The sequence below is a fragment of the Chlorocebus sabaeus genome, chromosome 24, assembly GCF_047675955.1.
Source record: "Chlorocebus sabaeus isolate Y175 chromosome 24, mChlSab1.0.hap1, whole genome shotgun sequence".
Lineage (NCBI taxonomy): Eukaryota > Metazoa > Chordata > Mammalia > Primates > Cercopithecidae > Chlorocebus > Chlorocebus sabaeus.
In genome coordinates this window covers 46,013,992-46,158,170 of record NC_132927.1, presented here as the reverse complement: position 1 = coordinate 46,158,170, position 144,179 = coordinate 46,013,992, and the positions used below count along the sequence as shown (strand labels likewise).

Here is a 144,179-nt window from a genome sequence, read left to right as displayed (position 1 = left end):
AATTTGATTTGATGCTGAACTCTCCCGTGGTCCAGGTGTCTCTTTTTTTTTGAGACAGAGTCTCACTCTGTCACCCAGGCTGAAGTGCAGTGGTGCAATCTCCGCCTCCCAGGTTCAAGTGATTCTCTTGCCTCAGCTTCCTGAGTAGCTGGGATTACAGGCGCACACTACCATGCCCAGCTAACTTTTGTATTTTTAGTAGAGATGGGGTTTCATCATATTCAAGGCCAGGGTGATCTCGAACTCCCAGTCCCAGGTGATCTGCCTGTCTTGGCCTCCCAAAGTGCTGGGATTACAGGCGTGAGCCACTGCGCCTGACCCAGGTATCTCCTTTTTAACAGCCCTTTCCCCTCTAGACAAAGATTCAAGATGACCGAGAGGTTACCTTTCTTTTTGTCAGGTGAGAAAGAAGCATCTCGGAGGCCCCAAACAAAGGGACACATTGGATGGCATTGAGAAAGCCAATGAGTCTCATGATGAGATAACAAATCCTTTCAGAAATCAAATGGTTTTCAATCTTTTTCCTTTTTTTTGGAGACAAGGTCTTGCTCTGTCAGCCAGGCTGGAGTACAATGGCACAATCATGGCTCACTGCAGCCTCAACCTCCAGGGCTCAAGTGATCCTCCCCCTTCAGCCGCCTGAGTAGCTGGGACTACAGGTGCATGCCACCATGTCCAGATCAAAAAAAAAAAAAGACAAACATACATAACCAAGTTGCTGGCTAATGTATCAAGTATAATTTTTTATCGTTCAAGGAATTTTAAAAATTGAGTGACTTTGCTTTAACAAAACTCCATCCACCCCCACATCCTTGTTTATATTAATATAAATGTTCCTTAGCACTTACATGTATAAATATCTTTCTCCCGATGAATATTATTTATCCACAGTTATATTTTAAAAGCTCTATCTACCTCATTAAGACATATATTTCTAGTAAAATTACTTTGGAAATGAAATAATTCTCAAAATTTTTATTATTTTTATGTTGTTTTGCTCATAGGCAATTAAAATTCACTATATACATTTACATATATAATTTTAATGCATAGAATATGAAAGGGTGTTTTAAAACACTTTCAGAGATAAAAACATTATATTGTGATAAAAGTCTGCGAGTGAAGTAGAATGACAGTGAGTTCAAATGGAAAAGGAATGATATAATTTCTGTCATATTAGAGAGGCTGGTTTCTATGTATTAAAATTAATCTGCCAGGCGCAGTGGCTACACCTGTAATCCCAGCACTTTGGGAGGCTGAGGTGGACAGATCACGAGGTCAGGAGTTTGAGACCAGCCTGGCCAACATAGTGAAAACCGGTCTCTACTGAAAATACAAAAAATTAGCCGGGCATGGTAGCAGGCACCTGTAATCCCAGCTACTCAGGAGGCTGAAGCAGGAGGATTACCTGAATCTGGGAGGCAGAGGTTACAGTGAGCCAAGATCACACCATTGCACTCTAGCCAAGGTGATAGTACGAGACTCGTCTCTGAAAAAATAATAAAATGGATCATCATCAGTATCAAATTGTGATAGAGGCCAGGCATGGTGGCTTATGCCTATAATCCCAGCATTTGGGGAGGCTAAGGCAGGAGGATCATTTGAGGCCGGGAGTTGGAGCCTAGTCTGGGCAACATAGCAAGACCATCTTAAGAAAAAGGAAAAAATGGTGATGGTATGCAGGTTTCAAGGGATTTATCTAAAAGAGTGATATAATGGCTTTATTCTGAAATGTCAATACTGTTTTGTTTTGTTTTAGCCTTTTAGTAGGCTGAAGCCCGGGTTTTTAGTTTCTGTCTCTAGTGATAAGCAGAAAAGAGGGATGAGGAAGGGGCTTTACTGGCCCAACCAGAAACAGAAACTAAGAACCCGTGACTATATTATCTCTCGGACACTTAAAAGGTAGGTGAACAGTAAGATTGGAAGAGCACAGGCCTGAGCTGAGGAGCTCAACACATTAACACAGGGAAGTGGGCTTAAAAGGGTGAGTGTTATGGGAGTTACCCTGGCCCAGGGAGAGTGTAGACACTTGGCCTCACATTAAATCCTGTCCCTGACTTCCCTCATCAGATGACATTCTGTGAAGCATATGGCTTTTCTTAAAGGGCCATTTCATGCCCTCTCTTGGGCACCTCTCTCCTTCTTTGCAGTGGGTCACTAAGCCTATAGAAGCACTTTCAAAGTCACTGATTCTCAAACTCAGAGAACCACCAGAGTTGGACCTGTCAGGCCTCTGAGCCCAAGCCAAGCCATCGCATCCCCTGTGACTTGCACGTATACGCCCAGGTGGCCCGAAGTAACTGAAGAATCACAAAAGAAGTGCAAATGCCCTGCCCCGCCTTAACTGATGACATTCCACCACAAAAGAAGTGAAAATGGCCGGTCCTTGCCTTAAGCGATGATATTACCTTGTGAAATTCCTTTTCCTGGCTCATCCTGGCTCAAAAAGCTCCCCTACTGAGCACCTTGTGACCCCCACTCCTGCCTGCCAGAGAACAACCCCCCTTTGACTGTAATTTTCCTTTACCTACCCAAATCCTATAAAACGGCCCCATCCTTATCTCCCTTCGCTGACTCTCTTTTCAGACTCAGCCCACCTGCCCCCAGGTGATTAAAAAGCTTTATTGCTCACGCAAAGCCTATTTGGTGGTCTCTTCGCACGGACACACATGACAGGACCCATTGAAAGGTCTGCTTAACAATGCGATTTCCAGGTCTTCCTTAAACCCATGGAATCAGATTCTCTGAAGTCTCTGAAAGAAACTGTCCCAAACAGAAGCTGGAGTAGAGCGCTGTGGTTGGTGTAAATAGCTGTTGCTTCCTGGAAGAACTTTGCATTCCCAACAAAACTGAGCAAATTTCTAACAGACTTTAATGGGTTTAAGATCCCTTTCTAGGAGCCTCACCCAGCTCCTTGTGGCCTTGGGAGGGGCCTAAGGACCTTTCACCAATTCTAGAAGGCCTCTGATAATCTTTAACCAGACACTCTTTTTTTTTCCTCCCTGGTCTCTAGTCTAGCAATGATTATCTAAACTAGAACTGTCCAATGGCAACATAATGCAAACCACAGAGGCAAGCCACATATATAATTTTAAATTTTGTAATGGCCGTATCTTTTTTTTTTTTTTTGAGACAAGGTCTCACTCTATTACCCAGGCTGGAGTGCAGTGGCACAATCTGGACTCACTGCAGCCTCTGCCTCCCAGGCTCAAGAGATCCTCCCCCCTCAGCCTCCCAAGTAGCTGGGACTACAGGCATCTGCCACCATGCCCGGCTAATTTTTGTATTTTTTGTAGAGATGAGGTTTTGCTACATTGCCAAGGCTGATCTCAAACTCCTAGGCTCGAGCAATCTGCCTGCCTTGGCCTCCCATAGTGCTGGGATTACAGGCGTGAACCACTGCGCCCAGCCAGCCATATCTTTTAAAAGGTAAAATGAAACTAGTGAAATTAATTTTGAATAATATATTTTACTGAATTTGATATATCTAAAATATTATTATTTCAGCATACAATAAATATCAAAGTAACGAATGTGATACTTTACATTTTTACCAATTAAGTATTTGAAATCTGGCGTGTATTTTACACTTCTAGCACATCTCAATTCAGACTAGCCACACTTCAAGTGCTCAAGAGCCACATCTGGCTTGTAGTTCCATATTGGCCAGCAAATATTTAAACATTCTTATTTTTTCCTTTTAAAATGTCTCTGCCCACACCAGGCAAGGTGGCTCATACCTGTAATCCCAGCAGTTTGAGAGGTCAAGTGGGGAGAATTACTTGAACCCACGAGTTTGAGACCAGCCTGGGCAACATAGCGAGACCTCATCTCCTCAATAAATAAAAAATTAGCTGGGCATGGTGGTACAGGCCTATAGTCCCAGCGACTTGGGAGGCTGAGGTGGGAGGACCACTTGAACCCAGGAGGTCGAGGCTGCAGTGAGCCTTGATTGTACCCTTGTACTCCAGCCTGGGTGACAGAAATAGACTCTCTCTCTCAAAAAAAAAAGTCTCTGCCAAGAGAGAAATCTTTGAGTTCGTTTCTTCTCCTTTTAGAAAGCCTCCTGCCTTGCAGCAAGTTTGAAACAAAGCTTTGACATGTATTTGTAAGCAGTGTGTCTGAAAAGTTGCTTTAACTGCGGGGTTGGCTGGGAGAGGGGTGGGTTCCTAGAAACCTGACTTTTAACAGCTGCCCCAGGTGATTCTTGTGCACACTTCAATTTTTGGATCACTCTTCTAACTAGTCCATGTCACATTTACATCCAAGTTGGTAGCCAGCTGTGCATGGTAGCTCACACCTGTAATCCCAGTACTTTGGGAGGCCAAGGTCGGTGGATCATTTGAGCCTAGGAGTTCAAGACCAGCTGGGAAACATGGGGAGACCCCATTTCTACAAAAAAAAAAAAAAAAATTAATTAGGCAAGTGGAGTGGCGCATGCCTGTAGTCCCAGCTTCTTGGGAGGCTGTGATAATTGGATTGCCTGAGCCTGGGAGAGAGAGGTTGCACTGAGCCATGATAGTGCCACTGCACTCCACCCTGGGCGACAAAGCAAGATTCTGTTTCAAAAAATAAAATAAAATAAAAAGCTGGTGGCCAATTCTTCCCCAGATGTCTCTATAGAAACCTGTTTGGGCCGGGCACGGTGGCTCATACCTGTAATCCCAGCACTTCGGGAGGCCGAGGCGGGTGGATCACCTGAGGTCAGGAGTTCAAGACCAGCCAGGCCAATGTGGTGAAACACTATCTGTACAAAAAAATACAAAAATTAGCCAGGCATGAAAGGCTGGGCGTGGTGGCTCACGCCTGTAATCCCAGCACTTTGGGAGGCTAAGGCGAGTGGATCACAAGGTCAGGAGTTCGAGACCAACCTGGCCAACATAGTGAAACTCCGTCTCTACTAAAAATACAAAAATTAGCCAGACGTGGTGGCACATGCTTGTAGTCCCAGCTACTCGGGAGGCTGAGGCAGGAGAATTGCTTGAACCTGGGAGGCGGAGGTTGTAGTGAGCCAAGATCACGCACTCTAGCCTGGGCAACAGATTGAGACTCTGTCTCAAAAAAAAAAAAAAAAAAAAAAAAAAATTAGCCAGGCATGATGGTGGTGCCTGTAATCCCAGCTACTCGGGAGGCTGAGGCAGGAGAATCACTTGAACCCAGGAGGCCGAGGTTGTAGTGAGCCGAGATGGCGCCACTGCACTCTAGGCTGGGCAACAGAGCAAGACTCCATCTCAAAAAAAAGAAAAGAAAAGAAACCTGTTGGTCAAATTCTTTCATACTTGGGAAGCAGTGACAGATGCAGGAGCTCAATGTACTGCTTCTCTGGGAGTACTGGCCTCAACAAAGGAGTATCAGGGTCCTGACTCTGGCCCTGCTACATGTCTCAAACATAAAACCTTTAAACATGTGCCTTGTACATAGAAAAGACTCAGTAAATGGCATCTGGTTGTTTTGGGTTTTTTTTGTTTGTTTGTTTGTTTAAGACAAGTCTTACTCTGTTGCCCAGGCTGGAGTGCAGTAGCGCAATCTCGGCTCACTGCAAACTCCGCCTTCCAGGTTCAAGCAATTCTCATGCGTCAGCCTCCTGAGTAGTGGGATTACAGATGTGGACCACCATGCCCGGCTAATTTTTGTATTTTTTGTAGAGATGGGGTTTCACCATGTTGGCCAGGCTGGTCTCAAACTCCTGACTTCAAGTGATCTGTTCACCTCAGCCTCCCAAAGTGCTGGGATTATAGGGGTGAGCCACCACACTGGGCCATGGCTGCTATTTTTAGGTAGTCTGGCTTCAGAACCAGGTTCTACCATGTATAGTTGTGATCTGAGCACATTACTTGACTCAGAGTCTTCATCTTTACTATGGGGATAACATCATTCTATTTCACAGTGTTGTGATAAGACCCATTAAACCCCACTGGTGCATACCCATAGTTTATTTATTTATTTATTTTTATTTTTTTGAGATGGAGTCTCATTCTGTCACCCAGGCTGAAGTACAGTGGTGTGATCTCGGCTCACTGCAGCCTCCGCTTCCTGAGTTCAAGCAAGCCTCCTGAGTAGCTGGGACTACAGGCATGCACCACCACGCTTGGCTAATTTTTGTATTTTTAGTAGAGACATGGCTTCGCCACGTTGGCCAGGCTGGTCTTGAACTCCTGACCCCTGGTGATCTACCCTCCTCGGCCTCCCAAAGTGCTGGGATTATAGGCATGAGCCACTGCACCTGGCCAACATACCCATAGTTTAAAAAGGTAGGGTGATAAGGAAAGACACATACTATGACCATCCCTGGGCATCTCCTCATAAGGGAGTGGGGAAAGATTTTTATAGGGTTTGGAGGTTATGCTGAATGATTTGGGGATGGAACAAGGAGAAGCAGGAGCAGCTCTGGATTGAGTGTCATAGTGAAGCAAGGACAGTTTGGCAGTTGGGTTTCTCAGGAATATTTGTTCAGGAGGCAGGAGGAACCAGGGTATCACTGGTATAAAAAAATGTAATAATGGGAAAAGAGAGAGGTTGTGTGGCCTTGGCCACAGCCCCTTAGAAACACTGGTTGAGGTTCTGTTAGAAACTTTGACTGCCAGCAGAGCTAGGAAGTGAATTCAGGACCATCTTTCCTGGACAATTACAGAATTAAGCTACATGTGGAATGCTGCATTCAAAAACCCCTTATCTGAAGCTCTGCACCTAGGCTGAAAATTGAAGTTGCTACGTGTGACAGTGACCTGCACAGCTCAGAACTTTCAGGCAAGAATGGGATGTTCCATGTTCATTGAAAACATGTCTAGTAGCACCACTTCTCATTGTCCATGATTTTAGAGAGCAAGGTTTCTCAGCCCTAGGTCATTGATGTTAAATAACAAAAACAGCCAGGCACAGTGGCTCACACCTGTAATCCCAGTGCTTTGGGAGGGTGAGGTGGGTAGATTGCTTGAGCCCAGGAGACTGAAACCAGCCTGGGCAATATGACGTAACCCCATCCCTACAAAATATACAAAAATTAGCCAGGCGTGGTGGCATGCACCTGTAGTCCCAGCTACTCGGGAAGCTGAGGTGGGAGGCTCACCTGAGCCTGGGAGATTGAGGCAGCAGTGAGCCACAATTGTGCCACTGCACTCCAGCCTCACAACAGGGTGAGACCGTGTCTCAAAACAAACAAATAAAAAAAGCATCCTAGAGGATCCTGTCCTAAGACTCCCAGCAAATTTCCCAGAGCTAAAGATTCTCTTTTTGGCCAGGCACGGTGGCTCATGCCTGTAATCCCAGCACTTTGGGAGGCTAAGGCAGGCGGATCACAAGGTCAGGAGACCGAGACCATCCTGGTTAACATGGTGAAACCCCGTCTCTACTAAAAATACAAAAAAATTAGCCGGGCGTGGTGGCGGATGCCTGTAGTCCCAGCTACTTGGGAGGTTGAGGCAGGAGAATGGCGTGAACCCGAGAGGAGGAGCTTGCAGTGAGCCGAGATCATGCCATTGCACTCCAGCCTAGGCGACAGACCAAGACTCTGTCTGAAAAAAAAAAAAAAAGATTATCTTTTTGCCATAATCATTGCTTTCATTATCTAAGAATTCTTTTTTGACTCAGTCAGGGCTTTGATCCTGGACTTTTTTTGTTTTGTTTCCTATTGTGAAAGGAAAATATCTTGAGCCCCTGAGACCTGTCTCAGATTTTCTAGGTTCACATTTTGGTAGCCATGAAGAGATTCAGAATGGAGATGTCCCTGACCTTTGACAAGTCTCCTATCGGTGCCTGGTACCAGCATGAGCTAACTTTATGGTTCACATCAATAGGACAATTTGCTGAGGTCTGAGAGCAGCCCCTCCAGAGAATCTCTGATGTCCCAAAATGTGGTCGAGATCATACGTTTATTTTGCTGTACAACTCCTCTCTTTTTCTTTGGAGTTTTATTTGCTTCCAACACAAGGAAAGCAAGTTTTTCTGGCTTCCTTGATGATGAAGGCAGGTAACTCCATGGAGTTTGAGCTCTCTTCTAACAGGGAAGATGAGTTGTATTTTTTCTCTGCTTCTAGGATGTTAGAGAGCAGTCTTCAGCCTGAGCCCCATTCCTAGGTAAGTAACCGAATTGGGGTTTGTCTTGGCTAAAGTTAAGATTAACAACCAGCTGGTCTTAATTTCTTCTCACCAGCACTCAGTGATCATATTGTTGAGGTTTTTTATTGTTGTTGTTTGTTCCTGTCTGGTTTTTGTCATAATTCTAGTTTAGAGATGCATTCTAAAGGGTCTTCTTTATTGCGTTTTCTCCCAAATTTAATCTTAATTCGGTTTGTCTGTGTGTATTTGCATGAGGAACTGAACTGTTGTTTTCATATGTTAATGAGAGACTGAGTTTTCTCAGTTCCGAAAGAGAAAGGGCATTTTGCTCCTCCCCACTGAAAGGCACTCCTGGGTGACTGGGGGCCTTGTGGGAGTGTCTAGGGGGTTGACTCCCTGCTATGTGCAGTAGCCCTGCAGGGAAATTCCCAACAAAGATTAATTTTTTTTTTTTTTTTTTTTTTTTGAGACGGAGTCTCGCTCTGTCGCCCAGGCTGGAGTGCAGTGGCGGGATCTCAGCTCACTGCAAGCTCCGCCTCCCGGGTTCACGCCATTCTCCTGCCTCAGCCTCCCAAGTCGCTGGGACTACAGGCGCCCACCACCTCGCCCAGCTAGTTTTTTTGTATTTTTTAGTAGAGACGGGGTTTCACCGTGTTAGCCAGGACGGTCTCGATCTCCTGACCTCGTGATCCGCCCGTCTCGGCCTCCCAAAGTACTGGGATTACAGGCTTGAGCCACCGCGCCCGGCCCAAAAATTAATTTTTAAAACGGCTTGTTAGCCGGGCACAGTGCCTCACGCCTGTAATCCCAGCACTTTGGGAGGCCGAGGCGAGTGGATCATGAGGTCAGGAGATTGAGACCATCCTGGCTAATACGGTGAAACCCCGTCTCTACTAAACATACAAAAAATTAGCCAAGCATGGTGGCACGCACCTGTAGTCCCAGATACTCGGGAGGCTGAGGCAGGAGAATCACTTGAACCCGGGAGGTGGAGGTTGCAGTGAGCCTAGATCGTGCCACTGTACTCCAGCCTGGGCGACAGAGTGAGACTCCGTCTCAAAAAAAAAAAAAAAAAAAAAAAGACTTGTCCAGGAAATGCGTATCAGGGCTGATTAGACAGCATTTTGAGCCCTCTCCGAGGTCATAGACCTCTCAAGAGAGAAACTGAGACACGTAAAAGGGTGGAAACGACTCAGTGGTGACAGACTCTGGAGTCCTGCCCACAAGCAGCACATGTCAATCTACCACACAAAAACCCCAGACCACAGCTCAGGTGCTCCTTTTAAGAAATAAAAAGAAGCGTGAAACAAACAATCTAAGAATGAGGAGAAAACAAGGAGAATGACCCCCTTTTCAGCACTCCCTCGGTTTTATGGCACCTCTACTTGTCAAAGTTTATGTAAAATGAAAATAATAAGATCTTTGTGAACATTTACATTAAGGAAAAAGAGCCCTAAGATTGACCTGCAAATTATAGAGTTCCTAAATCCTCTTTTTCTCTGTGCTTTTCTGCCTGCTCTAAATCTGCTGTTACTTTTCTATTAAGACAAAACCACTGTTTAGATCCAACAAGTTCTTTCTGCAAGCCAGTAAATTCGTATTTATCTCATGGCTAAAAGCTCTGAAATAAAAACTGCAGGATCTCTGTGTGTGTGTTTGTGTGTGTGTGTGTGTGTGTACTTAAAAGGCCTTTATAATTTCTATAATCCAAACTTTTTCTGTCTGCGCTTTCTAATGTCAATTTTGCTATTTGACTTCCCTTAATATGTAAATTTAAGGCTATTTAGCTGACAACTGCCCAGGATTGTAAAACAGGTTATCAAGCATCCGAAAGTCTAAGATAGGAAAAAAAAAAGGGTTGTTTTTTTTTTACCCGCCTCCACCCACCCACCCCGCTCTGTCCCCCAAGCTGGAGTGCAATGGCGCAATCTCGGCTCACTGCAACCTCTGCCTCCTGGGTTTAAGAAATTCTCTGCCTCAGCCTCCTGAATAGCTGGGATTACAGGGAAGTGTCACCATGCCCAGCTAAATTTTTTTTGTATTTTTAGTAGAGATGAGGGTTTGCCATCTTGGCCAGTCTGGTCTTGAACTCCTGACCTTGTGATCCACCCGCCTTGGCCTCCCAAAGTGCTGAGATTGTAGGCATGAACCACCACGCCTGGCCAAAGGCGTTTTTATGACTCTATAAAATGTGCTTCCATTGACATACCAAATATGTCTGTGTATTTATGTATTATGTACACAATGTTTTACTTCTAAAATAATACATAAAAGAGCACTAATTAATTGGTTTAAAAAATAAAAGTGCCACTAAAAAAGAAAAGACTAGTCAAATGCTTTTTTAAGTTTATGTAACTTAAGTAAAATCTTTAATAAATAAGCTAGCTTTAAAATTATTGGTAAAGTAACATTAGAAATGTCTTAAGAATTGCCAGCATGCAGCCCGGGTATGGCGGCTCATGCCTGTAATCTCAGCACTTTGGGAGGCCGAGGCGTGCGGATTACCTGAAGTCAGGAGTTCGAGACCAACCTGGCCAACATGGTGAAATTCTATCTCTACTAAAAATACAAAAATTAGCTGGGCATGGTGGCAGGTGCCTGTAATTCCAGCTACTCAGGAGGCTGAGACAGGAGAATCACTTGAACCCAGGAGGCAGAGGTTGCAGTAAGCTGAGATTGTGCCATTGCACTCCAGCCTGGGCAACAAGAGTGAAACTTCACCTCAAAAAAAAGAATCGCCAGCATACATCTTTGTTTGCATTTATTAATCAAGCAATTTCATACTTATCCCTGCCAAATAATATAAAGTGTCAAAAACTTGACACAGGGGTTATAGCAAAATTTTAAACCCAGTCCAAAACAGAACGATCTTTGCTTGTGTAATTTTTAATAAGACATTTATATTGCTTTAATGAAAATATCTGCACCTTAAATTTAGTAAGATTACCATAACTTCTAATCTTGTAGCTCTAGCCAATCTAGTCCACAGGCAATAAGGAGGTTTATTTTGGGAAAGGACTGTTACCATCTTTGTTTCAAAGCTAAATTATAAACTAAGTTCCTCTTAAAGTTAGTTCAGCCTATACCCAGGAACGAACAAGGACAGCTTGGAGGTTAAGAGCAAGATGGAGTCAGTTAGGTCAAATCTTTTTTCACTGTCTCAGTTATAACTTTGCAATAGTGGTTTCATAACTTTAAATCATATCACAGTTTTCATAAATAATCTAGGTAAACAATTAAAATAATTATGTAAATATAATGGGATAAATACTTGTAGACAAACTGGTCATACTTTAGAATACAAAGTTAAATTAAATAACAGAGATTTCATTATTTGTGTATTTTCCAATAAGTGTATATTGTAGGAAAACATTCTTGCTAAAAAAAAAAAAAAAGTGTACCCTTTTTTTAAAAAGGTGAACAAATTTTGTCTAATTCAAAGCTAAGTTAAAGATTATGTATGAAACAAGGTAAAAGGAACCAGAAAATAAAGAGATGTAAAGAAAGTTATAAAAATAAAGAGGTAGGCCGAGTGTGGTGGCTCACTCCTGTAATCCCAACACTTTGGGAGGCTGAGGCAGGTGGATCACAAGGTCAGGAGATCGAGCCCATCCTGGCTAACACGGTGAAACCCCGTCTCTACTAAAAATACAAAAAAATAGCCGGCCTGGTAGCGGGTGCCTGTAGTCCCAGCTACTCGGGAGGCTGAGGCAGGATAATGGCATGAACCCAGGAAGTGGAGGTTGCAGAGAGCCGAGATCACGCCACTGCACTCCAGCCTGGGTGACAGAGCGAGACTCTGTCTCAAAAAATAAATTAATTTAAAAAAATAATAAAGAGGTCTTTTTTGTGGTAAGAAAGCGTAAAGAAATAATTTCATAATAAAGAGGTATTTTTGTGGCAAGAAAGCTTAAAGAGAAATAATTTTACATGAGAAAGAATCTTGTGGCCGGGCGCGGTGGCTCACGCCTGTAATCCCAGCACTTTGGGAGGCCGAGGCGGGCGGATCACAAGGTCAGGAGATCGAGACCATGGTGAAACCCCGTCTCTACTAAAAATAGAAAAAATTAGCCGGGCGCAGTGGCGGGCGCCTGTAGTCCCAGCTACTCGGGAGGCTGAGGCAGGAGAATGGCGTGAACCCGGGAGGCAGAGCTTGCAGTGAGCCGAGATTGCGCCACCGCACTCCAGCCTGGGCGACAGAGCGAGACTCCGTCTCAAAAAAAAAAAAAAAAAAAAAAAAGAATCTTGTATGATAAATTTAATCCTAAAATAAATGGTTACTTAAGAAGGAGGGATGTTCAGGACAAACCAGAAAGTCCAAGCATGTCACAAATGGTCAGTATAAGTCATGATAAGAAGATTTATATTAAAAAACAAAAACAAAAACTTTAATATGATCAAGTTGTCATATTATTATTAAGTTTTGGTTCACTTAGGAAAAAAACTGAGATAAAATTTTTCTTGCCCAGGTGCAGTGGCTAACACCTGTAATCCCAGCACAGCACTTTGGGAAGCCAAGGCGGATGGATCACTTGAGGTCAGGAGTTTGTGACCAGCCTGGCCAACATGACAAAACCCCATCTCTACTAAAAATACAAAAATTGGCCAGGCATGGTGGTGTGCACCTGTAATTGCAGCTATTTGGGAGGCTGAGGCAGGAGAATCGCTTGAACCTGGGAGGTGGAGTTTGCAGTGAGCCAAGATCATACCACCGTACTCCAGTCTGGGCAATAGAGTGAGACTCCATCTCAAAAACAAACAAACAAACAAACAAACAAATTTTCTCGATTAAGGTTTTTACATCTATGTATCTTCCTGCATGTCCTTTTAAAGTTCTTGCGACATTGGGTTACAGGGCTTTGATTCCTAGGTCTGAAAAGGACACCAAGCCCTGCTAAATCTTAAACACTGAGAGCAATTAAAGCCTCATCTTCAGGCCCCATAGAAGTTGCCAATCAAAGTAAACTGCATTCCTGAGACACAGGGCAAGAAATTAGTTATTCAACTCCTCAAGGGACTATTGTGGAAGAGGTAGGCACCTAAGATTGTAAGCGCCAATTTTGAATGATAAAATAAGTCCAGTTTCTCTATAAATTAATCATTAATGTCAAAGGCATACTGATGCAAGACCAGCATATGGACCATGTCAGATTAACAAGATTTTCTTGGAGCATTAACCAACTCCTTAATAAAGGTTATAAAGGGTATCAAAGGTCTATGTAAGTTATCTTATGGTCAAGATTAAAATTTTACAGATTGTTTATAAAATTTTGGCTTCATGCTGGTTTTTTGTTTTGTTTTGTTTTGTTTTTAGACAGTCTCTCTCTGTCACCAGGCTGGAGTGCAATGGCATGATCTCAGCTCACTACAACCTCCGCTTCCTGGGTTCAAGCAATTCTCCTGCCTCAGCCTCACGGGTAGCTGGGACTACAGACATGCGCCACCACACCCAGCTAATTTTTGTATTTTTTTTAGTAGAGACAGGGTTTCACCATATTGGCCAGGATGGTCTTGATCTCTTGACCTTGTGATCCTCCCACCTCAGCCTCCCAAAGTGCTGGGATTACAGATGTGAGCCACCATGCCCAGCCCATGCTGTTTTTATTAGGGCTTATTGTTTGGAAAATTTAGTTGTGTGTCTCAGAGAATAAAGGTTTTCTCCTTTTTTTTTTTTTTTTTTTAAATCCTTGAGTTATCACTTTGGTTAAATGAATGACTTATTTTACAATGACCTATGATCCTATTTTGTGATATCAAGTGTTTAAAACCTTTGATATTTGACAAACTTTCCAAAATTGGCTTATAAATTATGTCTTTTTTCGGACCTAATTAATCCTTTAAGATATTTAGCTTCCCTGAAGTCCAAAAAAACCCATAATTTGGCTTATTTGGTATAAAAATTATACAGGAAGCATTGCCAAATATGAAATGGTGTTGGGTTTTCTTTGAGCTGTATTTGCATAAATATATTATTGGTATGTGTTCCAAAATTAGGGAAAACTCCTATAATTCTGATATAATTTAGTGTACATTATCAGTAATAATCATAATTATTATGTTAAAATTATTGTGTGCCACAGAAGTAACAAATTTCTTCATCATTTGTGTCTTTGATTCTGACTGCCCTAAGACTTTGTTCACCCATGGACAATTGTTGTCTTGTTTTGGTTCTCTTTAGAAGGTGGTCTTTTTTTTTTTTTTTTTTTTTTTTTTTTGAGACGGAGTCTCGCTCTGTCACCCAGGCTGGAGTGCAGTGGCCCGCTCTCTGCTCACTGCAAGCTCCGCCTCCCGGGTTCGCGCAATTCTCCTGCCTCAGCCTCCCGAGCAGCTGGGACTACAGGCGCCCGCCACCTCGCCCGGCTTATTTTTTTGTATTTTTAGTAGAGACGGGGTTTCACCATGTTAGCCAGGATGGTCTCGATCTCCTGACCTCGTGATCCGCCCGTCTCGGCCTCCCAAAGTGCTGGGATTACAGGCTTGAGCCACCGTGCCCGGCCCTAGAAGGTGGTCTTATAATCAGCTATAAAACTATAATAGGTGCTCTTGAATGGAGATTTCTGATAACTTTGTAGATTGTGACATTAGTATACAGGAAAAACTTTCAGGACTAATGGAGACCTAAAACGTTCATGAGTATCAAGCAGAACAGGAATTAACTGCCTGGACTGAACTAATCTTATTGACTTTTTCTTAAAATGTTTGCTGATCCTTTGTTTTGTTTTTCAGAGCCTTAAAACTTTTCTTTTGAGGTACTGACAGCTTTTAACAGTTCAGTATAATTCTATGAACAAAATTTGGAGCATATTTGATTCTCTGTATATAATTTCTCGCCCAGGCTGGAGTGCAGTGGCCGGATCTCAGCTCACTGCAAGCTCCGCCTCCCGGGTTCACGCCATTCTCCTGCCTCAGCCTCCCAAGTAGCTGGGACTACAGGCGCCCGCCACCACGCCCGGCTAGTTTTTTGTATTTTTTTAGTAGAGACGAGGTTTCACCGTGTTAGCCAGGATGGTCTCGATCTCCTGACCTCGTGATCCGCCCGTCTCGGCCTCCCAAAGTGCTGGGATTACAGGCTTGAGCCACCGTCTCCAAAAAAAAAAAAAAAAATTAATTTCTCCAGAATTTGGAAACTATTTGTAAGTATTTTTAATTTATGGTAATACATTATTTGCATAAGTATAATAAGAATCTGTTTTCATTTGTAACAGGACACAATTAGAGAAACTAGTTACTATACCAAGGCTTTGACTGGAATGTTATGCTTTCCTTTAAGGAATCAAACTTGACTTACACAGTCAATAAAGCCCTTGGGAAACTGGCCTCATATTTTGTGTACACAGTTCAGGTACAGGGTTTCTGCCCTGTGGTAAATAAAGTATGTCACTTTCTGACAGGTGCAGAAGCCCCAGGTTTGTCTGGGAATGTCACGAGGAGAGAAAATTCACTCAACTCATAGATATTTGATGACACAAATTCATGGCTGGGCTTGGCTGTAGAAAGTCTCACCTGAGATTCCTCTTATGGAGCAAGTTCCATCAAAGCCAATTTAAAAGCCTATGTAAAAAACAATTATTCTCACTGCACTGTATGCAAATAATTAGGCCGAGTGTAATAAACCAAACCAGTTCTACCATGATTTATCTTTAGTAAAAATGGGAAACTGGAAAGAGAAAAATTGTGTTTCAAAACTATAGTACACTTATTGTTAGATTCTAGTCTTGCCTAATGTTTTTTCAATTTTTGTTATTTTCTACAGTTTGAAACAAATTCTAATTTTTCTTGGCTACAAGTCTTCAAAATAATATTCTCAGATTTTTTTTCCTTCTTTTTTTTTCCATTTTGCCTAACTTGGCGTTACTGAAAACTTAGCTGTGCTTTCATAAAGCCCTGTGAACTGAAGCTAGACAACTTAAACTTCAGAAGAAAATAACAGCAACCTATTTTTATACATAATCCACTTTCATACCTGCGTACTAATATATGAACTTCAGTGTAATGTGGCCTATCTCAACTTTTCCAGGATTGTTCTTTTGTTTGTTGTTGTTTTTCTCCCTTCCTCCCTGCATTTTCTCTTCACAGCACATGAGACTTCACAACCTGCTAAAAATGAGCTTTTCAGACCTATCCATCTAGGAATAAACTGTCCTCGCCATGAGAGATCGGATGAAACCTGAGACCAGAGACTCATTTTCTTCTAAAATACTTTCTCCAAAAGATTTTGAAAAAGAAAAGGGGTGAAATGTGAAAGGAAAATATCTTGGCCCCCTCAAACTGGGAACCACTCAGGGCAAACCTGTCCTCCATTCTATTCAAAGTCATCCCTCTGCTCACAGAGATGGGCGCGTATTCTGATTGCCTCCTTTGGAAAGACTAATCAGAAACTCCAAAGAATCTCCCATAGACCTGTGACCTGGAAACCTGGGGGAGCGGTTGGAGTGGGTACTAATGTACTACTTATATATATTGATTGATGTCTCATGTCTCCCTAAAATGTACAAACCAAGCCTGTGCCCCGACCACCTTGGACACATGTCATCAGGACTTCCTGAGGCTGTGTCATGGGCACGTCCTCACCCTTGGAACTAAATTTTCTAAATTAACTGAGACCTGTGCAGATTTTCTGTGTTCACTCCATGCACAAGCTGCTTAAAGTCTCCTTGGGGAATGGAACCTTGTTTTATGTGGAGCCAAGGACTCATTTCAACCCTGCTGCACTAGATTAGGGCCATTTGCCCAAAGTGCCACTCTCTTGTGTGTGCGCATGCACAAAGGACTCCTTAGGTTCTATTGGGTGTTTTGTTTTACCTGTGCAATGCCCACACCTGTAACCCCATCTCCACCCTCTTTGACATGTGAGGAAACAAAGCCATTTCCAGTGTCCTCCCTCAAACCTGTCTGACAAAGATAGGTTTTTCATCAGACAGGTTCTTCCTCAGACAGGTTCTTCCAGCTCAGGACCTTAAGTAGAGCACCCAGTTGCACTTCTTGCTTTCAGATACAATGACACTGAGATTCATAAAATTAACCTTTATTTATTTTAGGTATTTCCTTAAGTTGCTTTTATTTTTCTATATGCACCGCATAGGGGAGAAAAGTAGACTATACAGATAAGCAAGAAGAATCCAAGCTATTACAGAAGCCCAGTCCACATAACAGCACTGCTAAACTTTTGGCATCCATCCAAGCCTCCTTCCTATGCTAATATTTTATCAAAATCAAAATTAGGATCATCCAGTTGATGGCATTATAACTTTTTTTTTTTAATTTAGCAAGAATATCCTGCAGACATTGTAGTCAGTCAAATATATTTTGACACCATGACTTTCATGGGCACCTAGCATTTATGAGTTCAGTCGGCGGTATTACTGAAGCTCCAGTCGCTTTCTGTCACAGTGCTGTTTTCTTCACACCAGAAACATAATGCTGAGTGGGTGAATGGTGGGTGGCAGAGTGTTTTGAAGCAGGCGACAGACAGCTGTGCATCTCTCTGCCAGGACAAGAGACTGCCTCACCCTGTCCCTCTAAACAGGACACATTCTTTTAAAAAAAATAAGCTGCCAGAGGCTCACACCTGTAGTCCCAGCACTTTGGGAGGCCAAGGCGGGCAGATCACAAGGTCAGGAGATTGAGACCATCCTGGTTAACATGGTGAAACCCTGTCTCTACTAAAAATAAAAAAACTTCGCCGGGAGTTGTGGCAGGCTCCTGTAATCCCAGCTACTTGGGAGGCTGAGGCAGGAGAATGGCATGAACCCAGGAGGCAGAGCTTGCAGTGAGCCAAGATCATGCCACTGCACGCCAGCCTGGGCGACAGAGCGAGACTCCGCCTCTAAATAAATAAATAAATAAATAAATAAATAAAATTAAGAAAAATTTAAAAAATAAGCCACCACAACAAGTCACAGATACTAAGTACTCAGCAGTAGGTAAATTACACATTTATCCTATGGTAATCTGCTATTCCAAATGTCTAAAAGTGCATTTTAACATGACTGAAATCACACTACAATAACTATTAATATTTTATAAACTGTCTCTTTCCATAAACCAAGAAGATCTTTCCCTGGCAGTAAACATAACTTCAAAGGCTCATTTTTTAAAAATGGCACAAAATTGGCTGGGCACAGTGGCTCAAGCGTGTAACCCCAGCACTTTGGGAGGCAGGAGAATGGCGTAAACCTGGGAGGCAGAGCTTGCAGTAAGCTGAGATCCGGCCACTGCACTCCAGCCTGGGCGACAGAGTGAGACCCCGCCTCAAAAAAAAAAAAAAGCCACAAAATTAATAGAATATTGATAACCATTGAAGCAGAGCAATGGGTACATGAAGGTTCATTGAACTATTTTCTGTTGTGCCTGTTTGAAATTTTCCATAATAATTTTTTTTTCTTTTTTTCTTTTTTTGAGACGGAGTCTCGTGTCACTCTGTCACCCAGGCTGGAGTGCAGTGACGCAATCTCAGCTCATTGCAAGCTCTGCCTCACAGGTTCACACCATTCTCCTGCCTCAGCCTCCTGAGTAGCTGGAACTACAAGTGCCCGCCACCACACCCGGCTAATTTTTTGTATTTTTTAGTAGACACGGGGTTTCACCATGTTAGCCAGGATGGTCTCGATCTCCTGACCTTGTGATCCGCCCGACTTGGCCTCCCAAAGTGCTAGGATTACAGGTGTGAGCCACTGTGTCCAGCCATAATTTTTTAATAGGATATAGTTTGCTTTTACATTGCATCTTTTGTTTTCTGAGACCACACCCCAGGGTCAGGGAGATTAAAGAATCCTCAAATTCAGTAGTTGAGTGGCAGTATTCTTCCCCAAGCTGTCACTTGGAGGAGAAAACCAATCACGAGGTATGGGAGCTGGCGTTTCTCACTCTAGAAAAACTATTGTACGATCAGCAGGGCATGAAGAAGAGGAGGACGCAGGGGTGGAGCTGGTTATACTGCGTAACTGCCCAGGTCTCTTCCTGGGAGGAGCCACAGTTGCTTACTTTCTTCTGCCTCCTGAGTCAGCCCAGGCTTCAGATGCCATGATCTGTCATTAGCAGCTGGGCCCTCTGGGAGGAGCTTCCCTGTGCACCCACTGGAGGCAGGCCATGGGTGACCCAATGATGCTTGGGGATGGGGATGAGGTGGAAAGGATGTTCCCAGGGAACACTTTTCACCTTCTGCTACTTAAGGCACCCTTTGCCTCCAGTGACTCCGTGGTTACAAAGCTGACCCAGATATGCTGAGTGAGGGAAGGGTGCTTGCAAACAAGACTGGGCTGAGGAGTGGATCTGGAGGTGAATTAAGCAAACACGCACCCTCTTCTAGGCACAGGGGTCTTTCTGGCTGTGATTCTGCTAAACTGATTTGGTATAGGACAGGCCGGCAAAGGTGAAGAAAAAGAGGATTGATAATTTACACAGATAACTAAACCTCTGGCTATATAGGTTTCTCTCTCTCCCTCTCTCCCTCCTGCTATCGCTTGCTTGCACAGTATTCAAAAATCAAAATGACAAACTTTTTATATTGGATTTAAAACCAGAGTTAATACCTGCTAACTATTAAAAATGGGGAGTTATTTCACCTAAGACACTGTAATTTGGGCTTGTTTAAAAGCATCTGGAGATCTGCCTTCTAACCTGCTGGCTGTAGAGGCCGCCCAGGACATCACCCCTGCTTCCGCCCTGCCCACCCCTTCATCTGTCAAGTCTGGCCCTGGGGATCAGAGCTCAGGGCCATTGGTTACAGACCCACAGAATGTCAGTGGATCATTTAGCCCAAAGATTTCCAAACTGGGGGTCTCAACCCATTGGTGGCTCTTGAAATCACTTTAGTGGGTTTCAACCCATACTTTATTTTTAATGAAATAAAATAGAAAGAGGAAAAGGGAAGAGTGGGATGGAGCAGAGAGAAGAGAAAAAGAAGGGAAGGGGGGATGGGAATGGCGGGGGAGGAGGGGAAGAGAAAATAATCTAGGCTATTAGAACACATTCTTTAAAACTGTGTAAAATATGTCTTACAGTGAATTACAGTTAAAAATAAAAAGGAAGGTTTGAGAATTGCTGAATGAGCCTAATTCTCTTGCTTCACAAATAAAGAAATTAAGGACCAGAGGTGAGTAACTGACCGAAGTCACACAGCTACCTAGTAAGAGAGTGAGGAGGAGAACCTGGGGGTCCCTGACCCCAGCCCACTCATCTTGCCTAAGGAACAAGACTACTTAAACCAACTCTAAAGTCAGTGAGGCTCGAGGTAACACCCTTGATGTCTTAAGCAAAATCAAAGCTCCCAGTGTATTGTAACACAGTATTAGGGTTAAAATACAATGTATTTTAACAACATATTTCTCCACAGAAGAGACCACCTGTACCTGAATCACTTAGGATGCTGTGAAAATGCAGATTGCAGTCTCAGCCACTTTTTAACCATAGCCAAGTTCCCCAACCTCTCTAAACGCATTTCCCATCAGTAAAATGGGGATAATGAGAACACCAGCTTCCCAGGAATGCATGGAAGGTGCTCCCGTGCAATTTCTGACATAATGGTGGTTACTATTACCTCTTCCCAACTACAAGCCAATCACTGTGCTGGACCCCGGAGAAGAGGTGTACCAGGCAGTCTGCCTTCTTAGGGAGCTCACCATCTAACCACTTACACACTGAGTCCTCTTTCTTCAATCTAAAACTCCAGCTCCTAATTATCCAGAGGACTGTGCTGCTTATAGTTTCCCCAGAACAAAAAAGTATGTGCATCAAAGAAATGAGCCTCTGCTAGGAGGGGATTCTGTGTCCTAAAGATAACAAAGTCCTCCTCAGAAATGGGCTTTCTCAGTCCCCAGGTGGGGAGGACAGGCATGACCGAGCTATGCAGAAACCTGCAGTGCTCTCCAGGAAGGTGGCACTGGCAGGAACGAGAAGTCACAGAACCACACTCTGGTTCCCCCAGGAAAAGCCCAGAGAACCCAGGACCTGGTCTTGGCCAACAAAGCCAACTAGGTGGGAAACTCAGGGGCACTGGAGAAGAGTCCCAGCCCCGAGGCTCCGCCTAGCCCACCTGGCCAGTCAGGGCAGGAGACACCTGGCCATCCCCAGGAGTTGCTTCCCCCTGCCCAGGAGTTGCCTCCCCCAGACATGCCCCTGCACCAGCAACAAAGTCATTCCTGTTCCCCACAGTCCTACACATGGCTTCAACTATGGGTGCTGTTCAGAGAAAAGCCTGGTTCATGCTTCCAAATGGAAGATGTGTGTTTCTCCTATGGCAAGCTTTCTTAATTTAAGGCATTTAACTTTGAATGAATGTCAAGTGATCATTTTAACTAATATATGGCAAATCATTCAACTTAACCCTCACATAGTCCTGTTCTTATGTTCAGCTGACAGCAGAGATCCCCAGGCTGCCAACAAGAACGCATCCAGTACATGTGACCTCCAGAGAGATCATTTTTCAACGCTATCCTCCTCCATACAACAAAATTATTTGCAGCAATAATCATGGAATGTGAAATAATTTGGCTCTGTGACCCCACCCAAATCTTATCTTGAATTCTACTCCCATAATTCCCCATGTTGTGGGGGGGACCCAGTGGGAGATAATTGAATCATGGGGGGCAGTTTCCTCTATATTTTTCTTGTGGTAGTGAATAAGTCTCATGAGATCTGATGGTTTTATTAGAGGTTTTGCTTTTTTTTTTTTTTTTTTTTTTGAGACAGAATCTCACTCTGTCACCAGCCTGGAGTGCAGTGGCTCCATCTCAACTCACTGCAACCTCTGCCTCCTGGGTTCAAGTGATTCTCCCGCCTCAGCCTCCCAAGTAACTGGGACTATAGTTGTGTGCCACTATACTTAGCTAATTTTTTGGTTTCACCGTGTTGGTCAGGATGCTCTCAATCTCCTGACCTCGTGATCCCCCCGCCTCAGCCTTTCAAAGTGCTAGGATTACAGCTGTGATCCACCACGCCCAGCTGGTTTCTGCTTTTGTCTTCTTCATTCTCTCTTTGCCTGCTGCCACCGATGTAAGATGTAACTTGCTCCTCCTTGCCTTCTGCTGTGATTGTGAGTCTTCCCCAGCCAAGTGGAACTGTAAGTCCAGTTAAATCTCTTCCTTTTGTAAATTGCCCAGTCTCAGATATGTCTTTATCAGCAGCATGAAAATGTACTAATATAGTAAATTGGTACCAGTAGAGTGGTGTGTTGCTGAAAAGATACCCAAAAATGTAGAAGCGACTTTGGAACTGGGTAATGGGAAGAAGTTGGAACAGTTTGGAGGACTCAGAAGAAAACAGGAAAATGTGGGAAAGTTTGGAACTTCCTAGAGACTTGTTGAATGGCTTTAACAAAAATGCTGATAGTGATATGAACAAAAAGGTCCAGGCTGAGGTGGTCTCAGATGGAGATGAGAAACTTGTTGGGAACTGGAGCAAAGGTGACTCTTGTTATGTTCTAGCAAAGAGGTGGCAGCATTTTGTCCCTGCCCTAGAGATTTGTGGAACTTTGAACTTGAGAGAGATGACTTAGGATATCTGGTGGAAGAAATTTCTAAGCAGCAAAGCATTCAAGAGGTGATTTGAGTGCTATTAAAAGCATTCAGTTTTAAAAGGAAAACAGAGCATAAAAGTTTGAAAAATTTGAAGCCTAACAATGTGATAGAAAAGAAAATCCCATTTTCTGAGGAGAAATCCAAGCCAAGTGCAGAAATTTGCATAGGTAACCAGGAGCCAAATGTTAATCCCTAAGACAATGAGGAAAATGTCTCCAGGGCATGTCAGAGATCTTCACGGCAGCCCCTCCTATCACAGGCCCAGATGCCTAGGCAAAAAACTGGTTTCCTGGGCTGGGACCAGGGTCCCTAAGCTGTATGCAGCCTAGAGACTTGGTGTCCTGTGTTTCAGCTGATTCAGCCATGGCTGAAAGGAGCCAATGTAGAGTTTGGATTGTGGCTTCAGAGGGTGAAGCTCCAAGCCTTGGAAGCTTCCACATGGTGTCAAGCCTACAGGTGCACAGAAGTAAAGAATTGAGGTTTGGGAACCTCTGCCTAGATTTCAGAGGATGTATGGAAATGCCTGGATACCCAGGCAGAAGTTTGCTGCAGGGGCGGGGCCCTCATGGAGAACCTCTGCTAGGGCAGTGTGGAAGGGAAACATGGGGTCAGAGCCCCACACAGAGTCCCTACTGGGGCACCACCTAGTAGAGCTGTAAGAAGAGGGCCACCACCCTTCAGGCCCCAGAATGGTAGATTCACTGACAGCTTGCACCATGTGCCTGGAAAAGCCACAGACACTCAACACCAACCCATAAAAGCAGCCAAGAAGGAGGCTATACCCTGCAAAGCCACAGGGGTGGAGCCTCCCAAGACCATGGGTACCCACATCTTGCATCAGCATGACCCAGGTGTGAGACATGGAGTCAAAGGAGATCATTTTGGAGCTTTAGAATTTGACTGCCTCACTGGATTTTGAACTTGTGTGGGCCCTTTATCCCCTTTGTTTTGACCAATTTCTCCAATTTGGAATGATTGTATTTACCCAATATCTGTACCCCCATTGTATCTAGGAAATAACTAGCTTGCTTGTGATTTTACAGGTTCGTAGGCAGAAGGGACTTGCCTTGTCTCAGATAAGACTTTGGACTGTGGACTTTTGAGTTAATGCTGAAATGAATTATGACTTTGGGGGACTATTGGGAAGGCATGATTGGTTTTGAAATGTGAGGATATGAGATTTGGCAGTGGCTGGGGCGGAATGATATGGTTTGGCTCTGTGTCCCCGCCCAAATCTCATGTTGAATTGTACTCCAATGATTCTCAAGTGTTACGGGAGGAACGCGGTGGGAGATAATTGAATCATGGGGGAAGTTCCCCCATACTGTTCTCATGGTAATGAATAAGTCTCATGAGATCTGATGGTTGCACCAGGGGTTTCTGCTTTTACGCCTTCCTCATTCTCTCTTTGCCTGCTGCCATCCATGTAAGATGAGACTTGCTCCTCCTTGCCTTCCATGATTGTGAGGCTTCCCTAGCCACGTGGAACTGTAAGTCCAATTAAACCTCTTTATTTTGTAAATTGCCTAGTCTCAGGTATGTCTTTATCAGCAGTGTGGAAACAGACTAATACAGAATAAAACAAATAATAAAATGGCCAGAAAAGGCTGGGCACAATGACTCATGCCCATAATCCCAGCACTTTGGGAGGCCAAGGTGGGGGGATCACTTGAGGCCAGTAGTTTGAGACCAGTCTGGGCAACATAATGAGATCCTTTGTCTCTATAAAAAATAGAAAAAAATTAGCCAGGTGTCGTGATGGCACCTGTAGTCCCACCTACTCAGGAGGCTGAGGTGGAAGGATCACTTGAGGCCAGGAGGTCAAAACTGAAGTGAGGTATAATTGTGCCTCTGCATCCTAGACGGGGCAAAAGAGCAAGACTCTGTCTCAAAAGAAAAAAAAAAGGCCAGAAAATAGACAGACAGTGAAGTTTTTCTTGTATTAAACTTTGTATAAACAATCATCCAAGGCTGGATTACTAAACGGCAATGTGACCTTGGCAAGTCCTTGGTGACACTCAGTAAATACCGGATGGATGGATGGATGGATGGATGGATGGATGGATGGATGGATGCATGGATGCATGAACCAAAGCATTTGTCTGTTTCATCACTCTGGATTGATTATCTCTGTAAAAACAAGCAAGTCAGTCCAGGCACAGTGGCTCATGCCTGTAATCCCAGCACTTTACCTATCCAAGGCTAGGTAAAATAAGGCTGAGACCTACAGGGCTGCATCCCCAGACAGTTACGCACTCTAAGTCACAGGATGAGATAGAGGTTACAAGATACAGGTCACAAAGACCACACTGATAAAACAGGATGCAGTAAAGAAGCTGGCTAAATCAGCTACTCAGAAGACTGAGGCAGGAGAATCGCTTGAATCGGGAGGCGGAGGTTGCAGTGAGCTGAGATCGCGCCATTGCACTCCTACCTGGGCACAAGAGCGAAACTCCATCTCAAAAAAAAAAAAAAAAAGAGGCCAGCTAAAACCCACCAAAACCAAGATGATGATGAGAGTGACCTCTGGTCATCCTCATTGCTCATTATACATTAATTATAATGCATTACCATATTAAAAGACACTCCCACCAATGCCATGACCATTTACAAATGCCATGGCAATGTCCAGAAGTTACCCTATATGGTCTAAAAGGAAGAGGAACCCTCAGTTCCAGGAATTCCCAACCCTTTCCTGGAAATCTCATGAATAATCCATGCCTTGTTTAGCATATAAAAAGAAATAACTATAAATATACTCAGTTGAGCAGCCCATGCCACTGCTCTGTTTATACAGTGGTCATTCTTTCATTCCTTTATGTTCTTCATAAACTTGCTTTCACTTTACTCTGTGGACTGGCCCTGAATTCTTTCTTGCGGAAGATCCAAGAATCCTCTCCTGGGGTCTGGATTGGGAGCTAATAACATATTTAACTCAGGTATTAATGGATAGAATGTATCAGATCAGATCACAGTCCTACACTGTCTCAAAAAATAATAATAGTTTTTATTTATAAGATAGGATATTCTATGGACCTCTGTTTCATGGGTCTCTCCCTGTTGTGCCGTCTCCACCCCTGGTAATTATGACACCTAGCACATGCTTTAAAACCTTCTAGGGCGCCCACCTACAAGATACTTCAAGCCAAGAGAATGGCTCTAAAAGCCTTTCACCACAGAGCCACAGTCTCCAGGTCTGAGCCATTTGATAGCACCTTGCCCCCACACCCTCCCTTCCAACCACACCCGGCTCCCAAACGCCCCAACCTCACCACCCCACTCACAACTGGGCATTGCCCACCTGTTAGCTCTGCCTAGAATGCCTCTCCCCCGGCCCATCTCTTCTGCCTGGCAGCTAAACTGCTGTTTGTTCAAGACCCAGCTCCAAAAGCACGTGCTCTGTAAAGCCCTAGCCAACTGCTCTGCACCCACTTCCCCGCTGCGTGATCTCCCTGCGTCATTCCTGCAGCCCTTCTTTCCTCTCTCCTGCCCTCCTCCATCCTTCCTTCCTAATTCAATGAAATACAGGGCCTCTGGGCCGGCCCTGCTAGGCACTAAGGAGTCAAGGTTGAAGAGGGACATAGATCAGTGATAACACTATTAGTGTCAGTCGTGAGAACCTCAAGGACAGAGCAGCTCCGTGTGCCCAACCCTCAGCACCAGCCTGGCACCTTGCAGGTGCTCTGGGCACATCTGTCGAGCGAAAAGATTCTATGGAGGGTGTCCTAACCTCTGGTTCCTCTGAATGTGATCTTATGTGAAAATAGGCTGTGATCAGGTTAAGATGAGTCCTACTGGATTGAGTGGGCTCTAATCCTATAACTCATGCTCTTATAGGAGGAGGGAGATCGGGGCCTGGACATACAGGAAGACAGAAACTGGAATGAGGAGGCATCTGTAAGCAAACCCACAACAAGAACTGCGGGCAGCCGCCAAAAGCTAGAAAGAGGCCAGGACAGACTCTCCCTAGAGCCTGAGGAGGGGACACGGCCCTGCCCAAGCCTTGATTTCAGACTTCTGGCCTCCAGAACTGTGACAGAAGCCACCTCTGCTGCCTCAAGCCACCCAGTTAGTGGTAATTTGTTACCGCAGCTCTAGCAAACAGAATACAGAGTCCAAGCAGGACTGGCTGTCACACCCCCGACTCCCCGCTGACCCCCTTTTTGATAACCTGGAAGCTAACTCGTTCACCCCAAGCCCAAGCGTCGCCTCCAGCCGCAGAAGGCCGCCTCCTCACTCGACACTAGATGGCGCCAGTGGGCTGAGCCGGCCCGGCTTCGTGGGCTCCTGGTGGGTGGGGTGAGACGCCCGCAGGCCGAGACCCCAAATCCAAGGTGAAGATCAGACATCCAACTTCTTTGAGTTCTTCCCAGGGAGAGCGACCTTTTTTCCAGTCAGAGGGAGGAAATCGGACCCTCTGCCCTGGCCCTGCCTGCCCGGCGCGCCCTTGCGCCCTCGGGTCTGAGCTGCCGGTGGTGCTTCCTCCGGCCTCTGCTGCAGGCCCGGGCGCTGCTGAGCCTGCGTGAGGACGCGCACGCGGACCGCGAGGGTGGCTAGCACCCCGGCCTGCGCAGGCAGAAGAATTTGCCCTCGTACTCCGAAGCTGGGGCTTTCTGGGCGTGAGGACCGCTGCCTGCCAAAGGGCATGGCAGCGGGGAAGGAAGACGGGGTGGATCCACTCCTCTTCGTGGACCCTGTATTTTCTTCTTTTTTTTAATTTTAAAATTTTGCATCATTAATTTTGTTTTGGTTTGTCTTTTGTTTGCTCGTTTTGAGACAGGGTGTCATTCTGGCGCCTAGGCTGGAGTGCATTGGCGCGAACACAGCTCCCTGCAGCCTCGATCTCCTGGGCTCAGGTGATCCTCCCACCGCAGCCTCCATACTCTATCCCAGGAATGAAAAACTAGGCCTGCAACAGACCCGGCAGAGCCGTGGGCATGGTGCCCCCAAGATCTGGCCATGGAGAAAAATGGGAGGGGCTAAATTACTGCCTCTCACAGGTGGGCTGTACTCTGGTCCTTCAAGTTCCCTTACATCTTCCTGTGGGAGACACACCACTTCTATTTCACCCCAGAAGCAATTTCCTGAAACAGGCTTTGGTCCTCCCCTCTGAACAAGTGTGTGATGGACCCTGCTCCACATCCTGGTCACAGTCCACAGACCCGTGCGCTCCAGCCCTCTGCACAGGTTCCCTGCACACGCTCTTCCAAATCAAAGCAATTTGTTCATTTCTCTGTCTTTCCCGCCTTTCTTCTCCTTGCTATGCATAGAGATAAGCAGCCTTTTTGATCCCTTTGTTTCTCATTCCTTTCCATACAGTCAGCCACAAAGTTCAAGACGCTTCACCTGAATGATTTTCCCAAATACATGAGCAATTCTGTGAATTCTTCCTAGCTAAGTCAAGCCCACCTTCTGCTCTCATCACCTGAGGGCTAATGAACATCTTTTACCAGATGCCTGCAGTGGTCTTTCCAGTTGGTGTCCACTCCAATCCACTGTCCATCAAGCTCTTTCCTGATACCTTACACTGCGAGCACACCATTCTTCTCTTCAGTATCCTTCAATGACTCCCATTTGCCTGCAGAATCACATCCATATCCTTAGTGTGGCATTCAAAGTCCTGCCCCACTGGGTGCCTTCTTCCCCTTCTCACTAGTTCCCTCACCAGCCCCCTCCATGCTGGCTGCCTGCCCATTCTCTGAATGTGTTCCTTTTTTTTTTTCTTTGACAGAGTCTCACTCTGTCACCCAGGCTTGAGTGCAGTGGCACCATCTCAGCTCACTGTAACCTCCACCTCCTGGATTCAAGTGATTCTTCTGCCTCAGCCTCCTGAGGAGCTGGGACTACAGGCAAGAGTCACCATGCTGGGCTAATTTTTGTATTTTTAGTAGAGACGGGGTTTCATCATGTTGGCTAGGCTGGTCTCAAACTTCTGACCTCAAATGATCCACCCACCTCAGTTCTCCCAAAGTGCTGGGATTACAGGCATGAGCCACCGCACTTGGCCTGGATGTGTTCTTGTCGTGGGAAGAAGCCCTGGTCCAACCCCCACTTCTGAGACTGAATGTATGAGTTTGCTAGGGCTGCCATTACAATCTTTCATAGACTGGGCAGCCTGAACAGTCCATAGACTGTTGTTTAAACAACAGAAATTTATGTTCTTACATTCTGGAGGTTGGAAGTCCAATATCAGGATGTCAGCAAGTTTGGTTCATCCCCAGGCCTGTGAGGGCAAAATCTGTTCCAGATCTCTCCTTGGCTCATACAAGGCTGTCTTCTCCCTGTGTCTTCACATCATCTTCCATTTCCTCTTCTTGTAGGGACACCAGTTATATTGCATTAGGGCCATCGGGTGACCTTATTTTGACTTAATTACCTCTTTGAAGACCCTATCTCCAAATACGATCACATTCTGAGGGACTGAGAGTTAGGACTTCAACACTCCAACATATGAATGGGAGGAAGGGGGAACAATTCCATCCATAATACTGAAAGTCCCAACAAATAATTTTATTTTTACGGATAAAGTAGATGAAAATAGCAGGCAATGAGAATTGTTTATTGTTCTTAAGCAAGGCCCTGCAGGTAGCTGTGTGACCTGTCCCAGAAGGCAGATTACTAATTTGTAACAAGAGATCAGATAAATATTTAAAATTTCTTGTTAACTTATTCCTTCTATTCCTTCTGTGTCTAGGTAGCATGCCCTTTTGTTTGTTTGTTTGTTTGTTTGTTTTTTGAGAAGGCTTCTCGCTCTGTCACCCAGGCTGGAGTGCAGTGGCGCGATCTTGGCTCACCACAACCTCCGCCTCCCGGGTTCAAGCAATTCTCCTGCCTCAGTCTCCCAAGTAGCTGGGATTACAGGCGCCTGCCACCACATCCAGCTAATTTTTCTGTTTTTAGTAGAGACAGGGTTTCACTATGTTGGTTAGACTGGTCTCGAACTCCTGACCTTGTGATCCGCCCACCTCGGCCTCCCAAAGTGCTGGAATTACAGGAGTGAGCCACCATGCCCAGCACTTTTGTTTTGTTTTGTTTTGAAACAGGATCTCTCTCACCCAGACTGAAATGCAGTGGTGTGAACCCACATCACTGCAGCCTCAACCTCCTGGGTTCAAGCAATTCTTCCACCTCAGCCTCCCAAGTAGCTGGGACCACAGGTGTGCACCACAATGCCCAGCTATTTTTTCTAATTTTTGGTAGAGATTGAGGGTCTCACCATGTTGCCCAGGCTGCTCTTGAATTCCTGGGTTCAAGAGATCCTCCTGCCTCAGCCTCCCATGGTGTTGGGATTACAGGCATGAGCCACTGTGCCCAGAGCGTTTCACTTTTTAATATATAATTTTAGTTCAATTAATTTATTAAACAGGTAATACATTCACTTGCTTCAAAATTCTGAAGTACAAAAGGGTGTAGAAGATTCTTCCTCCCATGTGACTCTCCCAAGCACCAGAATCTCTCTCTCTCCAGAGTCACCCAGCGCTCTCAATGTCTGCGGTGTATTTACAGACATCCTCTGTGCATACCGAAGCAAGCACATTGACACTGTTTCTCTCTTTTTGTACACGAATGATTGCATTTGTATACTTGGCCTATTCTATACCTGGCCTATTTCTTCTATTCCTCCATACTTGGCCTTTTTCATACAATGTATTCTGCGATTGGTGCCAGGCTGTATTGTTCTTTTTTTTTTTTTCTGTATGCATTTTATGTTTGGATATATCCTATGTATTTAACCAGCCCATGTTGGTGATTATTTAGGTTATTTTCAAATCTTTGCTTTATTAAACCATCGCACTGAGTAACTTATATGTAACACATATGAACAAGATATCTCTAGGAAAAATTCCTGCAAGTAGAATGCTATGGTTTGAATGTATGCGTCCCTCCAAAATTTATATGTTGGAACTTAAACCCCAAGGTGATGGTATGAAAGGTGAGGCCTTTGGAAGGTGATTAGGTCATGAGGGTTCCACCTGGGAGAATGGGATTCATGCCCTTATGAAAGTGCTGGAGGGCACTAGCCAGGCCTCTTTGGGTCCTTCCATCTCTTCTCCTATGTGAGGATGTAGGAATCAACCCTTTTGCCCTTCCACACGAGAGGATGCAGCCAGAAAGTGCCATCTTGGAAGCAGAGAGCAGCCCTCACCAGACACCAAATTTGCAGGTGCCCCGCCCTTTGACTTCCCAGCCTCCAGCACAGTGAGAACTTTCTATTGTTTATAAATTACTTACTCTAAGGTATTGGGTTATAGCAACAGGAACAAACTAAGTCATACAATTTCCAGGGTGAAAGAATTTCATATCATTTCAAAGAGTGCATTATCTACATAATGTTGTTTAGAAATAATCACAAATTTACAGAACATTTCCTGAAGCATTTGAGAGTGCTTTTCCCAATCCCCTCCCAATACTTTAATGTGTGTTTCCCACCGGCAAGGATATTCTCCTACATAACCACAACTGTCAAATCAAGAAGTCAACACTGAGACATTACTACCATTGACTCCTCAGACCCTATTTGAGTTTTGCCCCAGTAACATCTTTATGGCAAAAGGACCCAGTTCAGAATCATATGTTAATTTCTTTTTATTCATGTCTCTTAGTCTCCTTCAGTCTGGGACAGTTTCTCAGATTTTCCCTTGATTTTCATGACCTTGACATTTTCAAGATTACAGGCCAGTTATTTTGTGAACTATCACTCACTTTGGGTCTGTCTCATTTTCTTTTCCATTATTAGTGTAGGTTGCATTCTGTAGGACTATCATGGGAGTGACGCTGTGTTCACTTGGTGCCTCCTGTCAGGTGGTACACGAATTTGATTTGTTTCACAGATGAAAGTAATGTCTGCTGGGTGTCTCCACTGTAAAATTTATCTCTCTGGATTCATGGTCTTCTGTTTTATTCAATGGACTATAATCCATGATAATCATTATTTATTTTGACGCTCAAAATGTCCCTGATGTGGCCAGAAGAAGCCCCTTCAATGGGAGTCTTTTGGGCATGTCCCTATCGTTCTTTGACCACTTTCTTGCTTTCTGATACCATATGTTCCAGGCTCATCTCGCAGTCTTCCTGCCTCAGCTCTGGAATCAGCCATTTCTCCAAGGATCCCTGGGTCCTTTTCAAGGACAATATTAATTAATTAATTAATTAACTTATTTTTTGAGATGGAGCCTCTGTCGCCCAGGTTGGAGTGCAGTGGCACCATCTTGGCTCACTGCAACCTCCACCTCCCAGGTTCAAGTGATTCTCTTGCCTCAGCCTCCCAGGTAGCTGGGATTACAGGCATGTGCCACCACTCCCAACTTTTTTTTTTTTTTTTTTTTTTTTTTTGTATTTTTAGTAGAGATGAGGTTTCACCATGTTGGCCAGGCTGGTCTCAAACTCCTGACCTCAAGTGATCCACCCGCCTCGGCCTCCCAAAGTGTTGGGATTACAGATGTGAGCCACCACACCTGGCTGAAAATACTATTTTAAAGCAAAGATCTGAATGCCAGGTGTACTCACTGCTATTGGAGTGTCACTGCTAGCAAGTCCTCTGGGAAGAGCTGGGGAATCTGTGTGTGTGTGTGCATGAGTGTGACTGTGTGTATACCAGCAAACCCACAGTACTTCTATATTTATTTCTGTATCAATTATGTATATTGAAAACCGTAAGTTCACATCAATATCTCCAATTCCAATCTGGTATTGTAGGGTTCATTCTGATTGTTTTGGTTGGGGTCGTTTCCTCTTTCTGAATATGTAACTCTCTGCTCTGCCCTCACTTATTGTCTTTAGGACTAAATGAGTCCAGTAAGGGAAGAAGATAAGGAACTACATTGTAATTTTTTTTTTTTTTTTTTTGAGACTGAGTCTGTCTCTGTCGTCCAGGCTGCAGTGCAGTAGCGCAATCTCGACTCACTGCAACCTCCGCCTCCCAAGTTCAAGCGATTCTCCTGCCTCAGCCTCCCCAGGAGCTGGGATTACAGGCAGGCGCCCCCACACCTGGCTAGTTTTTTGTATTTTTAGTAGAGACGGGGTTTCACCATGTTGGCCAGGCTAGTCTCAAACTCCTGACCTCAGGTGATCTGTCCGCCTTGGCCTCCCAAAGTGCTGGAATTACAGGCGTGAGCCACTGTGCCTGGCCCCACATTGTAATTTTGATGGTTGTTGCCAAACTGCCCTCCATAGACAACGTACCAATTTACACTCCTACTGGATACTTTTAAGCCTTTTCTTTTCCCAACCTGAGGTGAAAAAATATTATTTCTGATGTTTTAATATGTATTACTCTTATTATAAGATAACTTGATTTTTTTGAATGTTTATAATAAAAAATAGAAAAAAGTTAACAAGGAGAGAATGCTGTAAATGGGTGTAACTTCTGTCTCTCATTTTCCGCCCTATGGAAAACATTAAAAAGGGTCAAAACATTTCTGCATTAGAATAGCTGCCTGCCTGTTGCTGGCAGGAACTTAGTTATGAGTTGTGGGCGTCCTTCTGTTGTCCGCCTGGAAGAACAAGTGCATTGGTGCCGTCCTGGAGACTTGAACAGCTCACGCGATTTCTCAGAACGCCTCCCGCAGTCAGCCGGCAGGAGCTGGCTCATGGTAACCAAAGAGTCAGCTACGCTCAGTGCTCTGTTACGGTGGGGCATAGGCTCCAGGACAAGAAGACTTTGGACACTTTGGGTGTCCTGGAATTTCCTTCTTGTGATTAAAATAATTAAAATGTAGTCTAACGCAGAGAAGAAAGGCATCCCTAATTTGAGCAGATCTTAAGACAATTATATGTTAGGTTAAAATTGCCCATATCTGAACTTTTTTTTTTTTAAAAACCTGCAAAAATGGCAGTTTCATGTGGTTCATATTTTAGATGTTAGTACATCTGGCCGGGCGCAGTGGCTCATGCCTGTAATCCCAGCACTCTGGGAGGCCGAGATGGGCAGATTGCTTAGGCTCAGGAGTTCAAGACCAGCCTGGGCAATATGGTGAAATCCCGTCTCTACCAAAAAACAAAAACAAAAAATTAGCCGGGCATTGTGGTGGGTGACTGTGGTCCCAGCTACTCGGGAGACTGAAGCATGAGAATTCCTTGAACCTGGGAGGCAGAGGTTGCAGTGAGCTGAGATCGTGCCACTGCACTCCAGCCTGGCAACACAGCAAGACTTTGTCTTAAAAAAAAAAAAAAGAAAAAAGAAAAAAAAGATGTTTGTACATTTGCTTCTATGGGTCTCTACAGCCTGAAAAGTCCTCTTCTTCCCATCCCACAGCCCCTCATTTACTTACTTATCTATCAATAATATCAAAATACAACAATTTAGACCCAGTGCAAGTGGCACCTTTCTGGGGAATCTTTGCTCATACCCTAAAGAAATTAGCTCCTTTCTCATCACTCCCAAGCACTTTTCTGGTGTATCATTATAGGTTTGCTTTTTGTTTGTTTGTTTGTTTCAATTTTAAGTTCTGCCTTAACTTTTAGAAAGCTGTCTAATCTCTTTCTCCCTTATTGGACTGCAAACTCTTTGAGGGCAAAGACTGAGTCTTATTCATCACTATGTTCCTAGAACCTAACAGCAGGCTTTGTGTAAAGTCCTCAAAATGAATATGAATAAATAAAAGTTTTGTTGAATGAATTAGCAAATGAGTCAATGAATGAGGACTGCAGCAGGAATGGGGAATGGGCTTCCCAGAGAGAGGCTACAGCGCCAAAAGTCCCTAAAAGTCTCTGGAGCTCAGCTGCTCAAGGCCCTCAAGAGGCCAACCCCAGAAGCCAGGGCAGCCCCCAAGCTGGGTGCATTTGTGTTGAGCCATAGTCTTGTCGCATACCCCAGTCCCTTCAGATGCTGAGCCCTGCTGGCACGCTTCATCTGCAATAGGCTGCCTTTGCTGCAGGCAGGGCTGCTTACTCCCCCAGGAAACCTCTGCTATGGGGAAGTCCACACTTGCCAAAACCTCTGCAGGAAGAACCATAGAATCATCTACTCCCCCAGGTTCAGAACAGTGTATGCTGTCCCAGACAGCCTGCTCGGGACATTCCTAGCTTGTGAAATTTCCTTTTCTAGGGGCACTGGAGCGTCACAGGAAATGCCAAGCAGCTGTTCACCTCTTGGGTGTGGGATTGGACAGTCCCCAAGCCCGGTAATGCTCCTTCATCACCAGGCAGCTTGAAGGACGAACCTAGGCTCAACTTGGGAATGTGTCATGTCTCACCCCAGGTTCACAGCAGATGAAATTCCCTTTTCAGTAACAAAGAGAAAAGCCTGGCAAGTGCCCCCAGCTCTAGTGCCAAGGAGAAGCGGGAAGACCTGAGAATACAGAGCGTTCTCCTCACCTTTCAGAAGCAAGGCCCAGGGAGGAGACATGGGCTGCCTGGGTCTCCTGGCTTTGCCTGATCTTTCCAGGGACCGAGAACCCATCCTGACTGCTGAGACTGTTGAGCACCTGGGACTGCATTTTTCTAAATGGCTTGGTGTCCTGGCTTTGGGCATTGCTGACAGGGATTCTTGGGTAGGATAGTAGGTGTGAAGGGGTCAGGTGAACCCAGGGAGAAAAGCTGGGGAGTAGAAGAGGAGAGCGAGTCAGCAGTGTAAGGTGAAGAGGTCTGGAGTGGCACACCTGAATTCAAACCCCAGCTCAGCTGAGGATTCATGGCCTATGTGGTCTTGGACTGTACTTGAATCTCTCTCTCTAAGCCTTACTGTCCTCACCTATAAAAAGGGCAATGACACCTGCGTTGCAAGACTGGCTGAGTTGATTGATTAAAAGAACACCTCTCTCTCTTTTTTTTTTTTTTTGGTTTTGGAGACAGGGTCTTGCTCTGTTGCCCAGGCTGGAGTGCAGTGAAGCAATCATAGCTCACTGCAGCCTCAACCTCCTGGGCTCAAGCAATCCTCCTACCTCAACCTCCCGAGCACCTGGGACTACAGGTGCAAACCACCTCACCCGGCTAATTTTTAAAAATTTTTGTAGAGATAGGATCTTGCTCTGTTGCCCCGGCTGGTCTCAAACTCCTGGCCTCAAGTGATCGCTCCCATCTCGACCTCCCAAAGTGCTGGGATTGCAGGCATGAGCCATTTCTCCTGGCCTAAAATAGTATCTTTAAAGCACCTTACCCAGTCCTGGGAACCTATTAGGTGCTCAGCAAACATCAAGGAAGGCTGGGGAAAGGGAAGATGTGTGGTAGATGTCCTGTGGAGCCGACACTCCCCCACATGCTCCCCACCAGACCAAAGTCCCTATTGGGGCACAACTGCATTTGCTGCTGTCACCTCTCATCTTGAAGATAGACCGTGAGACTCGCTCCATATGCAGCTTGGCTTCTGGGATCACTTGAGTGGGGAAGGTTGGGACAGTGCCATTTCCCCCACCCTGGGCGGCTACCATGGACTGGGCCACTCAGAATCTCCCTGTGATCCCTTCTTCCCATTCCAAGGTCTGTGGAGAAAAGGAGTCTCCTTTCAGCTGGGCCTTGCCACTATCAGAGTGGGGGATTCAGCAGCTGTGCCTCTGGCCAGCCAGAGTCTCACTACCCGTGCCTCTGAGCTCCCTCCTCTCCTGCCACTTCCAATGCACGGGAAAGAGGCCGCCTGTCACCCAGTGAGGAGGAAGCAGGTGATAAAGGAGGCAGCTCTCTTCCTTCCCCAGTCTCCTCTCCATAGTCTAGGCTGCAGATGGGCCACAGCCTCAGGTTGAGATCAAGACAGGAAGGAAAATAAAGTGCTGCCCCAGGTCTTGAACTCTGGGAAGTATTCCCTATTCTTACTGGGGCTTTTTTCCTTGCCTCCTACCCAGACCCTGATCTGAAGGAACTAGGAAAGGAGTGAAGAGCTTCTCAGAACTTCCCCTAGATACCTAGGCTGCCTCAGGAGGTGATATGGTTTGGCTCTGTGTCCCCATCCAAATCTCACCTTGAATTGTAATGATCCCCACGTGTCAAGAGCGGTACCAGGTGGAGGTAATTGAATCATGGGGACAATTTCCCCCATGCTGTTCTCATGATAGTGAGTTCTCACAAGATGTGCTGGTTTTTGTTTTTGGTTGTTTTGTTTTGAGACTGAATCTCGCTCTATTGCCCAGGCTGGAGTGCAAGGGCACGATCTCAGCTCACTGCAACCTCTGCCTCCCAGGTTCAAGCAGTCCTCATGCCTCAGTCTCCCAAGTAGCTGGGATTACAGGCATGAGCCACCACGCCTGGCTAACTTTTGTATTTTTAGTAGAGACGGGGTTTCGCCATGTTGGCCAGGCTTGTCTCGAACTTCTGACCTCAGGTAATCCACCCGCCTCGGCCTCCCAAAGTGCTGGGATTACAGGCATGAGCCACTGCGCCTGGCCGATGTGATGGTTTTATAAGGGTCTTCCCCCTTCACTTGGCACTCATTGTCTCTCCTACCACCTCGTGAAGAGGTACCTTCCCCCATGATTGTAAGTTTCCTGAGGCTTCCCCAGCCACGCAGAACTGTGAGTTAACTAAACCTCTTTTCTTCATGAATTACCCAGTCTCATGTTATTTCTTCATAGCAGCATGAGAATGGACTAATACAGGAGTTTGTCCTCAGGTGTTGCTCCTCCTTCCAACCTCCCCAGGAGCAGCATTCAGGGCCAAGAGAGCCACAGTGACTCTGGCATACTCTGACACAATGAGTCATAGGTGTTCAGGAGGCAGAGGGAAGCTGTGTTGGAGAACAGGATGGGGCCGGGCTCCAAAGCCAAGCAGAAGAGAGTGGACTTGTTGAAGATGGTGGGACAGGGACACACACTGGACCCGGACTAGGGGCTTGGAATTTCAGCCCAGCTCTGCCACCAACTAGCCGTGTGGTCTTGATCAAATCAGAGTACAGCCATGCACATCAGTGCCCTCATCTGTAAAACTGGGCATTTGAAACAAATGACTACTGAGGGTTTGTGATTTCTTTCCTACTCTGAACAATAAAGCAAGACTCATGAAGAGTTTCTGAGAAAGAAGATGATGTCATTCAAGCCAAGTCTTGGTAGAATTAGCCTGGAAGTGGGGTGCTGGGTGTTGAATCAGCTGCGCATTGTGGTTTAAGACAGTGGGGTTTTCTGTTCTTGCAACATAAAGAAGCCTGCATGCTGGGCGCAGTGTTCTTTAAGGCAGATATTAAGACACTGGGCAGTGAGACAATCATGTTTGAGTCCCAATTTCCATATTTCAGAACTGTGTGACTTTATAATAAAGCTTCACTACACTATTTTGAGCCTGCTTCTTCACCTGCAAAGTCAGAGTTAATCAGAATGCCCATCCCCTAGTGCAGCTGCCAGATCTGGAGTTACTGCAGGCCAAGAGCCTAGAAGGGCGCCTGGTACATACGGAAGCACTCAGTAGACACTGGCTCGCATCAACATGAATCCTGGCATGTTGCCAGCTATCTTTTGCTTTTGGCTTCCCCGAATGCATTCCCACCACTTCTCCCTGTGTTCCTGCCCTCCTCACTGCTCCTGCCCACTGAATTGCCAGCAATGCCTATTGTTGCCATAGTTTCCCCAGATAAATAGAATGCTTCCCTTATTTTAACTTTTTAAGCCTCACTGCCTTCTTCCTGAAACCCTTGGTGTTTTGGGAGCCATCACCACAGTTCCTTCTCTCTTCCCGTCTGCTCCAAGACATCTGCTCTTTCCAGGAATATAATCCAAAGCCTTGATTCTGTGAGCTCATTTCAAATGCCCTCCTTGCCACACTGAAGCCGTGCTGGCTTTCTGCCTGGTTTGAACCTCCCTTTGCTGTCATCCCTCCCTTGCCCAAGCACCTGCACCCCACCATACTGAAGATTTGGTCGCCAAGACTTTTTTTTTTTTTTTTTTGAGACAAGAGTCTTGCTCTGTTGCCCAGGCTAGAGTGCAGTGGTGTGATCTCGACTCACTGCAAGCTCCGCCCCGCCAGGTTCACACCATTCTCCTGCCTCGGCCTCCTGAGTAGCTGGGACTATGGGTGCCCGCCACCACACCCGAATAATTTCTTTTTTGTTTTGTATTTTTAGTAGAGACAGGGTTTCACTGTGTTAGCCAGCATGGTCTCAATCTCTTGATCTCATGATCTGCCTGAATCGGCCTCCCAGAGTGCTGGGATTACAGGCATGAGCTACCGTGCCCGGCCAAGACTTCTGTTTTACATTTATTTATTTTTTGAGACAGTCTCGCTCCGTCACCCAAGCTGGCGTGTAATGGTGCAATCTCAGCTGGCTGCAACCTCCGTCTTCCGGTTCAAGTGATTCTCCGGCCTCAGCCTCCCAAGTAGATGTAGATGGGATTACAAGCATGCACCACTGCACCCAGCTAATTTTTGTATTTTTAGTAGAGATGGACTTTTGCTATGTTGGCCAGGCTGGTCTCAAACTCCTAGCCTCAAGTGATCCAACCACCTTGGCCTCACAAAGTGCTCTCCATCCCGGCTCCTCCACCTCTTGCCAGGCACCCTCCCTACAGAGCTAGTGCCTCATCCTTCCATGACCTCCGGCCCACATATCCTCTTTCAATCTAAGGTTTCTGCAAAAGCTTTCAGGAAGGATTACATTTCCCATAATTGCCTTCATAAGAACTTTTTTTTAATTATTTAGAAATGCAGTTATATACATAGAACAATTAAAATTAAATTAAACTTTGTACAAATATTAAAATACTATCTTCACACCCACTGCAATGTACAGGATACCAAAAAATATATATATATATAAAATAAAATAAAGCAAACCCAAAATGATTGAGTGACATCCTGCACAGAGCCGATTATGAATGTGTTGTTTTAAACCATTATATGAGTACCATTCTGCAAAGGATTCCATAGTGGTGCGATAACCTGAAGAAGCCAGGGCAGGGTGTGGGGACTGCCACACAGCCCACGTACATCTCTCCTCCTTGCTTGGCAATTGAGTGCTTTGCCCCTGCATCCCCTTCTGCTAGCTCTGCTGCTTGGCAGAGGGGCTCAACTTTGGGGTTTTCATTCACAATTCTACTAGGGTTTCAACGGGAAATGAAGAGCCATTTCCCAGCAAAGCTGGGCCTGCCACCTTTTCCTCTCTAGGGAACCAGCAACTATATCATTCAGACCAAACATATGCCAAGCAAAATATTCTCCAAGTCCCACCTTGGGGCACCAATAATGACTGTCCCTATTCCAAGAGCCTAGAGACCCAGCAGGCCTAAAAGAAGCTCCTAGCTTCACTCGCTGTCCTTGGCATTAAGCTGTGAAGCCTGCATGCTGCTTCCCTGCTAGGCCATTTTTTTTTTCTTTGAGGGTGAGGAGTAAGGATGCAGAAATGTTTGCAGCATATTTCATTCTCTATGCAAGGATGTTCCTCAGAAATGGAGGCGACAATGTTATGTGGGAACCAAGTGGTTTGAGTGCTCAGCTGGGACTGGGAGGGAAAGGGCTAAGAGCTATCTATTCCCGTGCCACCACCCACGAAGCAGGAAGAGTATACCTTTGTCTGAATTGCCATCTGGCTTCTCCACTGAACTTTAAAGCTGGCAGGAGGAGGAAGAGGGCAAGATGAATGGGAAAGAAAATATTAGCTTAAGATCTGTTTGCAAATGGAGTGCTTGTATTTATAGAATGTACATTGAAATGCCTTATAAAACCAAACTCATAAAGTGGCCAGGATTCCGTCCATTTCACAGTTCATACCCAGTGAAACGGGAACACAGCACATAAAATACAGAAATGGCAAAAGATAGAGCCCACCTGCTAAACGAAGGCATGGAAGGGACGGATATTTTAAGTGATTTTCACCATATTCTGGCCCTTGAAAGTCATTAGAATGTGACTGCAAGTCACCAGGATATTAAACCGTCAGCTCAAGTGTGCAAAACAAAACAAAACAAACAAAAACAAACCCAAAAACTCTTTTAAATGTCCTTTGGTGCTGGCCATTCTCCTGCATCAGCCTTCTGCTGGAATGCCCTAGAGGTGAGCCCGGGAAAGCAGGGCTGTGGCCGGTTTCTACCACCTGTTTCCACCTGCTCCGGGCTCCTTAGGCAGCCTCTCTTCTAACAGCCTGCCACCTGCTGCTGCCCTTGTCTCTCAGCCAGGCCCCACCTCAAGGCAGCTGTGGAGACCCTAATCCCTCAGTAAGGGACAAAGCCCAGAAGCCCTAGAAATAGCAGCACATGGCTGATGGTTAAGAAGAAACTGCTTTGGAAGAAAGAGAAATAACTGGGGGAAGAAGCTGTCACAGACTTCAGTAGCGAGGGGAGAATGAGCTCCTGTACTCACAGGCCCAGGAGCCTCTGGGAAGTGGGCCTCATCAAAGCCAGTGACAAGAAGGAGGGGAGGAGCCAAGGCTCCCATTGTTCTGATTTCCTTTCCTACCAGGTGGGCAAGCCTGGGCTTGCGCTCCTCAGTGTTGTTAAGTGGAGGGCAGGGCGGAAAGTGGTTTCAGGAGAAGGAAGGCTTTTCATTTTACCAGGGATCAAGCTGGTCATCTATGCAGCTGAATAAACCCCAAACAAAAAGTGCAATCTCTTAGTGGGGAAAAACCCCAGAGTAACAAGATAGAAAAAGGCAAGATCTTCCATTTTAAAACCATTCTAGAATAGAATTCAGGTTTTGAAACAGTGAAAAACAAAAGCTGAAGGCTCAGTAGTGAGTCTTCGGACTACCACCCCTCCCCCATTTGTCCCTGCTTTCTTTTTTGGAGGAAGACAAGGGCACTGCTGTGGGTGTGGTAAGGCGACTGGGGCCATTAGGGACACCTCTCCAGGTGGGCCAATGCTAGTCTCATCTGCCTTCTGGTTCTAGCACCTTCTCTGACCAGCTCCCTACCTAACTATGCTTTCCTGGACTCAGCACAGCAGATGAGGGCTCCTGGGGGAGGGGAAGTGTGGGAGTGGCCAACAGGCACAGCAGGCACTGCCCTTACCCTGAGAGGAAGGAAGGAAGACTACAAGTGGCAGCAAGAGGCCAGGGAATGACTGGGTGGTAAAGTGCGTGTGTAAGCGCGGAGGCAAGAGGTAAGAGGGTAACAGGCTGGGAGAAGACCACTCCCCTCATCTTCTAGGCCACCCACGCCTGGAGCCAACCCTGTTAGGTAAGGTACTGAAAAATATACTGGGATTTTTATTATTTTTACCACCCCAAAGCAGAGAGGCTCAGGGGAGGAGCAGACATGCAGCACAGGGTCCGCTTCGAAGTTTCCCAGCCACAGTGCTTCAGAAAATTTCAGAAAAAAGCGAAACAAACATTCCTTACTGCTGCGTCTATCTTCTGAAGATGATAGCAGCTGGCAGAGTTCGTCCACCCCAGCCTAGTTAGCATTCAACACATGGCTATGGGAGAGTGCCCCTCATCAGCGGGCTCCTCCCCCAGGGCCCTGTACTCCAGGCTACTCCACACCCCTCTGCCCACCTCAGGCCATAAGGTCAGGGTGCACATGGACTGTTTCTCAGCCCTTCCCCCAGGGGGCCAGGGAAGACAAGGAATCGTTTGTCAGCCGTGACATGCGAGTGGTGGCAGGGAAGGGCAGAACTAGGAAAAGCAGCAGCACAGCAAGCAGCAGGCCACTTCCTGGGCACAGTTACTAAGGCACGTGACCATGGTGAGGAGGATCCTCAGGACTGGGCTAGAGCTGCCTGCAGCCACCCGGGGACTCAGTCTGCGCCCCTCGGCCTCCCCTCCGTCACCACAAACCCAGAAAGGGGCAACCTGCCTAGACTGCCAGTGACCAGATGGGCACTCCATGGCATCTCAGCAACTCTCCTTCCTGCCCCAGGCCCCTGTGGGTAGCAAGAAAGCCAGAGCTATCTGGGATAAAACCCAGGAGGCAGCATGCAACTTCCCCTTATACTCCAGGGAAACAGAAAAAAGACAAGGCCAGGAAGGCCGACGCTGTAAGTAGGAAGTGAGAACTTGCATATTAGGAAGACAATCATTATCAGCCATTTTCCTTCTCTCCCTTGGGATCTTCTGGATGCTTCTTGGAAACACTCAACTCAACAAGGCCAGGAGCTTGCGCCTTTGGGCCAGATGGCTGCGTCCTGGGCCAGCTTGGGCATCATTTTCCGAATCTTCCATCCTCGGCCAAGGAAATGTGCCACCAGGGTCAACCCAGGGCAAGCCCAGGGACTACACTCTCACCCCAGTTAGAGCCACTTCTGCCACTCCTGACTCAAGAGCTCTCACACCTGGATCTGCTCCTGCAAAGGGCAGCAGGGGCAGCCTTCAAAGGAAACAGGATAGACCCAGGCCTGGCCCCCTGTGTGGCAGGGGGCAGCAGTGCAGCCACTAAGGCTTGTGGACAGCAACAAGCCTGCATGACAGGGAAACTGGACAGGGTGGGGGAAAGGCACAAGTAAACACAGCAGCACTCAGGCCCACAGGAGCTGGTGGGGGCTGCTGCCAAAGAGCTGGCTGGAGGGGACCCAGAGGCTTAGGAAAAGGGAAGGTTCGATCCAGCACATTCAAATATGTCTCCAACAGACGGGAAGGCTGGGCCAGGCAAAGAGCCAATTCCTCTAACTGTCCAACAGGCAGATGGTGAGAATCTTCCTTGAGTTTCCAGCAAGGTGGGCCTACAGGGCCCTCAGAGATACACAGATACACAGGTGGCAGCTCAGGTATCCAGGTAAGGTGGCTGGAGAGTACAGGGTGCTCAATCCCACAGGGAGAGGGAGGAAGGGCTGAGAGAACCTCGCAGAGAGGAAAGGCTAGCCGCTGCCCTCATGCTTCTTTCAACAGTGGAATATCTGCAGGAAGACCAGAAGAAAAGCACAGTGGTTACCTCGTGTGGGTCTCCAGAGCACTCTCGACCCCACTGCAAATTAGGGGCTATCCCACATAGCCCGTAATTTAAAGAAAGTAAATGTCCCACTCATACACGTCTAGGAAGGCAAAAACTCCCTACTTCCTTTTTATGACTTTCTAGCTTATCTTTCTCACTGTCTATGTGAAACAAAACTGAATGTTCAGCCTGGTATTCAAACCACCCTCCTCTCTGCTCTCTGCCTTAGCTCTGCTGGTCTAGTCCCTTCCCTTTCTCTCCTAATTCTACCCTATGAGGCTACAAAGCCCTGTGAAGTCCCACTGCCTCCTAAAGCGATCTGCCAGTCATGTGACTTTGGATAAATCATTTCCCCTCTTTTGGTTTCAGCTTCTTCATATGCTGTGGGCCTCAAGCTCCCAACTTCCTAGGATATTATCAGTCCCAAACAGCTCAGGCATGGCCTGCAAGGAACTCACTGACTTCTGGGTCTTGTTTTCTGAACCCCTCATTTTGACATAGATGCTACAATTCCTGGTTCTATTATTTCTTGAGTATAGGCCCCACCATCTTCCCAAATGGCTGATACTCCATGCAGGAAGATAGCACATTTCATATTTTCTCTGTATCACCCCTGAAACCTAATCCAGCGTTAGGCACAAGATGGCCTCTCAAAATGCTTGTTAAATACAAAAAACAAAGCTAGGTAGCATGGAAGAGGAGGAAGAGGAGGGCCCCACCTTGGCTCCTTGGGAGGATAAGGGCTATGATATACACTTAGACACATCTCACAATATATGTGGCTGACTGTGGGGTTACTGGCTTCCAGATTCAAACCTGGGTCAACTATTTTAATGGCCAACCAAGAAAAAGGAAGGCAAGCTGTTGATAACCAGGAAGCTCCATAAACATGATCTGCCTTCAATAATTTCCAACTTCTTTGCTTTCAGATATTCTAAACCTTAGACATTTACTATGCCCAGGATACCCAGGAAGCATAAAGTTTCCTCTAAGGCTCTTTTAGGGAAGCTTTCTGAGTGTACAAGTCTTCACTATAGAAAGGGGCATCTAGGGTTAGTCTCATCCTGAACCACACTGGGATTTACCTTAAAGATAGCTTTCAAAGTGACAGACTCAGGCCAAGGTAAACTGGGCTCTGGCAAAGGCAGAAACATCAGGAGGCAATAATTTCTATGATTGTTTGCCACAAGGGTGCTAGAGCCAGCTGGAAGGCAGCATCTGACTTCAAATCCCAGCTCAGCCATTTACCAGTGGGCCAAGTGACTTACCTTCTTTGAGCCACAGTTTCCTCAGCTGTAAAATGGGGATGTCAATAAACACCTATGTCTTAGGATCATTGTGATGTTTAACGAGATAGTGCAAGCAAACGAACTAGCAGAGTACCCGGAACACTCCTGTTTAGAAAGCAGCAGCTGTCTGCTTTGGATAGGCTCTCATTTTTCCGTAAAATAACCTATGCCTCTTTGTCATTCCCGACCTTTCAGGAACATAACATTTATAACAAGAGGACAGACTCCATCCGCAACTCCAACAAGCTGTCTATCTTTTGATTTAGCAAGGCTCTGTGACCATGAATGGCCTTAGAGACTCCAAATGATCAAAATTCATGGGCAACAGTGAAAAGTCTCACTATAGAGAGCCCAAAGCCCCACTCAGTACTCTGAGGGTGAAATTCTATTTTGTAGGCAAATATCCCAGGTACTATCTTTTTTTGCTAAAAATATACCAATTATTAGAGAGGCTCACAGTACTTCCTCACTCCCAGCAAGGACCCTGAGCAGCTAATAATTCATGTTCAGCTCAGACCACTCACCATCTGTGTACTCCTCTGACGTGAGGGATAAAAGGCTTTGTATGTCACTGTTCTCTGAATCTGCAGCTTCTTTGTGTGCCAGTTGGCGGTTCCCTGAGCCGGCCACCCAGGAAGAGGTGGTTGCCTGATGCACCATCACAGTCTCTGAGCCCCAGACTTCACATAGTCCAGACTGGCCTGGGGCCTCATCCTCTCCACCTGCAGAGGAGCAGGCCCCCTGGTCCGGCGGCTGTTGCTCCCTTGACACACTCCTCCCACTGGGCCCAGACCCTTCTGACAGCACAATCTGTACTCTGGGGTCAGCGGGTGGCACACAGTGACCAGAACTGCCATATACAGCCTCCTCATATGATGGTAGTGCAACCTGGACTCCATCCACCATGATGGAGACCTGGTCCCCAGATACTCCCTGGTCACGCCTGGAGTGGAGGAGGAAAAGACAAAGGATGAATTAGAATAAACACACAGATAAACAAGTACAATAAGAATAACAATAGCAGCAGCCACCAGTTTCGAGCACTTACTATGTAACAGGCAAAGCACTAAGAATTTTAAACATCTTATCATGCTGGATTCTCACCTCAGCCCTTTCAGGTAGGGATTCGCCAATAATGCAAATGAGGCTCAGAGAAGTTAATTAACTTGCCCACGATCACACAGCTGGTAAAGGATGGAGCCAGGATCTGAATCCAGTTCCATCAGCCTCCAAAAACTGTGTTCTTAACCTCTGGGTACACAGGCACCTGGCCCTTTTGCCCTGTGGAAAAACTAGGAGCCTAGAGACCCAGAAATAAAAGCATTCATTGAGCATGGCTAAGATAAGAAAGTGAGAGAATGACGGTGGCATATATCTGTGAATATACTAAAAACCACTTCACTGTACACATTAAATAGGTATATTGTATGGCATGTGGAATATATCTCAATAAAGCCGTTAAAAAAATAGGGAAGCACTATGGCCTTAAAGTGGGATACTGGACTAGAAATCACAATAATTTTGTTCTGACTCAGCCATACTGCTTCATTTTTTTTTTAACTTTGTAAACTCTTTAAAAAATTAGAACACAAATACAGAAAAGAGAACACGAGAAAAATCTATGTACAGCTAGCTGATTTACTCCAAAAGTAACACTGGTATAAAACTCCTACATAGGTCAAGAAAAAGAACACTGCCCAGACCCTAGACCCTTTGCACCTGTCCCAAAATCACTCCCATTGCCTCACCACAAAAAGTAATCACTATCCAGACTTTCATGAAAATCATTTCTTTGCTTTTTATTTTAACAGTTCTACTACCTAAACATGAATCCTTCAACACTATGGTTTAGTTTTTCATATTTTTTTAAATAAAAAAAATTGTTTTTCTTTTGAGAAAGGGTCTTACTATTGCCCAGGCTGGAGTGCAGTGGCGTGATCACAACCCACTGCAGTCTTAATGTCCTGGGCTTAGGTGATCCTCCCACCTCAGCCTCCCAAGTAGCTGGGACTAAGGCATACACCACCACGCTTGGCCAATTTTTTGTAGAGACGGAGTTTCTCCATGTTGCCCAGGCTGGTCTTGAACTCCTGGGCTCAGGCAATCCTCCCACCTCCTCCTCCCAAAGGATTACAGGCATGAGCCATGGCACCCAGACAGTTTTGCATATTTTTAATCTTTACTTTAATGGGATAACAAAGTAAATTTGTGAGAGTATATATCTGTTTCTGGCTTCTTTTATTCAACATCATACGTGTCATGCAGATACCTTTTTTGGGGATCACTTTTGTTATACACATAAATATGCCTTTTTCTCCCTGAACCATCTAAAAGTAAGGTGAAGACGTTACTTAACATACACTTCCTAAAAGTATCCTTTCTAACTACATTATCAGATCCCAGAAATTCAACCTTGGGTAATACAATAACACACATTTTCCTAACTATCCAAAAATATTTCTACTTCGGCCGCAGTCGTCTTTGTTTTCATCCAGGACCCAATTAAGTATCATGTATTGCATTTAATTGTCCTGTCTCTTTCATCTCATTTAATCTGTTAAACAGTCCACCAGTTTTTCTTTCATTACATTGACTTTTTTTTTTTTAAGAGTCCAGGCCAGCAGTCTCAAAGAATGTCCCACAATCTGGACTTGTCTAATAGTTTTCTCAGGACTGGATTCAGGCCAATCCTAGGTGATGCTGTGTCCTTTCAGCTCATCACTTCAAGAAATACAGATGCTCTGCTGCTGGACCATATTATTGTTGCTAGATTGCTGTGAGTAGTTCTCAATTTCCTCACCTGCTCTTGGAAGTAAAATCTGTGCTACCTACACTCTGAGAGGAGAGAAGTGGCAGAGAGTTTGGGAAGGCAGGGAAAATTTGATGGGAGCACTTTAGGAAGCTGAGGTGGGCAGACTGCTTGAGACCAGGACTCAAGACCAGCTTGGCAACATGGTGAAACCCGTATCTACAAAAAATACAAAAAAATTAGCTGGGTATGGTGGCACATGCCTGTGGTCGCAGCTACTAGGGAGGCTGAGGTGGGAGGGTCACCTGAGCCCAGGGAAGTTGAGGCTGCAGTAGGCCGTGATCACGCCACTGCACTCTAGCCTGGGCAACACGAGTGAGACCCTGTCTCAGAAAAAGACAAAAAAGAAAGCAGTGTGTACATGGGTATGCGCTTGATTTTTGTTACTCAAAATAGTGTTTGGCTTAAAAAGTAATATATGTACATAGCACAAAATTTAAATGGGGTCTACAATGAAAACCAAATCTTCCCTCAAATCAAGCAAAACTAGCCAGTTACTTTTAACAAACTTACAAGTTAACTATAGTGGGGGGAAAAACTCCCTAAATGTAGATGAGATGCAGAACTGATCAGTTTGACTTTAGGTGGAAATAGCTGATTATTTCAAGTAAACAATCCCCTTCAAATTCTCTTCATCCTATTAATTAATAGCCTTTAAAAATAACTGCTAGCCTCTTCCCAAAAACAAAGCAAAAGAAAGAAAATCACACATAGTACACAGAGATTAAATCCAGCCTGGTCCTTGTCTGTAAATCCAAACTTGGAACATTTTACTGACTGCAGTTTAGTTTGGCCTTTTATGTTTGTGAGTTATAACAGTGACTGATGAAGGACTGTGAAGATATATTAAAAATGTTACTCCTCAAGAGGGAATGAGGAACTGCCAGGAAGGGCCAAGCAACTGCAGAAGCCACAATGGCCTGGAAGAAAAGTCCATCATTGGGAATCCACGCAGGGCCAGCACCATCAGCTCCACCCTTCATGCTCCCGCCCCTAGACAACTTGTGGCTAAAGCACTAGACTGGAAAAGGAAACTGATAAAGGCAGGCAAGAAAATCCACTTCCTCTGTTTCTTCTCAGTGTGGTGCAGTGCTTCTCAATCCTAGCTGCACAGAAAAACTGAGAAGCTTTTTATAAAAAGTGAATGCCAGGGTTCCATTCCAAACCAAATAAATCAGAATGGGAATGGAGGCCCAAGTGTTGATATTTGTTTTTAAACTCCCCCAGGTGCCTCTATATTGCAGCCAGGACTGGGAACCAAGAGTACAGGATAGTGGCTCACAAACTTAAGTGTGCATCAAAATCACCTGGACAGCTTGTTAAACAGTATCACTGGGCCTCACCCCTAGAACTTCTCATTTGGTTGATCCTAACAAGTTCCATGATCCTGATGCTGCTGGAACCACGCTTTGAGAACCACTGGTGTAGGCAAAATGACATGGCTTTGGAATTGAACAGATTTCAGTTTTTTATGGGACAGAGTCTTACTCTGTCTCCCAGGCTGGAGCGCAGTGGTGCAATCTCGGCTCACTGCAAACTCTCCTCATGGGTTCAAGCGATTCTCCTGCCTCAGCCTCCTGAGTAACTGGGACTACAGGTGCGTGCCACCACACCTAGCTAATTGTTTTGTATTTTTAGTACAGACAAGGTTTCACCATGGTGGTCAAGCTGGTCTCGAACTCCTGACCTCAGGTGATCCGCTCACCCTGGCCTCCCTAAGTGCTGGGATTACAGGCGTGAGCCACTGCGCCCAGCTTCAGTTCTGAGCTCTGCTGTCATCTAGAGGTATAACCCTGAGTGAATAACTTAACCTCTCTGAGCCTCAATTTCCTCATCTGCAATGTTCCTATGAGGATTAAGATAACGTATGCAAAGCAATAAGCACAACGCTAGGCACATCTAGGAGTTTAACACATGGCAGGGTCCTCCCCACTCCCTGGACACACACAGACCCACAGAGATTGGCAGGCCACCAGCAACCCTCCACCAAAGACTGGCCCCCACAGTGATGCTTGCACCTGCCTGTCTCACAGCAGCTCTGCCACTGGGCTCACCTGCTATGATGGAAAGACTTCAGCTTTGGCTGCAGCAGCACAAACAGCACCACGAGGAGGAGAATGAGCGCCACGGAGCTGGCAGTAGAAGCCACTATAGACAGCGTGGGGACCCCAAGTGATGTGTGGGTGTCTTTATCTATAAAAACAAGCCATCATCAGAAGGGTTTTGTACCCAAATACACAAAACAGCTGACGGGCCCCACAGCTGATCTTGTCAAATGCCTCCTGAATGAGGCAATATAGACATCCTATGGACAGGGTCATTTCAGGGATAACAGCTTACAATGACCTATGTATACACAGTTCTCCTGGAAAAGGACCATTTCCCTATCCTGTTTCTTGAATAAAAATTCCCTTCACTTCCAATCTTTGAGGTCCATCTGATACATAAACTCACTTAACCCTAGAGATTTTACCTTTATAAACCACTTTGATCCCATCCTCAAAAGCAAGTTTGTAAACTTGACCTTTTAACTGGGCACATCCTTCCACCATCTTAAGTTCTACCTATGTTCTCCCCAAGTGGCAGGATTAGTTTACAGAAACTGGGCTGTAATAAAACCTTGTCTTAAGATCCACAGCTTTAATTGTAACTCTCAGGTTGGTTCCCACCCACTTTTGGGGTGTCATGGGTTAAACATGCTCTGGTCTTGAAGCCTGAGTGGGAAGCACAAAGATGGTCATGTGACACACTTTTCTGCAGTTGGATTTTCCTGTCATGCAAGACAGGAGGAAGCAGGAAGGGTGGGAAGTCTTTTGTCCAGCTGGTCTGTAGCTCCATTCAAGGAAAAATGAAATGGAAGAGACACTAGAGAAGGTATTAGCATTGTGCTCACTGTGAGAGCAGAACATGGTCAAGGATCACCAGCACTTGGTCAGGCGAACGAGAGATCTTGAACATCAAAGGGGCTTTACAGAGCAGGGCAGATGGCTCAATGAAATGCAATAGGACATGCACCAGCAACCTCAAGTATCTTCTATAAAGACATGAAGACCCAAGAAAGGGAGGCTGCAGAGCATCAAATGGGGCTGGGCTGCACCACAGCAAAAGGTGCTCTGGAGGAAGCATGCATTGTGTCCTGTGAGTTAACAGAAAGCAGAACCCCAGCAGCATCCCTTTTTCAACTGCCAGACTGACCCTCGTTGAGACGGCAGCTAATCTCCATGGCTGGTTTCCACTCGCCATTCTTACACGTCAGGTATTTGTAATCGCCCTTCAACATGTAGCCTTCAGCACACAGGTATTCGATGACACTGCCCGCTGTCAGGGGGTCTCTGCAGGGCCGGGGGTGGCAGATGTAGCCACCATTCTCTGGCTCCGGTGGTAGGGGGCACACTGCAAAGACAGGGAGAGCGCAGGGGTACAGTGGTGAGGTATACAGTAGGAGTCTGCTCTCAGTGACGCAGCTCTGAAGGCCTCCACAGGAAACACAAGAGGCGCAAAGAACCCTTTCCTTGGAGGAGTTGTTAACCAAACCCTGGAAACTCAGGCTGCCACAGACAGAGGGGAAGTACACTGGCAACAGGGGAAGTGTGGCTGCTTGCAACATTTCCCCTCCCTCCCCACCATGCCTTAAGACAATTCCATCCATATATTAACAGCCGACTCTATAAAGTCTTGAACCTATAGAGATCTAGACATAATATGTCTTAATAAAGTCTGTATTATGTAATAAAGCTTGTAACACACACAGTAAATCAGAGTGAAAGGAGGTAAAATGTTGGCCTTGTTTCCACTATCAATGTCAGAAAAGACTCCGTAATATAATAAAAACGTGCACTCTTGGCCTGAGAGGGGATTTCTGATGGATTCCCTGGGAGGCTTCCCAAACCCCCTGTGCATCTTCCATTCTCTGACTATAGTAGTCAATGGCACCACCTGTCTCTATCCTGTAATAAATCCCACATTTTCCACTGATATACAGGACTGCCTAGTTTCAAAAGCACCTTCACCTCCTATCTTATTTGTCCTGACAACTCTGTGAGACAGCTATCATTACTCTCCTTTGAAGATGAAGACACTGAGGGCCACAAAAGTTAAGTGACTTTTAGCCAAGCTTATAGCAGGGTAAATATCAGGCTTGGGGTCACATTCAAATCTTTTGATCCTAAACTTCTGCTCTTTCCACTAGCAGACACTGCTTCTACCCCATGAGGGGCACGGCCTTTAAGGGGTATGGGTGTCAAGGTTACCTCCCCTTTGCCCTCTTGAAACTGGTTAGGGAGATGGCAGGCAGTGCCTAGGTGTGGTGGGAACGCTGATAAGTTGCAGGAATGGTAAGTCAGAGGATCTGGAAGATCTGAGTGACCCTGAGAAGGAAAAGGACAGCCTCTGATTCCACTCTGGATACACACTGCAAAACTGAAGTCCCCAGGTGGTGGACTGCTGGGCATTACCAGCCAAAACAGTAAAAGTGGGGGCACTAAAGAATCACTGTTTGGAATGTTGGGCGAGGTAGAATGGCCAGGCAACCATGAATGCAACAAAGACCAAAAGTTTTCTAAAGGAAATTCAATTTTGCTGACGAATACCCTGCCCCCATCCTGAATATCACAAGGACATCTGTATGAGAATAAGAACGGTCGTTTTCTTTTTCTCATTTCCTCTAACAGGCCTCGAGTGACTGGGAGTCACACCGCAGTGCCTGACTGTCCAAGATAAGGCAGTTTCTCATCCACAAGATGGGCAGACCACACCACCCTGCAGCTGTGCGCTCACAGCCTCTCTCACCCATGCCACTTCTTTCCAATCTACAAATGGCTGTTAAGCAAGCTGACTGCCAGCCAGGTTGGGGAGCGGACATCAAATGAAAAAGAGATGATGGCTCCCTACCCTCAACTTGCTTATCACTTGAGATGGGGAGAAAAGACACTTTTTCTTTTCTTTTTTTAGGTGATGCCACTAAAAAAAAATGCCATTTTAAAAAGGCTATTAACAAAACAAAGCTGGGTAGGTGCCACAGGGATCCAGAGAAGTCTGGCAGCTTCTCTGAAACTAGGAGATGAGCCCCAGTAAGCTCCCCCGAGTCCCCTCTAAGAACCCAACTTGTCCCTATTCTACTCCACCACCAGGGTCTTGAAAAGGAGGAAGACAAACACAAACACTCCTTCTGGTGCTCTTTAACTTTGGCTAAGTAGTTCAGAGCGCTGGCCAGTTAGATTTCCAAAGAAACCTCCGCAAACCGCTTTAGCCTTTACGCTTTCCCTCTTTTGTTCAGGGCAGCAGACCTGCCACAGATCTCCCTGACTTACTCCCTGGCTCTCCTAGGACTGTGTCTAATTGGTTCATTTCCTCGGCATAATTAATGCTGAGCACCCCAGGGCAGCTCCTGAAAGCAGGCAGGACCCACGCACAAGTCCAATGTGCTGGGAAGGATAGTCTCAGGGGAACAGCTGCTGATTCTAAAGCCACTCCTGCTTCGCTGGGTATCTCTTTCCATAAAATGCACATCTCCACAGAATCTTTGAGTGGGACCCTGGAGGTCACCTAGCACTCATGATAAGTCAAAAAAAAAAAAAAAAAAAAAAAAAGAGTGAGGCCTGCAAAGAAGTGACTTGCAATTCAGTTTCATTTCAATTCAACTAATACTTATTGATTCTGAGTAGGGGGTCACTGTGCTATGCTCTGAAAAAGGATAAAAATATAAGCACCTCAGGTCCTTCTTGCCAAATAGGGATATGACCATTAAGTGCACACATATATTTAAAAAATCATTCTCTTTATGGTTTCTGGTTTAAGGACATTTTCTATACTCTGAGGTTATAAACATACTCTCCAGTATTTTCTTGTAATGTTTTAGGGATCAGGTTTTTGTTATTTAAAATACTTACACAAAAAAACAAAACAAAACAAAAAACAAAAACCAAAAAACAAAACAAAACAAAGAAAACAGACTCATGGGAAACATACACGGTATAAAATTCAAAGAGTACACAGTGAAAAGTAAGCCTTTCTCCTGTCCCCTGGTCACTTGGTTCCTCTCTTCAAAGGCACTGCACCAGTTTCTACCACATTCTTCCAAAGATACTCTATATACAAATTTATTCTAACACATGTCAAATAATGTGATTTGTGCCACAAGAGACGAAGTTCAAAGCAGGAATAGGGGAGCCTAGGAAAGGATTTCCGAGGAAGGAGCATTTCAGATGGGGCTTCACTTCATCAGGAAGGGAGCTGATAGTTTGAAGTAAATGCACTGAAGTGGGAAAATGTAGGTTAAGTTCAGAGAATAGCAAGTAGCCCAGTTTGGCTGGGTTGAATAATTTTTTAAAAGTCCAAAAAAATAACATGAAGAGTGATGAAACCATCTTGTAGAGGACCTTCCTTGCAAAAGGAGATATTTATAATTATAGTCAAAGAAAAGGGGAAGCCACTGAAAGTTCTTGAGAAGGGTAGCATTATAAGAAAAGCAAATTTATAATTTGATGTAAAGGGACTAGAGGTAAGAGAGACCCCTTAGAATATGTCAACATTATAGCAATCCTAGTATTGATACAGGAGCTAGAAAGAAATTATTTAGGCAGATAGTGAGGGCAAAAGAGTCCTCAGCAAGGTTTCCCTTTTAAGGAAAAGCAGCCTCAAAATCGTTTCTTTTCTAACAAAGAGCAGCCTGACAAATCGAGCTGCATAGATAAGCAAGCTGGAAGCTTGCACAGGTGAATGCCAGCAGCTGTGCCAATAGAAAAGGGCTACCTGGAAGCCAGGTATGTTCAACGTGGAAGCTCCATCTTCCCTTTTCTTTGACACCACGTGTACAGTAAGGACCAGGCAACACGGTGCCCACCAGGTAGAGAACTTATCTACATAACAAAAGATTAGGGTGGGACAGCCAGCTATTCTACAACTATGCGAATGGCACACCTGGTCCAACCAATCTTTCGTCCCCTATGTAAATGGTCTCCTCAAGTTCATCTATAAAACCTTCTTCATTTTACTGCAGAAGTGGCACTCCATTTTCTCTGGGATCCCTCTCTATGCAGAGAGCTCTTCTCTTCCTTTCCCTTATAAAACTTCTACTCTTAACCTCACTCTGGTGTGTCTACATCCTAATTTTCCATGGCTGTGGGGCAATGAACCTCAGGTTCAGACAACACTACTTCAGTATGGCAAAATAAACTGAGTACAAAAATTCTTTTATGCCCATCTATGAAGGTCATAGAAAAGAAATAAGTTGAAGTATGTCATAAGATGCTGCTCCAGGTTCAAAGAAGAAATAAGGAGACCTAAGAAGAAAGGGTGCCCCCCAAAAAAAGGCAAGTCATTTTAAGACACTAAGAACATGTGAAAAGGCCGGGTACAGGGGCTCACACCTACAATCCCAGCGCTTTGGGAGGTCAAGGTGGGCAGATCACTTGAAGTCAGGAGTAAGAGACCAGCCTGGTCAATATGGTGAATCCCCATCTCTACTAAAAATACAAAAATTAGCCAGGTGTGGTGATGCACACCTCTAGACCCAGCTACTCAGGAGACTGAGGCACAAGAATTGCTTGAACCCATGAGGCAGAGGTTGCAGTGAGCCGAGATTGCACCACTGCACTCCAGCCTGGGCGATAGAGTGAGACTCTGTTTAAAAAAAAAAAGAAAGAAAGAAAGAAAGAAAAGAAAAAAGAAAGAAATAAAAGAAAAGAAAAAAGAGAAGAAAAGAAAAGAAAAAGAACACGTGAAAAAATATGATCCTCTTGACCAAGAGCAGAGTCCTGGCCAACGGCAGGTGTTGAAGAGGACACTCTCAGTGATGCCTGGGAAGAACACTAAAAAAAAACCCAAAACTCACATGGCAAAGAAATTGCCCAAAGGCTTCCAGAAGCCACAGTCTAGGCAAGAAACTGTCTTGATCTGTGCACCAGGATCATTCTCTGACAATTCCAGGTCCGTAGAAGGAAGCTCCATACTTAACTCTGGGAAGGCAATGAACTCAACTGATGTGGCAGTGTCACATAATTTTAAAAAGAAAAGGAGAAAGCCAGACAATTTTACAGGGGGGAAAAAAATCAATGAATTATCTTTAGCTTCCTCTGCTTTCCATTCTGTCCTACAGCCACTTAGGCTTTCAGGGAGCATAGAGAGTGCACACGGTAGGCATTCAGTCAAAGTCCACCCTGGTAACAATTCAGATGAGACGCAAAATGATCTAGTTGATACTTCCATCACCTCCATCGCCTCAGCCTGACACCCTCAGCAGAAACTAAGTGCTGAGGACCCTCACCAGCCCTTTTAAAGGTTCCCTGCTTTTGTTGGTTTTGCAGGCCAGCCTTTCAGAAGGAGGTGGCAAATTAAAACAAAACAAATTTTTACAACATTCCAAAACAAGCAAAGCAAAATAACCTCCAAGAAAGGCCCCCAAGGTCAAAGCATTCAATTTAACAAACAGAACAAAATAGGGTCAAAGCACTCAATTTAACAAACAGAACAAAATGGGGTCAAAGCACTCAATTTAACAAACAGAACAAATACTTGAGCTCCTACGAAACAAGGTGTGGAAAGTAGGGAATATAAAGATCAGTGTGACATGAGTGCAGCCTCAAAGGGATTAGGGTTGAGTTGGGGAAGGTTACATTTAAATTATCTAGAGTGCATTTTTTGTTTGTCTGTGATGAGTCTGGCCCTGTTGCCCAGGCTGGAGTGCAGTGCCGATCTGGGCTCACTGCAAGATGTGGGCTCACTGCAACGTCTGCCTCATGGGTTCAAGCAATTCTCCTGCTTCAGCCTCCTGAGTAGTTGGAACTACAGGCATGTGCCACCACACCCGGTTAACTTTTGTATTTTCGGTAGAGACAGGGTTTCACCATGTTGACCAGGCTGGTCTCGAACTCCTGACCTCAAGTGATCTGCCTGCCTCGGCCTCCCAAAGTATTGGGATTACAGGCGTGAGCCACTGCACCCAGCCCCTCTACTTTCCTAATCAACTTGTTTTCACTTTACTCTATGGACTTCCCTAAATCATTTCTTGTGTGAGATCCAAGAATCCTCTTTTGGGGTCTGGATCTGGACCTCTTTCTGGTAACGGAACCATGCCCCGCCAAAAGCCTACGACCTAGAGAAGACAGACATGGTTACAGCCAACTCTACCCTAAACCAATGAAAAGTAAGTGTTAAATGTGACACAAGCTGCTCAAATATGAGCTTTTCTAATAGCCTGGGGTGTCTTTCTGGCCAGATGATCATTCATCTGCACCCAGGGAGGGTAAGAGCCTGAGGCAAAGAAGAAAAAGTAGAAACTGAGGAGGAAGGAATGGAAGGAAATCATAAACCTAGCACAAAGCTGTCCAAAAGAAATATAACATGGCTACAGATGTAATTTAAAATGTTCTAGTAGCCAATTAGGAACATAAATGGAAACAGGTGAAATTAATCTTAATATTTTATTTAACCCAACATATGAAAAAATACATGACTGATTACATCTCAACACGTAGTCAACATAAAAATTCACTAATGAGATACTTTATATTCTTTTTCTCATAGTAGTCTGTACACTTATATAAGAGGCACCTGAATGAAAGCGACTCCATCTTGAATAGGGGCTGAGTAAAATGAGGCTGAGACCCACTGGGCTGCATTCCCAAGAGGTTAGGCGTTCTAAATCACAGGATGAGACACAGATACAGGTCACAAAGACCACACCGATAAAACAGGTTGGGCAGAGAAGTTGACCAAAATCCATCAAAACCAAGATGGCGATGAAAGTGACCTCCGGTGTCCTCACTGCTCATTATATGCTAATTACAATGCAGTAGCATGCTAAAAGACACTCCCCCACCATAGCCATGACAGTTTACAAATGCCATGGCAACACAGGAAGTTATCCTATATGGTCTGAAAAGGGGAGGAACCCTTGGTTCCAGGAATTCCCACCCCTTTCCTGGAAAACTAACGCATAATCCACCCCTTGTTTAGCATATAATCAAGAAATAACCATAAATATACTCAGTCGAGCAGTCCATGCCACACTGCTCTGTCTGTGCAGTAGCCATTCTTTCATTCCTTTACTTTCTTCATAAACTTGCTTTCACTTTATTCTGCGGACTTGCCCTGAATTCTTTCTTGTGGGAGATCCAAGGACCCTCTCTTGGGGTCTGAATCTGGACCCCTTTCCGGTTACACTTATAGCACATCCAACTCAGACTAAACACATTTCAAGTTCTCAGTCACCACATGCGGCTGCCTAGTAGTGGCTATCGTAGTGGACAGCAGAGTCTCAGTGAAGGAGTCCTTGGCCAACAGTCAAGAGGATAGGTCTGGGGATCTGAAAACAGTGGAAAAGGTTCAGAACCACACCACAGGGCATGAAATGTGAGGCTGAAGATGTGGAAAGGAGGAGGCATTTAGCACTGAGGGTCTCTTTTTTTTTTTTTTGAGACGGAGTCTCGCTCTGTCACCCAGGCTGGAGTGTAGTGGCGCAATCTTGGCTCACTGTAAGCTCTGCCTCCCGGGTTCACACCATTCTCCTGCCTCAGCCTCCTGGAGGGTCTCTTAAAGTTTAGAAAAGCACTGTTTATGTGCTTATTCTCAAAACCCTTTCTTATTTATAAAGGTTATATTTCTACTTCTAATCTTCAATGGTTTGTAGAAGCAAAGAGATCCAGAGAAAAAGCAAGGTCAATACAGAGAACAAAGGTGTTTAAATGTATACTTTTGTTTGTTTGGGACATAAGATAAGGAAAACAGTAATTATTGTGAACAGATAGTTTATTACCTGTGCCACGTACTCTTCTGAGTTCTCTCTCTACATGAAGCAGGTACTATATTTTCTCTGCTTTACAGATAAGGACAATAAGGCTTAACTGAGTTGAGTGATCTGCCTCAAGCCACACATTTGTAATTGGCAGGGCTGGATTCACCAGGAACTCTGGCTTCTAAGCTGCAAGCCTGACCACTAAGTTAAGCAGGGCCTGCTGAGGGGTGCAGGGCATCAGGAAACCTGCCAGGTTCTGTTCTGTGGCTCATTTCCCCCTTTGATGTGCTCAGCCTGCAGCTTTGGAGACATCCAGCTACTGTATACAGCATAAAAAAGAAAGAGTTATACCCTAGTATGAACAGTCTTTTTCCAAGGGAAGGTGATTCCCCTAAAGAAAGCCTCCCAGGCAAGTTGGAATTGGAGCATTCCAGACAAATACAAAGAAGAAAAAATAAGTGATCACATCTGATACGGTCAAAAGGTTTCTTCTGAAGCCTCCTAATAATAACAGCTCGCGTTCACTGACTATAGGCCAGGCACTATCTGAGCACTTTACATGTGCAACTCATTTAAGCCTCACAAAAAACCCTCTAGAAACATAACACTGCATTACACAGATAAGCAAATTGAGCCAGGGGTTGAGATACTTGCTCAATTTCACCCAGCAGGTGGGTGGCACAGTTAGGATTTGAACCCCAGAAGGCTGTATTCCCACTCCACAGCACTGGGCAGTATCAGAGGGTCTCAGAGCCAGGCTTCTGCCACACCCATAATCTGTCAAGGAGTCAGACAGCATAGTCCAGTGACAAGGACAATCTAGGTACTGCCCACAGACTCTGGGCCTCAGTTTCAATCCACGAAGGCCCTGAACCAGATCACCTCTGAGATCTCTTCTGACATTTACAAATGTGTCTCAAGTTGGCGGGCCTCACTACCTCCCCAAGGTTCCTTCACAAAAGTCCCGCAACCACTGTGGTTTTGGATACTGCATGAGGTGTTAGGGGCTAGAGATCATCCTGTCCATGCAGAAACTCCTGCATCGGGACAGATTCCTGCTGTGGATTTGTGGTAAGAGCCGGAAAACAGGCAGGAGTACCATTACTTAAGAGATACCTGGAGCTGCTCTGGTCCATGGCTCTGCCCAGCCTTCTGGCTTCCTGACCCCCGCAAATAGTGAAGTCTAAAACAGGCTGCAGTGAGAGGGAAGAGAGACGGTTTCTCATGCCATTTGCAACCTTCCTCTCCTATGAGACAAATCTTCCCAGCAGTCAGACAGGAAGCCTATTGTCCAGCCAGGATCCCTTTTCTCATGAGAACTTCCCACTCACTGGGGGAGAGCCAGACTGCAGTAGCTCAAGCCTTTTTCAGGGTGTGGTACCAGAGCTGGGGTGGAAGAACACAGGGAGAAACCACCCATGGCTCAGGCTACCTCCTGTGGCTCTTACCGGGCCCCCACCACTGCCTTCCTAAAAGAGGCTCAGCCTAAGCCCTCCTTGGAAGATCAGCAACCGACAGGTGGGACAGGCCTCGGACCTGTCCATCTTGTTTCAGGTCTGGGCCCCTCAGCTCCTCCCTGTCACCTGGAGTTTTCATGTTTGAGGCACAGGTTCAATAAAAGAAAGTGCTTTTGGCACCTAAGCCTCTGAAGTCCTTAGTCATTCAGTAAAAAACACTGTTTCTCTCCCAGCCTAGAAACCCTAACCTGAAAGCACACGCAGTCAGCTGGAATCCCACCCATCTCCAAGGTTCCAAGGCCACCTTCCCAGGCATGGCCAGAGAGAAACAACGAGTAGCACAGGGTAGAGCTTATCAGCTTGGGCTGAGACTTACACTGCCTGGGGTTGCACACGGCTCCAACAGTTACCCACTGGGTAGTCCTGGGGAGATCTTCCTATTCCTCAGTTTCCTCATTTGTAACATGGGGATTCAAAAGGCTAATCACAACTATGCAGGTAAAGTACCTGGTAATTAGTCTGTCACACACTAAGTGTTCAGTAACAGCAGCTTCATTATTCCTCCTCTGGGTTCCCAGTACATTGTCTTCACTCCTATTTGTAACCTATCACCATGTTGCAGTCTCTGCAGGTTTTCTCACAGGTTGGTCCTTCCTCTATTTCTCCACTAACCACCAATTTGCACACCTAAGCCACAGGGCAGAGACTTGTTCTGCCCATTTTTTTATCCCTAGTACCTGACAAAGAATCCAGCAGATAGATGCTTAGTAGAAAACCAACGTGACTTGCAAAATTTTGTCATTTCAAGACACTGTCTTGTTTTCAACTGCAATGAGCCACAATGATTTTTTATTTGAGATGAGCAAAGAGAATCCCTCTCCAGCGTACAACTTGTGTTCTCCAAATTGGTACCTAACGGTGAAAATACACTGCCTACCTAACAGGACCAGAGCCACATGGAGTACTAGCATAGTCTTGGGGGTCAGACAGATGAATCTGGGTTTGACCCAGGGGCCTGCTCTGCAGCCTTGTCAACTGCCATAACTCCTCTGAGCCTTAGTCCTTAGCAGCCAATATCCAGCTCCACAGGTTTTTTTTAGTGGACTAACAAAACTGCATACTTGAAAGGGTCTTGTACCATGCCTGGCACATTATCAGGCACTGATAGATCTTCATGTAGCAAACTAAACCCTTATCTCTGATTTTTGGAATGGGCAAAGACTTTGGTAAAAAGAAAAAGGATTATTTCAGAAATTTCTGGATATTTGGAGAGGGGGCAGGCAGAAAACAGAGCAGGGTAAGCACTTTGGGGGATGCTGTTTGCTCTCTCCTCGTTCCAGCTCAGTAATAAGCCAACTCCTTTTTCACTTCCCGTTCTCGACAATACAGCCCAGGCTGCTCTTGGCTGACAAATGGACTCCATATGGCCTGTTACCCTTTCACCTCCTCTTGTTCTTGCAGCTCAGGGACCCAGGGAAACAGGCTGCCAGCTGGGGTTGGGCACCCCTCCTCCTCCCACTATTACGACTGCTATAAGGAGGGGCAGGAGGACCACTCTCCTTTATCCTGCTGCTCCAGGTACAGGGCTAGGTCACTCAATGCCCAAAGCCACTACCACCGCTAGGTCTGTACAGTGACCTACAGAGCAGAGCCCACAGCTGTCTCCTACCTCCTCCCCCAGGATGGTGGGATGACACTGGAGATAGGGAGCCAGGCTATTCCACCTGTATTAGCAAGTGTTACTGTTTCCCTTGACAGTGGCAGTTAAAGGCTTAAGAAAAAGCAGAGAATGCTTATTTTTCCCTCATCAGCAATGGTCACTTCTTGTTCTCATCTCCTTTACCATATTACCTACCTGAGCTAAAGGATGTGTTTGCTCTCCCCTCTCAGAATTCCTCATCTCCCAGAGGAGGTGGCTGGTCCTCTCAAGAAAGGCCCAGATGGCTGCTTAGGGCAGCTCAGAAGGAAAGCTGATCAGCAGGTGACAACTGAATTAGGAGTCAGGCTTAGAATTTAAAACAGGGTTGGACTCTTGGGTACAAAGGCCAAAATTGTGGTTTTGTTTCCAATTCTACCATCTAATGGTAACTCCTAATGCTAAGTACAGTGCCAGGCATACACAGCAGGGCCTCAAGAAACACACAGTCAAATTTAAAACAAATTTAATGATCTATGTTGCCGAAAGGATACAAGTAAGGGAGAGAATTAACATTTATCACCAGGCACTGCACTGGTACTTTAAAAGCATTATCCTATTAAATTCTTCCACCCTAGGAAGAAGGTGGTATACAACTTGATTTGTTCAGAAAAAACTGAGGCTCTGAAAAATTTAGTAATGGACTGAGGTCACCTGGATACTAAGTACTAGAGTCTGGATTCAAACTCTGGCTGGCCCGTCTACCTATTATAAGGAAGCTTCTTAATTTTTTCTGATACCACCAGAAAAAATTTACCCCAAGACCTACAAAGTATAACATAGGGGTGGGATACATATGGACAAAAGCTGCTATAATTCCTCTCTGGAGAAGAATATGGCCTGATAAGTTTAGTTGTACCCAGATGACTCAGTTCATATCTCAATTGGGGCCACATTTTTCCAGAGAAGTGGAGGGAAAAGGCAAGACAGTTTCCTTACTAATTTCTGTGTACTACACACAATGGAGCTATTTAAGGATCACAGACACCAAAGCTGCAAGTGGGAGAAGATATGCGGGCATTTTCAGCTGAGAACTGACTTCTTTTTTTTTTGAGACGGAGTCTCACTCTGTCACCCAGGCTGGAGTGCAGTGGCACAATCTCAGCTCACTGCAACCTCTGCCTCCTGGGTTCAAGCGATTCTCCTGCCTCAGCTCCTGAGTAGCTGGGACTACAGGCGTGTGCCACCACACTGGGCTAATTTTTGTATTTTCACCACGTTGGCCAGGATGGTCTTGAACTCCTGACCTCAGGTAATCCACCCGCCTCAGCCTCCCAAAGTACTGGGATTACAGGCGTAAGCCAACATGCCCAGCTGAGAACACAAGACTTGTAAGAGGGATATGTGAAAGGAAGGTTGTCACTAAATGCAGAATGGGGATGTGACCTGGAATTACAGGGCTGCCTTTCTGCCACTGTTCAGAGCACACGAGGCCACTGGATTATCACTGCCAAAGCCTGAAATAAACAGCCTCTGCCACATACCCCCAAACAGGGGGTCAGGCAGTGTGCTGATTCTCTTAGGCACTCAACAGGCCACTGCTATTCACAAAGGCCTAGATACCTGCAAAGAAAGAAAGGAAACACCAGTAAACTCTAGTTATGGATGGTAATAGAAATCCACTGAGGATGCAATGGCCCAAAAGCAGCAAACACCACAGGTCTTTGAGAAACACTCATTAGCAGTTGAGGGGTAGAGGTCTGAATGGGTTTTTTGTCGTCGTTGTTGTTTTGAGACAAAGTCTTGCTCTGTTGCCCAGCTGGTGTGTAGTGGCGCGATCTCGTCTTGGCTCACTGCAACCTCCGCCTCCTCCCAGGTTCAAGCAATTCTCATGCCTCAGCCTCTTGAGTAGCTGCGATTATAGGTGCATACCACCAAGTCCGGCTAATTTTTTGTATTTTTAGTAAGGACAGGGTTTTGCCATGTTGCCCGGGCTGGTCTTGAACTCCTGACCTCAGGTGATGCACCTGCTTCAATCTCCCAAAGTGCTAGCTAGGATTACAGATGTGAGCCACTACGCCCAGCTCTGAATGGTCTTTTCTGAAGAAGGAGATGTGACTGGATCTAAGGCATGCCATGAAGTGAGACCTGTGCATTCTGAGGGGCAGGGTCCCACCATGAGACAGGGACTACAAATACAAAAGAGACAACGAAAGGTGTGTAGTTTTTTGGTGTGGGGGGAGGAGGCTGGATGAAGCCACAAGTCTCATCTCTATTGCCTCTGAAACAACAAGCCTAAGGAACCCTGGACTTGCTGTGCACACGCAGGTGGAGCGGAAGTTACCAAGTCCATTGACCTAGATATTCTTCCTCCTCCATCTTGTGCGGGATGAGAGTCTCTGTTTTGAACAATCTTAAACCACAAAATTTTAAATCACCTTCTCTCAAATGACCACCACAGGAAAAGCAGTTTGCCATGCCTTCTCGATTTCCTTTGCACTTCCCTAGAGGGGAACTTTCACCAACTGATTCTGGACAGTGAGGAGTCAAATCCCCCTAGGAGTTCTCTTCTTCACTACTTTGAACTTTTGTATCTTGCTCAGCATACAGTGCTCCTGAAAGATTCCTCTGCTCCTCCTACAAGCTTTCTCTGTGAATCCTTCCCACATGCTTTTCTCTGAGGAAGCCACACTTAGCCTCTTTAAGGATCTTCAAAAACAACATGAATGCATTCAAGCCTGCTGCAAAGTCCAAAGAAGGATGGATGCGTGGCCCTGAAGGTCTAGGACTTGCCTTTGATTTTAGCCTGTGTACATACTGGTCAGGCTCTAGTAAAACAAAGTAACCTCAAAATAGTGAAATTTGGGCCTAAACTAGCTAACAGTTAGGAGTAGAGTCTCAACCATGCTTATTTATCAGAGTGAGGACCATGCCCCTGTCACCTGTCATGGCCTGTCTGGCTCTTTGGACCCTAGACTCTTGCAAGCCACTTTTGACTGACCAGTCTGAGATGCCTGGTCAGAAGATAATGCCTCAGACAGCTTCACACACACTGCATGTTGGTAGATAACTATGTCTAAATGCCCCATTGATGTACAGAAAATACCTTTAATCTCTTGTCCTCCAGACAGCAGGTTTAATAACTTTCACTCAAAAGAGAGTAAAAAAACATGGGCATGGCGGCTTAGGCCTGTAATCCCAGCACTTTGGGAGACCAAGGCAGGTGGATCACTCGAGACCAGGAGATCGAGACCTGCCTGGCCAACATGGTAAAACCTTGTCTCCACCAAAAATACAAAAATTAGCCAGGCGATGTGGCGCACGCCTGTAATTCCAGCTACTTGGGAGGCTTGGCACGAGTATCGCTTGAACCCAGGAGGCGGAGGCTTCAGTAAGCGGAGATCGCGCCACTGCACTCCAGCCTGGGTGACAGCCTGGGTGACTCCATCTCAAAAAATTAAATAAATTTAAAAAAGCATTTACGAGTGTTGATTCTTATTCTCGCCGGGTTTCACTTTCCTAACAAATTCCTTCATTCATTTAATGAATTTCTATTAAGCACTAACTATATGTTAGGCTGGTGCTAGAAATTCAAGAGCAAATAATACACATGGTGTGCCCTGGAGGAGATTTCAGTCTCTTTGGGAATACAGATAAGGTGCCCCAACAGGATTAAAATAATAGTAATATCTACTGCTTCTCTTCCAGAATCTGTGTAAGGATTATATTTATCCATTCATTCTTCTTTTTTTCTCTTCCCTCAGCTTAATTCTACCATTCATTTTTTCAACAAGTTTTTACTAAGTACCAAAAGCACTGTGGCAGGCAATGAAGGTAGGCAAGTGGAAAGATAAAAAGATATTGGTCCTACACTCTAGGAGCTTTCTAATAAATGACTATAATGGACATATGTTACAAATCAATATGGACTACAGAAAGTTCTGAAGAAGGATTAATCCAATGGGGAAGAGACCGAAGAAGAGTGTAGAAATGGTATTAGAGCTCCAACTTCAGGGGAAGTAGGATAGTGAGCACGGGATAAAGGATTATGATGGCGATAAAGTAGAGTGAGAAGAACCTGGTGGGAGAGATACAGGCACAAACAAAGGCAGAGAAGCATGAAGAGGTGGTATGTGTATGGAGAAATTAGCGAATGTTTCCATGTTTAGCAGGAGATAACTAAAGATTTAGAAAATCAGGCTGGTGCCAGAAGAGGGTAGGCCCTGAATGCAAGGCTAAAGAATGTGGAATCTTGGGTTCCTTTTCCATGAGATGAGATTTTAAGGACACTTCTAGGCCTATAATGCAAAGCCATGTTATTCATAATAAAATGAAAGCCTGTTAAATACTACCAATCCCACTGAAGAAGTTGCCCATATAAATCTGCCTACATCCCCTGGAAACTATTTTCCAATGAGCTGGATGTGCTGACAGGGTGGAGTGGGGAAAGGGGAAGAAAACGGAAAACCCATTGCGAGTTTTCCAGTGCAGATTGATCATGCCTCTTGAGTTTGCCTAGGTGAGAGGTGACAGGAAAGAACTAAAGGGGTTGGAGCACACAGAAAAGGAATACAAAGATATCTTGTGGTCAGTTTCTTTCCCAGGGTTCTCTCACATGGCAGCAGATGGCCTATCCCTGGAGGACTGGATCCAGAAGCAGCTGCTCCCAGGTCCTGGTTCTAACAGCTGGGGTCACAGGTCCTCTATGCACAAGCTGAATGCCAGAAATCAATGGGTCCCATTGTGCCTGCATGCATGCATGAGCTCTCACGTCCAGGCTCAAGCTCTATAACTGCTTAGAACAGAGGACTGGGAAAAATAACACTACACACTTTGAAGGACTACATTTGCAAATTAATGGAAAGATAGAGTATTATACAATCCAATTTTATTTAAATTACCTTGACTTTGCTAGGTAACTACTAAGATGCTAATTATTTGAGAGATAGAGGGTCAAGAGGGAGGTAGAAGAGGAACAGAAGTAGGGCAGATCACAATCAGAGGCTATTCAGTGAATACATCTAGTCCTCCTCTTTCTGCCCAATGCAGAATGGAGTCTGGCTCTACCACAACAACCAAAAAGCAGGCTAGATGTTTCATGTATTAGAAAAGGGGATACAAATTCATAAAACAATGTATGTGTATACAGAAGAGTATAACTGTATAATTACATAATTAGGCACATTATAAAGTATTTATACTGCTGAGACTAAAAGCCCCTACTCAAAGGCATTCCACCAAAGTTGAAAAGGGAAAAAATAAAAGAAAGAAAGAAAAAAAATCATCTAATTGCAATCTTCCACAAAGCCAGACATCCCCAGCTGGTGCCACAGCTGAATTCTCTTAATTAACATGTTGTAATGGCAAGTATGAAAGACACTGTATGCTTATCAACTCCATGTCATGGCCAGCTAGGCATGGGAGAAGCCCGCACTACTGCTATAATTAGAGAGATTTTTCTCTTTTCTATTATAATAGTACCCCAGAATGTGGTATGTTGGTTAGTTTTTCTTAAAAACTTTGTCGTTTAAAGCACATACATAACAAGTTTACCCAGTTAGGGATTAAGACTAGAGAGTATGAGAAAGTTCACAGTCTAAGAGCCGGTTTACTTTTTGGTTGTTTTCTCTTAACTCCCCAAACCTGGGGTTTTAACTTATAAAAGGCTAGCAATGTTTGAGCAGGCCAGCCTTTTAAATAAAAGCCCATGTGACAGCTTAAAATCATAGGCTAGGCGCGGTGGCTCACGCCTGTAATCCCAGCACTTTGGGAGGCCAAAGCAGGCAGATTACCTGAGGTCAGGAGTTCGAGAACAGCCTGGCCAAGATGGTGAAAACCCGACTCTACTAAAAATACAAAAATTAAGCCAGGTGCAGTGGTTCACACCTGTAATCCCAGCACTTTGGGAGACCAAGGTGGGCAAATTACCTGAAGTCAGGAGTTCGAGACCAGCCTGGCCAATATGGTAAAATCCCATCTCTACTAAAAATACAAAAATTAGTCAGGCATAGTGGCGGGTGCCTGTAATCCCAGCTACTCAGGAGGCTGAGGCAGGAGAATCGCGTGAACCCAGGAGGCAGAGGTTGCAGTAAGCCAAGATCGTGCCATTGCACTCCAGCCTGGGTGACAAGAGCAAAACTCTGTCTCAAAGAAAAAAAAGAGAGAAAAAAAAATTAGCTGGGCATGGTGGCAGGTGCTTGTAACTCCAGCTACTCAGGAAGCTAAGGCAGGAGAATCACTTGAACCTGGGAGGTAGAGGTTGCAGTCAGCCAGGATCATGCCACTGCATTTCAGCTTCGGCAACAGAGCAAGACTCTGACTCAAAATAAAATAAAACAAAATCATAGGCTAAATGTATCTAAATAGAATAAAGATGGCAGAAATTAGCATATAAATGAGTACAATATGTGGGGAAAAGTACTAATTAATACGCGAAGAGACTAGGCCAATGATATGGTTTGACTCTGTGTCCCCACCCAAATCACATCTTGTAGCTCCCATAATTCCCACATGTTGTCGGAGGAACCTGGTGGGAGATGACTGAATCATGGGTGTGCGTCTTTCCCGTGTTATTCTCATGATAGTGAATGGGTCTCACAAGATTTGACGGTTTTAAAAACGGAGTTTCTCTGCACAAGCTCTCTTTTTGCCTGCTGTCATCCATGTAAGATGTAACTTGCTTTTCCTTGCCTTCCACCATGAGTGGGAGGGCTTCCCCCACCACATGGAAATGTAAGTCCAATTAAATCTCTTTCTTTTGTAAATTGCCCAGTCTCGGGTATGTCTTTATCAGCAGTGTGAAAACAAACTAATAGTGAACATATAATGTATACTCATGGCTCTGGAAGGGCCTTTTACACTTACAAAAAGGGTTTTGTTTTTGCACACCTGTTGCAGGTAGTCCCCCTACTTCCCTAGCAAGGAACCTCATAGTCAAACAATAGGTCTACATATTATAAGAAAGTCAACTCAGAAAGCCAACAAAGATAATAAAATACCTAATTATAGCCTGCCTTTTAGAAACAATCTTGGACAACATAACCCGGGTTATTCTTTGGCTATGTGTGTTTTTTCCTCTTCACAACTGAGCAGGGCTGTTGACTTACAAAGAGTGTTCAACTGATACCGAAGATTTCTCACTTCTGGCACATTCATTGAATTTAAAAATCTTTCAATTCTATCAACTTTAGAAGGCCTACCCTTACAACTACCATTAGTAATTTCATTTGTCCATTTTCAACTCATCCTTACAAAATCAAGGTCCAATAATGCAAGTTACCGCTCCAGCACACGCGGCTGCACAGAGGGAGCTGGCGAGGCTGCTCAGAGTGTGCTGCTGACTGGCAGGCAGCCACACCACACAACAGCTCAAGAGGTTCTTTCTCAGCTGCTGCACAAAAGTCCAAATTCATTACACAAAGGCAATCGGGGTGTCGATTTACAACGTACCAGAGTACAGGCTGTTCCTACGACAAATGTTTAAAAGCAGACTGCTTCAGAATCCCCACTACCTCTACCCGCTCACCCCCGACCACAGGTTTATAAAATTTAGATTTCTTGCCCCTTCACTCTCCTGGCCCTAAAGGCTCAGAATCACTTTGGTGAACCCAGAGAAAATATATTCTTAGGTAGGCCCACATACAAATGAGGAAAGTATCTAGGCTCCAAAATCTCTGGCACTCAGCAACACACACACCTGCATTTTACAAAGAGACCAGGACTGCATACAGGGCCCCAAAGTTTGCACTGAATCAAGGGAAGTCAAGCTAGTCAGCACCTGCACAAGCCTGTTACTCAGAATGACAGCTCATCCTGGGTTTCCCCGAACTCTATGCCTTGTTGATGGAAAAGACTTGTCAAATGTGCAATCAGGGCCCTGAAGTCTTTGCAGATGCCTCCAGCCAGACCTTGCAGTGGAATGATATTAGTAGCACAACGGTTTCTTCCTCAACGGGGAACAACATGGCCTATGGGAAACAATGAATGTGCCTCATGCACTCTATGCATGTGGGTAATGTCCTTTAGGGCTAGTCCATTTGTACTTGCAGCCCTTCCCTTGAAAAACCAAATGAAATCACCCACCACAAAAAGACAAGCTGTAAGGCAACCAATTCTGAACTCTGGGTTTGCGGCTGTCTCTCAACCCTTCCTGAGTCCTCTCAACTGTCCCATCTTAGAAGGTCAGAGAAAAATGTGAAAATTTCCTGCTGTGACTTCTGCAAATGTGGGCAGAGCCACTGAAAGTCAGGCCTGTTTAGGGGGCACCCTGCTACTCAGCCCTAACAAAGTGATAACGCAGAATGGTATGAACAGTTTATCTACCAGCAGTTTGAAACAGAGGATCAGGGACCTAGAGGCTTTAAAGAAAAGTGGGTAAGAAAGTGCTGGTCTTTAAGGGCAGTAACTTGAGGTGAAAGTTGAAGACTCAAGGCTCCAAGCTAAGTGTTTCTCCTTAGCTCTTCTGCCATAATGGCCCCACATCTCTTGGCAGGGTGAGTCAAGGCTAACAGTGGCGCCTCGGCCTGACATGCCCCTTGGCCTGGCAATAGGCTGAGCTGACCCCCAAAGAGGAACTGCTCATTCATGGGGCTACAGACATGATGTTTCCACTGGCCACACCACGGTCTGTGCCAGGGCACTTGGGGCAAGTCAGCTGGCAGTGGCAGGCCCGGCCCAGGGACAGCAGCTGAAATTGAAACTGTTATTCATTTTCTGACTATTAAGGAAACTGGGCAGTATCTCCCTTGGCAATAATTTACTCTCCCTACTTCTACTGGAAATTAACAGATCTTGGGATAAGCATAACATGTTTATGCTTGTTTGTCCCCACTGATAGAATCTGACTCAAAATATTTTCCCAATTTCCATTTCTCACAAAGAGTCACTGCTAGATACATATTCTACTAAGAACACTTTTTGACTGATCCTCCTTTATTTTACATATCAAATTTCTTATTTAAAATCTTTAAGGGGGTCCAAGGCACAAAGGAAGGTAGTAACACCCAACATCGGCAAGGGTTTCAGGAAACAGCACTTTCATTGCTGATTAGGCATGAAGTGACTGGTGTCACCTGGACCTGGACAGTATCCCCTGGCCAATCTCATTCCCCAATGACCAGCAGAGGCTTGAAACCTGCTACACATTATACTTGACCCCACTGGGCCCACCAGGGGACATCACTTCCACCTGCAGCAGGGCCTGATCAAAGCTTTACTCAGGATGGTGCCTGAGAGCTGACCCTACTCAGCCAGCAACAACCTGATGGCTCCAACTGCTGTGCCCTGCCAGGGGGACTGCAGAAGGCCACTGGGCCACAGGCACCATTATGGGACCACACTCACCCAAGACAAAAGAAGGAGACTTCTACCAGGCCATTTTCCCCTCCCACTATCTTACAGCATGATCTCCTCCCAAAACCCATGGACAGAGTTGGGGCTCCTTCCTGCAGCCCACCAGAAGGCATACTATAATTTACCCTCATATGCAAATCTTCCCCCAAAACACATTTTTCCTCATGATGATTTTCAGAATCTTCCAAAGGCTGCCAGTTTCTTTCTACAAGTCTAAACGCTTCTGCTGGCTATGCATGTCTCCACACTTTGGCTTGTTCCATTTCTCCAACATCAAGTCCAACTAGGCAGCCCCCACTGGCCTCACTCACCCATAATCATGGCCTCAGTTCAGCCTTCTAGCTCCTCTCAGTTCTTTCTCCTTTCTCTCTCCCTCAACATCCTCTAGTTTTTCCTCCATCAACTCAGACCCAACCCATAATACAAGACTCAATCTTAGTGCTCTCTTTTACAGGAATATCCTTCCTTTCTAAACAAAAGCATCTATGTCTACACAACCTAGTAGTTAAATACCATTTTGTTCACCATTTCTAAATGTGACATGGTCCTCTTCATGAATTCCTCAAAAGGGCAAAGCGCCCACCTTTACCATCCTGGGCATATTTAAGGCACTGGACAAATACCTGATGGTGTCTGTGTCTGGAAGGGCTGTTACCTCTCACAACATGTATAAACTAAATGCTTAAAAAGATCCCAGCTCTTGCTTCCCAGGGAGTCTCTCCTCCTACACCCCATTCCAGAACCCAGTCCTGGCAAACTCTGAGACTTCTGCCTGTAGACAGCCTGCATTTCAGCTCACATCAAAGCATGAAACAAAGGACTTCACAACACCCCCACCCCCCTTCAGGCTCCAGAGCTCTTCAAGGGCACCCTGTTTAAACAAGAGGTACAGTATATTTTTGGGAAATGATGAAGCAACTTCCCATAAGAGGAAAGTAAAAATTCCCCAAGTGAAAAAAAAAAAAAAGCTTCTTGGAAAACAGAACAGCTTCCCTGCCAGGGCAGAGAGAAAGGATTTGACATCCAGGCTTTTCATCCTTGGCAAAGCCTGTTCTAGGAGAGACAGGGCTGCAGGGGAAAAAAGGGAGGCAACTTCCTATGACCAGATGTGGAACTCAGTATAGGTTTCAGAGTTGCAGGCTTAGCCAAACACTTCATCTGATATTGCCTATTGCCCAAGGTGCCACTGGGACTGCACCCTCCTACTTTCTCTTTCTCTTAGATGCCTTAAACAACAAATGTGATTATAAAAAATTAGGGGAAAATGTAATCTTATTATAGATAAACCAGAGCACTTGCTATTTAAAACAATTGCACAGTGACTCCTTCAGTGGATGGTAAAATCTTTTTTGCAATAACTATACTCTGTTTTTTTTTTTTTTTTTTTTTTTTTTTAAATTGGGGAGAGTGTTAAATTTGTATTTCATACATTTGGTTTGATTACAAGGATTATTTTTCTCATATGTTCCAGAGGGCCTGGGTTCCAGGGGAGGAGACATGGGCAAAGTAGGGCAGAATGAGAAAATTGGTACCATTCTGCTTGATATGCAAGGCTTACCTAATTACTCCTCGTATTTTACCACTTCTTCTTTCTTTTTTTGAGACAAGGTTTCACTCTGTCACCCAGACTTGATTGCAGTGGCATAATCATAGCTCACCACAGCCTCAAATTCCTGGGCTCAAATGATCCTCCCGCCTCAGCCTCCTAAGCAGCTGGGATTCCAGGCATGCATTACTATGTACGCCTAAATTTTAGAAATTTTTTTTTGTAGAGATGGGGCCTCGCTGTATCGCCCAGGCTGGTCTTGAATTCCTGGCCTCAAGTGATCTTCCCACCTTGGACCCCCAAAGTGCTAGGAGTAAAGCGTGAACCACCCCACCAGGCCCATATTTCATTTCTCAAACTACTACTAATCAAACATTACAGCAACATTAGCAGTACTCTTCAAGTAACAAGACAAGCATTACCCACAAAGGAAACTTCTCTCTGTTCCATGTCCATATGAAAACATATTTTTCAATAACATTTAACACAGTGTTTAACACAGTAACCCAGCATTTGTGAGTGCTCAGACCCTACTTCTTTAGCTGTAAGCCCTTTTCATGAACTTGAGAATTCATATCCACCTAGCCTGTTTGCAACAGACTAAAAGGCAGCATGCAACAGATCCAATCCTACCTTTGCATTGATCACAGCAATGTGAGCCAGGGAAATAATTTTTCCCCCATTTTATTATCTTACTTTCCCTACCTTTATAGCAACCATTCTGAATAACTAATGAAAGGGCTATAAAAAAGTTGCTAAAGAAGTCAATTCTTTCAGATGTTAACAATGACATGAAGATTCGCCATCCAAGTCTCCCACTTCAGATCCCCCTACGGAGCCCTCCCCTTCTCTGGCCCATCTCAACCCTCCTATTGCAGGCCACTTACGTCAGCAGTCTTCCAAGCAGGAGCCCCCTTGTCTCCACATCCATGTGGATTTCTGCTATAAAGCTCTTTCAGAAAATAAAAGTTAATCTGCTTAATTTGCATGTCTAACAGATGTCCAGGGTTTAGGGAGTTTTATTTTTTTAGGCTGCTAAAGGGAAGGCAGGAGGCTAGGTGTGGCTAAATGGGAAAAACAGAGTACCATCCAGAATTCTTTCCCTGAGCAGGACCTTTCTGCAGACAGCATTAATGCATACATGTATTTCATGTACCATTTTTAAAATGACAGATGTCAATGTACTACTTTTTCAAAATGCACAATAAGTGAATTGGTGGTAGCGAAGGGTGAGGGACTAGGTGTTGCCATCAGACTGTTCAGTGTATTCCCTCCCTGTAGGCAAGGCATACTAAAAGACACTTTATTAGGATATCAACATCAGCTCTTGATCACAAAAAAGGTATCTTCCTTTTTTGCAGCTACTGAAGAATTAGGCTGCAAAACCACTGGGGCCAACTCTGTAAACAAAATTTATGGGTAAGAAACTTTTGGAGAAGGGATGGAGATGTATCAGCCTTCCCCTAACAAAGCGACAAGTGCAACAAAGACAAAGATAACTTTGCTGAGTCTTCGTTTTGACTGAAAGGCTATCAGTGGGAAGACTAAAGGAATCATCTTCTCAGAATTCATACTTGTTGAGTTTTGTAGGGTCTGAGAGACAAAAAAGATCTCCCCCAGCAGACAAAAGGGGAACAACACTTGAGTTGGAGGGAACAGCATAAGCAAGGCTTTGGGGGCACATACCACAGCATGCTAGGAAAATGAATAAAAATGAGATGCCTGGTGAGATTCCAGGACAGAGGATAGGATACAGAAGCGGCTGGCAAGAAAGCTGAAAGCACAGATGAGGGTTATATTGCTAGAAGAATGGACCTTACCATAAGTCTTACGGGTCCCTGAGTTTGTTTTCTTTTAAGAGGAGAAGTAGCATCATGCCAAGTATGAGATTCTGAGAGTTACTCTGACAGGGTAGAAGACAGATTTGTGGGGAGAGGGGTCAGAAAGACACTGGAGACAGGAAAACCAGTAAGAGCCTGGTGAGAGATGATGGAGCCCTGGATGTCAGCAATGTAATTTTTTTTTCTTAGAGGAGGCCATTGTTTATAACCTTGACTGCAGTTAACCAGCTAGCTGCCTATACACCTTCCCACCCCAGCACAAACACAACCAGGAGTAAGGGCACTGGTGCCTCGACAGAAACTCAAGTATCCAGTGGAAACTGGGGCATGGGGGTTAGCGAGTGCAGAGAGGGATTTTGCTTCCAGAATCCCTGTCACTTGTGGGTTCTGGGCCTCTGAACAGCCAACTGCAAAATCAGTGAACCCAAGGATCCAAAATGAGAGTGTATACCATTCTCCAGGAGAGACTGCTGTACTCTGCAAAATGCTAGGAGGCGCTCTTGAACAAAAGGGATCTGCAGAAGGCGGCTAAATCCCTATCCCCACATACTGCCCTCCCAAAAAATTATATTCAGATAGGGAAGATGTTCCATTCAGGCCATATAAGTGTTTCGGAGAAGGCATAAAATTAAAAACTATTCCTAGTGGCTGAAGGGTCTGGGAATTGGCAGACACTGCCCATAAAAATACATTCCAAAACTTCTACAAGAAAATACAAAAGCCCATCTTTATGAATTTGGACAGAAAATAATTTCTTAAACAAGAAACATACTAGAAAGGAAAAAAAAATTTTTTTAAATCAACACAGTAAAGTAATAGTGGTTCTCAAACTCTTGGCTTTCAGTTTCCTTTACACCAGGGGTGCCCAATCTTTCGGCTTCCCCGGGCCACATTGAGAGAAGAATTGTCTTGGGCCACACATGAAATACACTAACACTAACAATAGCTGATGAGCTTTAAAAAAAAAAAAAAAAAGCAAAATAAACTCATAATATTTTAATAAAGTTTATGAATTTGTGTTGGGCCACATGCAGCCCATGGGCCGTGGGTTGAACAAGCTTGCTTTACACTACTAAAACTTATTGAGAATGCCCAAAGAATCTGTGTGTTACATCTATCAATATTACCATATTTGAAAATAGAACTAAAAAATTTAAATATTTAGAATTCATTTTAAAATAATAATAAACCCACAGATGTTAGCATCGATGATCACAACACATGCCACATAGCTTCTGTAAACTCAATTATTCACTCATGAAACAATGAGTGCAAAAAAGGCAAACAAGATCTTACTATGTAATATAGCATCTTAATATGAAATTAGTTTCAACCCTATCAATCCCCTAAAAGGATCTCAAAGGTCCTTGAGAACCACTGCCGTAAGAAAAGTTTAAAAAATCTACAAATTGCGAGAAGATAATCATGGAAATGCAAAATTAAAGCCATAAGGAGATTCCATTTCATGTCCATCAAACTGGTAAAAATTAATACCTAACAATACCAGTTGTTGTAAAGCATATGGAGATATAAGAATTTTCTTATACATCAGTAGTGGTGTAAACTGGTACAACTACTATGAAGAACAATATGCAGAAAGTTGAAGTTGTGCATTTCCAACAACCCAGCAACTCTCCTGCCAGGTGTAAGTACCAGAGAAATTCCGCACACATGCTTAGGACACATGTACAAGGATGTTCCTTGCAGCATTGCTTTTTTTAACAACTTTTTTTCTTTTGTTAACTCTTTTTCTTTTTCTGAGATAGGGTCTTGCTCTGTTGCCCAGGCTGGAGTGCAGTGGTGTGTTCATGGCTCACTGCAACCTTGGCCTCTGGGACTCAAGTGACCCTCTCACCTCACCCTCCTGAAGAGCTGGGATTAAAGGCATGTGCCACTACACCTGGCTAATTTTTGTATTTTTTGTAGAGACAGGGTTTTACCATGTTGGCCAGGCTGGTCTCAAACTCCTGGGCTCAAGACATCTGCTCACCTCAGCCTCCCAAAGTGCTGGGATTACAAGTGTGAGCCATCATGCCCAGCCGCAGCATTGTTTTTAACAGTGAAAAACTGGAGTCGCCCATAGATCCATCAGTGAGAGAATGGTTATAAATATTTTATTATTAATACAATTATACTGTTACATATCATCACTGTAAATAATTGCAACTTATAATTTACAACTATAATTTGTAATCAATAGTTATATTTATATAATTATACATAATTATAAATTATTATAATGTTACAATATGTAATATACACTTACATTAACACAATGGAATGCTATACTGCAGGTAAAAGAAATGTACTAACATAGCCAAATGTCAAAAGCAATGTTGAGTGAAAAAAGTATGCTACGGAAGGTTACATACTTTTTTTTTTCCCCCAGGAGAGTCCCTGGATCTGTCCCATCCAAACACCATTGAAGCAGGAACACCAAATGTGCTGCACATTTTTAAACACGTAAAACAATATTCTGTATTGCTTACGAATACATGTTTAAGTATCTAAAAACAGAAATGGTTGGAATGATTCACATCAACTTAGGATACTGGTCATCTCTGGAGGAAAAGGTCTGAAATAAGTATGGCAAAATATTAAATCTGGGAGGCAAGTATCCATGTGTGATTACACTTGTCTCTATTTTTTTAAGTTTACAGTGGAACACATGACATATTTATAAATGTTACTTCTTTTCACCTATAGTATTTTTATAATGCCTCCAACCTAAGGCATATCACTTCTTAACAGGGTATTTGGTAACTTTGTGATTGTTTTCTAATCTTTACAACTATCCTAGGTACCACATGGTCATAAAATACAGAAATAAATCATTGGAGTCACCAAGACTGCTAAATCTGGCAGACCTGTTTCTACTCACCCGCTGATTGACCATGCAGCTGTCTCTGCTGCCGCCACCCACCCCGCCCACTCCCCTCTGCAAAACAGTCAACTGAAAGCTAAGCTACCAAACAGGATCTGTAAAAACAATTTTCTTAACAGAGTAACCTGAGTAACTCTGAGCAAGGCCAGAACTTTGTTTCAAAGGCACTCAGACTCAGTGGGTGTCCCCACCTGCATTCAAATCAAGCTGGCAGACAGACTGACCCAGGTGCTGTCAGAGTCAACTTAACTTACACCATTTATTATCCACTGTCCCCATTCCTCCTTGGTTTTATCCTAAACACTCTAAGTCCCCTTCTCATCAAGTAGGACCTCTATGGTATCAAAACCCAGATCCTCAGTTCCTAATGCTTTCTGCAACACTAAGGGCACCAGAACACCCTTGGGTTATGGTGTTTCTCAAAGCCTGGGCCGCCTCACCACCTGCAACATAACGATGGGGGCAGCTGATTGACCAAAGTTTCTGCCTCCAGAAAGGAACAAATGAAATCTATACCTTTGGGTTCTTCTCTTCAGGCAGGAGAATTGAGAGGCTGGGGAAACTGTTTTACATTATTAGCAAACTTTTAAAGAATGCAGATTGCTGGGCTGTACAGAGTTCTACTGAAAGGTTCTTTGTGGGCAAAATATATGGGAATCTCATTTTAAAAGCACAGTAAAGGCCGTGGGCAGTGGCTCACGCCTATAATCCCAGCACTCTGGGAGGCCGAGGCATGAGGATTGCTTGAACCTAGGAGTTCAAGACCGACCTGGGCAACATAGTAAGAGGTCATCTCTAAAAAAACAATTAAAAAAAAATTAAAACTTAGCCAGGCATGGTGGCATGCACCTGTAGTCCCAGCTACTCAGAAGGCTGCCGTGGGAAGACTGCTTTAGCCCAGGAGGTGGAGGCTGCAATGAGCCGTGATTGCCCACCACACTCCAATCTGGGAAACAGAGCAAGACCCTGTCTCAAAAAGAAAAAAAAAAAAAAAAAACAAAGAAAAAGCACAGTAAAGTTGGAGGAGCATCATCCCAGAGGATACTGGTTTTCTAAGTCTGAAGAAGGAAACAAACCTCACCACCTTCTTTGTATCCCAGAGTCTGAGATAGTCAAATAGGAACCAAAACTCCTCCTCAGCTCTCCCCTGGTTTGAGTATTGCCTTTCCACCATGCCAATTCAAGTCTTGGCTCTTCTGGAAGCGTCCCTAGGCAGACATTAGGGTTAATTCTCTTCTTTCTAATAGCATTCAGTACCTGAATCATTCAAGGGGAACTAAGATGAACTCTTATCTTTTTCCCCCAATTAGATTGTGAGACCCTGATTTCCTTGCACAAGACCCAATGCATACATAATGGTTCTTAACACTTAAGTGGCTGAAGTCATACTAAAGACAATGGCATGGGAAGTCAGCGTCAAAAACAAAACCAAACCATCAAATAAAACAACATAGTACAAAAAGCAGAGCCAGGCATGGTGCCTCCCACGTGTAATCTCAGCCACTCAGGTGGGAGAATGGCGTCAGGCCAGGAGTTCGAGACCAGCCTGGACAACACAGTGAAACCCCATCTCTAAAAATAACAATAATAAACAAAAAGTATTTGATTTGTAATGGGAAGACCTAGGTTGAATCCCGGCTTTGTCCTTCACTGGCTGTGATAGGTTTACTGTGAGGATAACAATATGACATGATATACAAGCAAGTGTTTGTACATCTTGTCAACTTGCCGCTAGTGATTAGCTGTTACAGCTATTGCTACCTGTTATTTCTCTGACATCAAGAGGTGGTCCATATTATTTATTCCTCTTTAGGGCGAAGAAAAAAAAAAAAAGCACAGAAACTGGAGTTGCAACTATAAAAACACATACAGAAAAAAAGTCCCAGAGACCACAGTTCCCAAGGTTTGAGTTTAGCCACCACCCTGCTGGAATCTCACCTACCTAGGCCTCTAGACTTCCACCAGGGCCAGGAGGAGGTGCCGCGAACATACTCAGTTACTAGGACAGTGCCTGGCACACACCCCAGGCAGTCTGTAAATGTTGAGTGATGAAAATGAGTAATGAAAAGCTTGCATATATACTGCCTGGGATAAAAAGAATTCTCATGGGGACCCTCTTCCACCTGCACACCAAGAACTAAGCAGCTTTATAGGAGCAAGGTGAGCAAAACTGAGGCCCCCAGGTGGGTGTGAACTTAAGCAGAGCAACAGTCTTAGCTTCTGGAAATAGTGTCAAAGCCAGTCATTAAAACCATCTTCAAACCATTCTTCCAGTAAATGAAAAAGCTGAGTGCAGTCTCCAGCTGTCTCAGATTAAAGCAGAGTAGTAGGGGGAAATGAGAAACAGAGTCAGGGTTTCCAATTACTGCTAACAGGAGCGTGTTCAGAAGGGAGGAAATTAATGAAATCATCAAAAGCCTGCTGATTTTACTTCAAATGAATCAAATCAACTTTAATCTGTCCCTGTTTCAACAGAGACTTCAGGCTAGTCAGTGCCTGAGCTACCTGAAAGTTGCCCAGGCTGGATCAGAGGGGCTAAGTAACAACTAACCAAGGCTGAAAAATAATTGTTTTGCCCCTTCAGATAGAGGCTGAAAAGACAGGGCCAGACAATGGTTCTGAGGCAGGCTGTACTAATTCTCTCCAAGCCAGGAGTCTTCTGGCTTGCCAATACAAACACCATCAGGCTCCAATGGGAAATAAAGGCTGAAAACGGGGTCAAATTCAATCTGAAGAACAGCAAATTCCCCTAGGACAGTGAAAACATTCACAGCTACCCTAGACAAAGTGGGTAGAAGACAGAAGGAGGGAGGAAGAGTGAGGAGCTCTGGAGGAACCCCTCACACAGACGGCTTGCAGAGGGTCTTTTATTATTGTCTTGTGTATACTTTAACCCCCAAAGCACTCAACGTACATGCTAGCTCTGCCAGAGTGCTCAGGAGTAAAAATGGGTACAAAGGAAGCAGGGAGGAAGGATGGAAGGGAGGAGGGCAAAGGAAGACAACTGTACCAAGTTAAGAAGAAGGAAGAAAATGAAGAAAAGAAGAGGTAGCTGGATACAACCCCTTATTCCATACATCCAGTAAGCACACACACAGGCCTACGATGAGCCACACACTGTGCCAGGCGATGGGGAATGTCAAATAACAATCCTGAGCACCCTGGAAACCAGAGCTGATCAGACAGCCTATGAAGCTGGCAGTGAGGTGAAACGAGCAGGCACGACAGTGATGCTAAGTCATTCTCTCTGTAGGCAGGTGTTATGGCAGCAGCATAAGTACAGGTGCCAGTGACTCCAAAAAGAAAAGTTATTCTCTCCAATTCCTAAACTTGTCTCTAGTTTCACTTTTGGTGAGCCAGTCTCTGGATGGGATTCTGATCAACAGAAGTTCTCGTACACAGAAGAACAAAAAACAGGTAACAAGCCAGGAGAAGTTCCTGACCCTGAGAAGGAAGCTGTCAGGGTAAAGCATTAGAGAACCCAGAGTCTCAGAGCACAAAAGGCACCAGAGAGCTAATCCACACTCACATTACCCTTGAGTAACATGAGGTGCCTTCAGTTACTGTCCATTAGAGGCAGTGCTGGGGCCGATGCCCAGGACCCCAGCTCAGGGTCCCATTCTCCATACCGCAGAGCCCAGACTGAGGAAAGGCATCCAAAAATGCAGACTTTTAGAACTCACTGCTGCCTCAGGGGGCAGAATAGGAAATGAAAGTGACCCAGCCCCGGGGCTCACCAGGTCTGGCTCCTTTCCATAGGGTAGTATGCAAGGACCAGACCAGCCTGGAGAAGAGATACATCTGAAGGCATCCTCCCTTAACCTCTTTTCAGTTTTATAGGTTGGCCCACCTGTAGTAGCCTATTTCTGAGAGGACCACTTGTCTCCCTTGTGGGTTCAAGATTTCTCCACCCCTCTGTCCTCACCTCAGCAAAATTTGCTCCGAAAAGAGTCAGACAGGTTTTTTTCAGTCCAAGTATAAATTGGTGGTTCTCAAAGTGTGGTCTTCAGACCAGCAGCAGTGCTGCTCCATGTCTACCAAGTTCTTCTTTAGAGAACTTTTAAAACCACATCCCAGACCGACTGAACCAGAAACTCTGGGGATGGGATCCAGCAATCTGTGTTGAACAAGCCCTCTAGAGGAATCTGATGCTAGCTCAAATTTGAAACTCACTAGTGCAAATAACCTCCAAAGTTCAGTCTGTTGGTTCTCTCATGAGTATGTGCCTCTTCACTGGCACACCTGAATGACTTCTAGAGTTTCAAACCTGAGAGCCCACACATCTGCCACTGGAGGAAGGAGGAGCTTCCCAACTCAGTATATCCTTCTCCTGCTTCTAGGGTTCAAGACTTTGTGCACGAGAGTACAAAAGGTGACGATGGAACTGCCCTTTATGCCTTGACCAGAGGCAGGGAAGCACAAGCTTGGAAAAAGGTCCTGATGACTCTGAATGGCCTCACCTAGTACTATGAACAAAACAGGACCTTTCCACACCAGTTCTAGGCTGGTGAGGCCAGCCTTTGGAAGGGACACAGGTGGACCAATGCACGTAGGCCTTTCCTTGACTGAAGAATTGGCCTAAGGCTGATCTGCCCAGATCCGACCTGCCAAACTGGACTGCAATACTTTGTCTGTGGCAAAACTGGTCTGAGCAGGACACTCAGGGGGGTCTGTGAAGTTTCAACATGAGACCTGCAGAATACACCAAGCACCTGCTGTGGGTCCCCCTGACACTTCCTGGTACACACCAGAGGAGAGAATGTGTTTCCACTGGCATGTGCCAGGCAGTTAGCACTGTGATACAGAACCTGGCATCTCAAGTACTTCCACCACAGTCTAATAGAACAGAATTAAGAAATCTGCCAGCCCCCTCTCTGCTTCCCTGTTCTTTGCCCCAAAGCTGCTCTTCTTAGCCTTCTGCTTCTCCAGCTCCTATCAAGTTTCATTTCCAGCAGGAACTCTGGCTTCTCAGAGGAAAATGAATGACTGACTTCCAGGTCACTCAAAATCCTGACTATGACAGCCTCTGACATGACCAGTTATTCACGAAAAAAAAAATTTGTAATGATCCCTCCTTTCTCTTTTCACCTTCTTTATTCCCAGGAATGAGGCATTATCACATTTAGAAGTCCAAGCTTTAGATTTAGATTTCACAGGTTTGGGCTTCAAGCTGAAGATGCGGGAGTTTGTTGGAAACTTGTGTTTGATCTTGCATACAAAAGGGGGCTATTAAATGCCAGCCTCCAACCAGGGATGGATGGTGGATTAACCAGTTAGTGTTAACGAGTGCTCTGAGCAATTCAGAAAAGAGATGCTGACTGAAAAAATAATATTATAGTAATCCTTTCCATTGGAATAGATTTTTATTGTTTACCCAGGACTTTTACATATATTATCTCACTTAATCCTATTATTCACAATCTTAACTATTTCTACAAGGCTAGGGTCTGTGTTACTGGTGACAGATTTTCTGAATGCCAAGGAGAGGAGTCAGTTGAACAGCAAAGCCTCTAAACTGCCTAACAACAAGGTATTGAGAACAATAGCACCAAGAAAGGGTTCCTTTGTTGAAAGCCAGTCTAAGAAACCTGAGACACATCTCTGCTGGAAGTCACAACAGTTCTCTGCACCCTTGAACACATCAAATCACAGACAGTCCTCACCCCAACTTCTCCAATTACCCCAGCCTGATCCAAGATGACAAACCCTGGAATACATCTGAAGGGCCCAGACGCCAGCTGCTCCTCCATTCTTCTCCCTTCCCCAAGCAATTAAGAACCTCTGACACTCTCCAACCTCCCCATGGAATTTGTGACGCCAGTTAAGACCCACATGGGGCCCCACACGGTGCATCAGACTTGCTGAAATAAGGAGCCTTTGTCAGACATGCCTCCTACGAGTTGGCTGAGCTGAGGCCAGGTGACGAGGGTCAAGAAGCATCTCCTGTGGCCTGCCCTGAGTGACCTCTCCCCTCGGACCAGAACACCTAGCCCATCACTTCCTGTCTCATGGGCAAATAGGTGCCCACTGCTATTCTTCTCATCTCCAATCCTCTCTCACAAGTTGTACCTAAAATTAACATCCTCCTTCCAACCCTCTTTCCTTTCCTGTTTAGACTCATTCAACTTCTTGATTTATTAACTAGTGTTTGTTTTTTCTTTAACTCTTTGATCCCTAGGATACTCCAGGAGAGCTTATTTCTCTTCTTCTTCCTCCTCCTCCTCCACAATTCTGACAATTCAAACAGGACAGGCACCTGCCTCCACTAGCAGCATCTCAGTCCTCTCTGGGTGCTTCCTCAAACTGTGCTTTTGGTGTGCTCAACCTAAATCCCTGAATTCTCAGGCTAAGGTTAGACTTTTTATTTTTTGAAACTACAGCTACTGAACACACTCCACCAGAGTGAAAGAGACCACTCCTTCATCCACAGGACAAGAAACAAATCAGTTTAGGGAATACAGTATATTGGATTCAAACACTGTTGAAAATTCCAAAGTTTCAACAGTGACATGGGAAGTTCCAAGGAAAGGAAGTGCTGAGATGAACAGAGCAGACACTATACTGTCTTCCTCTCCTCCCTTCAGACTCCCCACAACAGCAGGCTGTACCTGCCACTGGCAAGTGCCACATTTTAACAACCATGATGATGATAACAGCAACATTTCATCTTCACCACAACCCTATATGGTATGTATGTTATCATCCCAATTTTACAGATATGAAGAACTAAGGGACGTAGAGTTCAAGAAACTTGCTTAAAATGACACACTACTGGCAGAACTAGGATTCAAACCAGCGTGTCTGGCCCAAGAGACTGCCTTCTTCACCTGACTATGCGACCTTGTCTTCCCCTACCCGTTAACTCCTCCTTGCCTTTAGATCTCAGTGCAGACTTCTCTCCCTCAGAAAAGCCTTCCATGACCAACTCAAACTGAGCCAGGAGACCCCCTAATGAGTATTCCTGTGTAGTGCACTGACTTCCCTGATTATAGCATGTATCACATGGAATTGTTCTATTTCCAGTAGCTGGCACAGTCTTGGCATTCAGCAGGAGCCCAATGAGTACTGGTAGAATAAATCAGAATGCTAAACCACAAGCTCTGCATTCCTCCAGTGCAGAGCACAGTTCCTGGCTGCTGCTGCCCTCCTCTCACAGGCTTACTAAATATGATTAACTTCTGTCAAGATCCAGACTAGTACCTTGTCCCCAGAAGGCCTTCTGTGGCATTACACAGCTCCTGCCCACCTTATGTCAACACATACTTGCTAAAGGAGTTAACAGTCATGAAAATACGAAACCCAATCGACCCCACAGCAACCCTACAAACCCAGGGTCGTTAGGGTTTGGAGCAAGTCTATAGCGTTCATGTACCATAATGTACAGAACAAAGGGTTCAAGTTCCCCAAAGCTGCAATTCCCAGAGGTCATAACAAGCTGGCCAATCCCATCAAATCAAAGTCAGTCAAGATTCTAAGAGTTGGAATCCTGCTCCTAGGAAAACCTGTCTGACATCCTCCCAAAGAAAGAACTAAGACGAGGAGCTCTTGTTAATTCCATTCAATAAATACACTCAAAGCCCCCTCTCCTTCCTTCAGACCCTATTAATTCTAGTGGTAAGAGAGATGGGTGATGTCCCACAGAAGAAGCTGAGTAGGACCTTGAAGGACAAAGAGAAGTATGTAAGGAAAAGGCAGGAGGTAGAATTCTAGCCACAGGAAGAACAGGGTGAGAATAAGCTTGAAGGTGCTAATGTTTCGAGGAGAAGGAACTGTCCCTTAGCCTTGATCTTTCGAAACAGACGTAGAGGTAGAGGAAGCTGTGGCTGCAAAGGCAGTAGGTAAGAAAGTGAAGCCAAACCCACCCAAGTGGCACTTTCCGAGCCCCTCTCTAATGTCAGGATATGTTTAGAGCCAGTATGATTTTCATATACATTCCTCCTTATGTTCACTTCCCGCTGGCAATGAAAGCCTGCCTTTCCTCCCTCCTTGAACTAGGCAATTCCTACTCTGCTATAAAGAAATACTTGAGGCCGGGAGCGCTGGCCGAGGTCTGTAATCCCAGCCCTTTGGGAGGCTGAGGCAGGTGGATCACAAGGTCAAGAGATTGAGACCATCCTGGCCAACATGGTGAAACTCTGTCTCTATTAAAAATACAAAAATTAGCCAGGCATGGTGGCACACGCCTGTAATCCCAGCTACTTGGAAGGTTGAGGCAGGAGAATAATTTGAACCTGGAGGTGGAGGTTGCAGTGAGCCAAGATCGCACCACTGTACTCCAGCCTGGCGATAAAGCGAGACTCTGTCTCAAAAAAGAAAAGAAAAATACTTGAGACTGGGTAATTTATTTAAAAAGATATATATTTTTTAAACTGGCTCACGGTTCTGCAAGCTGTACAGGAAGCATAGTGGCACGTGCTTCAGGGGAGGCCTCAAGAAGCTTTCAATCGTGGTGGAAGGCAAAGGGGGAACAGGCACATCACACGGTGAGAATGAGAATGAAAGGGAGAAAGTGGGGTAGGGAGGGGGTGCCACATATTTTTAAACCACCAGATCTCATGTGAACTCAGAGTGAGAGCTCACCATCACGGGGATGGTCCAAGTCATTCATGAGGAATCTGCTCCCATGATCCAAACACCTCCCACCAAGCCCCACCTCCAACACTGGCAATTACAATTTAATATGAGATTTGACAGGGGTATACTTTCTTTCTTTTCCTTTTTTTTTGAGACGAGTTCTTGCTCTTGTTGCCCAGGCTGGAGTGGCACGATCTTGGCTCACTGCAACCTCCACCTCCCAGGTTCAAGCAATTCTCTTGCCTCAGCCTCCCAAGTAGCTGGGATTACAGATGTGCGTCACCACACCCGGATGATTTTTGTGTTTTTAGTAGAGACGGGGTTTCACCATGTTGGCTGGGCTGATCTCGAACTCCTGACCTCAAATGATACACCCGCCTCGGCCTCCCATAGTGCTGCTGGGATTACAGGTGTGAGCCACTGTGCCCGGCTCAGGACATATTTTCAAACTAAATAACTCTTCATCACCTAACAGGATCCACACTGGGTTTGAAATCCTCACCCAAGCTATAAGGTAGCATACTCTGCAATATACTCTTCTAGGCAGTTGCTTGGGCCCTCTCTTCTCCACAGAAGAGCCCCATCACCTGCATCCCTGAGGCATAAAGACACTTTCACGTGCTTCTCCATTTCCTCCCCCACATGGCTGGGGACTATGAGGAATCATCACTCAGTGGGGAGCCCCCACACACTGCTACTGCTCACAGATCCCTGGACTTGCTCCTGCTTTCCTCACATGAAGGACAAGCCATGATTCTGGATCGTCCTATGGGGTAAACCCACCTATGGAGTACCTTTCTCACGATGTGTGTGTTGGATCTACTGGGATGATCGCTAGCCCGGTTGTAGCAAAGGAGCAACATACAAAAGATTTTGTCTCTGTGTTCAATGAGCTTATATGCAAACACATCCGGAATCAAGAACAAAGAACAAGAACCAAGAACAAAGAGCAAAAACAAAGAAATAAAACTGAAAGCAGTGTGTATAGATATCAAAGCTCAGAGAGGTGTGTGAGAGGTATAAAGCAGATAGCCACACAGCCTACTGAAGGACTCCAACTAACTTCATGGGCCGCTAATCATAAACTGTGAGCAACCGCTGGGCGCAGGGGCTCATGCCTGTAGCCCCAGCACTTTGGGAGGCTGAGGCGGGCGGATCAAGAGGTCAGGACATTGAGACCATCCGGGCTAACACGGTGAAACCTCATCTCTACTAAAAATACAAAAAAAAAAAAAAAAATTAGCTGGGCATGGAGGCAAGCGCCTGTAGTCCCAGCTACTCGGGAGGCTGAGGCAGGAGAATGGTGTGAACCCAGGAGGCGGAGCTTGCAGTGAGCCAAGATCACACCGCTGCACTCCAGCCTGGGTGATAGAGCGAGACTCCGTCTAAAAAAAAAAAATAAAAGAAATCATGAGCAACCATGCATAGTTATCAAGGAGCCTTAGTGGGGCTGCACTGGCTCAAGACTCCACTGGGTCCTTTGCAATCCAGCCTCCGGATCATAATGAGATTAACTGGGAAGAAGAGAAATCCAAGACTTTTCTCCCATCTGCCACCAAACCTCTCTGTGCCTAGACCGGTGCTCAGGAAACACTGACAGGTTGATCCTCACATCCACTCAGTCATAGTCTAGTGTGCAACAATCCCAATGACATTCTCTGGTGCCTCTTACCATAGCCAGTGTCAACAAGGCTGAACCATCAGAACCCAAGCCAGTGACAATAAACACAAAGGTCCCACCCTCTCCCAAGGAGACATATGTCTACTACATGGGAAGAATTGATCAAGCCCTTTGTATTTCATAGAGTGTCACTTGTTACTCAGAATAACAAACGATGAAGCTGAATTATTTTATAGCCCTGTTTTTACTTGGTCATAACTTCCTGAAACACATTTTGTGCCCCCTCCCCACAGAAATACCAAAAATACTTTTGTGATTTAAAAAGAATGAAAAAAAAAAACTTGGCCAAGAAATCTTGAAGAGAATCCGTTTACCTTCCCTGCACTACTTCCCAGAATTTTGGATGACTAAACAATTCTCCTTTAAGAGATTGGTTACCGGCAAAGCTAATAAGTCAAAGAAGTTAAACAAGAAAAAAATCTCCATCACCAGGGATGCCAATAAATCTAGGTAGAAAGGGGCTCCTAAAAGAAGAAATACCAATATAGCTAAGAAAAGCAAGAGGAGGCAAAAGGACTACCAAATGCGAAAGATATTTCCTATTTTTTAATTCTGATGTTATATTCTCTCAGTTGTGTCTTGGAATCATGTAAAATGCAACCTTTCAATCACATCACTGTGCTGATTAAATAAAAAATGTCTTTAAAAGAACAGATCCTTGGCATTCTCATATTTAATATGTAAGGTTTCAAAAGTGACTCCAAATGTTCCTAACAAATAGCATCCCTGAGGAACATCAGCTCTGAAACACCAACGAGGCAGCCTCCCTGAAGAGAACAAACAGTTCACAGTGAGATCACTTAGCTGATCTCACTCCAGCACCAACATCTCAGAAGGGCATTTACCACTCTTTGCTACTTATCTTCATGTATGGGAAACCAACATGTGTTACTTGAGAATTCAGGGACTCAGAAAACCTCATGAATATCAAGGATCTAACTCTACTCAGTAAGCACTGAATTGAATCAAACAGAATCCAAGAGATATGGAAGAAACAGGGAGCATGTTCCAACCCTGAGTCTGCCACCCAAGCAGCTATGACGTCATAAAACCAGAAGTGTGGAATGATATCAATTAGTGCTAGGATCTGATCTTCCTATATGGGAATATTTATTTGTGTACCCAACAATGTCCCAAATGCCTTACATATTACTATCTTATTTGATCCCCAATACAATCTTATAAAGCAGACATTATCATCCCCTTTCTGGTGAAACACAGACAGTGAGGTCACAAAAATTATCCAAGGCAACAAAAGTAGCAAAGAATACAGGCAGTATTCAACCCAGACAATCTGACTCCAGAGTACATGCTTTTCATCAGACTATGCAGTCATTCCAAAAAACAAAGTGAAGAGCTGAAGCACAATGGTAGCTAGATATAATACTGAGCTATACTCATGACCTCAGTGGCTCCATGAGAGCTGCAGGTGGTATTTACTATTTTGAGGGGTGTACATGAATTGAATCCCCCTCCACCTAATAAGAGACAGCTATGTGAAGAAATCCTAGGGACAATCCTGTTCTAAAGGTTATAGTCAGTCGGGTGCAGTGGCTAATGCCTGTAATCCCAGCACTTCGGGAGGCCAAAGCGGGTGGATCGCTTGAGCCCAGGAGTTCAAGACCAGCCTGGGCAAACCCAGCAAAACCCATCTCTACAAAAAATACTTTAAAAAAAATTAGCCAGGTGTGGTGATGCATGCCTATAGTCCCAGCTACTCAGGCTGAGGCGGTGAGGTGGGAGGATCACTTGAACCCAGGAGGCAGAGGCTGCAGTGAGCTGTGACAGTGCCACTGCACTCCAGCCTGGGCAACTGAGCGAAACCCTGTCTCAGAAAAAAAAAAGTTATAGTCACACCCTCATCTTCCAGTGAATTCAGATTTTCATGTGTTAAATTCGCTTAAGATGAGGTCAATGAACAGGGCTGGGAAGAAGTCAGCAGCCAGGGTACTCTTCATTCACATTGCACACGGAAAGGTTGTCTCTAAATGTTTCTGTCCCTCTGGGCCCCAAAGCTAAATCTGAGGCAGGCCAAGGTCTCTCCTGATCTGACCCCAGTCCTGGCAGCCAGGCACACCAGCACAGGCCACCTGGAATGGAAGGGCTCCTCACACCCTCTGCAGGCTCCCACTCCCAAGTGATGCACTGGACTCTTCCAGCGGGTAAGAAGCGGTGAGAGGTGTTCATCTGGAAACCTTCCTAGAATCACTGAAGACTCCGAGTGCTAACCCTAACTGTTTTATTAGCACCCTGTGCCCCTCTTTTGCAGAAAGTCAGGTAGGTAAGAATAACCTCTAAGCTGGCAAGTTAGCAAGGTAGTGGGGCACCATTGCTCAGCAGATGGAATGTGTGTTTAGTGAGTGCTTTAACCCAATAGAGACCTAGTTATGTGGACTCCTGGTTTCTTTTATTAGAAAGTTACAATGCAAGGGTGTACCATGTATTGTCAATGTTCTAAACATGGCACAACAATTAGTGTGCAGAGGGTAATTTATCAATGCCTTTTCGTGACACTAGGGTTCAACAAGAACTATAATGACCCATCCAGCCTCCCACCACAATCCCTAAGTTTTTTTATAGTCACAGGTAATTACACCATGGAGAGATTACATCACTTTCATCAACAGGGTTGCAGCTGACAGGAAGATGCTTTGCGGATGTTTTGGGAACTGTTTGCTATGGTCCCTATTGTTCCTTTCCAAGAATAGAACCACCTTGGCAAACCTTGTGCCTAAACTGGAACCAAACAACCAAGAGCCACAGTAGATGAGAACAGAAACAACCACAGAGGGCCGGGTGCGGTGTTTCACACTTGTAATCCCAGCACTTTGGGAGGCCGAGGCAGGCAGATCACAAGGTCAGGAGATTGAGACCATTCTGGCTAACATGGTGAAACCCCATCTCCACTGAAAAATACAAAAAAATTAGCGGGGTGCAGTGGTGGGTGCGTGTAGTCTCAGCTACTCGGGAGGCTGAGGCAGGAGGATGATGTGAGCCCAGGAGGCGGAGCTTGCAGTGAGCCGAGATCGCACCACTTCACTCCAGCCCAGGCGACGGAGTCAAAAAGAAACAACCACAGAGGGAAACATGGTAACCCAGAGATGACTCCTGTATCCTTTTTATCCATCAGGAGAAAACATGGTCTCTTTCTTCCTCCACCAGAATAATTTTCTGGAGGCTGATCTGAGCACTTCAATCAGGAAACACAAAAAACAGGTCTCAGTGAAGCCTGTCACTCAGCACAGGTAGTGGGGCTCCCAGAAAAGACCATGGGCAAGAGTCAGACATACTGAGCACAAATCCCAGTCAGCCTCACCACTTAAAATCATCAGTCTCTGAACAAGTTATCGAACCTCTCTCTGGCTCAGTTTCTCTTTTATTAAATGATTGCACATCTGCCTGGAATAATAACAGAGCCTGACACATAAATGATGCTCTATACACATTAGTTTCCCATTTGTCTTCTCCTCTCAACTCAATGTACATTATCTCTGACTCCAGGGTCCTTCCGAGATGAGGTGAGCCAGAGCCACCTGCCAACATCTCTCTGCTACAGGCCAAAGTCAAGCCATCTCCCAGAGAACCTAGTTCTCAACATTTTCCATTTTCAATGAAAACTAACTGCCTGGCTTTCTGTCATGTAGAAATGCAGATAGCTGTTTTCCTTACTATTCTAAAATTGTTTTAAGTGATTGTGTGATGTTTAACATCGCCTAACATGTCATGGCAACATTTTAAGGGGAAAAAAATCAGAAACAAGTAAAATACTGACCTTGTTTAATAAATAAGCTCAGGAAAGAAAGAGAATGCAAACAAAAACTTTTCATGAGTCAGCAAGCCAGCTGGATCGAGATCAAGCTATGCAAATATGAGCTTTCTAAAGGCAGTGGGGATTCCTGAAGTAAATTAATCCCTCCTCACTGGTCAAATTTGATAACTGCTCCAAAAATCTCTTATCCCCAACTCAAACAGTACTTTGCACCTTAAGTTTTGTGTTTCAATGACAGCAAAGAATATCATCTGCATAAAAAGTCTACTGTACCTCATGACTCAACAGTAGGTCACATACCAATTCTGTTGTTGTTATTTGGGAATTACATCACACACTTCATTTTATATGCCAAGAGCCTTCCAATCATTTTTATTAGTCTACACAACATCAACTTAACATTCTTAAGGATTATTGTTTCTGTTTTGCAAAAGACACAAAGAGGTCATGTGATTTGCCTCAGGTTATACAGCAAGTTTAAGACTACAGGTAAAATGAAAGACTTGGAGACCTGAGAAAGGCTGCTACAGAGAAGAGATCTTAATTCTACCTAGCTCAAGAAAGGCAAATTGGGTAGCATGTGCATAGGTTTTATTTTTAATTCTGGTCTATCCACTGCATGGTGTGACTAGGTGGGAAGAATAAGATATGCTTCCTTTTGCCATTCTTAAAAAGGAAACTTTTCAATAATTCGCCCCATTTAAAGGAATGGCCAAGGGAAAACTGGACCCAATGCCTTTCTAACACCTTTTCTGCTATAACTGCAAATCTCGAGCTGTGGATGAGAGAAACCAGTATAGAAACTGAACTTTAAACATGGAGTAATTTTACTCCAGAACTCTGAAGTACCTCTTCATACATGATTCTTCCTACCTTAGATTGCGATCAAAACTGTGATACTTGATGAGATGATATAGATTATGATGACTGTGGTATCTACAACCAGAGATGATGCAGACAAATTGTCTCCAGAGGATGCCCACTTACCTATGTCTAGTGGGATTCTCAGAGTCATGAATGTGCATGTACACACGCATATAGCCAGGGTCTACTACAGCCCACTGGATAGCAAGGCTGTATATTTTACAAGCACCCATTTAAAAACGTCTCTGAGGTGGGTGTTCAGGAGCAGCTATAAGCACAGGTAAGAAATGCAAGAAGGAGGCCAGGCACAGTGGTTCATACCTATAATCCCAGCACTTTGGAAGGTAGAGGGGAGAGGATCACTTCAGCCCAGGAGTTTGAGATCAGCCCGGGCAACATAAAAAAACATTTTTTTAATTAGCTGGGCATGGTGGTGCATGCCTATGGTCCCAGCTACTCAGGAGGCTGAGGTGGAAGGACTGCTTGAGTCTGGGAGATCAAGGCTGCAGTGAGCTATGATTGCACCACTGCACTCCAGCCTGGCCAGAGTAAGACCTCATCTCTAAAATAAATAAAGAAAAAGAAAAAAGAAACACAAGAAGAGGAAAAGAGGCTTTTCCTGAACTAAACTGTGTTTCCTCGGCTTCAGAGTATCTGAGATCCTGGTTTCTGGACAAGCCTGCTTGGCATGCTGCTTATGGCAGGCACAGCCATACAGGTGTGCTTTGGGTTTCAGGCCTAGAAAGGGTACCTCCTCCCCTAGAAGCCGCTCCAAAGAAAGGGAAAAACATTGGTAGCAACTTGGTACACTGGATCTAAGCAAAGGTGAACCCCTTTCCCCTGCCAGTACACATGTTTTATGGGGGGTAGAAAAGACTTGGAGGTTGGGGTGGCAGGGAGGGAGCATTCTTTGCAGGTGGGGGAGGGGAAAGAAAACAACAGAGCCAACTTTCCCATCCTGGTCTGAGCCCACACTACAAACAGATACATTTTTCCACAGTGGAAAATAATAATCCCTTTATCTAGCCAGTATGGAACCTGACAATTGATTTCGGACCTTGAGTGGGAAGTTGGGAAGGTGTGGGTAGTTGGAAAATGAGGTGGGGAATGGGAGGAATGCAGCCAACAAAAGGGAGGGTAGGGGTAAGTAGGATAGCTTAATGACACTCAAGAGGCTTCAGACACTTAAGGCAGACATTCTGCCACTAATACCATATGCCAGGGCAGTTTCCTTAGAGGAGCCTTGGAAGAAGCAGGTCACGGTGGTACGCCAGGCACCAGGTTAGGTCTTGGCCCTACCATTTAGCTATGAGACTCTGGGCAGCAGTGCACAGTTCTCTGAAGCCCAAGCTGGTTCTGACTAGTCCTTCCTTTCTTCCTGCTCTGACAGTCATTCCATTCATGTGCATACTTATTGAGCACCATTTGTTCTGGGCTGCGGGAGAACCTCTTTTACAAAGACCCAAATATTCTAAAGCCCCAACATTTTAGGCTTTTCAGGCCACATGGTCTTTGTCACAACTACTCAACTCTGCCACTGTAGCATAAAAGCAGCCATAGACAATACATACATGAATGAGCACTGCTGTGTTCCAATAAAACTTTATAGACATTGAAATTTAAGTTTCATATACATTTTTACAAGTCATGAAATATCTGATTTTTCCAATCATTTAAAAACATAAACAGTTAACTGCAAGGCTCTACAAAAGCAGATGGCAGGTAGGATTTGGCCTGTGGGCCAGTATGCCAACTTCTGCTCTGAAGACACACTGGTGAATAAAAGAGTCACCACACTCTGCGGTTCTGCAACTAGCACTTCTAGAGGCTTCCTCTGGTTTTGGGGTGACCCTATGAAAGGAGGCTGTGCTTCCTTTTGTTGCACATTGGTGCAGCCTGGTCTTCTCTTCCTTTGAAACCTCATATAACCTTGATGGCCACATTGTGGGGTCCCAATCATTATGGCCCCCCAGGTTGTGCCAGGAGTTCCTCATAACTAGGGAGAAAAGATTTGGGTTAAGTGTCAGAATGGGGTGGAAGGAAAGGCAAATCTATATGTTGGTAGCAGAGAAGGCTACAATGGAACAAAAAAATCTGTAATTGTTTCTTCCAACAATTCAGGAAAAAAAAAAAAAAAGATTAGCTGAGACCGTGCCATTATCTGTTTACGTTGGGTAAGTGGGTGGTGGGAGCTGATAGAGAATGAAAGAAGTAGCACTAAACTGTGGAGGCTCTACAGTCACAATATACCACTCCCCTACTGTCCCTACCAAAGTCCCCTTCCAGGATCTAGTTCTGAGATCCCTCTCCAGGAAGCACTGGCCAAGGAAACTGCCATGTATGTGCTTCTAATAAAGTCCAGTAGGAACACCAGTACTGGTGAGTTCAATGATGATTCTGGAGCTCACAGACACAGAGGTAGGTTGTAGCACACCACCCAGAGGCCTACTGTACACACCCAAATACAGCCTTTCTAAAAGAACATTTTGTCTAGAAGACCACACAAAGACTGCCTAGAAGGGTCTCTGGAGCACTGTTGAAGGCAACAAGGGCTGTACAAACACAAAAAGGTTCAATGGGCCGAGCACGTGGCTCACGCCTGTAATTCCAACACTTTGGGAGGCCAAGGTGGGCACGGGTGGGTCACCTGAGATCAGGAATTCAAGACCAGCCTGGCCAACATGGTGAAACACCATCTTTACTAAATAATAAAAATATTAGCTGGGTGTGGTGGCACGCGCCCATAGTCCCAGCTACTTGGGAGGCTGGGGCAGGAGAATCGTTGGAAGCCGGGAGGCAGAGGTTGCAATGAGCCAAGATCGTGCCACTGTACTCCAGCCTGGGTGACAGGGTGAGACTCTGTCTCAAAACAAACAAACAAACAGGCTCAATGGTGCATTTCTAGCCCCTGCTAGGGCCCATCCAGCTCACCATCTTCAATCGCAAAGTCCTTAGAATCATGAAAGCATTTACTGAGGGACAAGGAAGTGACTTTAAATGTTATTCCAGGTAGACCCATTCATCTGACAGAGGGAAAAACTGAGCCCCAGGATGGTTAATTCGCTTGCCCAAGATCACAACATTTGTAGTGTCAGTGACTGGGTCTTATTTTCACTAAACTGTAATACTTCAACTAATTCTGAGAAAAAGCACAGAATGATGAACAAACAAAAGAGAGCTAACAACCATTACATACTTATTACCTCAATCTTCACATCCACCCAGTGAGGTAGGTACTATTATTATGCCATTCTGCAGCTGAGGAAACAGAGGCTTGCAGCAGTAAAATAACTTGTTCAGCGTCACAGGGCAAGCAAGTAGTAAGAATGAGCACTGAACACAGGCAGTCTGATTCCAAAGTCTGCCCCCTTAACCGCATAGCATGCTCTGAACCCTACACCCCTGTCCTCCCAATGATGATTATGGCTGGGGGGAAGGGATAACAAGGTTACCACCAGCAGGCTGCCACACATCCCTCCTCCAGCTGACTTATTAGGCCCCAGAAGGACTGGCTCCCTGCTATATTTACCACAGCACAAAAGCCCTCCACCCTCTGCTGTCCCTGAAACTGACTGCCAGGAGGAGAGTCCCCTGTCCTAGTCTTCGAGAGAAACAATGGTATTAAATATTTTCCCACCCACACACAGAAGGCAGGTCAGGACTTACCGGAAGCAAGTCCGTCTCCAAGCAGGGTGCAAAGGATCACCAGCGGAAGGAACACTCCATGTCCTACGGAGCCCACGGCAAACACTGAGGTGCTCTTTGGTGCTATCCTGCCATGGCACATCTTTTATCCGTCCAAGTTTTTTTAAAAAGAAAAAATTTAAAATCCAGAAGAATCCTAAAGTCGGCCAGGAGCTGATTAACCTGTAACAAACAAACAAGGACATAGATAAACTGAAAACTTCAGCCATAAGTTAGTCAAAAGCAGCCACTTTGGTAAGGAAGTCATAATCGCATATAAAGTTGAGAGAATTCTAGCAACTGAATCCCTGCTGCCAGGAGAGGCAAGCACAGAAGTGGCTTTTCAACTCCTCCCTCGGGAAACAAGGCCTGCAGCGTGCAGAAGCCAGGAGGTGAGCTCTGTCTCACCTGGATGTCGGTCAGGCACAGCAGGGCTTTCAGAAACTGCCCAGTTCTGCCCCACCGCCTGCCTGGAGGCTCCAGCAGAGAGGCGGCTATTGACACAGAGCTGCTACACCCAAGTCAGGCTTTGCCTTTGCCACTTGGATTCAGAACAAGTTCAACTAACCAAAAGGAAAAAAAGAGAGAGAGAACACGTGTCGTAAAGAGAGAATACACCGCCTAGAGAAGGAATGCAGCAGTGGGAGCTGAGGGCCCCAGCCTGCTGGCTAAACTGCCAAAGGCTGATGAGCCGGAGGATCTGACTCCACAACCATGAATCTCAAAAATTGACTAATTAATCAAGGCTCACCCAACACACCTGTGACCACATTCTGTTGGCTGTCCCTGAAAAAGATGGGGCGGAGGGGAGGCATGGAGAATGGGCTGTAATTGCTAAATAGTCCTACCACCTACCCACTGTAGTTCAGACAAAGACTTCAGAAAAGTAGGAACCAGTGGGGGGGGGGGGGGGGGGCGGGAGGGGGGAGAGAGGGGGAGAGAGAGAGAGAGAGAGGGAGGGGGAGAGAGAGAGAGAGTGTGAGTGTGAGTGTGTGTGTGTGTGTGTGTGTGTGTGTGTATCAGAGGTCAAGACTTTAAAGATTATTTTCTATAAGCCTTTAGGGAGGCAACTGGGTTGACAATACATATACATTATAATACATTATGATGTGGGCCTATTATATTTCAGTTAACTTATTTAATTTCATTTGCCAGTTATTTTAGTTTATAACAGGTATTCCATATAATATTACACCTCCTTTTTTAAAGTTACACACACACACACCCTTCTCCATTAATAAGGCCTTATATGCACAGATTAGGGAGTCTGTCATCTATAACCCTAATAAAGGATGCCCCGGGACTCTGCCAGGAATACCACCCAGATCTGATTTTGGTGTTTTTTTTTGAGACAGAGTCCTGCTCTGTTGCCCAGGCTAGAGTGCAATGGTATGATCTTGGCTCACTGTAACTTTCACCCCCCGGGTTCAAGTGATTCTCCTGTCTCAGCCTCCCAAATAGCTGGGATTACAGGTGCCCACCATCACACCTAACTAATTTTTGTATTTTTAGTAGAGATGGGGTTTCCCTATGTTGGCCAGACTGGTCTCAAACTCCTGACCTTAAGTGATCCACCATCTCGGCCTCCCAAAGTGCTGGGATTACAGGCGTGAACAACTGTACCTGGTATGAGATCTCATTTTAATCTGTGCCTGAAGCGTGACTCAGGCCTACTCTCCCCTCCTAAAGAGGGTAACTGAAAACAGCAATGTAAGTTGTCTCTGTCCAAAACAAGACTGAGAGTTGTCAAAGGTTCAGGAACAGAGCTGGCCACTGATCCTCACCCATTTCCCTCTAATAACTGTGACTATAGCAGTCTTCTGTCACCAGTTTTCACCCAGACTCCAGTTTAAGCCTTTAAAACTGTAGAACAGGGACGGTTCATGTAGAGGTCTGGGGTGGAGTCTGTGAGTGACCACCAAACAGTACACAAAACTGTGTGTGGAATGTGTGCCCATTTATGTGGCTAAGAACAGTAAAGTCAGAATGCCTGGATTAAAATCTGTTTCCTTATTGTGACCTTGTGGTCAAGTTGTATAACCTCTCTTAGCCTTAGTTTCCTCATCTGTAAAATGGGGACAGTAACCATACTAACTTCGTAGGGTTGATGTAAGAATTAGGATAGACAAAGTGGCTGGCAAAGTGCTTGGTACTTTGTAAGTCCGCAGTAAACACTGGCTGCTGCTACTGTTTTAATCATTAATAAGACCTGCACAGCAGGGGCCTTAGAGTTCCTCAAGTTTCACCATCTCATTTGATAGATGCCAAATCAAGGTCCAAAGGAGTTAAGGGATATGCACAGAGGCCTCAGCTGGTCACTGACAGAGTTGGCAATGGGCCCTTTGGTATTGCTGTTTTAGGTGCAGCCACACCAGGTAACCCTACTGGGCAGTTGTCATCCCCTCGAGGCAACAACCAGTGGATCATCAAGAATGACACCTGCATGTGCCACATCACAGCACGTGCATAAAAAACACTTAAGCAGTGAATAAATGAGGCCACATAAGGTAATGCTTAGGTGTTCTGTGCATAAGTGGTGGTAGTCAGGAAAGACTACCTAGAGGAGGTGATGCTAAGCTGAGTCCTAAAGGACGTGAGAGGGAGGGAGGGAGGGAAGAATGGAGGAAGAGGGAGGGAGGAAAGAATGGAGGAAGAGGGAGGGAGGGAAGAATGGAGGGAGGGAGGGAGGGAGGGTGGGAGGGTGGGAGGAAGGAAGGAAGGAAGGAAGGAAGGAAGGAAGGAAGGAAGGAAGGAAGGAAGGAAGGAAGGGGAAAACGGAGAAGGAAAAGAAAAAAAAGGAAGCACCAAATACAAGTGGATGAGAGTACTATGGGAGCACATTACTACTGGTAGAGGCTGGAGGCAGGGGCTAAGCAGAGGGGTTTAAACTTTACCCTTACAAGGATTCTAAACAGGTAAATTAAAAGACGAAACTCATTTAGGAAGATCACACTGACAGGGATTTTAGAGCATTTTGGTGGGGAGCGAGGGCGCAGGCAGGGCAAGAGCTGTGGGGCTGGCCAAATGGTAAAGAATCTTAAATTTAGTTTTTTGGTGTGTTTTTTGGTTTGTTTTTTTTAAGAGACAGGGTCTTGCTCTGTCATCCAGGCTGGAATGCAGTGTTGTGAGCACAGCTCACTTGAACTCCTGGGCTCAAGCAATCCTTCTGCTTCAGCATCCCAAGTAGCTGGGTCTACCAGAGTATGCCACCACACCTACCTTTTTTTTTTTTTTTTTTTTTTTTTTAAGAGAGAGGGTGACTCACTGTTGCCCAGCTGGTCTCAAACTTCTGGCCTCAAGCGATACTCCTAACTCAGCCTCCCAAAGGGCTGAAACTAGAGGGATGAGCCATTCTGCCTGGCTAGCATTTTATAATCAATATAGAACCCTTCGGAGAGCAACTTGTGAATATCTATTCCAAAAAAATGCACCTATACTCTGACCTATCAGTTCTAGAATGTGTCCTAAGAAATCACATGTGCAATGACATATATAAAAGATATTCATGTATTGTTTGTAAAGGCAAAAGACTGAAGCAACCTAAAAGTTCCTGAAAGGGGAGTACTTAAATAAGTTATAGTACACCCAAAATAATGGAATACCGTGCAGTGGTTTAAAAAGAACAGGGCGCTTCAACCTGTGCTAATATGGTATGACTTCTAAAATTAGTATGTGAAAAAAATAACTTGTGTACATGCATATATTCTTAAAAGACACCCCCCACCCCCACAAGCACTGAAAAACTCACCTGGAATAAAGCATAGGAAATTGGTAACTGCTGGGCACAGTGGCTCACACCTGTAATCCCAGCACTTTGGGAGGCTGAGGCGGGTGGATCACAAGGTCACGAGTTCAAAACCAGCCTGGCCAAAATGGTGAAACCCTGTCTCTACTAAATATACAAAAATTAGCCAGGTGTGGTGGTAGGCACCTATAATCCCAGCTATTCGGGAGGCTGAGGCAGGAGAATCGCTTGAATCTGGGAGGCGGAGGTTGCAGTGAGCCAGTATTGTGCCACTGCACTCCAGCCTGGGCAACAGAGTGAGACTCTGTCTCAAAAAAAAAGAAAAAAAAAAAAAAAGAAATTGGTAGCTAATGATTGCCTTCAGGGAGGGGAACTGAGTGGTTAACGGTGAAGGAGAAAAACATTTTTCACTGCATATATTCCCTTTTACTATCTTGAGTGTTGTACTTTGTACATGTATTATCTATTCAAAAACAAAATATAAAGTTAATGTAGCAAGGCCTTCCTATAGACCACCTGTCTCCTCTCTCAACAAACTGCCATTAAAACTAATCTCAAAAACCTAATTGCTCCCTCTCCCAGGAATACAGTCATTTTAGGGGCTCGGCACAAGGGTCATCTAGAGGAATTCTTTCCTGACACTTCACACCACACCCACCTCCAATGCAGAAATGACCCCTTCTTACTTTGCTGTGACTGTACCTTTAACAGGTTATTATATCTATTTGTTTATCTGTCTCATCACACCAGGCTGAGAGTTCCTTCAAGGCAGGGACAGTGAATTACTCAACTCGGAACCTTCAATAGCCAGCACAAGGCCAGGAATCTGACAGGCAGGTAGCAAAGGTTTGCCAAAATCGTGAATACTGTGGGGAGGAGCCAGTATGGAACTAGAGAAGACAAGATGTACATGTATGAGTTCCTGATCGGTTTTAGGTTTTTTGTTTGGTTTTGGTTTTGTTTTGCAGGAACAGCTGGCTCCTCCCTTACTGCTTAAGCAGCTACCTGAGTCAGGGAACCAATTCCACCATGAAGCCTAAGATGGGACAGGTGCAGAACAGATGGGGTGATGGAAATGGGGGCTTTGCAAAGAAAAGATAAATGGAAAGTAGTCAGTGGGGTGTTTACATGTAAGGCTAGGTCAAGGGTTACTGCTTCAGAAATAAAACAGAAGAAAGCTAACCCCTAAATCTCCAAAGTATTACCCAGAATGGGAGAACCCAGCTACTATGGAGAAAAGGCCACACTATAAATCTAATCATTTTAAGAAATGATCTGCCTTGAATATAGAATTTAAAAAAACAAGACCTGTTCTTGGATGGTGGCTTTAGTACACCAAGCAAGAAGAAAAATGTTTCACTAGGTATTCATTATCCCTAGAGAAATACTGAGACTAAAACTTTGTTTAAACAAAAACAATCCATTTCACTTCAGTATTCCTTTGGCATGTTAGTGACTACTTCCCCTAATTAAAAAAAATTATCACTGAAGAGGAACCTAGAACTAAGCATCAAGTTCAAAACCAGTATTCGGCCATCCTCACAAGGAATATCACATCTGAACTTAGAGGTGAGACAGAGGAGAGGGCCTGCAATGACTCAGTCCCACCTCTGCCACCAGGCAGGGGGCTGGTCATGAAGGCTCTCTGCCTTCTGTTTCCACATCTGAAAAAGGCTCTAAGGCCACATAATTCTTCACTGCTTCTACCCTTGTCTTGCCGTAATCCATCTCTTATCCCAGTAGCCAGCTTTCCTCTTCAACACACGGTGAGGAGAGTCACCCTTCTGATTTTATTTCTTGGGAACTAGTGCTGCTGCCCCAAGGGCTGGTGGTAACAAGAGGCCTCAGCTAGACTGTCAGCCCCAAAAGGGCAGCCTCTCCCACCTCTGTAAACTCAGAATATCAACAGCTGGGTGACTGTGCCCTGCTGAATGTGATATTGTGGACACTCACTTCCTGTCCGTAAGTTCCTCCAATGAGGAAGAACACTGCCCTCAAGTCACAGCTCTGACCTTGAGGAAGTCACTTACTTCATCTCTGCCCATTTCCTCATTTGTAAAATGGGGCTGTTACTTGCTTTGACTATCTCCCTAGACTCTGTTGAGGCTCAAAAGGAACAAAATATGAGGAAATGCTCTGTAAACTAGAAACACCTGGGGCTTATGTTTACTGTCTTAGCCAGAAGCCAAGACAGCAGAGGGCTGAGAAATGATGACACGCATGGTGGGTTTCTGGTGTTAAGGGCCTGCAACACAAGCCCAAAGTTCACATGGTTTACTTGCTTGTTGTTGCCACAGATGCTTCCAGGTTAACCCAAGAGCCTGCTAATAAGATTAAAAGTGCCCTGGAGTCACCTTCAAAAATGGCTCCGGCCTTGGGAGGCAGCGTCAGCAGCAGCTGGGGCCAGCCAGTAAACAGCCAGGGCCCCCTGTTCCCAAGGCGGCCAAGGCCCAGATCTCCTCAGTCCACGTGTCTGACTACCCTGGGGCCCACCCCTCCCAAGAATGCTATAGTCTTGCTGAAGGTGCAAGGTCATCTTACACTATCGAACTCTTCTCCTGAAGGCAAGAGGGGTCTGATTCAGTCAAGCGTGGCTCCCAGGTGCTGCGTGGGTAAAGTCAGACTCCGTTTACATGTTATTTATTTATTTATTTATTTATTTATTGAGACAGAGTCTCGCTCTGTTGCCCAGGCTGGAGTGCAGCGGGAGTGGCATAATCTTGGGTCAGTGCAGCCTTCACCTACTGGGTTCAAGTGATTCTCCTGCCTCAGCCTCCTGAGTAGCTGGGACTACAGGTGCACACCACCACGACTGGCTAATTTTTGTATTTTTAGTAGAGACAGGGTTTTGGCATGTTGGTCAGGCCGGTCTCAAACTCCTGACCTCAAGTGATCTGCCTGCCTCGGCCTCTACATGTAATTTTTAGAACAAATTGTTTCCTAAACCATGGCTCCTCTGTCCATTAGTTAAAAGAGGGAACTGGGATGACAAAACCAACATAAATCCTTTTCTTGCCTCAGACTAATCTAGACAGGGGATAACAGCAGTAGTGGTAAGAGCCCAGAACAAGAGTTTATTCCTTTAATTAACCATGTTCACCAACCTTGATCCTGCTACATGAAGAGAAAGGACAAAGAACGGTTCCAGAAACATGAACAGAATTTAACCAGCTAATTATATTTCAGGTTGTAATGATAAGAAGTCCTAACACTTTGAAGTCCAAAGTTCCCCAGAGGGGTGTGATAAGTAAGAGAAATGACTAATACAGCCAAAGTTGCCCAGGCCCTTCCTTAACCTCTCTTTCTTCCCTGCAACATCTCCCCTCTGTACCCCTACGCGCACGGAAATGGCCAGGCTACAGCATCAAAAGATATCTAAACACTTATTGGAACGTAATGCCTCCTACCCCCCAAAATTCAGTTATTTATAGATGCCTTCTGTCTTTTCCCACTGTGGATCAATGGATTCTTCCAGTCCTACTAACTTGTATATCTTCCCCTTTCCTTTGTGCCATTAACACTTGAGTGCTTTGACAGCCACAAATTCTGCTGGACTCTGACATCCTTTCAGGCCAGATATTAACTTATCCATTTCCTTTAATCTCCAGCTCCTACTTGAAAAGGCAAACATCAAACTCCTGTTAAAATCACACCCCCTCCAAATCACAAACATTACCTCAGCTTTCCTCTTAAGCCACTCAGAGGTTTTTCTGAATTGCTTTGATATTCCCTGTGCCCTTGTCTTTCACCCCCTGAATTGCTCACCACATCATCTGGGCAACACGCTTTCCCCAGCTTCAGACAACAGGAACGCCAGTCGACACACTATCACCCCACCTAAGTTTTCTTTTTAACAAGTCTCTAACACCTCTCTTCTAGCACCTAACAGCAGGACGGCTGCAGCAGGGACCTGATCACAGGACAGGAGAGACAGCCTAGGTCCCAGCCACTGAAAAGTGGTTTGGCCTCGGGCAAGTCAGTGAGTCTTCCTGTCTCAGGGGTGAACCTGGATGATCCCCAAAGGACCTTTCAGTTTTAAGAAAACTGGAATGTCTTCCAGGGCATAGGAGGGGCCCAAAAGTATTTCCTCTAAAAAGTAAGTCAACACAGGCTCTGACTGGAAGGAAGCAACATTAACTTTATCTTCATTGTTCTGACTGACAGCACATTCCCCTACATCTCCAAGACAGATCCCTAGCATCTATCTTCCTCTGCATTGCAGCAAACCCAGGACAGTCCACTTTCCCTTTAGGGTTTAATCAATCCATCAGCACATTCGTATGGACTATCCGTACACAGTGTTCCTAAAATGCTTTCTAAAAATAACACACGTCTTAACAACACAACAACAAAACCCAGCCTCTGCACACACTGCAGAGCTACAGGGGCCCAGGGAGAAAGGGAGAAAAGATGCAAGAGAGAAAGGCAAGAGAGAACAAGTAAGACCAGACAGAAAAAAGGGGGAGAGGAGGCAAAATACCTGTGAGCAGGAACTAAGCCTGTCATAAGTTCCTGACCTGAAGGTAGGAAACCCTTTCTTCAGTCCCAGCTTCAACATGACTGATGGGCCAACCTCAGACAAGCACTAGGCTTCCATGCCTCTGTTTTCTCATCAGTAAAACGAAACAGTTGAGCCACGTATCTCTCAGGGAGGCCAGTATCATGGAAAAATTTTGGCAGATATTATCAGTTGGGTGGCTAGGGCAAGTTATTTTCAGTTGCCATCTGTAAACTGGATAAACGATACCCACTTCATTGGGTTGTTGTGCAGTGAAATTAAGACAAACGTGAGACACGTAGGATGATGCATGAAACAGTGGGTGCTCAAATTCATGCTGGCTAAGCCCCTTCCTGTTTTACCAGGCTGTGACTGACGCCCACTAGACAACCAAAGGGCACCGTTTCAGCTGGTTTGGAAACACTGCCTGAGACTACGCTCAAAACACAATGTTAGTTTAGACAAAAGAACAGCCAACAGGTTAAACAAGTGAGCCTCCCACATTCTTTCCCATCAAATTCTTAAAAATTCTTTAAAGCACTTAGCACTACCTCCCCTCCAAATTAAACAGCTATTGTTTGTGACTACCCTAAAATACTATTAGTTTCTGGGAGACTTAGGGAATATACACATACACACACTCATTACCTCATTAAATAGGTGGTATTAGCCCCATTTTACAGATAAACGGAATCCAAGGGGCCTGGAAGTCTTTCCTCCTCCTGCTTCCCTAATAGGGCCCCCTGCTCTTTTGTTTTCCAAATAAAAGGGCAAGCTTAGTTCCTATCTTAGTTTTGGAAGAATTTCTCAGTTCAGCCCAAAGGTATGGAAGGCTCTTCCAAACCCTCAGCATCCCTGCCTGGACCAGGAATAGGACAGTCAATCATATCCCTCCCCAAAGGCCACTCACAGTTATTTAACTTTTGTATGCTGCATTTCCACAGGTAATAAACTCCTGCAGAGACCACCAATTCTCTGCCCCCAAAGTGCTCAACAATACTTCTCGAGTGAATGAGAAAAAAAGATAAACTCACAAGATATAATTTGTATAGAAACATACAAAATGGCAAAATAGCAGCATGTATAAAACAAGAGGGAAAAGATTATATAAATCCTGAAATTTTGGCCAGGTAGCAAAACAGATGCTTGGCAGAGGCAACTGTAACTGGTTCCTAGACCCTAGAGATATATCTCATGTGTCATCACATCTCTGCTTGGTTCCCATCAGGGCTGAGTGGAACAGGCTTCAATACCCAGTTGGCAAATAAAGTCCGGGAAGCCGATTTGCTAAAGCTGACTTCTTAGGGCTCTGTGTTTCCAATGACTATACTGCAATTCAGCTAATATTTACTGGCTGTCTTCTGTGCAGGGCTTGGGTGATCATAGAGATGAATTGGGGCACAGTTCTTACTCTCAAGGAATTCACAACTTACGTGAGAGGAATTATGTTTATCTATATAACACTGTCAAATTGTTACTAGGGCCCAAAGAAGGTTTTTAAAAAAGTGCTCTGAGAACACAGAGGACACAGGAACAAAGACTTCTGATGGGAGTAGGGAGAAGTGAAAGAGAAAGCTTTGAGTTGGACCTTGAACCCATTAGAGCTCCCAGGACAGTGTTTTGCATGCACAGTGATACTCACAAAGAAAGATAAATAAATGGAAGAACAATTCACCAAAAGTGTGGCAGAGAGAGGAGGGAAAAAAAACTGTTAATTTTGTCTGTCTAGAATCACTGAATGCTGCTGTCTGGTAACAAAAAATGTCTGTCTGTCAATATACCTTCACTCAAGGAACGTCTAGGAGATAAATTTTGGTATTCTGAGTACTTATAGCTATTCAGGAAACATCTCCTCCAGGTCAAAAATAGCAAACCCTAGAGAACTGGCTGATGCAGTTATGTTTACTTTTTACCATCTCTGTGGATCGTTTTGCAAAGGCCCCAGAGTGGGATGGTATAAACAGGTCTGTGTCACTTCCTGGTTCTCAGGCCTTCTGCTACATTCCCAGTCAGTCTGGGAAAGCTGCCTATTTAAAAATAAACTTTAAAAACTCACCAAAAACCCCAACTCTAAATCACCCTTCCCTCTATTTCATTCAATTTCACTGAAATTAAAAGGATAGTGAGAATAAGACAAAAATGACCACAGAAAGTGAGTTCTCAGGTCAAAACAAAAAACAGGTGCTCAACTGAGCTCAAGGTCAAGAGACTTGCATTCCACTTGTATTTCTCCTTTAACTGGAAAACTTGATCTTGAACAAGGAGGATGCTCCATCTCTCTGCATGATAGCTACTTCAGCATTCTCTTTACCTCAATGTAGTTATCCAACCTTTCAGGACCTCTATTTCCTTTCTATAAAATGGTACTAGTAATTCCTATCTCACAGGGATATTTTAAGTATTATACGGGAAAATGTATATAAAGCACATAGCATAGTGCCTGTCACTTAGTAAGTCATCAAAAATGGTAGTTACTATTATATTAATCACCATCTATCATTATTATTGTCATCATCATCTGAAAATGCAGGGCTGGACTAGACCATCTCTACTTGAAGAGTTTCTGTGGTTCTAAATCCTGATTATCCTGATTCTTTATTTTTTTTTTCCCTGAGATGTTCTGTTGCCCAGGCTGGGGTGCAGTGGCGCAATCTCAGTTCACAGCAACCTCTGCCTCTCGGGTTCAAGTGATTCTCATGCCTCAGCCACCTGATTAGCTAGAATTACAGGTGTGCACCACCAAGCCCAAATAATTTTTGTATTTTCAGGAGAGACAGGGTTTCACCACATTGGCCAGGCTTGTCTCAAACTTCTGGTCTCATGAGATCTGCCTGCCTCAGCCTTCCAAAGTGCTGGGATTACAGGTGTGAGTCACAGTAGCCGGCCCAAATCCTGATTCTTTAAGTCACTTTCACCTTTTTTCCTTTTTTTTTCCCCCCCAGGGGGCTGGACAACAAGAAAAGGGAGATAAAATTGGCAAAATGGTTAAATACACATCATCAGCCTTTATGTTAGAAATACTAGGATACAATTAGGAAATCCATTAGTGAGTGCAATGGGGCATATTACTCCCCCCAGCAGAAGAGCCTTGCCTATTTCTTGCATTAAATCCATAGCATTGTGGCAACACACTCTCTGTACTCCCATGAGCACCATGGACAACCCCACCCCCACTCCACCGGCCAGCAAAATTTGACTTCACCCACCTCACCTTTAACTGCATAAACAAATTTCTCAGCAGTTCCTTAGAGAGCCCTATAAGATAGTAGAGTGGCCAATCCACCCCTTTCTAATAATGACTAATCCTTCCAACAAAGTATTTATCTTTAAAAAGAGTCTTCCTGATATAATTTCAATGTGGCCAAAAATCAAATGACCTTCCCAAAAGTTAGTGTAACCAGGAGCATTCAGCTTCACCAAGGCCAAGGTATTTAATTGTAACTAAATTTAGATGAAATAAACATTTTCATCCATCCATCCATTCATTCATTCAGTGCCTGTGATGTGCCCAATGCTATCGAAGATATCAAAAACTAATAGGATGGGGTGAGCGAGAACAATAAAGGGTGATGCCTGAGACTGGGCGCAGTGGCTCATGCCAGTAATCCCAGCACTCGTGGATCACGAGGTCAGGAATTCAAGACCAGCCTGGCTAACACAGTGAAACTCCATTGCTAACAAAAATACAAAAAAATTACCCAGACATGGTGGCGGGCGCCTGTAGTCCCAGCTACTCGAGAGGCTGAGGCAGGAGAATGGTGTGAACTTGGGAGGCGGAGTTTGCAGTAAGCCAAGATCGTACCACTGCACTCCAGCCTGGGTGACAGAGCGAGACTTCACCTCAAAAAAAAAAAAAAAAAAAAAGATGATGCCTAAGTTTTTGGCTTATGCATAAATGGTAGAAGCTACCACAGGAGAAAAAGAATACAGGTAAATAAGCAGGTTTTGTCAGGGAACATAATGAATTTCATTCAGATTATTCTTTAATATATTGAGCTGGGGGTACCTGAGGGATAACTGGTAGAAAGGTCTAGCAGGCAAATTAGAAATGAATGTGAAACCTTACAGAGCACTCTGAGCTTGGGATGCAGCCCTGGAGTGACCAACCTGTAAGTGACGGTTGAAACCATGCAAAATAGATGAGCTTACCTAGGAAAGAGGGCAGGTTGAGAAGAAAGTCAAGGACAGAATCCTAGGGAGAACGCTAACTTATAATGCGCATACTGAGGAAGGAAAGCCTATGAAAGATACTCCAAAAGGTACATGGAAACCAGGGACATGTGCAACAGATGTCAAGAGAGGGACAGAGAGACTCAAGGAAAACATGAGAAGTGGCAGATGCAACAAAGCCCCAGAAAGACGAAGACTGAAAAAGGCCCACTGGATCTGGCCACTAGGAGATCACTGGTGACCTAATTAAGAACAGTTTTATCAAAGTGGTGAAGGCAGATTATATCAAATTTAACATGAATTAAAAGTAGGAGGCTGGGCACAGTGGCTCACGCTTGTAATCCCAGAACTTTGGGAGGCCAATGCGGGCGGATCACCTGAGGTCAGGAACTCCAGACCAGCCTGGCCAACACAGTGAAACCCTGTCTCTACTAAAAATACAAAACTTAGCTGGGCGTGGTGGTCCGCACTTGTAGTCCCAGCTACTCAGGAGGCTGAGGCAGGAAAATCGTTTGAAGCAGGGAGGTAGAGGTTGCAGTGAGCTGAGATCACACCATTGCACTCCAGCCAGGGCAACACAGTGAGATGCTGTCTCAAAAAAAGCAGTGAGAAAGTGGACACAATAAGGGCAAAACTATTTGGGGAAGGAGGTGAAAAAGAAGGGAGAAGAAAGACTGGATGATAACTAGAGGGGGTTTGTGTCTTATAAGGTATACCTTCTCAGTTAACCCAATGATTGGAGTTAAGGCTTCCTAAATGGTACAGAGAGCTCAGAGACACCCTCCACCCCTTCCATGGAAAGTCTCTCTGAACTAACACTTCCATACTCTATGTTTAGCAAAAGTTATGTAGAAGTTGGGCAGACAGCTTAAAGAGTTTCCTGCTTCCTTAGTTGTTCAACAACAACAAAGTCTCTCTACCCCACCATCCCCTCCCCTGAAATTGCTACCTCTTCCATAGGATTCATGAATGGAAAAAAACAGCCTAGTGGCAGGGCCAAAGAGGTGACCTTCCCTAATACATCTGAGGCCTTAAGTTTCTCCATACATATGGTCCCAGTTTTTGCCATTTCCCTCCTTTCTACTCAGAAAGTAACCTGAGTTTCTTCCCTGAGTTTCAGGTTTAGGATTCCAGGGACAAGTCTTCACCTCCATCTAATGAAGCTTAGCAGCCCCAATGAGGCGCACACTCAAGCCAAACAAGATCCTGTTTTCTGGCTCCAAATGTTCTCCATCTTGTGTAACTTCCAGTAAGCCTCCTAATTTATAACCAAACCATGATTCCTCCTGTCCTCTTCATCATAAATTACCCAAACTTCCTGTAAGTTGTCAAGGTTAGACTGTGAGGTACAAACGAAAATGAGAAGTAGGAACTTGCCCACTCTTCCTTCTCTTTGATTAGCCCCATACCCCTGCCGCCACCTATACCCACCCTTACATCACCTTCTAATTGTACAAAGTCCCTCTGCCAAGGCCTATATATTCTAGTTCTAGTCCTAGTCATACTTCCAGTTCCTTGCATGTGGGGCCCTAAGTCAGGAATCAAGAAGGAATTTGCTTAAACTAATTCACATAAAGGAGAGTCCTTCAAATGTCCAAATAGAGATTCCAAAAGTAATCACAAATTAGTCAAAGTTCAGGCAAAGGCACCAAACAAATAACTTTATAAAATCCAGGCAAATCAGATGAGAACACATCCTGAGAAAATAATTTTTTTTTCTTTTTGAGACGGAGTCTCACTCTGTCGCAAGGCTGGAGTGCAGTGGCATAATCTCGGCTCATAGCAAGTTCCACCTCCCTGCTTCAAGCAATTCTCCTGCCTCAGCCTCCCGAGTAGTTGGGACTATAGGCCCCCATGTCCAGCTAATTTTTGTATTTTTAGTAAAGACAGGGTTTCACCATGCTGGCCACGAAAGTCTCAATCTCTTGACCTCGTGATCCACCCACCTCAGCCTACCAAAGTGCTGGGATTACAGGTGTGAGCCACTGCGCCCGGACATAATTAATTAGTTAATTAATTCAGGCAACATTCTGGAATATGGTAAAAGGGATTATGACAAACACAGAGAAGATGAAGAAGAAACATCACAAATTAATGAGGGAATTTGATATTTCCCTCCAGACAGGGTTTCTGAACTCATTCCTAACACACTTCTTTCTTAAGGAACTCAGTGACTATTCAACACATACATTGGGCACCTACAGGTACAAGATTCCTTGAGACATACAAAGACGGGAAGGAAGCATATGCCCTTAAGAGTTTACAGTCTACTGTATATTGTGTATATATACGACACAAACACAAATAATTACAACATGAGGTACAAAGTGAAAAGTCAAGGGAGATATACAGCCAACGTGTCAAAGATAAAACAGGAAGATAAGCTGGAGTCCAGAAGAGGGAAGTGACAGAGAAAATTATAGGGTCAATCAATGTAGTCTAGTGAATAGTACATAGTCTCTGGAGTCACACAAAAGGGAATTCAAATCCTGACTCTGCCTCTAGCTTCTCACAGGGTCTAGGTATGCTGCTTTACTGTTGTGAGCCTCTGTTTGTCACATATAAAATTGAGGTAATAGACCTATACTTCATGGAATTACAGAGTCAATGAGTCACACATTTTTGAAATTGAATATAGTATCTGGCACAGAATAAGGCCAGGTAAAACGGAGGTGACCACCCACACACAGAGACTTAATGCTCTCTTTCCTCCCCGCACAGGGCTGTCTGGGTCTGACTCATAAACAGGCAGACAGCCAAGCACCTGCTGTTTGCTCACCAATTGTGACTAGTTAGTTCAGTTGTTTGCCCAGGTTTAATGGGACTATGATCAGGAGGTACAGGAAGAAGACTCAAAAGTGTATCTATGTCACGTGCATGTCTAGTTGCACAGAATCTTCTGCTAGAAGGTGCAGCATTAGAATACAGGTAAAGTTACAGATCATACCACATTCAGCAAGATACTGGCCATGTCATTCTTTTGGACATAGCAGGTGCTAAATGTTTGGCAACTTGACATGATGTGAATCTAACTGAATTACCATAAGATTTGTCTAAATGATCCATGTTTCAATAAGTGAACACAGAAGGAAAATGGCATCCAAGGCTAATACCTGATTGGAGGGACAGCTGAGGAATATCTACCTCTAGTCATGATGGAATAATGGGGACTCAATTTATTCTCCTTCCCTAAACAACTGAAAAACCACATAAAATAACAGTTTTCAGACATTGGACAACAGGCAGCACAGGGCAGTAATCCTTGAGATATGGGGGAAAAAAACACAGTGAGCCCTACTACTGCTCCACTTAACTCCCTTGAGAGTTTCCAGGCCATAGGGTAGGGCAAAGAAACCTGAAAGAGTTCAACAATCTCAGTTGAAAAAAACAGAGTTGGAAATTTGGAGAGGTCCAGGTAGCTAGAATTTGCAGAGCAAATTAATTGAAAAGGAGAGAGCTGCAAAGAGCAAAACTAACAAACACCTGCAGATGGACCCCTTTGAGTTTTGGGCTAAGCACTGATGTGTGCATGCCTGTGAGGAAACTAGCAAGGGTGGGAAAATAATGGTCACAAAGAAGTGGGTGGCATAACCCCTAGAACTCACTCAGAGCCAGAAATAGTTCATGCTCTGATATGGTTTGGCTGTGTCCCCACCCAAATCTCAACTTGAATTGTATCTCCCAGAATTCCCATGCGTTGTGGGAGGGACCCAGGGGGAGGTAATTGAATCACGGGTGCTGGTCTTTCCCATGCTATTCTCATGATAGTGAATAATTCTCACAAGATTTGATGGGTTTATCAAGGGTTTCCACTTTTGCTTCTTCCTCATTTTCTCTTGCTGCCGCCATGTAAGATGTGCCTTTCACCTCCTGCCATGATTCTGAGACCTCCCCAGCCATGTGGAACTGTAAGTCCAATCAAACCTCTTTTTCTTCCCAGTTTTGAGTATGTCTTTATCAGCAGTGTGAAAACAGACTAATACATGCTCCCACCAGCCAAGGCAGGAAAGTCAGAAGGGTTTTGCCTCCAAGTGGGACCAGCTTAGTGATCTTAGCTATTCTGGACTCAGCCTAACAAAGCTTAAAAGTAAGCCATGAAAGGATCAAACCAATTCCAAGTAATTGAACTGTTCCTGAGAACAAAGCCCAAAAGTATTTTTAAAAATACAAATAGTTCCAGCACCCAGCAAGGTAAAACTATGATTGGCTTTCAATAAAAAATTAACAGGCATGCAAAATAAAGCCCAGAAAGATATGAGCCAAAACTAGGAGAACAATCAAACAACAGAAACAGATCAAGAAATGACAGAGATGACAGAATAGATAAGGATGTTAAATCTCTATTATAAATATACTCCATGTGTTCAAGAGAGAACAAGGACGAGCATGATGAAGAGAGAAAAGCCATAAGGAAGATTTGAAGTGGCTAGGCACAGTGGCTTGTGCCTGTAACCCCAGCACTTTGGGAGGCCAAGGTAGGAGGATCTCTTGATTCCAGGAGTTTGAGACTAGCCTGGGCAACAGAGGATTACCCCCTCCTCTCTACAAAAAAAAAAAAATTTTTTTAATTATCTGGGTGTGGTGGCATGCACCTGTAATCTCAGCTACTCAGGAGACTGAAGTGGGAGGACTGCTTGAGGCCAGGAGGTTGAGGCTGCAACGAGCTACGATAGTGGCACTGCACTCCAGCCTGGGTGGCAGAGCAAGACCCTGTCTCAAAAAAATAAAGATTCAAATATTCACATTGAACTTCGAGAGAAAAATACCAATATCTGAAATAAAAAGTACACAGGATAGGATTAACAGCAGATTAGACAATGCAGAAGAAAAAATAATAAATTTGCAAAAGAAATTATCCAAAATTATATACTGAGAAAAAAAGACTTCAAAAAAAAAAAAAAAAACAAAAAAAACCCAAAACATCAGTGAACTGTGGGACATAATAAGCAGCCTAATAGAACAGGAGTAATGGCTGGAGAGAGGTAGCAAGGCACAGAAACAATACTGAGAAAAGAATGCCCCAAATTTTCCAAATTATTTGAAAATTATACACAAACAGATACAAGAAGCTCATCAAACCCCAAGAAGAAGAAACACAAAAAGAAAACATAAGGTACATCATAATCGAAATGTTAAAAAAAAAATAGTGATAAAGAAAGTCCTAAAAGTAGCCATGTGCCAGGGAAAATTAGACACATGGCAGACAGAGGAGCAAAGAATTACAGCAGATTCACTGTCAGGAATGATGCAAGCCAGGAGGCAATGGAGTCTCTATTCCATCACTAATGCTTTTTGTGCACTGGAATAATATTTAGGAAGGCCTAGTGTTGAGGACAAGGTGGGAACTCTGTGGCCTTAAAACATTTGCAAGTACAGTATCCTCTGAAAACTGAAAATGGATAAAAACCCTTTCTAGGCCGGGCGCGGTGGCTCACGCCTCAAATCCCAGCACTTTGGGAGGCCAAGGCGGGCGGATCATGAGGTCAGGAGATCAAGACTATCCTGGCTAACACAGTGAAACCCCGTCTCTACTAAAAATACAAAAAATTAGCCGGGCGTGGTGGTGGCGCCTGTAGTCCCAGCTGCTCTGGAGGCTGAGGAAGGGGAATGGCGGGAACCTGGGAGGCGGAGCTTGCAGTGAGCCGAGATCGCGCCACTCACTCCAGCCTGGGCGACAGAGCCAGATTCCGTGTCAAAAAACAAAACAAAACAAAACCCTTTCTTAGGCTCACATCTAAAAAGGGCATTTACCGACGTTTTATACCTATGTCCTCAGAACATTACAGACTATAGTTCCAGTCTTATAGCAATAATCACTTAACACACTAGAAAATAGACAGGAAAAGCTATCAGAAGATTCAACCCATATCAGAATAAAATCAAAGTAGAAATAAAAAATAAGGAGTTAATCTACCAATGTCAGGCTTGAGTTTGTCTCTCTCCATTCAAGGGTAGACATTTGTTGGTTAATGTGTCTGACTGCCCTCTACAAATTCAGATAAAATTTATTTTTCACACCAGGTGCAGTGGTTCATGCCTGTAATCCCAGTGCTTTGGGAGGCTGAGGCGGAGGGATCACTCAAGGTCAGGAGTTTGAAACCACCTGGGCAACACAGCGAGACCCTGTCTCTACAATAAACAAAAAGAAAATCAGCCAGGTGTGGTGGTGTGCACCTGTAGTCCTGGCTACTCGGGAAACTGAGACAGGAGAAATCACTTGAGCCAAGGAGTTCAAGGTTACAGTAAGCTATGATTGTGCCACTGCACTCCAACCCGGGTGACGGAGTGAGATCTTGTCTCCAAATATATATATTTTATATATATATAGTGTGTGTGTGTGTGTGTATATATATATATAAAATTTTTTTTCAGAATGGAAGAATTCTCCTAAGGAGTAAGTGAAAGTTACTCAGTTCTTAGCTACGCAATCCAGCCCAGGACAGCAAAATATCTTCCTCATTAAGCACCCTGGGCTTGCACCACATTCTTCTGAGTCCAGCCTGGGTCTCTACACATCCTGGAGGAGGCATTAAGGTGGGAGCTTTCCTGGGAGTCTACAGTTAATAGTTTTGTGGTTCCCCCCTCCCTCACTAAACTATAAACTAAACTGTAAATAAACTCCCAGGAAGGCTGGGACCCCACGCTTCCTTTATAATCTGAGATTAACATACACTCCAAAAAAAAAAAAAAAAAAAACCCCAGTGTAGGTGCCCCAGAGGGAATCTCTTCCCCAAAATACTAGTTGCCTGAACCAGTGGTTTCTCAACTGGGAACAATTTTGTGCCACCTCCCCCATTTGGCAATGTCTAGAGGCATTTTTGATTGTCACAACTTGGGGGTAAGGTGCTACTGGTATCTAATGGGTAGAGCAAGGGATGTCAACGAAACATCCCACAATGCACAGGACAACCCCATGCAACAAAGAATCACTTGATCCAAAGTCAGGGGTGCTGCAGCTAAAAGCCCTGGCCTAAGTGAATAAACAATGGGCTGCCGAGATGGCAGCTGATCTACCTGAGTTGTTCATGTGGTGCAAAATTCCCCCAAACCACTGGAAAGCCTTTTTGTTCAATCAGCATGTCCCCAAACCAACATTCTGATTCTCTCATCTCTAACTCAGATTTACACTCCCTCAGAGAGGGGCTTGGGAATTAAGGTATCTGGTTTTTCATCCCAGCTCTGCCCCTGGCTGTGATTCTGGACATTTAGCAAAAGCTTTCTGGGCCCATTTCCCCCTCAGTAAAATAGACTGGAAAAGATTAAAAGTTCTTTCAGCTCTAAACTTCTATTTTAAATGCTAGGTTTGGCCTTATCTATTTCTAATAATCCAAAGAGAAAGGGGCAAGGACCCAATCTTGTTGTGAGTATGCACACACACCCTCCGAAGGGCTGTAGCTCTTATACCTTGGAAACCAAACTGGACCAAAGGAGCTCAGAGAAGCCAGGAGCTTAGATAAGAGGGACTTGCCTATAAGGCTCTATAGACACTGGCTGAGAGGCCAGCCCAGAGCCTTGGGTTTAAAATATGCAAGTCCTGACTAGTCCCTGTCTTGCCTTCCCTAGGTCAATCTTTTAAATCAACTATTAAAAGGTGGAATAGGAGGAACAGAGCCTTACTATTCAAAGTATGGTCCATTAAGGGCAGCACTGGCAGCACCTGGGAGCTTGTTAGAAATGAGGAATTTCAGCCCTCATCCCAGATCTACTGAATCAGAATCTGCATTTTAGTAAGGTTCCCCAGGTGATTCATATGCATGTTAAAGTTTGGGAAGTCCTGGTTAGGGCATGCTGCCCTTCTAGTCCCTACTATGTCACATCTTCATTTGGTAAAGGTGGCTTTTAAGACTGTCCACAATTCTCACCCGCCAATCCCATCTCCTTGCAGTTTACACACACACACACACACACACACACACACACTCTCACACTCACACTCCCCTCCCCACCCCAGTTCAGAACCTTCAAACCCACACCAAGAGTGATGGGGGTAGGTTACTTCCTTTTTGCGTCTTTCTTAGGTCCATACAAGGTCAGAAAGAGGCAAGGTTTGAAGCACAAGCTAAATTACAGTCCTCCCAAGTGAGTGATTCAGCCCATCCCTGCCATTCGAAGGCTCCCCAGGAGGAGGGACGGAAAACGGGGTGGTGAACACAAAAGTACAAACTCTGATGGAAAGAGATTCATCATTTGCATCTGAACAGAGAACAACGGTCCAAAGTTTCGTTTCTAACATTTTTTGTTTTTGTTTCTGTTTTTTGCTGCTGCTGTCTTATGTAACATAAAGATTCTTGGAGGCATGGGCAAAAGGGCAAAGCACACACAGAGATAACAAAAACACAGCAAGAGTTCTCCTAGCAGAGTGCTGGGGGGCAGCAGCTGGAACAAAACCAAGACCTGGATGAAGTATAGCATAACAAAGAACTGGAAAAGAAGACAGGACATGGGGAGAAGGGGGGCTGAACTCTGTCACGCAGTCAGTGCACTGAAGGAGACTAGGCTGCTGCTCACCCCACACTCCCTCCCCTGCACAGGTCACTCACCCCTCTCACTCCACCCACTGTCACAAGCAGCAGATGGCCCAGCCCCAGGCAGCTGGGCAGAGGACAGCAATCTGCACATGCTTGCCTGCCCCTCCCCCAGGGCTGGAGATGAGGAGGAGCAGGGCAAAGTCAACGCCCATCCCTGGTGGAAGCAATTCTTGCAAGCGTACCCTGGGGGTGGGGATGGCAACATCACCCAATGCTTTGCCACAATGAGACACACTTCAAAAACAACTCAGCATTATCCAAGGCTCTCCAACACCCACACACAGCTCAGAAAAAGAGAGCCTTAGGCAGGGTAAGGGTGGAGAGGGTCAGAGAACAGTTCCCAGAGTGCACTGGGGTATGCTGACCCTGGTTAGTGGGGGACATTCATTCCTTCAACATTTGCTGTGTATATACCACATCCCAGGTGCTGCACCAGTAATGAGGGATACAGTGGTGATGGTAGACAGTCTCTGCCCTCAAGAAGCTCAGGTAAGGTCAGGAAGAACAAGGAAACAGATAGTAATACAGTGGGGTAAGTGCTGAGCACAGGGTATAATGGCAGCACCAAGGAGAGGCACCTACACAAGTATGGGGCAAGCGGTAGTCTAAGCTGATACCTGGCTTTAGGAAGGTATTAGCCGGACAGAGCAGAAAGAGGTGGGTACAGGGAGTGTGGGGCATTCCAAGGAGAAGAAACATCAAAAAGCTGGGAGGCAAAAGAGAACTGGGAACTGCAAGCTTTCTGTCCCAACCTTTGCCAACCTTGGTCACCTACACCAGGGGCAGACTCCTGGGTTTGCCATGGAATCCTAACACATTACTGTCTAAAGGAAGTCTGGGATCATCTTATAAAGTCCAATCTACCCATTTTAGAAGGGGAAAACTGAGGCCTATCAAAGGATCATGACTTCTTCAGAGAATGGCTGAATCAGAACCCCATTCTCCTAACTCACCAAAGTTCCCTCATATATCTCGCAATCAGAATCTGACCACTGACTGAGCGCTTTTGGACACAGTGGCAGCCCCAGGACTGTTCTCCACTAGGCTAGGTCTGTTCTGAGAACCCAAGAAATGGCTCTCATCCAGGCCTCTGCCAGATTAGAGATCCAGCAGCACTAGTCTCCAGGAGCTCCAATGAGGCAGGAACAACTCATAAGAAAAAAAGAGTGGCTACCTGCCTCTTCTGGAAAGGAGGCAGAAAGCACACACAGCAGTACCGGGGATAGGCTCTGTGAGTGTGTGCTGGCAACAATGGGTTCCCCCTGGAAATGAAGAGTTGTTCTTAGAGCTGAAGGAAATTATCAGCCAACACAGAAACAGGAGGCGAGTCTGAGCTACTGCCAAACCAGGCAGGCTTAATTAAGGCTCTCCCAACCTCTTCCCCAGGAAGCCCGTCCCCACCCCTGGCTGGTCACACTACCTTAGCTGTGAGAAGCACTCATTTCAGGGAGGCTGAAGGCCTTCCTCTTGGTCTCACCTCAGGAGGTAAGCCATCAGCCAGGGTCTGAGCCACTGGAATTTCAGGGCTTAGCTGCCCTTACCGTCACCTCCGTCTATGCCTTCAACAGCAACAGTACTTGCTCTATTGCGGTCCTCCAGCCTGCCGCCCACTCCAGGCAGCAGGAGTGTGTGCAGAGTGGAAGAAAGCACTCATTAGCTTTGAGTGTAACCCTCCACAGAATCTAAATAGAGGGCACAGTTATTCAACTGCTAAGGCACAATTCTTCCTCTTCTCATAGTAAAACAAAGATGCATGTCAACACCCACTAGCTGACTAGAAACTGTGCAGAAAGAGACTAAGAGGCACTGGGGTTAAACCAACTTACTAAATTCATCTCAGTCCCTGGCAATCCTCAGTTCTATGACCCTGAAGCACAGGTGTGATGAAAACATCCTAATAATCAGAAATCTTTCCTGTCCAAAATGCCCTCAGATGCTGTCCCTGACCACATGCTCAAGTGCAATCCCCAAAGGCTGGCCCTGGCCTTCAGAGCCAATGCCAGCCCAGGGCCCTAGACATGGATATGAAGGGCAAGAAAGTGGCCTGCCAGAAAAAGTTTACTCTGGGGCTGAAAAGCCATGTTTGGTCTCATACAACAAAGGGGTTATAAAGGGAACCCTGTGTTCTAAACTCCTTCACATCTGCCACAAGGAACCTCTGGGTGGAGGTGAATATGTGTGTGTGTGTGTGGTGTGCCTTGGGTGGAGTGGGGGCAGAGGAGATGACTTCCTTCTCTTCCACCCAAACAACAACCCTTTAGAATATGTCCTCCTGAAAGGCAAATAAGTACAGTTCTGATTTCCAAACCCCACTGTTTGAGAGAACTTCTTGTTTTCTCTGCTTTTTAAAACAGATGAATGCTCCCCTAGGGGAAAAGCAGCTGTAAATATAGAAGAGGGTGGAAAAAGAATCCTGCTATGAGTTCCAGAGGAACTATTGTACTATTGTAAAAAGCCTTCTCAAAAGAAGCAATACACCCTATTCCAAAAAGAAAACACACGACTTCATCCAAAGTCCTTCTCTAAAGTGTACCTTTGGCCAGATGACTCCACAGCTGCTTCCTCCTCTACCTGACACTAAGGCCTTCACATATAAAGTGAGTTAGCAATTTTCTTCCTGGGAGCCTTAGAAAGAACTAGTCCACAACTCAGTCCACTGCTACTGAGTGTCCTCCATCATCATCAACATCATCATCATCATCATCATCATCATCATCATCATCAAAGGACTTAATTTATTACCAAACTACTGCCGACATTTAAATAAACCTAAGCCATTATCTTTTTAGGCAAACTGAGGCCACAGTATTTACTAGTTGAGAATAGAATGGGAAGAGGGTATAAATCTGAAAAAGGTGGCCTGGCTTCTATACTTATTACTTTTCAAAAGCAACAGCATTTTTCAAAGGCTCAGGATTCTGTGAAATCTCAAACTGGCTTGTTATATCCCTTCATCCCAACAGTAGTGGGGATGCCACCCCAAAATCCATTTACCAAAAATAAAAGATGTAAAGACATGTTTTGCATAAAGTTTGTGAGAAAAAAATTCCAGCTGCTTCTATTTTCATACAAGCTACGATCACATGAGTTTTGCCTTTGCAACCATACTTCCTATCTAGAATTCCAGTAAATTTAGATGTGCCTCATAAATCTAAACTATGTAACAGGGAATTTAGCTGGCTGAAACTGTCCTAGCCCACAGATGTTACCAACCTGTTTCACAGTCCCAGGTGGATCTAAGAAATGAAAGGGAGATGGAGGAGAAAAGTGAGCATGATGCTTAAAGTCCTACCAAGTCAGAAGTGGAGGATACTGCTTTTAATTTCATGCAAGATGCTATTATTCAAAGAAAAAATGCAACATAAGCCTATAAACCACACCAGTGACATGACAAAAGAAAATGTTTGTATTTGCAAAATACATTCAAATCCCCAAACTCCCCAGAAAAATCAATACAAATGCCAGTAACACAAACAAATCAAATCCTCAGTCTGACAGGTCTGCTTACCATTGCTCCCAAGAGTTCATTCCCTGAAGCTACAAGCTTCCCTGTGGCCAGGCACCTTTCACACCCTCCTTCTGGGGTGATTCACCATGCAGAGAACCTGGATCAAACAGAGGCATCTGGCCTCACCATCATTCCCCAAGAATCCTAGTCAACTTCTAGGATAAGCACATTTTCCGCATGAACCAGAGTTTCATGAGAATCCCATGATAATACAAACTCTTGGGAGACAAGACTGACCCTTCCTGACCTTTCCAGTTTCTCTCAGGTCTTGGTTACCAGAGTCCTAAGACTGGATGGTCCCCAGCCTCCAGCCCCTGCTGTGCTCCAGGCCACCTAAAATACAACTGGGAACCACACTCCCAAAGTACTATCAGGCCACCTTCCACCTCCAACGGTTCACATTTGTTTATTCCATGTATCATCATTTCCTGACAATCTTCTATACACAGCTTTAAAATGCAAAGAAGGCACAATCCCCAGCCTACCAAGAACTTCAATGGAGTTGAGGAGGCTGCAAACCCAGATAGCAAACAATCAAGACACACAATAAGGCAAGCATATCTACTTCAGTATTCTATATGGGTGCAATAAAATGCTAACCAGTGAGATATGAATGATTAGAACATAAGGAAGAATAAGCTGCAGCTATTTGTGAGTTATCAACAAAATAATGAAAAAATTGGAAAAAAGGAAATTAATCTGAACTAAGATAATCAAAGAGGGCCTTAAAAAAGAAAGAAAGGAGATCTGACCTGAAAGCTTTGAGGGCTGAATAAGTATGAGGATGGAAAGATGGAACATTCCTTCTGGGGCAGGAATGTTGAAGCAAGCATGCTAGATGGGGGGTGGCAGGGTAAGGTCGGGGAGAGAGGCCAAGGATCAGGGAAGAACAGAAAATAAACTCCATTCAGAAATCTGTCAGGGCAAGAGACAGTTCTTGCTGGTTTTCTTAGCATCTGTCACATAGCAGACTCTGGCTATTCCACAAAGTATTGAGCATTCAACTGAATATTTAAGGTAAGGCTAGTTTGCACAGCCATGAAAAACAGGCAGAGAAATTCTGCCTTGGGTAAGTAGTGGGAAGTCAACAAATATTCTTGAGCAGGAAACCTGACCTAGTCCAGTTTAACAAGCATTTCCTAAAGGCCTCCTACATTTGAGGACCAAGAATACCCTCAAGGAGCACCTCTACCACGGGAAGGGATAGCAATGCTACCTCCCATACACACAGGTCTTTTTTCTCTCACCTAGTCTCACCGGAGAGCAGAACCGTGTTCTAGTGGGGTGAACCTGGCAAGAGAGACTAAAACAGCCTGGAAGGCCAGCGGATGACAAGGTCTGGCTAGAGTGGTGGACACAGGAGCCTGTGAAAGAAAGAACTGGCAGGGTGGGTCACTGACTAGATTGGAGAAATTCAAAAGAGGGGAGTTTTGGATGAGAGCAGGAAGACTCAGGTTTTGATTTCCAGATGGTGTCATTATCTTTAGGCAATGCTTTGGCTCAGTGAACACCAAATGCTAGGGTCAGTGAGTTCAGCCATTCTGCCTATTTCTGAGAACGGGGGTTACACATTCCGTCCTTCCCATCTGCCCAGTGTTTTTTTGTTGTTGTTGTTTTATGTTGTTTTGTTTTAATGCTAGTTGTGATTTCCTGTAATTCTCATTTGCAAGGGGGTAAGGGGGGGATCAATGAGATGATACAGAAAGGAGGAGCTGACAATTCTTTTGTCCATCATATCATGACAAATACATCTCAACAGTCCTGCACTAAAGTTTTACTGGCAGCTCTTATTCTGGGAAGAAGAGAAAAGGGGAAGGAAGCATTAGTTTTAAAACCCAGAAGGGAAGTGTTCTCCTTACACAATGAGTTTTCCCCTTCTAGGCAACCCTCCCCAGCTGCATTTACTGAGGGAGGAGGGATGAGACAGAGAAGTGTCAGCCCTGAGAGCAACAAGAGGGCCAGCCTGGCTCCCAGAAATGCAGCTCCTCCCTCTGAAGCCTGACCCCTCCACCTGCCACTCTGCCATCCCTGACATCCTAGACCAGGGAGAGAAGCAGCAGGGTAATAGCAGGGTGAACAGTGGTGCTCTCTGGAAGGGTTGCCATTAACCTGTATTGCCTAATCTTTCTTCCAAAAACAAGTATAAATTGTAATTTCTTAAAGCTTTTTAAAAAACAAGCTACTATGGGGAACAAATTTGAGATGTGCACCTTTACAAAGGAAAAGTACAATTTAGCCCTCTTTCCTAACCATTAAACAAGCATAAGTGGGAAAAAGCCCAGAATGAAGAAGAAATTGTTGTTGGTTATAACACCTTGGTGGATTCTCTGCCATATTCTAAACAAGTACTTCCCTCCCACCTGTGACAGAGTCTGACCACCCTAGAACAGTCATGCTGTGTACCCTTTCCACACAGGGGCCTCAGAAAACTAAAAGGATGTGACCTGAGAATATCTGTTTTTGCAAGCATTTCCCAGTGCCCTGTGTTAGGCTTCCTGGGGATGGCAAACATTCTTTTATAAGCCTGTGACTTGGCTATGTCAATGGGGACAAGGATGTTTTATCACCCTGCAGGACTTCATTCTGTAAATGTCGTGGTCATAATCCTACTCCAGGAACATGAAACCTCAGGACAATCACAAAATCATTATCATTAACTGGCATTTGAGTGCTTATTCACTGTGCACAGATATAAGCGTTTTACATCTAATATCTTATTTAATTCTTGCAACAACCTTACAAGGTAGGTACTGTTATCTCCATTTTTAGGCAAAACAAAACAAAACAAAAAACAGAAGCAGAAGGACACTAAATAACCTATCCAAGCTTACACAGATAGAAAGTGATGAGACCAAGATATCAAACTAAGCAGTCTGACCCAAAAACATGCAATCTTGGTAGAGCTGAAATTTATTCCACATTATATAACATAATTCATTTTAAATGTTAAAATTATCCTAGATGTATTATGGACTAGGAGGCATCAGTATAAAGAGATGGGAAGTTCTGAAGATTGTTCCCCTGCAGCTTGCAGCTATGCACCCTCTTGAGGTGGGGTGGGACTTGGACTTGAGCAAGCAGCAGAAAGCCAGTTGAACATGCACATGTAAGAGCTGATTTTGAAAGTCTAAGGTGGGCCAGGTGATGCTACAGCATACTTTTGAGTGACACTGCCTTGGGGCATTCTAGGAGACTTCTGAAGCCGCTGCAAGCTTTGGGGACACAGGTCACCAGATGATGGTTAAGTCCCCCGAATTGCTAAGGAAACAGATCATCACTTTAAGTCACAGGCACCTCATGTTAAGAAAGCTGCTGACAGAATTGAGTGGAGTAAAACAAGAATTCCAAAACATGAACTCTCAGAGTCCTCTTTACAGACATGCATTTAAGATTGCCTCTTCCACGATGAGTAGGTGTGCTTGCCCCCAGTTCTCCACAACTGAAACAACCTGGCTAGAAGTTGCCTCAAAAAATGAGCTTGGTTTTTCTGGAAAATAACTGCCAAAGATGGATACATTGCATATTAATGCTCAAATTAATATATTCTTAATAAAAACTTAGAAAAGGGTTGAGAGGGGAAGAGGTTTTTTTCTTTTTTTTCCATATGTATTCTTCAAGAGTCCAAACATGAAGCATGTTGCCTGGGTCTTTGCACTTGTTTAGAAATTGAATAAACATGATTCACTTTAAGGTTTTTCCTCTGCGTTTTAGTCAAAGTCAATAAGTGTCCATCTACATATGTGAGCTCACCAATTTGGTCCTTCCTCCTTGGCTTAAATTATCTGTTTCAATTGTATTACTCTCCAAGAAAGATGGCTCCAAGCTCAGAAAAGGTTTCAGTAATTTAATTAAGTTGTGCAGAAATGCTGATGCTTTCTGAGGCACCAGCCTGACCTTTCTCTGCTCCTTGCCGGTCTCTGAGGGTAGGTCCTGGCTGCTGCCTTCCCTTGGGGAGACCACCTCTACTCCCTGACTTCCACAAGATCTTTACAGTGGCCAGTGTTTGGCCAAACATTCAGACTGCCTAGCTCTGCTACTTACTGCTGTGCTATCCTCGGCAAGTTTTTTTTTTATCCTCTTTTACCTACAAAGTGGGTACACAAGCAATCTACTTCGAAGTTGCTATAAAGATTAAATAAGCTAACATGTAGAAAGCACTTAGAACAGTGCCTGGCAAATAGAAGGCATTCAATATATGTTAACTTTTATTATCAGCCTGCCTAGTAATACTGAAGAAAGTTTTACATAAATCGAGAGCTTAATACCTTTAGAAGCAGTCTCAATTCATTACCACTATATTCAAACCTCTCAACAACCATGCAAATGAGACAAGACAATGTTTATGACACTTCCTACGAGAAGGAAAAGGAACTGGCTCAACTGCCAACTGTGGGAGCTATTTGCCCATCCTCCCTCATTTAGGTCAGAGACCTGCCTCCATCATTTTCACATACCACCCCCAACACACACACATACTAGTAGGTGCTCAATAAATCCACGGTGAATTGCACTGACTTTAGGGTTGGTTGTGCTGTAAACACAGCAACCCCAGCCTCATGGCAAGAAGCTGGCAAACCAGAATCATCATTCCTGGGCATTCCTGGCCAACCTGAACAGAAACAAGAGGGCTGCCTTTCCCAGTCCCAGCTCCAACTCATCCCTGAGAGGAAAAAGAGTATCTGCAAGAGAGGGGCAGCCAGAGGTCATTCAGGGAGAAACAGCAGAAGTGACCCTGAACAACCTCTGAGGTAGCAAGGCATTAGGATAACATAATGGGCATTATCCAGACCCTCCCACTGGGCCAAATGGGAATCCATGGAAGTGGTGTTTCAAAGGCAGATAATGTTGCCTTCGCTGACTGAAATGGTAGCTGCCTTTCAGTAGCGTACAGGCCAGTCTATAAATACCAGGGATTAAAAGGTTTCCTGTGGGGGCCCAATGGCCATCTACCTAAATACAGAGGTTATCTGGTCCTCCAGGCACTCTGGTCCATCCCTCGCCCTTCAGGGAAGAAGTGCTATCATCCAACATTACACCCCCTCCAAGGGACCCCCAACCTCTCTTTCACTTCAGCTTGTTTTTGCTAACCAACCCCTCCTTTCCACACCCTCAACAGGGCCATTCACTCCCACCTGGCCCTACCCTCCTCTCTCCAGGCATTTGTTCTCTGCCTCCCTTACCACCTCATCCCCCACCCAACTTTCTAATCCACATATGCTTTACCTGCCATAAAATAACCACAGGCAGAACTGAGCTCAGTGGCTCATGCTTGTAATCCCAGCATTTTGGGAGGCCAAGGCTGGCAGATCACTTGAGTCCAGGAATTCAAGACCAGCCTGGGCAACAAGGCAAAACCCCACCTCTTAAAAAAATACAAAAATTAGCTGGGTGTGGTGGTGCGTGCCTGTAGTCCCAGCTACTGGGGTTGAGGGCTGAGGTAGGGAGGCAGAGGCTGCAGTGAGCCCACATAGACCCACTGCACTCCAGCCTGGGAAACAGAGTGATACCCTGTCTCCAAAAAACACACACACATACACACACACACACACACACACACAGGTTTTGGAATCACTCCAACCTTGGTTCTAGTTCCAATACAGTAAATTACAGTACTTAATGTTTCAGAGCTTGGTTTCCTGATTTATCCAGTGAAGATCAGCCTAGTGAGTTAAAGCACTGAGCACACTGCCTGGCATGGGGCACATATTCAATACTTTCTGCCTTGTCCTACTCCCCAGGGGGATTTTTCTTCTTTCTTTTCTAGGACACTCTCATATAGACACTCTTTCTAGGTATAATACCTGCTAAATACAGATGTCTTAACCCAAAGGAATGACTCAAATGTTGCATAATTTCATCACCAGCATACTCTGTAGCAAGCACACAGCCTCATCATCAACACAGCCCCCATCAGCAACCTTCAAATTCTACTAGAGAGAAGGCTGGTCTCTTTGTACTTTGCCACCACAAATGACACATGTGCTGAGAGAAAGTGATCAGAAGGGATGGGAAAACAGAGTTAAGAGTCACTTTAGGGTCGAGCACAGTGGCTCACGCCTATAATCCCAGCACTTTGGGAGGCAGAAGTGGGTGGATCACCTGAGGTCAGGAGTTCCAGACCAGCCTGGTCAACGTGGTGAAACACCGTCTCTACTAAAAATACAAAAATCAGCTGGGCGTGGTGGCAGGTGCCTGTAATCCCAGCTATGTAGGAGCTGAGGCAGACCAATCGCTTGAATCCAGGAGGCAGAGGTTGCAGTGAGCCAAGATTGCGCCACTGCCCTCCAGACTGGGTGACAGAGTGAGACTCTGTCTTAAAAAAAAAAAAAAAAGTCAAGAGCAAGGGATAAATAAAGTCTCTGTAAGGTAAGAGCAGCACTTCCATATGAGACTAAGACCCCCCAAAAAAGAGTCCCATAATCCCACATTCACATGTAAAAAAATTAAAATTAATTCCAACAGCAAGAACATCTGCCACTTTTACTACAAATACCATCTGGTTAATTTCTGATAAGGTGCAGGCACAACTTTACATAGACGAAGGACTGCCTACAGTATGTCCCTAAAAGGTAGCAGCATCCTAATGACAGCTCTAAGGCAGTGTGCCATGCCTCTCTCCCTGGTGTCCTAAAGCTGCTCCTGCAAATTCATGATTAGCCCTGAAATAAATCCAGAGCTTCATTCTTTTCTAAATACCGCTTCCAAAACTTTTAGTCATCACTCTTGAAATCAGAATTAATTCAAGCAAGACTATCTTCAAACACCAGATAAATACTAGAGCAACATAATAAAAGTCCTGAACAACCTGTGTTTTATAGGAACTTCTACCATGGTGGTGGGAGGGTTTCTTTTCCAATGAAGATTCTTATTTTGCAATAAGTTAACAGGGTCCCTTCCATATGGTCTTTAACATCCTCTAGGATCCACCTGTTGCCAGGCCAAAGGGAGTCAGAGCAGAGTCCTCTAAAGAAGTGTGATAGGTCAGTTGCAGTGGCTCATGACTGTAATCCCAGCACTTTGGGAGTCCAAAGCAGGAGGATCACTTGAGGCCAGGGGTTCAAGACCAACCTGGGGAACATAGCAAGACAAAAAAAATATATATATATATATTTTTTTTTTAATTAGCTGGGTGTGGTGGTGCTTGCCTGTAATCTGAGCTGCTGAGGAGGCTGAGCTGGGAAGATAAGCACTTAAGTCCAGGAGTTCGAAGCTACAGTGAGCTATGATCAAGCCACTGCACTCCAATCTGGGCAACAGAACAAGACCCTACCTCAAAAAAAAAAAAAAAAGTCTGGTGACTTAGTTGGTATTAAGCATGAAAAAATGGGTGCTTCATAGGTAGGCCCCTTCATACTTTTCAGATCCTGATGGGGAATTATTAAATGTAAACCTAATACCCATAGCAAGAAGATAGTCAAAGAATATCTACAATGAAAAATGAAAAGTGAACTATGGGGGTCTGCCAGCCACTATTAAATGCATATTTGGAAAAATGAATATTTGAAACACATGCACACCCAAAAATGATCAAGTCCTGCAAGAAGATGGCACATGCCATCTTCCAGTCCACTGTGCAAATTGAGATTTGGTAAAATTTGACACTGCATTGTCTGTATTTTTCACTAATTGGTATTTCATGAACCCTGTGCAGCAGGAAGAGAGCAGGGCACATGTGGGAAGGTCTGATAAGCAGAAAACAGAAAGGGTAAGGATAAGAAGTGTACTGTAAAAACCTAAGGTGGGAAGGTGAGAAGCCGGGTGCTTGATCAGTTCTGGCCCCACGACTGAGTTTGAGGAGGAGAATCTTGCACTCTCTGGAAACCGTACTGGGCAGAAATCACTCAGGGCTTTTTTTCCCCCTCTCAAAATGCAAATATGCAGAAGAGGAGCCCACAGAGAAGCTCAAAACCTATTTCCCACCAAGACTGGCTTCAACTCAACCATTCAGTCCCACCAACAGGCAGATCATTCCAGGAGCAGGTAGAACACCATGGGGAGCGCTAAAGTGGTATAAGGAAAAAGGCCTTCCTTACAGAAGCAAAGACGTCCTCACACAGGCCATCCAGGTTTAAAGCAGGAGAGGATGAGCAGGCTCGGGTGGTGTGGCTGTCCGTATGGACTCCAGCAGCAGGGACGGTTTCACAGAGAAGGCCAGACCTGAATTTTCTAGATGTGACAGAGTTCAGAGAACTGAGACCACGAAGGGAGTGGTAAAGAGTGTGCCACCTACAAGACCAGGAGGCAGAAAGGAGAGGGGAAACAAGCCTCTCCCTTTGATCACTCTGGATGTGGTCCATCTGCCCTGGAAAGTGGGAAAAGGATGTGGTCCTAAGCTGGCTTCTCTCACTCACTCAGCCCCACATTGACCCTTGCTAACCCCCTCTGTCCAGACCGGCCATGTTCTGCTGAGTTTCACCTCCACAGGCCTGGCCAGTGCTTCCTGTCTGCACATCCGCGAGGCCTCCATGGTTTGCTGCCACCCACTCTGACAGGGCTGCACTGAAACATGAAGGAGACCATGTAGGCGTCAGCCCCGTTTCTGCTGCTAACCCAACATCTAGCCTTAGGACAAGTCATCCACTACTCTGTGCCTCATTTTCTGTAACTTTAAAGTAGATAAAACTGCCTCCTCTCTTCAAGCATAGTTGTGAGGATAAAAGCTGATAACAGCTAATATTTACTAGGCACTTACTACGTGCCAGATACTGAGTTAACCGCTTAACTGTCTAGAATCATTTAATCCTCAAAACCCCCCATGGGATAGACACTACTCTTAACTCCCAATTTCAGTTAAAGAAGCTGGAGCTTAACAAAGTTAAGAGAGTTACCCAGAGCCACACAGCTAGACAGAACATCTAACACTACAAAAGGGTCAGCCACTAATTAATACTTCCCCAATCTACCATTTGAGTATCTCTTAGCTGTCAGGCACATACACATCTTTTTAAGTATCCCGTTTCATTTGATTTTCATAAAATTCTACAAGGGAGTACTTTTAAAAGTAATTTTAATAAATTATTCAAGTTGGCCGGGCACGGTGGCTCAAGCCTGTAATCCCAGCACTTTGGGAGGCCGAGACGGGCGGATCACGAGGTCAGGAGATCGAGACCATGGTGAAACCCCGTCTCTACTAAAAAATAGAAAAAAATTAGCCGGGCGCAGTGGCGGGCGCCTGTAGTCCCAGCTACTCGGGAGGCTGAGGCAGGAGAATGGCGTGAACCCGGGAGGCGGAGCTTGCAGTGAGCCGAGATTGCGCCACTGCACTCCAGCCTGGGTGACAAAGCGAGACTCCGTCTCAAAAAAAAAAACAAAAACAAAAAAAACAACAAAAAAAAAACTAGCCGGGCGAGGTGGCGGGCGCCTGTAGTCCCAGCTACTCGGGAGGCTGAGGCGGGAGAATGGCGTAAACCCGGGAGGCGGAGCCTGTAGTGAGCTGAGATCCGGCCACTGCACTCCAGCCTGGGCGAGAGCGCGAGACTCCGTCTCAAAAATAAATAAATAAATAAATAAATAAATAAATAAATAAATAATTCAAGTTATATATGCCAATAGTAAAAAATTCAAATGAAACAAAAAGTTTAAGAAGTTAAAGTCCCTTTTATCCTTTACCATTCACATGCAGAATTCCCCACACCAGGCAATCATCAATACTTTGGTAGCCACCCTTCTATAAATTGGTAGTGTTAATATCATTTCCATCCTACAAATGACAAAACTAAGTATCGGCCAAGCACGGTGACTCACGCCTGTAATTCCAGCACTTTGGGAGGCCAAGGCGGGCAGATCACCTGAGGTCAGGAGATCGAGACCAGCCTGAACAACATGGAGAAACTCTGTCTCTACTAAAAATACAAAAAATTAGCCGGGTGTGGTGCCGCATGCCTGTAATCCCAGCTATTTGGGAGGCTGAGGTAGGAGAATCACTTGAACCTGGGAGGCGGAGGTTGCGGTGAGCCAAGATCACGCCATTGCACTCCAGCCTGGGCAACAAGAGTGAAACTCTGTCTCAGAAAAAAACAACTAAGTATCAAAGAGGTTAAATTTGCTCAAGGTCATATAGCTGATATGTGGCAGAACTGACACTGAAGCAGGGTCACTCTGATTCCATGGATACCTTCTGAGAATTGTGTCATTAAGCAATGTTGTTGTATGGATATCACAGAGTGAACTCACATAAACCTAAATGGCATAGCCTACTACACACCTCAGCTACATGGCATGGCCTAGGCTACAAACCTGTACAGCAGATACGTTACTGAATACTGTAGGCAACTCTAACATGATGGTAATTGTGTCTCTAAACATACTTAAACATAGAAAAAATACAATATGGTATAAAAGATAAAAAATGGTACATCTGTATAGAGCACTTACCATGGATGGGGCTTGCAGGACTGAAAATTGCCCTGGGTAAGTGAGTGAATGAAGAGTGAGTGTGAGGGCCTAGGACATTACTATATACTACTGTAGACTTTATAAACACTGTACACTTAGGCTACACTATATTTTTAAAATTTTTTTCTTCCATAAACTAATCTTAGCTTACTGTGACTTTTTTACTTTATAAACTTTTTAATTATTTTAAACTTTTTGACTCATTTGTAATAACACTTAGGTTAAGACGTACAGCTGTGACAAAATATTTTCTTTCTTTATATCCTTATCTATAAGCTATTTTGTATTTAAAAAAATTTTTTTTTGTTAAAAAAACGAAGACATAAACACACACATTAGCCTAGGCCTACAAAGGGTAAGGATCATCTATATCACTGTCTTCCATCTCCGCATCTTACTCCACCAGTAGGTCTTCAAGGGCAGTAACAGAACTGTTATCTCTTATAACAATGCCTCCTGGAAAACCTGCCTGAGGCTGTTTTACAGTTAACTGTTTTTTGGGGGTTTTCTTTTTCCTAAGTAGAAGGAGTACAGTCTATACTGACGACAAAAAACATAGTATAGTAAATACAAAAACCAGAAATACAGTTATTATCATCAAGTATTATGTACTATACATAATTGTATGTGCTAGACTCTAATACAACTGGCCATGCTGCAGATTTATTTACACCAGCATCACCACAAACAGGTGAGTAATGCATTGTGCTATGACCTTACCATGGCTACAATGTCACTAGGTGATAGAAATTTTTCAGTTCCCTTATAATCTTATGGAGCCACCATCATATATGCAGCAAAATGTCATTACACCACACATGACTGTATGCACATGTTTACATTTTTGTTCCATTAGTACACAAAAACATGTTGACCTTAGGGTACCTGTGCCAAGATGGGGATGGAGGAACCAAAAAGGGGCTATTGCTATCATGTTGCTGGTTGCTGTTCCTTGGCAGGTTAATCAAGTCTGCAATCCTAGGAGGTTTCCCATCTCACAACATGTGCTATCATACCAGTGTCTGATTTAGCATTTGAATTCTAGCTGACTTAACATCACTATTACATATAAGTACAGTTGCTGCCAAATGCATACCGGTTGCCAAAGGTCTTATCTTTCCCATTTGTAAAATGGGACTGCAATCTTCCTGACAGTATGTGATATCTTACATGAAAGCAGTTTGGCCGGGCGCTGTGGCTCATGCCTGTAATCCCAACACGTTGAGAGGCCAAGGTGGGCGGATCACTTCTGGTCAGGAGTTCAAGACCAGCCTGACCAACATGGTGAAACCTCATCTCTTCTAAAAACACAAAAATTAGCCGGGCAGGGTGGCGGGTGCCTGTAATCCCAGCTACTCCGGAGGCTGAGGCGGGAGATTCGCTTGAACCTGGGAGGCAGAGGTTGTGGTGAATCGAGATCGCACTACTGCACTCCAGCCTACGCAACAGAGACTCCATCTCAAAAAAAGAAAAGAAAGCAGTTTGTAAAATGAAGAAATCTTTACTGCCATCAATATGGATGTTCAGTCTGCACAGTAAACATGGAGAAACGTAAACCATCCTCAAGGGGGTTGAAATCTATGAGGAGAAGAGACTAACCAAAACACTAGGCCAGGGGTGGTAGCTCATGCCTATAATCCCAGCACTTTGGGAGGCTGAGGCAGGCAGATCACTTGAATCTGGAAGTTCAAGACAAGCCTGGGCAACATGGCAAAACCCCATCTCTACAAAAAAATACAAAAAAATTAGCCGGGCATGGTGACACATGCCTGTAGTCCCAGCTATTCAGAAGGCTGAGGTGGGAGGATCGCTTAAGCCCGGGAGGTCTTAAGTGCAGTGAGCCGCGATGGTACCACTACACTTTAGCCTGGGCAACAGAACAAGATCCTGTTTCAAAAAAAAAAAAAGCCAAAAAACACTAGAGAACAATTCAAAAGTATATAATTAAGTGTTAAACTTTTGTGCTGCAAAGAATTCCTGTGGTGAGATAATCAGTATATGGGAAAGAGCATCTGATAAATACTTGATCAATTAATGAGTTCAGACGTGTTGCTTGAAAAACACCTCATCTGCTATTTTAACATTAGACTCCTAATACCTTCACTATTCACAGAAAGTGATACCAACACCAAAACCCCGAAGTCTATTCATTCTACCATTGCTCACGTATAACCCAAGAAAAAAGCATGTCAGCATTTGTACAGAGCACCCTTCTTTCAATGACGTGCTTTTAAAAAAGCATGGACAGACCTTCAAAGGAGATGACCCACACAATTATATAAGTCCAGAAGCAGTAGAACTGCCCCCCTAAAAAGAGTTCAATTGTGGAGAACAAAGACAAAAGTCTTCCTCGCAACGACTTCCTTGCCTGCAACCTGACACACTGGATACTAAATATATTTCTCTCCAAACTACAGAGGCAAAGGTGTAAGTTGGCTTTCAAGAATGAATGATGCCTCCCAAGGCTTTTAAAAGAACAGAATTCTAGAAACAAAGACCTGCTACCTAAAAATTAGCAGGGATGACTTTCTGGTCTTCAGCCCCGTAACAAGAGGGCCCTATAGTTTGTTTTTGACTGGCCTTGCTAAAACATTCTGGAGAACCTCCAATACCCTCTCTCTCCTTCACCTCCCACTGCCATGGTTCCTGAGCTGTGTTCTTTTCCTGCCACCAGACAGGGTGAACATGGTGAATGTTAACAGCTTTTTAACACCCTGTTTATATTTGTTTTTCACTCAAACCAGGCCTTCCTCCAAATGACTCCATTTTTAGAATTCATCAATAATACCACTCTTTCATTCCTTTTCATCAAGGTTCATAACCTCAAAGTCACCCTGCCCTCCCATACTTGTTATTTTAATTCCCTACACCTGGTCAATCATTTATTAATCATCCAATTAATCCAGGAGGGGTTACAAGGAAGTGGATGAGACAGTCACCGACCTCAGGGAACTTCCAACGTCAGCCTGGAACCAGGGCCTACACAGAGATGGCCACCCAAAGAGGTAAAATATAGGGGGAGGGCGTATGTTTACTGGGAACTAGGTCCTTTACTGCCCCCAGCAGGTTGTAAAGCCACAGATATATCAGGAAAAGAGATCTCACAAGTCCACATTTCTATCTAAAATTGAGGCTTGAGGGAGATGGAAGAAGAAAAAAGATTCCCTAAGGAATTCATGCCACTGATCCTCTCTATTCCCTTCTCCCAGTTTCTCATAGTTGAACCCACATCTCCTTTTTTCTTTTAATTAAAAATAGGATAAGTCAAGGACTGAAAACATTCCCAGATTAAAAACTAGTTGATTAAATAAAGCAAGAAACAAGAATCCTCAAAGCACACCAAACTCCTAGACCTAGCTCACTGCAGAGAAAGACAATTCATTTCTTTAATAGGGAGCCTGGGGTAACTCTCTAACGATACTTTTCAAGTTTTTCCCTTCCAGGATGACTGTGGTTTGGAACACAGAAGTAACTGACAAATCCCAAACAGTCAAGCTGAAGGTCTACTGTACACAAAAGACTCCTCCAACACTACTCTCAAATTAAAAACCTCGTGAGTATTCCCGCAGTATGCTAACTCCACGCCAGCAAGTACTATGTCCATTTTGTTCTTTGTTCACAACTGTATACCTAGTGCCTAGAACAGGCATCCACTAATTATTTGCCAGACAACTAGACTTACTTCCTTTTGGTTTCTGCAGCAACCACCTACCAGCCTCCCACCAGCCTGACATCATAGCCTAACCAGATTATCAGCTCACAAATTATTATGACTTGAGGGTACATGTAAAGGAAAGATGGATCGATGAATTCTTATGAAACTCAGAGCCTGTTTTTCTTGCTATTCTGCTGTGTAACAAGCAAAATCCCCACAGGACAGAAACAAGGATGTAGACAGTCTTCCCATGGCAGAGTTTCTTCCTGGAGGCAGATGGAGGATTGATAAAGGGGTGGACCAGATAACATACCACTGGTTAATTTCCTAGCAATGCCTCAAGCATGCCAACTGAAACAGCAGCACCCACACTAAACACAAGACTCTGTTCACTGGTTTTCTGGGATGGGAGCCAGTATATATGACCTGCTTCCTTCGTGTCTGGTTAGAGACATACAGTTATAGATGTGTGGTCACGCTGCATTTAGGTGGGTAGCTGATTCCACATACCATAAGTCCAAGGAAGTTGAGACACAGCTCTGAAGGGTTTGGTCGGTTAATGGGGTGTGGGGGCAGGATCAGTTCTCCCAGACAGAGAACACACCCATTGGCCTGGGGTCAGGTGGGGTTTTTTTTTTTTTTTTTGAGACAGGGTCTCAACTGTGTCACCAGGCTGGAGTACAGTGGCACCATCATAGCTTATTGCAGCCTTGACTTCCCAAGCTCAAGTGATCCCCCAACTCCAGCTTCCCAAGTAGCTGGGACTACAGGTGTGTGCCACCATGCCCATCTAATTTTTATTTTTTTAATTTCTTTTTCTGTAGAGATGTGGACTCTCACTACGTTGCCCAGGCTAGTCTTGAACTGGTCTTGAGCAATTGTCCCACCTCAGCCTCCCAAAGTGCTGGGATTACAGGTGTGAGCCACCGTACCAGGCCAGGTAGCATTTTTGAATGGCAAAGATACACAGCACAGAAATTTAAAAGTTAAGCAGGCCCAGTCTAAACACAACTACAACAATTTTTTAAAGTGAAAGCAAGTTTATTAAGAAAGTAAAGGAATAAAGAATGGTTACTCCATAGGCAGAGCAGCCCTGAGGGCTCTGCACCCATTTTAAGAACAGTTTTCTTTCAGAAGAATTGGACTTCAAGACTCATTTCCTTTGTAATTTCACTATTAGATTCAAAACTACAATCACAGAAGTAACCTGAATTTGTTCCCAAAAATATGAACCACGACACCCTGCTGGACTCCCAATCCCCATTCTTGATCCAGGCCCAAAGGAGGGGGAGAAACAAAGAGGTGATCACACCGGGAGAGAAAAGCACTAGACTAGGAATCAGGGTCCTTGGCTTCTCCACTAGCCCTTTCACCTCTCAGGCAAGTCAGCTCTGAGCATCCATTTCCCATTTGCATTTCTTTAAAATGAGGAGGTAGAATAAAAAGAACCCCAAAGTCCCATTTTTCCAACTCTAACATTTCATGAACCTAGAGTCTCTCTTCATATACTTTGTCGTGCAGGGAGTTTTGGTAGCATCTAGATACCAACAGTGAAAAATCTGGATCTTCAACTACGAGTCTCGTCTCACTTCACTCAACCTTTGGAAACTCTTAGGATTTGGGAATCTAATTTGCATTAACAGGTAGGGCCTGCTCCAAATCACAAAAATTTTGGCAATGAATTTTGGCAGAGAAGTTACGGCTGCATTAACACACATTTACACACACACAGGAGGGAACTTTCTAGAAGAACTGATCCTTGACCTTGGCTCGATACAGGAACCCAGAGAAGAGAGTTCAAGTTCCTAGTTTTTGTCTGTCTTGCTGGACAAAGGGCATGTGCCCTATCCCTCCTGTTTCTCTGCAGCGTAACTATCTTGATCCTCTGTTAAATCACTAGGTAGCCTGCATATGCACACTTTCAAGAGCTTTTATTGGGGATCTAGGAGTAGGGAAAGCAAGACTAGCTGTTGAAACCAAGACTAGCTGTTGGTCACAAGTGCTGAGTGGACACAGGCTGAGTATCCCTTATCAGAAATGCTTGGGATCACAAATGTTTTAGATTTTGGAATATTTGCATATATATAATCAGGTATCTCAGGGATGGGACCCCAGTCTAAACACAAAATCCATTTATATTTCATATACACCTAATACGCACAGCCTAAAGGTAGTTTTGACTGCGACCCAAAACATGAGGTCAGGTGTGGAATTTTCCATCATGTGGGTGCTCAAAAAGTTTAAGATTTTGGAGCACTTCATATTTCAGATTAGGGAAACTCAACCTGTGGTTCCAATTAGAACAAGGGCAAAAGGAGACATTCTGTTGCATTATTTCATTAATATGGTTGGCATGATGTAAAACCACCCAGGGACACATCCTGTAGAGGAAATGACACTCCAAGCAGCACCATCTGCTCCTTTTTGTGTCTGGCATGATCTGTTTTTAACCTCAGGTTACACCTGAGGTCCACCTGGAAAAGCCCTGTGGCAGCTGCTCTAAAGAGCACTCTTTCTCGGATCTGCATTTTCAGGGCACTCACAGCCCCTCTCCCTCTTCCCTATCTTGCTGGCTGGCTCTCTAGTCAATAAGCATTCCACTCCACAACCTAGCAGAAGTCTCTGAGCAGGTGCACAGAACCCTGGCATGGAATTTTTCACAAGAAAAGGAAAAGCTTCTGAGAACTATAAATCACATCTGATAAGGAAGGCTTTGGGGATTCATGGTAAAGTTCTCTCTATAAAACACAAAGATGAGATTTAGAGCTGAGGCTTCGCATTGAAAATCCTCTTTATTTTTTTTAAAGCAGCAGTACATGTGCATTGAATTTAGGCACTATTTCATCTGTCAACTCTCACCAATGGTTAAAGTTTTGCACCAAATATTTGGAAACAATGCTACTGGAGAGTTCAAACTTAAAAACAGGATTCTCTCTTTTTGTTTTTGGGTTTTGGAATTTTTTGGGTGGCACCTTTTCTTGATCCAGGACAATATCCATAATACCACAGTAGGGCCAAGAGTTTACTATAACACTGTTCTTCCTCAAACAAACTACATAACCTAGTAGAATGTTAACCTCAAAGTAGAGATATGGATGGATGCAGCTTTAAAGATATCTCCTTGAGAAATGAAAACATATACCCACAGAAAAACTTATACACACATGTTCTTAGCAATACTGCAATATTATTCATAACCAAAAAACAGAAACAACCCAACTGTCCATCAGGTTATGAATGGATACACAAAATGTGGTATATCAATATAACAGAACCGCATTCAGCAATAAAATGGAATGAAGTACTGATACATGCTAAAACATGAATAAGTCTCAAAAACATTATGCTAAGTGAAAGAAGCCAGTTATTAAAGACCACATATCATATGATTGCAGCCATATGAAATGTCCAAATAGGCAAATCTATAGAGAGAGAAAGATGAATGGTTGCCTAGGGCTAGATGGGATTGTAGAGAAATAGGGAGTGACTTTTTGGGGTGATGAAAATGTTCCAAAAGTAGGTTATGGTGATAGATGTACAACTCTGTAAATATACTAAAAACTACTGAATTGTACTTTAAATGTGTGAATTTTATGACGTGTTAAAAAAAAAAGCTAAGTGAAAAAAATACAAAGCTGAATGTACAGGTACTACCAGTTGAAGACGAAAAAACAGAATCCACACTATGTTTATGTTAAGGTGGTAGAATCATGTTGATTTTTTTTTTCCCTTTTATTTTCCAAGCTATCTGTAATCCTGCGCTTCCCCACCAAAAAACATCTCTCAGTCTTCCTTCAAACAGTTTGCATAGACTGCTATAATTTAAAAAGGAAATTAAGTAAAATCACCTTGTTTCCTTTTTGCAGTTACCTTTTACAAGCCTCCGTCCACTTAGTTTGTTGAGCTCAACCGAGAATAATCTAAAGGAAGAATTGGATAAACAGGCTCTTATGCCATTCCCAGAAGCCAGTTTCATTTTACTGTCTTTGTCAGAAGCTGAAGCCTAGTCTAGCCAAAGAAAATTTCAGCAAGGACAGTTTACATAAAGGGCAACTCCACACTCTAATCTTAAATTTCTGTGGGTGAAGGCAAGTCACTGCTGGCAGTAGGTTGGACTTGGAAAGATTAGACATTCCCTCTACTCTACAAAGGGTGGCAAGAAAGGGGAGGCTGGGAGAGATCTCTATTTGTGTCTCTTCTCTGAGGTTTTGTATCCAATCTCCAACTGCAGAATCCTGAATCATTTTTCATCAGAGAAAATCCTCCTCTGAGTAATAAAGAATTGTCAGTCACCACCTCTGCCGTCTGCGATCCCACTGAGAATCTATTACTGTCATCAGGAATCCCAGGCTAACTTCCCTTAAACCAAGCAAGGAGGCTTTGCCAAAAAATAAAATAAAATAAAATAAAACAAAACACTTGTGTATGTGTGTGTGGGGGGAGTACATTTAAGGGCACACTGCTATCAGGTAATTTTAAGGATCTACTAACACTGGCGACAGTAACAGGGAAATACATCTGTTTCTGTTTGAGAAAAATGCTTCAGTAATATCCTGTTTCAGGAGTACTGTGTGAATTCTTGGCACGCAGCCTTCAGATGTTTCAAGGGTGGTTATTTTCCTTTTTTGAGATACAAGAGCCAGGGAGGAAGACTACATCACAAGCAACACCACAGTCTGTGAAATTAGTTTCAGTTCTCACTGCTGCACTTCCTGCTGTCGCTGTATCCAGTACCTTCACAGACGCTTAACTGTCCCAAGCCTTGATAGTAGCACAGTTGGCCTTTCATGGCTGAAGTGACCCAGCTCAGTGCCACTGCAAGGTCCACCAGCAGAGCGACTTCCACACTCAAGTAAGAACCAGAAGACAAGAGAGCAAATGGAGAAACCCCGCTGGTTTCCAGGCCAAAAAAACTAAAAAGGCAAGAAAAAGGACACCATTGCAGACACATGAGCACAAGAAGAACACAGGTGCCTAACAGGCTCTGCCGTGAAAACCTAAGCCTTGTAAGAGGTACCTCTTTCCCCAGAACTTGTACTTTTTAAGATAAAAGGTTCTTACACAGAAACACAAACTTACACTCATCCAAGGGACACACAATGGCTGTTGCCTTGAATCCAAGCCAGGGGTGGAGTGAACAGATCTTCATGTGCAAGGACAGTCCACTCAAAGATTCCTGAGTAGTATGGAGCTCATGAGAAACCTGGGGAAAGTCTCTATTTCCCCTAGTTTTGCATTTGTCCCAAAGCTTACCCTTAACCTAATGTCCTAATCCTCAACATTCAAGTCTGCAACAAAGCAATGTTTGCTCTCAAAGTTGAAAAAAAGACAAGACATGGGGTTCCTTCCTCTATTGGCTCCTTCTGATCTTTCTCCTACTGCTTGAGCGAACACCCTCTAACAAGACTTCCATAGTGTCCAGACAGAAAGAAGAGGGAAAATAAATCCTGCTTGTCAGCTTCAACTAAGAGACAGCATGTCAATTCAGGAGCTTAATAACTCACTTCATGTATGGCAATTACACAACCTGGGCCCAGTGGATCTGCTGACGTTCGGGCCTGCAAGTGTGAACTGTCTCTTAGTAAATGGGGAACTAGAGGGGAAAGACAACCATGTGTACCCTCTGGCCTTCCCTCTCTGCTGGCAAGTGGTTCTGCTTCATTCTCCACGGTTCATTTGTTTGGTACTGAAATGAGGAAGAGTATGTCCTCACTTTTTTTTTTAAAGATGCTGTATTTCTCCCAGCCCACAAATGATACCAGTAGTAATGTGGTTGTCAGAAGAGCTAAGGACATGAAAAAAGGGCAGAAGAAAATATTTGAAGCAAAAGTCAAGTTTTTATGTGGAAAACGGACAAGCAGGGAGGGAGTGAAACAATGCTTCGTAGCAATAAACTTGAAAGAAGTTCTAACTTTTAAGAAACCAGGTGAATTATTACCTTTTGGAAGGGAGGTGTGTGTGTATGTAGAGGGAAGGCTGCCGCAGAATTGCTGCCCCAGCAAAAGAGCAAAGGAGGATATCCCCTACTGAGAGATGCACCATTACATAAGAACACAAGCTCAGGCCGCACGCGGTGGTTCACTCCTGTAATCCCAGCACTTTGGGAGGTCAAGATGGGCGGATCACCTGAGGTCAGGAGTTTGAGACTAGCCTGGCCAACATGGTAAAACCCTGTCTCTACTAAAAATACAAAAATTAGCCAGGCGTGATGGCATGCACCTGTAGTCCCAGGTGCTCAGGAGGCTGAGGCAGAGAATCGTTTGAACCTGGGAGGCGAGGGTTGCAGTGAGCCGAGATTGCGCCACTGCACTCCAGCCTGGGTGACAGAGTGAGACTCTATCTCAAAAAAATAAAAAAGAACACAAGTTCAATCATCACACCTCAGAGAATGGCCAGGAAAACAGACAAAGTGCTGAGATCTCTTTATCTGCCAGCCTGCATCTGTAACACCTCATTTCACCCTTCTTCCTCTTCTATCTCACCAAATTCTGGGCTTTCAGAAGGCAGGCTTCAGCGAAAGAAGTCAAACTCAGCCATTTGACAGTGGATTTGCTCTCAGGTGTTTAAACACTGAGCATCCTGGCACTGGGCTCTATCTAGGTGTAAGTGAGGATTTGTTTCATATGCCATTTCTACTACAATATCCAAAAAATTACTCTGTAGACAGGAAGTCTCATCTATCAGGACTCATACCAACACTGTCCTCTGTTTAACTCGCTGGGCAGAAGTTCTTTCAGCAGCAAATGGCCAACAATGAAAGCTAACAATATAAACCAAAACAAATTGATTTAAAGGCTGTAAGTCCATGAGAGCTGGATTCTGACTTATTCAATGCAGTACCTGCAATACATAGCACAGTGCCTGGCATACATTCTGTATCACATAAATACTTGGGAGTACTGAAGGAAAGAATGAACAAATGACTTATGCAAACATACCGTAAGTGTGTACCCTGGAGAAAGAGTTTAGAATGCTCCTGCTCTGAGAAACAGCCTGAAGCAGCAGTGCTTTGAGAAGGTTTTAGAAAGACTCCAGGTTCAATTTTACCAAAAGGTAAACAAACCAGAAACCAGCAGTATAATCTAGTAGTTCAGACTGTGGGCTCCACCATGAGATACCTATCTGCCACGGGCGAGTTATTTAACTTGTTTGGTTTGGGTCTCAACTAGAAGAATGGGGATAATAATATCTACCTCAAAAGTCTGTTGTTTATTAAATAAGTTCAAAAAAGTAAAGCCCTTAGCACAAAGCTTGGTACTCAGTAAGTCCTCAAGAACCTTTCCATATCATTGCTGTTTAATTAAATACCTTCTTTCCTGAGATGCAGAAATACCTCACTCAACTCCAGGAAAATTTTAATTTCTGGTTGAATATGCTTCTAGCTAAAAACATAAAGCCCAGAGAACTCAGAAGTCAGTGCCAAGCACATGTCTCTACTAGCCTCCACTAGATGGTGACAATTTGGGTGTGGAATTCCCAAAACAGAAAAGGTGTGTGCGCGTAAGTCCTATGTATTTTTTTAACACAAGAACGAAAACAGCAAGAAATGAATTAACTACTGTGAAGGGTGGAAAGCCACACTTCCCATCTCTGTAGATCAAAAAAGGGGGTAAATCCCTAGGCCTAATTGAACCGAGTAATCTTACTGCACCTCTGGAAGAGCACACAGGAGCCCAGTTAGCAAGAGCAACAAAGCCCAGCATGTCGCCTGCCACCGAAAGAAAATTTTGTGGGAACAACAGCTTTAGGCCTCTTTGTCCAGACGCCAACTTCCCTTTAACCAGACCAAGACTTTATTTTGACGCCTCTTTGCTTCTGGGTCTTGCTGTCCGCATAACCACCTCCCCCTCCTGCTCCTAAATTCATCCAGAGTAACTTTTCTCCACTTCAGCAGCTCCCCAGCCACGACTCCCATGAGGGAGAGTCAGACCCACACTCATAGCAGGGGTCTCAAAACCAAGCGTAAAAAAGGAAAGTCTGTATGTACGTGCCTACTTTTTGAAAGAAAAGAGCTGGTTTCGGGGAGTTTAGCCTGGTTAACAAGAGACGTTTTTGAGATTAAAGAGCAGCCGAGGCGCGGGGGCTCCCGAACGCTGCGGAGCGCACAGGCCGGCTCCGAGATTTCCTCAGGAAATCCACCTTCTCTAAGCCAGCCCTGCCCTCCCCAGCGCAAGCCCCGCAGCTTTGCTGGGCTGAGGGCAGTAATGACAGTGGCACAGAGGGCCTCTGCCTACCTCCTCCGCACCCACCGGCACGGCGTCTGGCTCTGCCGGCGCTGCCCCGGCAGCGACGCGGGACGGCGCGCCCCGGACCGCAGGTCACTAAGTTCCCGGCCGCAAACCAGCAGCCGGTCCCCCCGGCCGCGCAGCCCCCACTGCCGGCCCGCCGGCCGCGCCACGCCAGCGCGGGGCTCCCAGCGGCGCGGTTCGCGGCCGGGTGACAGCGGGCCGGCGCAGAGAAGAGCGGGGAGCCGCCGAAGCCGGCCCGGGCTCCGGCCAGCGTCACTCCTAGGCGGTGCGCGCTGGTCCCGCGCCCCTGACAGCCGGCCCGGCGCGTCGGTGGCACAATGCCTGCCCCGCCGCCCCCCGCCCGCGGTGACAACTCACCCGGGAGCCGGCGGAGACCTCCGGGATGGGGGCGCTCACCGCTTCCACGCCGCCGCTTGCGCGCGCCCGCAGCCTTCTCGGGTCTAGGCGAGGCCCCGCGTGCCCTTGTCTAGCTCGCTCTGGCCGGCGCTGTGGGCAGACGAAGCGGCCGGGAGGGAGGGAGGCGGCGGGGCGGTCGCCGGCTTGGGAGAATAGAACTCGGCGGTAGCGGCGGCTCCAGCGCCCGCGTCACTAACCCAGCTGTACGGCGCGGGCGGGGGAGGCCCCGCGGAGGGGAGGGGGCGGGGAATGGGCGGTGCCAGGCGCGCACGCAACAGCGACGCCGTCGCGCCGGCGTCGCGCCGCCGCGACCGCCCCGCCGGGAGGCCCCGCACGCACGCGCCGCCGGCCGGGCCAGGTACCCACGGGAGAAGCGACGCGGTTGGGGAGGTGGGGGGTCCTTAAAGGGACAGTCCCTCTGCGCTGGAGTGGATGGGGCAGTGGCACCGACTCAGCTGGACTGTGCGGCGTTTGCAGTGCGCTCTTCAGTTCGTTTACTATTATTATTATTTGCATTATTGAATTACTATGATTTGAAAAGAATTGTACTGCCGTCAGGTTTACAAGACTTTTGACGCATGTTGCCTTGTTAGCTGTTGAATTGCTCGTCTGACCTATCTCTGAAGCAGGTTATTATCTCCCTGTTAAGCAGTACTCTAAACTGGTTCCTAGTCTGCCAACATTAAAGCTGCCCGGGGGGTGGGTGGGGGTGAAAATGCAGATTCGGGGCCCCACCTCCAGCCATTGTGGTTCAGTGGGGTCGGACTTGGGAATCTGTATTTTCACTAGCATTCCGAAGTGAGTGATCCTTCAGCATGCTAAAAGCACACAAGGGATCTCAATGTTGAGAAAACCGCAGTTCAGAGGCACGACTGGCAGAGCCCGGGCTAGAAGCCTGCCACATTCCTAACTGTATTTCCCCTCTTGAACCTTGCCTCCTGGGGCTATTTTCTAGCACATACTGAGTGAGCAGTTTGTGCACTGTATGGCTACATCGTTTATTGGTGATCTCTCATGTAGTGTGTCCTCGGTTTATGTGTTTACAGGGCCCGTGGCGCCTTGATGGGGAGGACTCTGGCTTTTTATCTTTGTGCCCCAGGGTCTTGCACCTTGTAGGTCTCCGAGGTCCTCAATAAATGTTAAGGAACTCCTACTTGTAAATCAGTGGTAGAGTTCACATCTGGACCTACAGACTTGTGTCTTTGCTGCAGCTTGGGTCAGGCAGGCCTCTTCTCCCAGATGCTCTTGGACAAAAGGATACACCTTCTCAGGGCCTCTCACCAGGCCTAGTTCTAGTAGGCTTTCAGGAAAAGTGCTGTGAATTAACAGGGCATATCCTTGTGAAGTAGCTTGAACCAAATAAACAGGATGCTCCTCCCCATGCACACAGACCCATCCCCAAAAGAACCCTTCCCTTCTGGGCCCCACAGCAACCTGTGGCTTGTTGCTAAAACGCCTTTTTCATAAGCCTATCCTTGTTCTGCCTTCTTTCGTCCTTGCCTTCTTGGGTCCACACTCATTAGAGAAGATGGGCACCCCTCCCTTCCTGCTCATTTGGGGCCACACTGCCAAGACCACTAGAAGATTGAAAAGCAAACTTCAGAACTACCTGGGTCTGCAGCAGAGCGCAACCA

General features: G+C 44.9%; 1 protein-coding gene across 1 annotated transcript; it reads right to left on the bottom strand.

Moving 5' to 3' along the window:
* Positions 1-39,092: 39,092 nt before the first annotated feature.
* On the bottom strand, positions 39,093-142,777 carry SUSD6 (sushi domain containing 6). The gene is made up of 6 exons (XM_007987118.3): positions 142,507-142,777; positions 95,384-95,584; positions 50,578-50,775; positions 49,437-49,575; positions 45,098-45,516; positions 39,093-43,249 (listed from the first exon to the last, which is right to left on the bottom strand). Exons 2-6 carry the CDS (start codon positions 95,502-95,504, stop codon positions 43,224-43,226), a joined length of 903 nt encoding a protein of 300 aa, XP_007985309.3. The 5' UTR covers positions 95,505-95,584; positions 142,507-142,777; the 3' UTR covers positions 39,093-43,223.
* Positions 142,778-144,179: the final 1,402 nt, after the last annotated feature.

What these genes read in the sequence shown, in the direction of transcription:
- SUSD6 (XM_007987118.3), bottom strand. Translation starts at nt 95,504, where the DNA reads ATGTGCCATGGCAGGATAGCACCAAAGAGCACCTCAGTGTTTGCCGTG. An exon ending in AAGTCTTTCCATCATAGCAG is followed by an intron (nt 45,517 to 49,436) that starts GTGAGCCCAGTG and finishes CCTCCACTCCAG; the next exon opens with GCGTGACCAGGGAGTATCTG. An exon ending in GTCAGAGGAGTACACAGATG is followed by an intron (nt 43,250 to 45,097) that starts GTGAGTGGTCTG and finishes GTCTTCCTGCAG; the next exon opens with ATATTCCACTGTTGAAAGAA.